This window comes from Xenopus tropicalis, chromosome 1, assembly GCF_000004195.4.
Source record: "Xenopus tropicalis strain Nigerian chromosome 1, UCB_Xtro_10.0, whole genome shotgun sequence".
Classification (NCBI taxonomy): domain Eukaryota; kingdom Metazoa; phylum Chordata; class Amphibia; order Anura; family Pipidae; genus Xenopus; species Xenopus tropicalis.
In genome coordinates, this window is record NC_030677.2 from 107,248,061 (window position 1) to 107,369,213 (window position 121,153).

The 121,153-nt window shown below is 38.7% G+C and overlaps 3 protein-coding genes across 4 annotated transcripts; all 3 read left to right on the forward strand.

Annotated features, from left to right (window-relative positions):
- Positions 1 to 5,556: 5,556 nt before the first annotated feature.
- adh6 (alcohol dehydrogenase 6 (class V)) lies at positions 5,557 to 26,896 on the forward strand. The gene is given in 9 exon segments (NM_001011423.1): positions 5,557 to 5,593; positions 8,120 to 8,221; positions 8,730 to 8,871; positions 11,731 to 11,818; positions 12,843 to 13,062; positions 22,252 to 22,512; positions 23,960 to 24,095; positions 25,310 to 25,448; positions 26,727 to 26,896. Coding segments are annotated over 9 exon segments (1,131 nt in total). The 5' UTR covers positions 5,557 to 5,575; the 3' UTR covers positions 26,752 to 26,896.
- Positions 26,897 to 32,649: 5,753 nt separating this feature from the next.
- On the forward strand, positions 32,650 to 72,510 carry stra6l.1 (stra6-like, gene 1). 2 transcript variants are annotated; one of them, XM_012955944.3, is made up of 18 exons: positions 32,650 to 33,036; positions 38,004 to 38,079; positions 49,087 to 49,187; positions 49,928 to 50,058; positions 51,000 to 51,120; positions 53,816 to 53,861; positions 54,361 to 54,492; positions 55,377 to 55,444; positions 56,667 to 56,775; positions 57,465 to 57,609; positions 58,726 to 58,801; positions 59,466 to 59,547; positions 61,414 to 61,462; positions 63,739 to 63,856; positions 65,210 to 65,329; positions 66,766 to 66,929; positions 70,809 to 70,952; positions 71,924 to 72,510. In XM_012955944.3, the coding sequence occupies exons 1-18, from the start codon at positions 33,002 to 33,004 to the stop codon at positions 72,187 to 72,189; spliced, it is 1,983 nt and encodes a 660-aa protein (XP_012811398.1). In that variant the 5' UTR covers positions 32,650 to 33,001; the 3' UTR covers positions 72,190 to 72,510.
- A 10,142-nt stretch (positions 72,511 to 82,652) lies between these two features.
- On the forward strand, positions 82,653 to 118,180 carry tdrd7 (tudor domain containing 7). The gene is given in 17 exon segments (NM_001011355.2): positions 82,653 to 83,002; positions 87,902 to 88,122; positions 91,360 to 91,501; positions 92,938 to 93,130; positions 97,023 to 97,108; positions 100,901 to 101,115; positions 101,858 to 102,429; positions 104,097 to 104,280; positions 105,899 to 106,010; positions 109,237 to 109,439; positions 112,421 to 112,555; positions 113,104 to 113,190; positions 114,045 to 114,179; positions 114,511 to 114,621; positions 115,570 to 116,066; positions 116,503 to 116,663; positions 117,684 to 118,180. Coding segments are annotated over 16 exon segments (3,267 nt in total). The 5' UTR covers positions 82,653 to 83,002; positions 87,902 to 87,909; the 3' UTR covers positions 117,905 to 118,180.
- The last annotated feature ends 2,973 nt before the right edge of the window (positions 118,181 to 121,153 follow it).

Genomic DNA, 121,153 nt, shown 5'->3' on the forward strand with positions numbered 1-121,153 from the left:
GGATTTATACTGTTTAGAAAATCCACAGATAGAAACACACTGTTATACTCCACTAGTTTCCACCCTCCTAGCTCTAAAAAAGCGGTACCCTTTTCACAATTTTTACGCACAATACGCAACAATTCTGACAAAGAGATTTGTGAAGTTCAACTACAGGAGCCCGCAAGCACAGTAAATACAAATCCAGTGTCAGTTGTAAAGAGGGTACTGATAAACATAACAGGTTTATTATTACATCTAAATACACAACTGGTTCAGCTGCTGTTAAATCTATTGTTGAGAAACATTGGCCCGTAATACAAAGTGACAAGAAGCTGTCTAAAGTTGCAGCTCAAAAGCCCATGTGGGGATACAAACGGGGGCCTAATTTAAAAGATCTTTTAATGAAAACAGACCCCACTAAGTGTTATGAATCTAGTTTTAGTCTGCTAAATAAATTGAAAAAGGGTTGCTATAAGTGTGCAGGGTGCACAACATGTAGATACATGGCACCAGGTAAATCATTTAGACATCCCCACTCTGGCAAAGAAATTAACATAAGGGGTCTTAATGAGTATTGTTCCTTTGCCTCTTATTTAAATACCAGGTAATGTTTGAGCTTCACCCAGTACACTTCAAACTCCGTTTCTACTATTGCAAGTGCCATTTTACTCTAGGTATTTTTAAGTAATATTTCTGCAATGCTTTTATTATTATGTGTTAATAGTGTGTATTTGTATTTGGCATTTAAGTCCTTTTATTTTGTATGCACCTCAGTGGACTGCATTTTAACTGACATTGCACCATTCATTTGGAATTTAAGTTTTATACATTTTTATACACTATGATGTATTGCACTTTATCTTACGTTGCACTTTATAGAATATTATGCATTATGCACTTTATTTTACAGATTATCTGGAATTGTGATTGGTTTGATATCTGCTGGAACTGAGATCTTTTTTAAGGGTTAACACAGCCACTCCAGAGAGGGGTGTGGTTTGGTGGTGGTTAACTGGTGGGTGAGTCTTTATAAACACTGTTTGTTTGCTCATTTTATATCTTGATAAAGGTCCCGGGTGAGGACCGAAACGTCGATCTAAATAAAATAAGTATATTTTTTTATTAAATTCTCCTGGTGTGCATCAGCATTTTTTACATATTTACATTTTTTATCTGATTTGCACCCAGGTTGTAATCCCTATAAGTGTGTGCCTCAGCCTTTTTCTATATATATATATATATCCATATAAACAGAGTATCATACTATGCATGGACAGTCGCAGGCTAACATTTAGCTTGTTTTCATTAATTGAAATATGGACTTTTTATAAAACCTAGCTCTGAGTTGTTTCCTTCGTTTTCATGGACAAAAACCACGAACTACTACTACTCATCTGATTTAGGGGGCACAGACCATAACCCTATATGCTTTGTGTGGTTAATGCACAGTAAGCCCTTAAATAATTTTAGCAACCCACCTGCCATTGGGGAACAAAGAGTTACCATTTTTTTTGTTGGCACCGGTGTACTTTGTTTGTTACGGATCTTATTAGTTGTTTTTTGTGACAGTGTTTATCTTGGCAACTGTACAGGGGAACAGGGAGGCAGTGGCGCTTCCCAAGCCACAGATTGGGCAAATTCATCATTTTGCAGGTAGTAATTATATGAGAAAGGTACATAAAAGTTGCTGGCAGCTTTGCAACTGGGTCATGTGTAGGCCTAAGGTAACTATAATTGAGATTTTATGGTGGTTATCCGGGCCATGAGGTACCTTGAATACTAATTCAACAAAGGTCTCATACCATCATTCAGTTAGGAGCCATAACATTGCAAGTTGCTATGATGCTTGCACATGCATTCTCGCACTGTAACAGCTTTCTCCTCAATTACTTTTTAAATGATTAAATGCCACAATGAATATTTAGATGAAATGATTATGTTGCCTATAATTTCCCTTTTTCATTTCAAGTTCTTACTATTTTCCTGGCCCACAGTTTTAGGAAGAATGTGTTAGTGCATATCTGTGTTGGTAAGAAATGATCTGGTTCATTATGTTAATCTTACTTTATATTTATCGCTGCTGTAAACTCAGCACTGAGCAGTTTTGCAATCCTTTAAATAGTATAAAAAGGGGATAAACCGTACATTTGATATAAATGAACAGTAACAAAGATTAAATGTCGCAAGTTTAGAAATACAGGATGGAACTTAATTTCCCACAAAGCTTTTAATCAAAGTAATAGAGGCTTGGAATCCATTATCTTGAAACCCGTTATACAGAAAGTTCTGAATTATGGAATGGCTGTCTCCCATAGACTCCATTATAAGCAAATAATTCTAATTTTTGAAAATGATTTCCTTTTTCTCTGTAATAATAAAACAGAACATTGTACGTGATCCCAACTAAGATATAATTAATCCTTATTGGAGGCAAATCAATCCTGTTGGGTTAATTCATTGTCCAGCTTTTTTTGTTTAACTCATTTAAAGTGCATGCCCTTCTAATCTTCCATCCTCTCTCTGTACGGGTGGCTGTCATTTACAGGCCCCCGTCAGCCTCCTCCGCTGCTACCTTCTTCTCTGATTTTGAAACCTGGCTCTCTTTTTTCCTCTGTACTGATGGCCCTGCAATCGTCTTTGGGGATTTCAACTCCCACATTGATGATCCCTCGCGTTTTCTCCGCCTAACCTCCTTCTTTGAGCTCCAGCAGTGACAAACGCTCCGACTCATAAGGATGGCCACTTTCTGGATTTAGTCTTTACCAAAAATCTGTCCCTTTCTGATTTTAACAGTGTCCCCTTCCCCTTCTCTGACCATCACCTGGTTACATTTTCTGTCTCTCACTCTCCTTCCCAACCTGCTCCTTTCCCCGCTGTACTAATTAGAAATACTCGTGACATAGACCTCCCGGCCTTAGCTCACTCTTTCGGGTCCAGTTTCTCCTCCTTTAATGAGATATCTGACCCTGATACCCTGGTTAGCAAGTACAACAGCATACTAGCCTCCACCATTGACGCATTTGCACCCCTTCAGCCTAAGCGTACTCGGGTTCAAAACCCACGCCCCTGGCTGAATGTACGCACCAAATTCTTACGCTCCTGTGTGAGGTCTGCGGAACATATGTGGAGGAAATCCCATACACAAGCGGACTTTATCCATTATAAATTCCTATTGGCCTGCCTCAACTCTGCCTTGTCGAAGGCTAAACAGGAATACTACAATACCCTTATAAACAATAATAAATCCAACCCAAAACGCCTGTTTTCTATATTCAGTAGCCTTCTGCGTCCCTCACAGACTCCATTACCTCACTTTATGCACTCTCCCCAGGACTTTGCTGATTTCTTCATGAACAAAGTGGAGTTTATCCGCAATCAAATTCCCCCCTCTATTAATACTAACCAGCTCCTCCTTCCTCAGCCCCTTTCTGCATGTCTTAGCTCTTTTGGTCCTGTAACTGTCTCTGAAGTCTCCCGGTTTCTATTGTCGGCTCCCCTCACCACTTGCTCTCTAGACCCTATGCCTTCTTCTCTGCTCAAACACTGCTGCTGAAATTACTCCGGCTCTTACATCTTCAACTCTTCTCTGACTTCTGGAAGTTTCCCTAATTCGTTCAAACAGGCCTGTGTCAAGCCTATCCTTAAAAAGGCCACGCTGGACCCATCCTGTCTCTCTAACTACCGTCCTGTCTCGCCTTTACCGCTTGCCTCCAAAATCTTAGAGCGTAGTGTCTTCTCCCGTATTACTAACTTTCTTAATGCACATAATTTATTGGACCAGCTGCAATCTGGCTTTTGGCCTGCGCACTCTACTGAGACAGCGTGGTGCAGAGTTACGAATGATCTTCAGGTTGCCAAAGCCAAAGGTCACTTTTTTATACTAATCCTCCTAGATCTATCGGCTGCGTTTGATACGGTTGACCACCCCCTCCTGATGCAAATTCTGCATTCGATTGGTCTCCGTAGTCAGGCTGCATCCTGGATTTCTTCTTACCTCTCTAACCGTTCAATCACTGTCTCCTATGCTAACAACACCTCATCTCCAGTTCCTCTTAATGTGGGGGTACCCCAAGGCTCTGTACTTGGGCCGTTGTTGTTCTCCCTTTACACGCTGTCTTTGGGAGATCTTATCCATTAATTTGGCTTTAAATATCATCTGTATGCTGATGATACCCAAATTTACTTTTCGACCCCTTTGTTAACAGTTGAAACTGAGACTCAAATCTCTAACTGCCTCCTAGCTATCTCCAATTGGATGAACCAATGCCACCTCAAACTGAACCTAACAAAAACTGAACTAATGATTTTTCCGCCTAAGCCTGGTCCTACCCCCCCCCCTTTTCTATCTCTATTAAAGGCACCCTCATCAACCCTGACGATTCGGTGCGTTGTTTGAGGGTGATCTTTGACTCCCGTCTCTCCTTCTCTGACCACATTAACACCACTGTCAAAACCTGTCACTTTTTCTTACGCAATATTGCCAAAATCCGTCCCTTTCTACTGCAACAGCTAGGCTGCTCATGCATGCGCTCATCCTATCCCGACTTGACTACTGTAACCTGCTACTAACCAGCCTCCCTAACTCCCACCTTTCCCCCCTACAGTCTATATTAAATACTGCTGCCAGAATTCTCCTCCTCTCATCCAGGAGAGTTCAGGCCCTTCCCCTGCTAAAGTCCTTATCGTGGCTTATTAAACAAAGAATATCTTACAAACTCCTTCTCTTAACCTTCAAAGCCCTCCATTCCTCTGCTCCTCACTACATCTCTTCTCTTGTGTTCCTGGCTGACTCCTTCGTTCCTCGCAGGGCAACCGTTTGGTTGCGCCCCTCACTACTACTGCCGTTTCCCGCCTTAAACCTTTCTGCCTTGCTGCCCCTTACATTTGGAATGCCCTCCCTGATTTCCTCCAGAGAGAATGCACCCTCAGTCTTTTTAAAACTAAACTTAAAGACTACCTTTTGGAGCACTCGCACAGCACCTGATCTGGGAACTAGCACTTATATTGCAGTGTCACCCACTGTGTCCTACAGCACTTATATTTGCCTATTTGTGTCTGTAAGTTACCCTCCCATATAGATTGTAAGCTCTACGGGGCAGGAACCTCCATCCTCTTGTGTTTTTTACTCTTATTGCAACTGTATCTTTTATTTATTTGTCTTTATTGTAATACTTTGTATTTATCTATTATCTTAATAAACCCCTGTTTGTATTAATGTATTCTACTGTACAACGTACAGTACATAAGTAGCGCTTTATAAATAAAGATATACATACATACATACATACATCAGTATATTGACTTAAATCTATTTCCCTCCCTACTCATTTTGACACCTGTCTGAGCACACAGATTAAAAAAAGTATGCACAAATGCCAAGTTTTGTGCACATGAATAAGAAAAATATTATAGGGAACCTTTCCACCAGAATAGCAGGACATGTATTTTCTTGGTGTTGCTTTAAGATTGAGAAACACCATAATTCCACCCTGCAGGAGGGGTTGTGGTTCTTTATATGACTCCTGTTAACAGCTATCTGCTGGAAGGTTTTACTTCCTACAGACTCTGGAATCTGGGAAACAAAGACATCGAGATGGCCACTGCTGGGAAAGTAAGCTGTTTTTAATCTCTTTGGGTTTATGGGGATGTTGGTAAGAAACAGAATGCATGGGAGCCTTTAGCCAGAGTGCATATTGTTAGTGTAGTGAAGAAGAACACACATTTATTTTCAAGTAAACATATTCTAAGTATATAGTTTGTGAAAACTACACTTAATAAGTTATCTAAGTTCCTTATGATTGTAAGTAGGCACCATAGCTTTAGTTACTGCTATAGCAATTGCAGTCAGACCCCTAAAAGGTATGTTTACCAAAACTGTCAAATAAATCAATGCAATTAATTTACTTTTTTCATTACTAAAATGAGACTACATTTTCTCACACACTATATCATGAAATGAATGAAATTATCTCTGAATAGTTACATTTTGTATATAGTTACTTTTTGGAGTCCAAGGGAAACGTTTTTACCTACTCAGAATTATTTTTTTAAAGCGGTTGTTCACCTTTAAATTACCTTTTAGTATGATGTAGAGAGTGCTATTAAACTATTTGCAATTGGTCTTTGTTATTATTGGCAGTTTTTAAATTATTTTACGTTTTGTCAGCAGCTCTCTGGTTTGGAATTTTAGCAGTTATCTGGGGTCCAATTTACCTTAGTAACCAAGGAGTAATTTGAGAGAGTGACTGATATATGAATAGTAAAAGGGCTGAATAGAGAGATACGTTACAAAAAGCAACTGTAACAATAAAACTGTAGCCTCCGTAGCAATCGTTTTTGGCTGTTGGGGTCAGTGACCCCAGATTTAAAAACCCCTTGGAAGAAGAATGCAAATAATTCAAAAACTAATAGATAAAAAAAAAACAAGATTAATTGAAAAGTTCTCTCTCCAGATCATTTCAATTACTTTTCCAAACAAAATACTAGTGGTTTTTGTTATACTAATGCCATAGTATTTATTAATGCAGCCCCCCAATTTTATTTAAGTGACAAATGTTGTAATTAAAACTGTCTTTATATCAATAGTACAGAAGAAAAAAACTTAAATTATTCAGATTTCCAAGGCCCAGATACCTACGAAGGATGTAGTTCAACTACAACAATATACAAGAGATGAGTAATATTTCCTGTTATCACACTCCCCTTCTAATTAAAGTGACAAGTGCCACAGGTGAAATTGTATATCAAATTGTATCTACGAATAAAAGAAAAGCTTTTAACTTATTCAAAATGATATGTTTGAATATCGCTCGACCCAAATACCTAAGGATGTTAGCCCAGTTGTCTTCTCTTTCCTCTTAATTTGTTATATTTTTGGGAGTCTATCTTACTCATTTAACTCAATGAAGGTATTATTTGATTAACTATATTTAGAGACAGTATAATGCAGGTCTTGACTGGGATTCATAATAATTCACAGAGGCCCAAACAGCCCCCACAGGCCCAATAAATAGTGACTGTCTATGGATTCTTATAGCAGCCTCTCTGGTATTTGCCATGATAACATGGAGAAAGGCTTTGATATTCATTATAACATTGAGCCAAGAAATGAATATTTTCAAAGTTTGTTTGCTAACAGATTCCTGCACGTACATAGATGTTTAATTATTAACTGGTCTTAAGCAATAGTTTTTGACAAGCTTGTCAGTAACACAGTTCACCCAAAGTTTATCCCAGACAACCCATTGTTTATACAGGTATGGGATCCCTTTTCCAGAAAGTTCGGAATTACGGAAAGGCCATCTCCCATAGACTCCATTTTAATCAAACAATTCACATTTTTAAAAAATGATTTTCCTTTTCTTTCTAATAATAAAACAGTACCTTGTACTTGATCCCAGCTAAGATATAATTAATCCTTATTGTAGTCAATACAAGCCTATTGGGTTCTTTTTCAATATTTAAATGATTTTTAGCAGACTTAAGTTATGGAGATCCAAATTACGGAGAGTTCTCTTATACGGAAAACAGGGCCCATACCTGTATTAGCAAATATTCTTTGTGCTTTTTGCAGAGATATATTTATTTATTGCTTTATTTACATATACAGTATATTTTATTTATTCCTCTAAATATTGTTTTTTTCTGCAAGATTACTTTATCAAAAAGGAACAGTTGCAGAGAGAAGTTCAAGAACTATAACAGAAGGGACACTATTGCTTATTAGTAAAGATGACTTTGTATTTCCAGATAGGAAACAATGCACCTTGAAAGTCTGGCAGTAACTCTGGTGTTTCCACTGCAGCAAGTGTCAAATGTGCAGCAGAATTGCACCTAAAGAACTTGCCACCAACATCATTTTGACCCCTGAACATGGAAAATTACCCCATCTGGACTTGGAATAATTGCAGTTGATAAGTGTCAAAGTACAAGTGTGTAAAGTGAAAGACCAAATATGGAGAAATAACAATAGACAATTGTTCAACATAATCTCTGTTCACTGAACTCATGTTAAACAAGGGGTAATACTGTCCCTTTCAGATCCAGGTCATGTGGGAGGGTAATGTGAGAAACAAATATATTTTTTCATAATAAGCTGTATAAATAAGAATTACACAGTTAAATGTTTTCTTTACAGGTGATTAAATGCAAAGCTGCGGTGGCCTGGGCAGCTAAGCAACCCTTCAGCATTGAGGACATTGAAGTTGCTCCTCCAAAGGCTCATGAAGTTCGCGTAAAGGTGAATATTGCCCATAATGTGTTTTCATTGTTTAAGCACTTGTTATGCTGTAACTGCATTTGCATTCTGTGGAAAAGGTGTGTAGTGAAAGTTTTTCCCTTAAATAACATGTCTAGTTAAATAGTCTGCATTAAAAAACACCATACAGCCCGTCTGCTGTTGTAGGGGAAAAGGAAAGGGGTGGATCCTTTCAGTCACTGACGTCAGCCTGCTCCTGCTTTGACTGACAGGCTTAGAAGACACAGTCGGGTCCAGGATCTTAGGAAGTGTTTATTTAGACAACAAGGGCTTTCTGGAAAAAAACAGTCCACATGAGTTATAGGTATGTTTGGAGGTAGAATCATTTATTGAAAAGAATTATTTTGGTGTCAGTATCACTAACAGAATTATCAAGGTTTTGGGAATTTAAAGCTATGAGGGTCTGATATTTTGTTTTTTATTTAAATATTGATTATGCAGTTTTATGTGTTAGCTCATGGATCAAGATTTCAAATATGCTTTTGTGCAGATGGTGGCAACTGGGATTTGCCGATCAGATGACCATGTACTTAATGGATCAATGAGTTTTCCGAACTTTCCTGTGATTCTGGGCCATGAAGGTGCTGGTATAGTGGAAAGCATTGGCCCAGGAGTGAAAAATATAAAACCAGGTGAAGCAAATGGGCACAAGTATGACAACTTATATTTTATTATTCATTAAGTACATCATTATGCTTTTTGCATAGGGTTCAGTTTTGATACCAAATGCATTTTGATTTGTAAAATATTGAATATTCTTCAAATTAAAATAAAAAACAACCTTTTTTTTTTGTAAAGTATTGTGCTAATTATCTCTGTTCTACCCAGGAAACACAAAAAATAATTTGTTCCAAGATGACCTCTAAAAAAAAAAAAAAAGCATATACAAATACAATAGGGTCCTTTGGCGTCAGCAATGAAAGTTCACCTAAAATCACAAAAAGCCAGTTAGTATCCCTGAAATACAAAAACACTGCCCCCCAGCAGAAATAAAATTCCACCTCCCTGCACAGGGTGACCCATAGCAGGAAAAAAGCACAAGTCACCCACGCACCATTGTAATCAAAACTATGGGTCATCCACAACCCCAGTGTTGTTGGGCTCTGCTGCCATGAGGCGAGTTGAGAAACCCTCCTCAGGTGGCAGCATCCCCAAGTTTACCAGGGGTGGCACAAAGCCGATCCTGGTAACTTTAAGAGCCAAATTACCAGTTTTTAAACTATAAATGCGGCCCTCATTGGACCTCTGGCACAAGAAAAGGTAAGCGCTGGGGGGCAGGGGCAGGGGCAGAGGCTTGCAGTTATTTGCACACAGCTGGAAGCTGTATGACTTAGAAACCCTTAGTACCTAAAATGGCAGCAACACCTACTGCTAAAAATGTATATTTTTATGAAAACAGTTTATTTAGATGAGGTAGGGTTTTAAATATGAGCTGTTTTATGCAATATATTTTTTATGGAGACCTGCATTTTTTAGTTCTCCCTTAAGCAACATTAATTGGCCGCTGTACCGTAATTTTTCATTTTATTAGTAAACTTGGAATTTCTTTTTACCCTGCTTATAAGTGCAAGAAGTAGAATAGACAGATGAATGACATTCTTCTAAAATACAGACTTTTTAAAGGAAAAACATGGTAAATAAGGGGTACCAATTTGTTAGTTACCTCCCAAAGCCACATACTTTGTACCACATGCCTGTGTTTATTTTCTTTAGTTTGCTTCTCTTTAACAAAAGTAGTTTATCTGTGTGTGACTCTTGACCACATTTTGTATTAGAAAAAACTGTCACACAGATTTGAGAGACTGCAGTGTAGCATGATCACCTGGCCAGTCCTGTCTGGTCTTCCATTCCCTTGAAATAACTAAACCCTAAAAATAAATATGGATAAAAATGCTATAATTTGTATACTGTGCATATTGCACCAGGCTAAAGTATAAACATCTCTTGCATTCCTCTAGTAATAACTCAGACCTACAATAATAATACTACAGAACTACAACTGACAGCAGTACAGATCATGTGCAGTAAATCAGAAGAAAAGAAGATGGGGAGCTACTGGGGCATCTTTGGAGGCACAGATCTTCCCCGCAAAAGGGCTGGGGTCACCTTGGGCTGGTACAGAAACCCAAACATAATGTGCAACATGTTGTCCTACTTCTTAAATTAGAATTTACTTCTCCTTTAATTACATACAAATTTGAATGTACTGCACTGGGCTATTTTTCCAGTATTTGCATTGCATTCCTCTAGTAAACATCTGAATATAATAGAAGACCACACAATATATTTTAAAGTAAAAGACAAAATAGACAAATTATTACACTACTGAGCTAGTTCTATAGTATAGGTAATATAGTTCTTTTTTTAGAAAGACTATGTACCCATATCAGGTAGAAAACCACATGGCTGTCCACTTTTACAAAATAATTACCTGGTGCAAATCATGGTGCACCTCCATAAAAGTGTATGAATTGTGTGGTCACAACTGCATTGATCCCCTAACACATATTTTAAAATGTTTAGTAGTGAGAACAACTTTCCCTTATTGCTAAGAGCTGTCAGATACAACAGCTGTCCATTTAGTGCCCTCTAACTAAAAGAAACCCGTGAAGGTGATTTGTTAGCGCAGTCAAATGTCATTTGACTGCGGCAACCAAAAAATATGCTCCGTGAGACTAGATGTTATTCGTTATGTCCCTGAAGGCATGTGTTGTAGCACATGAAGTGATGCTCTACGGGGCAGGGACCTCCTTCATCTTGTGTTTCTGACTCTTATTGCAACTGTACCTTGTATTTATTTGTATTTATTGTTGTACTTTGTATTTATCCATTATCTTTAACCCCCCTGTTTGTATTAATGTATTCTACTGTACAGCGCTGCGTACATAAGTAGCGCTTTATAAATAAAGATATACATACAAAAGCACACCCCTCAATGCTCATTTTGAAAACACTTGTGTATGGGGTCTGCCTGCACTCTGCATCTAGTGCTAGCTTGCATGGTACAGGGTGCAAAGTGCAGTACCTGTGTGTGGCGGACATTACTGCAGGTTCTCTGTGGTTTTGTATATCCACCCCCCACACACCATTTGTGAATACAGCTTTGCCTAACACAGGAAGTGTTGTATTCATGGGGGGGTTGTGCAGATCTCTGTGCAAAGAGCTACATTCAATTTTGTGTCCAGAACAGGGCACAAAGTGCAAAAAAAATGGCAGATTGCATTTAACTGTGCATGATCTTGGTTGGAAATCCCAGGCAGGGGCATTAAGTAAAGCAGCCAGATATGGCTGTTGCCAACCCAACTCTGCCTGTTATTCCCAGGAATGGGGGTGGTGTGGTTTGTGGGGGAGGGGCCTTGGCAGTAGCTCTTTGATGTTTTAAACACTTTTCTTCCTCTTAAAAGAACAGGGAGAACATTATTTATGTTTAACATTATGTTTAATATTCTGTTTTCAGACGATAATTTACTGTTGTGCCTTTCCCACTATAGGAGACAAAGTCATCACTCTCTTCAATCCCCAGTGCAGAGAATGCAAAAACTGTTTAGATCCCAAGAGCAACGTGTGCATTAAATCTGAGTGAGTGACATTTTTTTAGAGCACTTTCATATTTAAAATTATTATATATGACTTTGAACTACCTTCATTTTGCACAATTTACCGCAATCTATTGAGATAGGCTGCTACTTAAGTTTAGAGGCCTGTACAAAAGAAAATTACCTTGAATAACAATAAGCTGGGTGCCAGTGATTCTTAAACATGAACATTTTATTGTATATCAAGGCAAATGAGCAAAACAAATAGCAGTCCCAGGAAATAGTATGAGTTTGTTGTTATACAAGTGCAAATGCATACTACTAAATTCCAAGTTTTTGTACTATATTGTATACGAAGGAAATGCTTTGGGTGCTTAAATAACTAACCATAACCATAATAAGTAAATATCCTAATAATTACCTTTTTTTGGACAGGAATTCTGGAATTAGGCACAAAAGCCCACCTTTGTTAAGTAAATATGCATTAAGAAAATGCTATATTAAGTAGATTTCTGGGAGTGCTTCTGTATGTAATGGGTAGGACAATATGCTCCAATATGCTTCACATTGTAAAGGTGTTCGCAGATGTCTGAAATTGGCTGCTGCTCACTTAGCCAGCAAGTCAGTCAGCAGCTTATTGGACTGATGTCCAGATTGGCCAGATTGATTGCTTTGGGCTTTTTCAGACAGAAAATTCAGCACAAAAAATTCCATTAGCTAAGATCATAACAGGTCATGGGTACAATGCATTGTGACAGTTCTGCATAGGTGCTAGCAGTTTCAGTACACAGTTTCAAAGTTACCCTATGCTAATTTATACAGCATAACATTTTTTATTTCCAATTTTAAATCCTTTTAACTGCAACTATTGGGGCATATCCCGTTTTCACCTACTGGCAGCTCTAACCACTAGCCTAATTACTTGGCTGAAAGGGAAGACTAACTCTGTCTGAACCAGGCATATCTTGCAGCCCATCTACATATCTTTGTACAGTTCTAGTCTGCTCTGCCACAATATTTACGGCATCATTTTTTGCTGATCGGTTTCTAACATACTTTTCATACAGCATTGGTAAATTAACTGGATTGATGTTGGACAACACCAGCAGATTTACATGCAAGGGGAAACAGATCCACCACTTTGTGCATACCAGCACCTTTACTGAATACACTGTGTTGGATGAAATGGCAGTTGCTAAGATACACAATGATGCTCCTCTGGATAAAGTCTGTTTAATTGCCTGTGGGTTTTCTACTGGCTATGGCTCTGCTCTGAACACAGCCAAGGTAAGTGGTCTGGAACCAGTTTATAATTGGGTGGTCTGTCTGGAAAAGATTTCAGAAAATCTATTTATGTTATTAGTAACAATAATAAAAATGACAATCGATGGGCCTACAATTGTGAGGCAAACTAAAGTCTCCTTGATTCTACTGGGACAAGCTGAAATGCTCTAAGGCAGTGATCCCTAACCAGTGGCTCCCAAGCAACATGCTGCTCTCCACCTTCTTAAATCTTGCTCCCAGTGGCCTCAAAGTAGGTGTCCATTTTGAACTTCTAACTTGGATGCAAGTTTCGAAGATATAAAGACCATGTGTACTTCCAAACTCAGCCTCCTGTATTCTGCCAGTCCAAGTAACCAATCACAGCCCTTATTTGTCACTCCCTATAAACTTTTTTCATGCTTGTGTTGGCCCCCAATTTCTTTTATATTTAAATGTTGCTCACAGGTTAAAAAAAATTAGGGACTCCTGCTCTAAGGCTATGGCCTTTGCACCCACCTGGAGCTCCATATTTTTACTGTCTGCGTGTCCCACAAATAATCATGGCTGATGGAAATTAACAATAAATGTTACAATCAGCAGAATTATAGGCTACCAGAAATGCGTGCAATTTAAAGCTGCTTTGACAGTTTTGGTATTCTTAAATCAATCTAAAAAAATCTAAAATTAAATCTAAAATCTATCCCAAGATTTAGGGCTTTAGGATTCCATTTTTTATCTCACTGCCCCACATGACCCTGGTCAGGTAGTAATAGGAAGGGACCAAAGCACTCCAAACATCTCCTAAATTATTAACTAGTTTTCTTTTTTCTATTGTTACAAATATCCAATTGTACTATCTTTAAGGGAAGCAAAGACACAGGAGTATAATATAACAGGGGATCTCTGCTAGTTTCTTTTGTTTCCTCTATGGCCCAGTGGTTACATGTTTGATTTGAAATCCCTTCACTTTTGTAGTTGTTATCAAAAGATGAACTTAAAGTCCATTTCAACCATCAAAATAAATGGAAATAAGTGTGCAACATTTTTTTTACAGCTTTATAAATAAACCCCACCATTCTCTAATAGAAACTAAAAAGGGAGACGAGAACTAAATATCCATTTTATAACCACCTTTCTCATGAAAAAGCAAATATAGGGAAATCAAGAAGAACTCTCACCAGGCGCTTGGCTGTTTGGTTTGAACCTCTATAAGTTTCTGACTGCACAGCGAGTGTGGGAGCTGCTAAGCGAGTGTTGCATGTAATCTAAGTGTTGCATGTGAATTAAGTGTTTAGCAAGCGTTAAAAACAAAAAGGCATTTGAAACTAAAAAGGCACTATACGAGGGATTGCACTCGGGAGACTGTAAGTACCCAGTTGCAATATGAGTTCCAGTATGATTGCTGGTGTTACTCAGTGTGCATCTTGTCGCATGTATGTGGTCCTGGAGCAGCAGTTCCATGCAGCATTTACTTGTGAGAGATGCAGGTGGGTTTTCCTCTTGGAATCTGAGGTGCAGAATCTAAGGGGGGAACTGGCAGCACTGAGGGCAGCTGCAAACATAAGGGAGAACAGGAGGCTCACTGAGCAACCACTGGCAGGGGCCGGTGTAGTGGGGGGTGGAGAAGGGACAGTGGAGGTTAATGAGGGAGACAGGTTTGTGACAATTAAGAGGGGCAGTAGGGGATGCAGGGGTAGGGGGGCTGGTTCACAGCTTGTACAAACCAACAGATTTGCCGCTTTAGGTGAAGATGCTGGGGAAGACAGCTCTGAGCTAGCATGTATGGAGCAGGCTGACTCTCAGAGCACCCTGGGAGCCGGCAACTCTAATACAGGTTTGTGGGGAGTAGTGATAGGAAGGGAAGGCAGGCTATAGTTGTAGGGTTTTCAATTATTAGAAAGGTGGATAGGGTAATTTGTCGCAAAGACCCTACATGCCGAACTCTGTGTTGCTTGCCTGGTGCTAGGGTTCGGCATGTGGTGGAACCAGTGGACAAATTGTTGGGAAGACCCGGCGGTCTTGGTACACATAGGTACCAATGACAAAGTTAGAGGAGGGGGGGAAGTCCTCAAGAACGATTTTAAAAAGCTAGGCAAGACGTTGAGGGTGGGGACTTCCAAGGTCTATTGGCCTTAGTGAAGTCATTTGCACATGGATAGAAAACTGGCTACAGGATCGGGTACAGAGGGTGGTTGTTAATGGCACATTCTCTACTTGGAATAAGGTTCTCAGTGGGGTCCCTCAGGGTTCTGTACTGGGTCCACTTTTGTTTAATTTGTTCATAAATGACTTAGGGAAGGGTATTATGAGTAATGTATCAGTGTTTGCAGATGACACAAAACTCTGCAGACCAGTCAATTCTATCCAGGATGTGGCATCCTTGCAGCAGGATCTTGACCAACTGGCAATCTGAGCTGCTAAGTGGCAGATGAGATTTAATGTGGATAAATGAAAGGTCATGCACCTGGGATGCAAGCCACTTATACCCTTAATGGGACTGCACTAGGCAAATCCATAATGGAGAAGGACCTTGGAGTCCTTGTAGATAATAAACTTGGCTGTAGCAAGCAATGCCAGGCAGCAGCTGCAAGGGCAAACAAGGTTTTGAGCTGTATTAAAAGGGGCATAGATTCACGGGAGGAGGGGGTTATTCTTCCCCTTTACAGAGCCCTGGTAAGGCCCCATCTAGAATATGCTGTTCAGTTCTGGTCTCCAGTGCTCAAACGGGACATGATTGAGTTAGAGAGGGTCCAGAGAAGGGCAACTAAGTTGGTAAAGGGTATGGAAAGTCTCAGTTATGAAGAAAGACTGGCCAAGTTGGGTCTGTTTACACTGGAGAAGAGGCGCTTAAGAGGTGACATGATAACTATGTATAAGTATATAAAGGGATCATATAATAATCTTTCTAATGTTTTATTTACCAGTAGGTCCTTCCAACGGACACGAGGGCACCCACTCTGTTTAGAAGAAGGGAGGTTCGGTTTAAATATTCGGAAAGGATTTTTAACTGTGAGAGCTGTGAAATTGTGGAATTCCCTCCCCGAATCAGTCGTGCTGGCTGATACATTAGATAGCTTCAAGAAGGGGCTGGATGGATTCTTAGCAAGTGAGGGAATACAGGGTTATGGGAGATAACTCTTAGTACAAGTTGATCCAGGGACTGGGCCATCTTGGAGTCAGGAAGGAATTTTTTCCCCTCTGCGGCAAATTAGAGAGGCTTCAGATGGGGTTTTTTGCCTTCCTCTGGATCAACTAGTAGTTAGGCAGGTTATATATAGGCATTATGGTTGAACGTGATGGACGTATGTCTTTTTTCAACCCAACTTACTATAACTATAACTAACAGGCAGACACTCCGGATGAATAAATCGTCCTTAGTATTTCAATATGTTGAAATAAAACCAGTATAGTTTATTTAAACTTACACATAATGCTATAAAGCCTTACGCCTTACGATGGGTACTTAGTCATAAAGCAGTTAACCTGCTTGAAGGTGCTCTCCTCTGATTCTGTGATATTCCAAAGGGCAGGCGGTGAGCTATTGGGGATCGATGCATCGTGCTTTGTGAGCAGTAAGGCTGAGTGTTTGAGTGTTCAATTTTGGATTTACCAGAATATTCTCTGTTTAATGGCGGATTCCATTTTCAAAGCAGCTAATATACTTTCACACATGTGCTTCCTTTTTACAATTAACCACAATTGTTATGTAATTAAATTTAATCATATGTACTTTGTGATTGGTCAACCTCCGTGTAATGCGATTGGCTATTTTTGCTTTAAATAATCAGTGTTTGTGGATTGTTATTCAGCCTATGACTAAGTACCCATCTATATGTATGAAACGTGTAAGGCTCGTTTCATACATATAGATGGGTACTTAGTCATACAGTGGCTTGCAAAAGTATTCGGCCCCCTTGAACATTTGCACATTTTGTCACATTACAGCCACAAACATAATTCAATTTTATTGGAATTCCACGTGAAAGACCAATACAAAGTGGTGTACACGTGAGAAGTGGAATGAAAATCATACATGATTCCAAACATTTTTTACAAATAAGTAACTGCAAAGTGGGGTGTGCTTAATTATTCAGCCCCCTTTGGTCTGAGTGCAGTCAGTTGCCCATAGACATTGCCTGATGAGTGCTAATGACTAAATAGAGTGCACCTGTGTGTAATCTAATGTCAGTACAAATACAGCTGCTCTGTGACGGCCTCAGAGGTTGTCTAAGAGAATATTGGGAGCAACAACACCATGAAGTCCAAAGAACACACCAGACAGGTCAGGGATAAAGTTATTGAGAAATTTAAAGAAGGCTTAGGCTACAAAAAGATTTCCAAAGCCTTGAACATTAGAGATGTAGCGAACTGTTCGCCGGAGAACTAATTCGCACGAAAATCGGATGTTCGCAAGTTCGCGAACTTTTAGCGATGTTCGCAATTTTGGGTTCGCCTTAGCTGGAGCCAAATTTTGACCTCTCACCCCAGAGTCAGCAGATACATGGCAGCCAATCAGGCAGCTCTCCCTCCTGGACCACCCCCGGACCACTCCCTTCCATACATAAACTGAAGCCCAGCAGCCATTTTACATTCTGCCTGTGTTTGCTTGATGAGTTAGCATAGGGAGAGAGCTGTGCAGGGATTTGAGGGGCAGTTTAGGTAGCTTTGCTGACTAGTAATCTACTTTCTACTGCTCTGTATGTAGCTGCTGGGGACAGCTGTCCTGTACTGATCATCTGCTGTAACCCAATAGTCCTTGTAAAAGCAGTTTATTACACAAGTTTAGAAATGTAGTGTGATTTCTTGCCCTTTACAGCACAAAACGCAACGCTGGGTCAACAACGTATTTTTCAGAGAAATTTTTGCCCTTGATCCCCCTACTGCATGCCACTGTCCAGGTCGTGGCACCCTTTAAACAACTTTAAAATCAGTTTTCTGGCCAGAAATGGCTTTTCTAGATTTTAAAGTTTGCCTTCCCATTGAAGTCTATGGGGTTCGCAAAGTTTGCAAAAGTTCGCACTTTTTGGCAGAAGTTCGAACTTTTTTTGTGAGGTTCGCTACATCTCTATTGAACATCCCACGGAGCACTGTTCTAGCGATCATTCAGAAATGGAAGGAGTATGGCACTCTGTAAACCTACCAAGACAAGGCCGTCCACCTAAACTCACAGGCCGAACAAGGAGAGCGCTGATCAGAAATGCAGCCAAGAGGCCCATGGTGACTCTGGACGAGCTGCAGAGATCTACAGCTCAGGTGGGGGAATCTGTCCATAGGACAACTATTAGTCGTGCACTGCACAAAGTTGGCCTTTATGGAAGAGTGGCAAGAAGAAAGCCATTGTTAACAGAAAACCATAAGAAGTCCCGTTTGCAGTTTGCCACAAGCCATGTGGGGGACACAGCAAACATGTGGGAGAAGGTGCTCTGGTCAGATGAGACCAAAATGGAACTTTTTGGCCAAAATGCAAAACGCTATGTGTGGCGGAAAACTAACACTGCACATCCCTCTGAACACACCATCCCCACTGTCAAATATGGTGGTGGCAGCATCATGCTCTGGGGGTGCTTCTCTTCAGCAGGGACAGGGAAGCTGGTCAGAGTTGATGGGAAGATGGATGGAGCCAAATACAGGGCAATCTTGGAAGAAAACCTCTTGGAGTCTGCAAAAGACTTGAGACTGGGGCGGAGGTTCACCTTCCAGCAGGACAACGACCCTAAACATAAAGCCAGGGCAACAATGGAATGGTTTAAAAGAAAACATATACATGTGTTAGAGTGGCCCAGTCAAAGTCCAGATCTAAATCCAATTGAGAGCTGTTTTGCAAAGAAGAATGGGCAAGGATTTCAGTCTGTAGATGTGCAAAGCTGGTAGAGACATACCCTAAAAGACTGCCAGCTGTAATTGCAGCAAAAGGTGGTTCTACAAAGTATTGACTCAGGGGGCTGGATAATTACGCACACCCCACTTTGCAGTTATTTATTTGTAAAAAAATGTTTGGAATCATGTATGATTTTCATTCCACTTCTCACGTGTACACCACTTTGTATTGGTCTTTCACGTGGAATTCCAATAAAATTGATTCATGTTTGTGGCTGTAATGTGACAAAATGTGGAAAAGTTCAAGGGGGCCGAATACTTTTGCAAGCCACTGTAAGTTTAAATAAACTATACTGGTTTAATTTCAACTTATTGAGCACTAAGTACGATTTATTTATCCGGAGTGCCTTGATTTCCCTATATTGGCTCCCTGAAGCTGCAGGTCTGGGGCATGAGCACCCGAACCCTTTACTATTACAGGTAAGAATTTTACCTCTGTTACTGAGTACTATGTATTTTTCATTTTTTGCATAAAACACAGGCAGAAGGTCAGGTGGCAATCATGCAGCGTTTAAACAGGCAGGAGTCAAGACTAGGAATCAATAATTGAATAAGTAGCCAGGAAAGTAGGAACCAACTTGGTAACCAAGCAAGATGTAAAATGCTGGGCAACCTTAAATAAACCCATTTCTTGGTGTTCAGAGTCAATTGCATCACAAAGCACGCTTGTCCTGCCACAGGTGAAACATTTGATGCAACACTGGGGTTTTAAGGTAAGTTTCTTACCTTGATCCATTTTGCCTCATGCATTTACCTTGTGATAGTTATTTTAATTCTGTTTTAATGTCAATTTCTGCTGAGATATACAGAGATTATGCATCATTCGCATCAGTCCCTGCCCCAGTGGAGTTTATAATCTACGGTCCCTATCACATTCACACACACCATGGTCAATTTTATAACAAGTCAGTTAACCTGCTTGTATGTTCATGGAGTTCATGCAGATAGTGGAATTAAAGCTGGAATGTAATCCTCCACGGCAAGGTAGTAGTGCTGTTTATTGGTTTAACCCCTTTTTCAATCTGACAATTGATCAGTCAATTACCATGGATTCTCATATTTGCCATCTTGTGGTCAACTACTGAAGTTGCACTTCTCTCTATTACACACAAGAGCTATGAATATCATGTAAATTATATCCATATAAATAGTGCTTATTGATGTCATCAGTTTTTATCGTGCTTAGTGATGTGATTTCTGTCACATGACTCACTGAACCGTGTATCTTATAATAAATGATTTCCCCCTGGTAGTAAAATATGAGGATATTAGTAGTCACCTCCATGACCTGTATAAAAGCATTTGAGACTTTGATCTCTCTCCTATATATAGTCATGGAACACTTCAGTGACTTATTATACCCTTATATTTAACAATTCAGTATATAAATAGTCCTTAGCCATGTTATCAGTTATAAATGGTGCTTAGTGATATAATTTGTGTCACCTCACTCAATAATAACTTGTGTATTACAGAAACATCCCTTATTCAGAAAATCCCAAGGTTCCAAGCTTTCTTTATAATAGATGCTATCTCTCTCTCTCTCTCTCTCTCTCTCATATATATATATATATATATATATATATACATTGGGAGAGAGCCATCAATCGGGTCACAATAGCCTGGGTGCAGGTCCAGGTGAAGAACTAGATACTGCAACAAAGAGATCCACACTCACACAGGGCCGGATTTCCAAATTGGCCGCCCCGAGGCTGCCCCCGGTCGAACGCCCCCCCCCCCCCCCCAGTGCGCATGCACGATACAGGGGGAGAGGGGTTTCCGTGCGCATGCGCGAACAGGGGGGCGGGGCGCATTGCGCACGCATGCGCAGTGGGACAAACTTGGATACGGAGCAGTGGGGAGAAGTCCCCCCATTGCTCCGTATGGGTAAAAAACTTTTTAGATTTTGGTGCTGCGGAGCGGCATGTCGCCAACAGGTTTCTGCCGCCCTAGGCCCGGGCCTTTGTGGCCTCTCCACAAATCCGGGCCTGCACTCACAGCACTTATAGAATGAATATGGTGGTTAATGAGAAGACTAACGTTTCGGCTATATCGCCTTTTTCAAAGTGACTCAGACAGCTAAACCAGTGTCTAATAAACATTCAGTGGCGGGAAAGGTGGGGAATGACGTCATCTACACAGGTCAATCATTAGGGAAAAACACCAATGATGTGAATAAACGAAAGATTTAGCAAAAAAATTTAAAAAAAATATAAAAATAAAAGGAAATATTTACACAGAAAATACAGCATATACAGTAAAAACTATATACAGGAGATTTTAAAGCAATTGTGTCATAGGAAAGTGCAACATTTTATGCTGATACGGCAGTTAAATGTAACAAAACCGATAGCCCAACTTGTGAAAGTAATATTAGCAACATCATCATGGATTTGTTACAAAGTTAGTCAGGTACCTTAGAGTCAGTGAAGGAATAAGGAGCTCACACTAGGCATATACTGCAATAATAAAGAGCAGCTGGAAAATGTAGCTATATTGTATTAAGGACTTCCTATTACCAATGTTATGTTCAGATTCAGTGTTGTATCCAGATCTGTCAGTGAGAGGCGGGAGTTACAGGGCAAGTACTGCTGTTCAAAGGGAAGCACAACTGCTTACTACTCCAAGGGAAAGCGCGTCTGTAAAGTGCACCTTGCCATGGCAAGTTCTATACGTTGCAATGGTCAAGGGACTGGTGTGGCAAGGTTGTAATGCCAGGTTGTAAAAAATAAAAAATAATAAGATGCAAAACTAGGACTTTTCCAATTAATACTCTGTATTTAGTAACTCAATATCCACTAGCGTTACAGGCGCCCCTCTAAACTTAGAGAATCCCACTTAATGAACAATTGTGCTCATTGGCGTATCATTTTGGGGACCAGTGCAGAAAAGGGAGCCTTAATTAAGCATTACCAGGGTACTATATCATATGTAATTTACTGTAATGGCCGAATTAGAGAACCCATGGTAACTAGAATAAAGAGAAAGAGGCAAGAAAGATAAAAAGTAGAACAAGAAATAATACATATATCACCCAGAACAGTAATTAGCAAAACTTTGAAAAGGTTCATGAAACTGTAAAAATGTTGCACGCAAAAAACTACGCACATCATTTTTTTGACGTGGGCAGCAATTATTTGTTGCACGGCAAATTTTTCTGCATCTAATTTGGATGCCTGTTTCGCAAAAAAAAATGCTAATGCGGAAATTAGCCACGAATCCATACCTGCCAATTTTTTTCACCCATCACTATTCCTAATTCATGGATTAATCAATGCAGTTTCACTTAAGTATTTTATCCAAAAATAGATGATCTATGTATTCTTTCCCCAATAGGTTGAACCAGGATCCACATGTGCTGTGTTTGGCCTGGGAGGTGTTGGTCTCTCTGTGATTATTGGATGTAAAGTAGCTGGTGCTGCTAAGATCATTGGAGTGGATACAAACGGTGATAAGTTTGCCAAAGCTAAAGAAGTGGGAGCTACTGAGTGCATCAATCCAAATGATTATAAGGAACCTATCCACAAAGTGTTGGAAAAGATGACTGATGGGGGCCTAGATTATTCTTTTGAGTGTATTGGAAACACCAGAGTCATGGTTAGTAAACATTGTATTCTAGTGTATGTATGTATGTATGTATATCTTTATTTATAAGGCGCTATTTATGTACGCAGCGCTGTACAGTAGAATACATTAATACAAGCAGGGGATTATTAAGATAATAGATAAATACAAAGTACAGGTATAGGACCCGTTAACCAGAATGCTCGGGACCAAGGGTATTCCGGATAAGGGGTCTTTCCATAATTTGGATCTCCATACCTTAAGTCTACTAAAAAATCAATAACAATTAATTAAACCCGATAGGGCTGTTCTGCCCCCAATAAGGATTATTTATATCTTAGTTGGGATCAGTTGCAATGCACTGTTTTACTACTACAGAGAAAAAGGAAATCTGTTGTAAAATTCTGAATTATTTGCTTAAAATGGAGTACATGGGAGACAGGCTTTCCGTAATTAGGAGCTTTCTGGATAACTGGGTTTCCGGATAAGGGATCCCATACCTGTATAACAATAAATACAGATAGATACAAGTTGCAATAAGTTAAGAGTCAAAGACACAAGAGGATGGAGGTCCCTGTCCCGTAGAGCTTACAATCTATATGGGAGGGTAACTTACAGACACAAATAGTGTAGTGCTATTGTATTCTAGTGTAGTGCATATTAAGTATTATAAATGATCTTGAGTGCAGCATCATGTCTGCATTTTGTAATGATATAAACCTTACCCCATTACATACAGCATGCTTCTTTTGTTCAGAATTTGAAAGAACAGATTCCAGGCTCTATGTAGCTATATGGTGAATGAGGTTCAGTATTGGTAGATGCAATTTTTTTGCCTCTGGTCTGCTTTTAGTGTTCTTTATTGTAAATACACTAAAAACATGGAAAACTCTGCAAGGTTATTTTTGAAATGATAGCAAGGTCAATAGGTAAAATATGACATAAATCAAGTTTAAGGGGCACATTTACTAATCCACGAACATCCGAAAAGCGTCCGAATGCGTTTTTTTCGTAATGATTGGTATTTTGCAACTTTTTCGTGAATTGTCATGAATTTTTCGAGCGCTCAATACGAAAAAGTCGCGACTATTCGCGAAAGTCGTAATGGCTATGCAAAAGTCGCGACAATTCACGAAAGTCATAATGGCTATGCAAAAGTCGCGACAATTAACGAAAGTCATAATGGCTATGCAAAAGTTGCGTCAATTCACGAAAGTCATAATGGCTATGAAAAAGTCGCGACAATTTGCACAAGTCGTAACGGCTACGAAAAAGTCGCGACGGTGACGAAAAAATTGCAAAAAATACGAAAAAATCGCAAAATGTTCGTTTCCAATCCGATTTTTTCCCATTCGGGATTCGGATTCGTGGATTAGTAAATCAGCCCCTAAATGTTCCACAACTCTAGGGCATTAAGTCTCATATAGCAAATAGCGTTTGTATTAACATGAAAGGTTTCCATTGTGGTTATATTTCTTAGGCATCTGCTCTACTATCCACCAAATTTGCATGCGGAACATCAGTTATTGTTGGTGTAGCTCCTTCAACAGCAGAACTGAATTTGGATCCTATGGTGATACTCACAGGACGCACTTTAAAAGGATCTCTGTTTGGAGGTAATATATTTTTGCATTATACATTTATATAGTGCTGACATATTATACAACACATGACAGAAATTATTCACATCAGTCACTGCCCCAGTATAGCTTACAGTGCAAGTCCCGATCATATTCACTGTGGTCAGTTTCAGCAAGAGCCAGTTACCCATGTGGGAGTACACCAGAGTTACTTTAAAAAGAGAAAATACAACCTGCTTGCAGAAAGTGCCCTAGCTATAATCACAGATTTTAGCATTGCAGTAATCCTGACCACTGCACTATTGTCCCACTTTTGGTTATTTACACTGTATGGACACAATTAAGGGGAACCTATAAGTGAAAAATGGATTCCCCCACTGCAGAACCCACATTCTGGATGGTGGGAAACCATGCACCACCCAATCAGTATTCATCATGTGGGTGGCCATACTGGGGCATGACACAGATGGGTGTTGCTTAAAGATAGAAAAAAAAGGTTTACTTTTTAAATCCCAAGACAATGTATTAATATTTTTAAAAGCCATTTATTTTGTCTTTTCATGTATTACACTTGCAAGTACACATACAAGGGGATATAACACTATAGAGGAGTCCAACATTTTAATTCTATATAATATATTGTAGATAATGTACCATGACTCTTAAATGTAAGGTATTAAGAGTATTTTAGGGTTCCATGATCATATAAATGCAGTAGGTGTAAATTCTTTTATAATATGTTCTTTGTGCTTCATTATATTTCTTTTAAAACTGTGCTTAAAAAAGACTACTAAGATGACATCATTCTGCAGAATAGATACAATATCCGTAATTGGTCAACCTTTTGGGTGGTTGCTAAACTGGTGCAACCACACAACCAACACAACCAATGAGGAACATTTCATCTAAAATATGTCATTGTATGTCCCTGTATATTACATATGCGTAGGGTTGTCCTGGTATTACAAATTTACCACAATGTATCATAAAGAGTGACATTTGAATGAGCAACTATTGAAATCATGGTTAGTTTCTGGGAATCTTGTTTACAAGGTTCATGTAAGTGAAGGTAGTTTGCACATATGCAGTATATGTATAACTCATACTCATCAACGAAAAATTGTGGATTGGATAATGTTAGAGATGCTTAATCTGACTCCGAGTCAAAATGGTCCCAACTTTGAGCTGATTATATGACAAAGTAGAGAAAGATAACTCAAATTCTTAAAAGCATTACTAATATACTACAGGATGGAAGAGCAAAGATTGTGTTCCAAAACTGGTTGCTGATTTTATGGAAAACAAGTTTGAACTGGATGGGCTGATATCTCACAAGCTACCACTTCAAAAAATCAATGAAGGATTTGATCTCTTGCACAAAGGAACAAGGTAGGTTATTAGCAGTAACTAGAATTAGGGCAAGGCATATGTCTCACTCTTTTATCTGCCAAATTAGTGTACAGGTACAGTATTTAATGAAAAAAAAACCCCAAACCTGGATCTTGTTTGCAAGGATAACAGTTTACCACAGTAGAGTAAAACCACATTTACAAATGCAGTATAGTGTGCACAATGCCCTTCTCAGATGCAAACATTTCGTCCCAGATTATCAGCATCATTATGGCAATGCAGAATGCCAAAGTGTGTGTGCGGTGTTAATAACAGCATTAGCATTGCACCTATTGACACAACCCACTGTGGAAATACAGGAATTACCCCCATGTCCAGGATGGGTTCTCTAACTTTAATAGGTGCACTTTTTTGTTACGTATTAGATCAGGTTGGTGACCACATTGCCACTTAGTGCAAGTATATGGAAAATTGAAATATATCCAGAGCTTCATTAAAGGGGTTAACTTTTAGTATGATTGTAGAGCATTATATTCTAAGACAATTTGCAATGGTCTTCATTTTTATTATTTAAAGTTTTTAAATGATTTTATTTTTTCTTTAGCAGCTCTCCAGTTTGGAGTTTTAGCAGCTATTTGGTTGCTAGGTTCCAAATTATCTTAGCAGCCAGGGAGTAACTTGAATGAGACACTGATATATGGATAGGAGAGGACATGAATAGAAAAAAATAAGTAATAAAAAGTAACAATAACAATAAAATTGTAGCCTCACGGAACAATAGGTTTTTGGCCATCAGGGTCAGTGACCCCCATTTGAAAGCTGGAAAGAGTCAGAAGAAGAAGGCAAATAATTAAAAAATGATAAAAAATAAATAAAGACCAACTGTCAAGTCAGAATGGCCATTTTATAACATACTAAAATTTAACTTGAAGGTCAACCACTCCTTTAAGTCATGTTTGTATCTTGATTATGCTTATGATAACAATATCATATTTAGGCAAAACAACAAGATGTTTATTACCATCTATGCAACACTTGATAATTTGGCTGTGTTATGATAAATCCATAAAACTACAAGATACTAGTCATGAATTTGTCAGGCTTACACTTTTGCCTTAAGCCAACCAACACTTTTAGAACATTGTTTATACCAAATGGTCAAAATTTAAAGGTACAAAGACCCCAGCCAATATAGTAATTGTGTAAAACACAGTTATGAGTATTATAAAGGAGTGATCACTGCTAATCATGTATTAGAAAGAGGGGAGCATATGGAATCTCATGTAAGATAAAATATTATTTCTTTTTTAATCGTAGCCTTCGCACCGTTTTGTATTTCTGATCTTCAGTGGAACGCTTCAAACGCTTATGCAAAGGAATCAACAGCTTACCAGCAGCACGAAGGCTTATTGAGTATAGCATGAAAATAGTACTGAACTGTGATTCTCATTTACCAATGGAAAAAATAAACACACTTTTGCACTGTTTATAATTGTGCTCAGATTAATACTCCTGCTAATAAGTATTTTTATGTGCTTACAAACGTGAAAACCTCTAAAATCACAAATTAAACATAGATTGCCTAGGACAGCTCCCATTGGCTTCTACATGACCTTGCCAGCTTTTACATAGAATGCTTTGTATTAGCGTTTTTAGTGGTTTTTAAAGAAGAAGGAAAGGCTAATAAAGAGTTAATCTCAAGCTGCAGGCATACCTTCAGTTCTCTCAATAGTGCCCTTAAGTCTCCCCATATTTCACCTTTTAAGATGATCAGAAGCCAAACAGGAAGAAAAAATGCTGAGCTGTGTAAAGAAAGTTCCCATAATGCCTCACTCCTGCACCAAAAGCAAGACCAGCCCAGTGTACATGCTCGGTTTGTAAGACTTCCTGCTGATTGGCTCAGATCCACATTCCTAAGGGGGGGGGGTGAGTTCTTAGCATTCTTGAGGGAGGGGGGAGCAGGAGAGGGGAGAGAGGAGAGAGCTGCGTGTCTCTGGCAGAGGAAAACAGACACAACAAATCTTTTGACAGTGAACTCACTGCGAGTGCTTATGGCTGTATTTACATAGAACTTTCTGATAAAGCTTACTTTTTTTTTACCTTTCCTTCTCCTTTATCACTTGATAAATTACAAAATATTTGTGTTCTCAAGTAATTAGTAAAATACATGATTTTTAGTGCTAAAAATTGGTGAAACCTGACAAAATACGAACACAAGTAAATCTGGCCCTCAGGTTTTCAGCTTCTCCATGTAGGATTGTAAATTGGTTTATTTAGACTGGTCTATGGGGAACCCTTAGATTGCCAGGGATCATACACAAGCCCAGCAAGCTTGCAGTGACTCGCATAGGTTACCATTTACTGTCATTCATGATAAAAATATTTCTTGCATAAGAATACTTCCTCTTTGACATACATCTTACATACATTCTCTTTTAACACTCAATGCTAAACCACACTGAATACCTTGAATTTTTTGAGTTTACAAACTCGAAAAATTTGAGTTTGCAAATATGGCTTGTAGATTGTAAGCTCTTGGGCAGGGCTCTCTTCACCTCTTGTATCGGTTATTGGTTGCTTTATGTGTTACTCTGTATGTCCAATGTATGAAACCCACTTATTGTACAACGGAATATGTTGGCGCTTTATAAATAAATAATAATAAAAATGGCTTGACTTTTCCTAGGACAACTTCCATTGACTCCGATAAAAGCTTTTAGATTATGAAGTTTTACATTCCCATTTTCAGGTTCTTTGCATTTTTGAACCATAGCTCAAATCGTGGAAAAAAAAATCAAACTCAATGTTAATAAATCTCCCTCTAAGAGAAAAGAGATAAATTTAAGTATTAGAAGTGATATGAACGGATTAGTTGGCCAAGGAAAAAATTTATGATGGGAATAATAGCCTAGCCTATGGTCTAGGACTAAGCCTTGAGATATTGTCGGAGAGGTAAAGGAGAAACTGATACTCCAATGTAGGAGTTAAAGGACATGTAAAGCATACATTTGCCTACAATGTTTATCAGTTGGGCACGTCTCCCCACCCAAATGGAATTATATATACTGTATACTGTATATCCCCTCCATTTGCTAGCACTATCACATGTTCCTAAAGCAAATAGCAGCTTTCACCCAGTGGCCATTTTTCCTCTGATACATAATCAGTTACATTTAAATCTGCAATCAGCATACACACACACAGACCCTTATTCAGCATACATTTCATCAAGAATACAGGCTCACACAGGCACAACTGTCTTTGATAAAAGTTCTGCTTTGTTTGAGCTGAGCTCAGGAGAGAAATCAAAGGCTCATAATAGGCTAATGCATCCTGATTCCCCACACAGAAACATGTCCATGTTTAGAGGGTTATGGTTTTGCCAACCTTTATTTTATAAAGAGGTAGAGTTATGACCAGTAGGAATAGTAAGCGTTTTTGTAACAGCTCACTCTGGGAGTGAGAGGCAGTATCAGTTAATAGAGCAGCCACTGGCTCCAACAAGGAGGCCAGGAAGGGATAGTATCCTGTGGTGTCAATGCTGCCAGTATAGGGACTCAAGCGGTTAGAGTCAGGGATAGGAGATTCCTGGAATGTGGGACCACTGTGAGCTTTACCTAGCGCTGGGGATCACCATGGCAGTGATTACTACCTCTGGAGTGTTGCGAACACTAAAGCTGAAACATCATAAGGTAGTTGAAGTAACAGTGTGGTGATTGATGTTTATACCATCCGATCAGCGCAAGAGAATGTGAATCAGTTCCATCAATGAAGAGTTTTCATTTGTTTTAAGACCCACTGGAGTTAGATACATAGATAAGTAGTTAATCCTTCCTCCAACAGTACAGCAAGGGCCTACCTGAAAGGAAATAATTCATTTAACCCATTCTTTACTGGGAGTTTTAGAAAAGTGTGACTTGCCCGGCCAAGTTCAAGGTAACCCTTCTGGGGTAATTCAAAGTGTAAGGTACTCCATTTTCAAAATAGCACATTACACATGCGTATAGCCGGGGCTGGAATTCAAAATGGGCCCTAGCATGCCAAGTACACAGAGGTGCACTAAACTGTGCAGCTGCTCCAGTCCGGAGATTGTGGCTAGCCTCTGAAGCTTTTCGTTAAGGTTGTGCATGCGCAGTAGCATGCACAGTTATTATTTAGCATTCCTAGAAATCACTCACATATTCAGGCTGACTCCTCTGGTTCTCGCTTGGCAAAGTTTTCAGTCTTGACTTTTGGCTTCTTCCAAAAAAGGTACAGACCTTGCTTGGCTTTTGGATTGATAAGCAACAAACAGGCTGGTTATTTGAATTACGGTTGCCTCTCAACCCTTAGGCTTAATTCCTGGTGGACTGATTTCCTGGTGATGGATTCCCATTGGACTGCTCCAGTTAAGTTGTTCTGGTTTCTGCTAAGAATTTCTTTGTTAACCCTTGCTGTCTATACCCCTGCAAAGACTTGCTTAGTTGCATTTGTTGGCTGTCTCCCTGCAAAGGTAGTTGTTAACCCTTGCTGGCTATATGCAAAGATCTGGGTACTGATACTTGCTGGCTGTCTCCCCACAAAAACTCTGGTTATTAACACTTGCTGGCTATACCCCTGCATATGCTTTGGTTATCTCCCTGCACGAACTTAGTTATTATCCCTTGCTAAATATACCCTTTGCAAAGACTCCCTCGATATTACTACTTACCTGTTATCCTAACACAATTACCCAACTTTTGTGCCAGGTACCAGTGTACCATCTGCCTCACTTGGGCCACATAGGTTGCCAAAGCATTTCCAGGCACCATCTGCCTCACTCAACAGGCTCATCTGCTTTCAGTGCTTAGATGTGCCTGTGGTACAGCCCCATTAGGAAGAATTGGATGTGTTTCTTGCTGTGCTTGCTTGCCGTGGAATACAGAAAGTCACGCAGAGGAGCATAGGAAAAAACGCTCTGCAGTACAAGCCCTTATGCCAATTTGTTGCAAAAATTATTCTTATTCATTGCATATACATTGTGATCCAATATAGGTTTTGCTTCCAACTTTATCAAGCTTTATTAAGGTACTTCCTTAGCATTTGTACAAGACTTAAAGGGGACCTGTCACCCTAAGAAAAAACTCCAAATTATTTTCTATCATGTTAATTGAGCAAAATAAACTTCATTTACACTATACGGAAAGTATAAATCTTGTTTCCTTCAGTCTTGGAACTATTCAATCACAGCAAGCAGGCAGCTACCATTTTGTGGAAACTGATAGTAAGGCAAGCTTTGCATCACACCAAAATCTTGTTGGGGGACCAGATGCCCATACCCATGCGCTGGCTACATAATTAGATGATGGGGACGGAGGGAAAAAGGGTGAAGTGCAGTGACATCTAGGAAGTGCTGAATGGAAAGCTAAAGGTATTATCTGCCCCGCCTCTATGCCTAAGGCATAGAGCCCGCCTCAGGCAATATATGATTGACATCTGGGATTTTTAAATGCCTTTATAATGGGTTTGGATGTGTTATTTAAAAAAAAAGGAATTTGGGTTTCATGTTTACCTTGAAAAGGACTTTTATTATTCAGCTTTTTATGTCTGGGTGACAGGTCCGCTTTAAGGGTAATGACACACGGAGCATGTTCTCAGCATGCTGAGAAACACTTGCCGAGAATACGCTACATACGCTTAAAAATGCTCCTACCTGTGCCTGCATGCGATAGCATTGAATACGCTCGGATGCAGGCACATATAGGTGATATCCACCAAAAATGCATGTGCCTGCACCCGAGAGTGTTCAATGCTATCGGGTGCAGGCACAGATAGGAGCATTTTTAAGCCTATGTAGTGTATTCTTGGCAAGCGGTTTTTGGCTTGCTGAAAATATGCTCCATACACTACATGTGGCATTAGCCTTAGTTTCAGTAAAGATGGTTTGTGTGCTTTTTTCAGATAGCATGTAATTTTACCATCCTACCAACAGATGTCCTTATATTCCCTAGCTTCTTTTGAGAAATAATTATTAGTGATGAGCGAAAAAATCCGCCAATGGTGAAATTCGCCACAAATCCATGCCAGACAACTTATTTTGCCCATCACTAATGATTATCTTTAAACATTCTTTCTTGGGAAGTTTGAATTATTAATATAGAGAAGCATGTAGTCACAATACATGGGATATATAAAGCTATTTTTAAAACAAGAGTAAAGTATTCAATGGTCTGTTGGCTTAATTTTTTCCTTTTTGCTTCCTTTTTGTCATTCTGTATTTCTTTGTCTGGAGAAGTCATGTATTTGCTGTTAAGCTGTGTAACCTCTTTTTAGCTTTAATACAGACAAGACCAGCTAGAATGGTTATTGAGCATGGGGTACACTTGACTCTAACACACAGGATGTGCCTTCGCTATGTGAAAGGATCAAGGGGTAGTGCAACTACAACTCACATGCTGTGTGATAAAATAAGAAATTAAGAACAGCAGAAAGTTTTTGCAGCAAAATCAAACTGAAATTGTTATTGCCCAAGCCAATTGATCCACATGGAAATACTAGTCCTTAGTCCTAATAGACTACTGCAGCACAAATATGGCAGCCCCCTCATAGAGGAACATGGGGAATCCAACAGGGGACGTAAAAGCATTGGGCAAATATTTTTATGGCAAAATTATAACTCGCATGCAAAGACAATGTTATGATATATTTTTTTATATTTTTTTAATTTGAGGTGTCAGTATCTCTTTAAGTAACAATTGAACTCCTTAAGTTACAGTAACTTCCTTTACTGCATTTTTTGTATTTTGTTTACTGTAATTTGGATCTCCATACCTTAAGTCTACTAAAAAATCAATAAAACATTAATTAAACCCAATAGGATTGTTTTTCCTCCAATAAGGAATATTTATATCTTAGTTGGGATCAAGTACAAGGTACTGTTTTGTTATTACAGAGAAAAAGGAAATCAGTTTTAAAATTCTGAATAATTTGATTAAAATGGAGTCTATGGGCTAAACACTGTGATATCTGGACAGCAGTCTGTATGTATATTATTACTTTTAATTGAAATAAAAATATTGAAATAAAAAAAAAAAAAATGGAGTCTATGGGAGATGAGCTTTCTGTAATTCGGAGCTTTCTGGATAACGGGTTTCCAGATAAGGGATCCCATACCTGTATATTAAGATTCCTTTTCTGTAGCTTACACTCTGCTTCCATAAACTGTCAATTTGGTTTATGAAGTGGAAAAAAAGAAACTTTGGTTTTTATTTTACTTTTTGATTGTGTTCATTCTAAGATACAAATACAAATGTTAAATGTATTTTTATCTGGGGCTGTTGTCTCTTTAAATCACAAAGGTGTATAAAAACTTAAAAGTACGGTAGCAGAGAGGAAGAGCACGTGACCGGCACAGTTTCGCTTTGGCAAATATTTAACTGTCGCTTCTTGCTATTACACATCTCTGCAGAGCAGTGTTGTAACCTTCCCAAACTGAATGCTGGAAAACGAGAAACAAATATGGAGAATAATGAATAACTTGAACCATTTGGAACCTGGTCATTCTGAACACATCATAAAGACTGAACAGAAATTTCCCTTGTTTCTTTCCATAGCTGACTCAATCTAGGATTCAAATGTCCTCCGACGAAAACATCGTGGACTTCCAGGAGTGAGTATCATTATGTATAGAACTGAAATGACATAGAAATGCTATTTCAAGTAAATTATACCTGTGGCTTTCTACTTTGTTTAATTAGTGTCAAGTAAGGGCTCTGTGTAATGTTGTGTTCCATCTGAGTAGCACCGGAACCTCACAGTTTATTAACCTTATTGCTTCATCAAGCATGGTGTGCAGTGACATCGTTTCTGTTTGAAATTGTGCTTTATTCCACATGCACCATGCAAACATCTGTACAGCTAATTGTTCCAGGGTTAGGGTGAAGACACACAGAGCTACTAGTAGCAGCTACTTGTTGTGGCTACTAAAAGAGACCATACAGATCAGTTACTGATAACTGTCTCTACATGTGTTTTAGCAGAGGCAATTCTCATTATTGTCTATGGCAAGGTATTTTATTTACAAATTTTCATGTGAAACGTGGGTGCTGCGCCCTGTTTTGATACGACTGTTCCTATTTTGCAGCTACCATACCCTTTTTGATGCTATGCCCTGCTTATTGGGTGGGATGCACACCCATCCTGTAGAAACCAGATACACAATGTAGTTTTGTCCTGATTTCTGCACAACCACATAGCACAGCTGTACTGATTCCATTGTGGGTTAAGTCAACCAACATGTTTTACAAACACAATCTTCTTTTTATTAACCACTTGTTGAAGTTAGACCTAAATTAGTTAATTTGAGTTGAAAAAAGACAATTGTTCAACCCCTCCAGATGATCCTCCAATAAATATGTACACATACTTATACAGACCTACAGTATCTATATACTCACATATACTGCATAAACTTTAAATACCAATACTGTATACCTATACTAAACTAGCTATAGATCTTAAGATCCTAATAGCCTGGGATATTATACTTGTTCATGAAATTCCAACTCAATTTTTAAAGGTGAAGTTAAATACATAAGTCAAATATTTTACACACATATATATTTATATATAAATATATAATTTGACACATTAACTTATGTACGGGTATGGGATCCCTTATCCGGAAACCCGTTATCCAGAAAGATCCGAATTACGGAAAGCCCGTCGCCCATAGACTCCATTTTAATCAAATAATTCAGAATTTTAAAACTGATTTCCCTTTTCTCTGTAGTAATAAAACAGTATCTTGTAATTGATCCCAACTAAGATACAAATAATCCTTATTGGATGCAAAACAATCCTATTGGATTTAATTGCAGTTTTATTGATTCTTTGGTAGACTTAAGATATGGAGATCCAAATTACGGAAATACCCCTTATCCGGAATACCCTTGGTCCCGAGCATTCTGGATAACGGGTCCTATACCTGTACTATACTTTTTGCAACTATAAAACACTAAAGAAATGAAGGTGATTCTGGGGGAAATTGTTTGTAGGTTAATATGTTTGAATTTAATTGTTAATTGGGCAAATTGTTTAGTGCATTTAGTGCATTGATTTAGTGCATTTCTGTGAAAATCTGTGCTTTTAAGGTGTAAAAGCAAGAATGTATAGTCAGTAATTATCACCTATGGACTGGTAAAGAAAATAGTTTAGTAATAATAACATTTTTTCTTTTTCTCTCATGATTTGCCTATAAGGCATGCGATGCATTAGGCTGTGCCTCCTTCCTACCAGATTCTGTATTCCTGGTGTATTCCCCCGGCTGCCAGAAATGTTAAGGGTCCAACTAACTATACTTTGCATTGCATAGAGAAATGTATTTTTCTCTGTATGTATTAATATTGATGTTGCCAAAATGTAAAACAATATCAGATTCCAATACAACAGTGTGCAAAGATGCCAGAATGCCATGAGCGGTGGGTGGTAGTACATATACTAGCATCTGCAGAGTTCAAAGAAACATGCTGTAGGAACTACCAAACTATCTGCCAATATTTACTCACATGCTCACCTTATGAAAGCAGGAATCATACCAGCCTTCCTAGACTTTAACCTGTGCACAGGTGTCATACAGACTACCTTACCCTGAATATACATTTGGTATGGTAAAAATGGTAAACTGGATTCCCCCACAGGGAATTTCTTCTGCATCAGGGTATCTGCCCCTCCCCCACCCTGATGGTGGCCCTGACAGTCTGTAATTCCTGACTATTAAGTTCCTGTGATACAGTACTTATAAACTACTTTAGCTATTTGTATATGCACTGCTGAAAATCCATATCACTTAAATAATGATTAAACTGAATAATTATTAAAATAACAACCTTTATTGCACTTTTAATCCATCATCCCAGTATTGGGAAATGTTCAAAATCCAGTACCAGTCTACTACGATTACACTGAATCCAACAAACTCCACTCCAGATCTTAGAGTTTGTTGAATTTGTCACTGGTTGTGGGCTCCCCACCTCCTTTCTTCAGAAACCAGATGTTTAGGAAGCGTGAGAGACTTTTAACTCTAAAACTCCCTTAGCTGTTAAGCCTCTGGTCCCAGGCTCCAAATTGGAGATTCCACAGTTGTTTAAAAGTAATACCTAAAATTCTTGTTTTCACATGATATACATACATTAGGGTTGATTCTCTAAAGCGCGAAAAAACGTGCACTATTTATAGCATGCGTTAAAAATGTTATGAATGTAGGAACTCACATTTTGATAAATTGCCCCTAAGTGTGCTGGCTTCCAAATGTATGAACCTTAAACACCTATCCCGTGTTTCCCTGGTTACAATATATGAAATCTCTACATGGTATACATAGTGTATTTTTTCTTAAAAGCTCCTGAACACTTCTGGCATTTGGTAATGTTCTAACGGAAACCAGAAGGAAGGAAGAAGTTCAAGGCAATACCATGATTAAAGGCCATAAATTAACAGACCAAGAGAATTTCATGTAGGCAAGAGTTATATAATGGTACTAAATGTTCATAAGGGTTTATTTTAAGGGCAATGATACACAGTACATTTTTTCACACATAGAAAATGCAATCTGGAAAACACCTCTGCTAAAACACTCAAACCAAAAATGCACCGTATGTCATTGCCCTTACAGTAGTGTAACAAAAATTGCCTCAGTATTTACCAAGATAAGAGATAATTAAGCCCACAGTAAGGACATATAGGCACCTCCCAGAATTTTGACCTTTAGTTTATTATACTAAAATATACAGTTTATGAGAAATTTTCTTAGGACAGTGCTGTCCAACATCCGTGATACCAAGAGGCAGAATTTTTATGGCCTACGTGGTGAGGACGGATAATAGAAGCCAGTTTTGGCCACTTTAAAACCACACTTTTTTAAAACCACACCCACTTCAGACCACACCCATATTATCACAAGAGCTTTTAATTAATGATGATAGCACAACAAAAACCCAAATTGTTGGTGCTCACTGCAAGGATATTACCCAACACTGATATGTGAAAGAAACTGATTAAATCATATTAAGCCAGACTCTTAAATCCATATATCCTCCTCCCATATGGATAGCAAAGCAACCCCCAGCACATAATTATACACTTTAGGGAGCCCCTAACAACTGTGGCACACATAGGGAGGGTAGGACAGGCAGAATATGGCACACACAGGCAGCATAAGGCTGGCAGAGTCTGGCACACACAGGCAGCATGGGGCAGGCAGACTATGGCACACACAGGCAGCATAGGGCAGGCAGAGTCTGGCACACACAGGCAGCATAGGGCAGGCAGAGTCTGGCACACACAGGCAGCATAGGGCAGGCAGAGTATGGCACACACAGGCAGCATAGGGCAGGCAGAGTATGGCACACACAGGCAGCATAGGGCAGGCAGAGTATGGCACACAGGCAGCATGGGGCAGGCAGACTATGGCATACAAAGGCAGCAAGGGCAGGCAGAGTATGGCACACACAGGCGGCATAGGGCAGGCAGAGTCTGGCACACACAGGCAGCATAGGGCAGGCAGAGTATGGCACACACAGGCAGCATAGGGCAGGCAGAGTATGGCACACACAGGCAGCATAGGGCAGGCTGAGAATGGCACACACAGGCAGCATAGGGCAGGCAGAGTATGGCACACACAAGCAGGGTAGGGCAGGGAGCATATGGTACACACAGACAAGGTGGAGCAGGGAGAGTATGGCACACACAAACAGGGAAGAGCAGGGCAGGCAGAATAGAGAAGGAGACAGGGAAACCTATCATACTGCAGTACATACAGTAACACAATGACACAGTTCTGCTCCTACAGTCTGTCGTAAGTTGTAATCAGTAGAACAATGTGGGCGCTTACAGTCTGAGTTGTGAACAATGCAGGGTCTCACAAGTGAGAGCAATGCAGGGCTTACAGCCTGAATCTGAGGTGTGAACAATGTGAGGGGGGCAGTCTGATACCATTTAAAGCTTACACAAGGGTAAGCAGTCAGCAGACAGATGGGGGGCACATAAAAGGGGGCTGTGGGCTGCATCTAGACAGCAGGTGGCCAATTGGATTAGGAAAAACAAAAGAGTATATGCTACTTTAAAATAAAATAAAGGTAATTTAAGGTGCCTTACGGTGCCATACATGCCCACATTTACTTTAGCAGTTTGGTTAATTTTGATTAATCTGTTGGGTTTGTATGGCATTGTACACAGCTGGCTTTTAAAACATCTTGCAGTATAGCCAATTGTCACAATAACTGGGCTGCAAGGTTGGGTAAATTCTAGTTGTAGTAATCCTTACTGTGCATATACCATTACTTCTCCGGGAAACCTTGTGGTTCTTAGTAAAACCTTACTTACCTCCAGTATGCAGTGCAGTTTTGGGATCCAGTTCCTAAGAGAGGCATCTTAATAGGGTGCAGAGACGTGCAACTAAACTGATAAAGCAAATGGATCAGTTTAACTATAAGGAAAGATTGGCAAAGTTGGGTGTTGTTGCCAATGGACAAATCTTTTTCAAAAGTTAAGCAGACTCCCATTCACGAAAGTTCCCCTTTAGCTATGTAACCTTGTGTATCATCATTTTTTAACACCCTGTTTTTCACTTTATTTTAGGGACAAAATGGAAAATTCCACCTGCACAAAATATGTAGATATGGAATTGTTCCTGCATTGCTCACTTGTTCCCTCCGTGAGTATCATAATACAAATGACTACTGAAATATGGTTTGTTTTTAAGAGGCTGACACAGCTTTTAGGAAACCCATTTAAGAGTCTTAGGAAGATGTACCTAAAGACATATGTATATATGTATGTAAACATATTCTTTCAAATAAGTATGGAGCACCAGAATGAAAAAATATGAACAAATACACAGGTTCCTTAATCCAGTAAGGTAAATAATTGTATCAATCCCTAAATGGGATTTTTGTGTGTTAGCACAAAATGATCAGGCCAATTTGCCTTCAACTTGGGTGGACAAACTGCCTTCCTTGTGGTTCTGTGTCTTAACAGGAGACTTTTTTTAGGTTCAAGCCTCATTTTGTTATGCTGCATCTGGTTATCCTCTTCTCCCTCCTTCCAGCCCATAAAATAATTGGAGATTCGTAAATAATTCTCAGAACAATCACTAGGCCCAGGGCCATAGTGTATAAGGGTATACATTCAAGGGTACTAATAGAGCTTATATCTGTAATTGCTAAACCTCTTTACTTAATTTTTCAGGATACTAGAGATGTTGCATAGTGTCAAGAGATTAGCAAATTGCTAATGTGGTGCTATAATTCTATAGACCTGTTAGTTTGATATTAGCAGTACAAAAGCTTTTGAAGGGGGTAATAAGAAAATACAGCAAATCACGATACTCTGAGTTTGTGCCAGCATGCTTTTATACACATTAGTTCTTATGCATTTTAGCTCTTGGCACACTTATCTACTTTCTTTTAATGAGGAGTTGAGAGTAAACCTAGACTCAGTGTCAGTGGATGTGATCTAATCAGACTTAAAGTGCTAAAGCATTTGATACCATATCACACAGAAGGTTATTGATTACAGTAAATAAAGGAAAATTGGCCTGAACATAATATTTGTAGAGAACTGGCTAAAGGATAGATTAGAGTGCACCAATGTTGATAGTGGAAAACACTTGATAAAGGGCACGTCGTGTATGGCATAAAAATAAAAGCATTTTTTTTGTAGAAATTCACGAATTGCATTTTGTCTCGTGCTCCCCCCTGTATATATTTTTTGATTTAATACCGCAGGGGTCTGTCCTTGGTGCTTTTCTTTTTAATTTGTTTATTAATTACCTTAAAGTGAGTATTGTAAGTACTGTCGCTAAGTGTGCCGATGATACTGATGAACTATAAATTCCATGCAGGATGTTGCAGAGAGATCTGACTAAATTGGAGAACTGGAAAGCAACTGGCAAATGAGGTTATGTGTTGATAAATGCAGGCCCGGATTTGTGGAGAGGCCACAAAGGCCCGGGCCTAGGGCGGCAGAAGTTTAGGGGTGGCATGCCGCCCCGCCGCAAGAACATTTTTAAATTTTGCTCCGATACGGAGCAGTCGGGACCTCTCCCCACTGCTCCGTATGGGAGTTAAAAAGAGCGTTCGCGCATGCGCAATGAGGAGCTGGCGCTTTGCGCATGCGCACTGGGGTGCGCGTTTGCGCATGTGCATGGGGGACTCCCACAGGGGCGGCCTCGGGGCGCACCGGATAGAAATCCGGCCCTGGATAAATGCAAGGTTATGCACTTCAGTAGAAATGAATACAATAAGGTTATGAACTAAATGGTAGTGCATTGGGGGAATGCTATATTGAGAATGATTTAGCAAACTGTGTTTCACCTGGCACCTAAAACAAATAAAATGCTGTTTTGCGTAAAAATGGCTATTAATTTAAAGGATGATAGAATTAGTGGCTTTATTGGGCAACTTGAAATATCATTAATGCTGTAGTTTCCTCCCTTAAACTTTCATACATACTGTTTATTTCAAGATATAAAATGATGAAGCTAAAGGCAAGCAGGGGCCCTCCAGGTGGAAGCTCGACTTCACCAGCAGCTATAGGACCATATGTGTGTGTGGGATAGGGCATCAACCAAAGTTGTTATGAAGATTATAACCGCCTTTTCCATTTCTATTTTTCATTTCTTTCTTATTAAACTGTATTCTTTCAGTTTTTCTCACAAGGGCAGGGGTTAAACATATTAGTATCATTTTAAGGAGACATAGAAAAGCTATAACTTTTGTCATATTGTTTGCTTTTTAAATGGTAATGCATATCTTGCAAATAAGGGCTAGTAACTCCCCCTTAAAGCAATGTGCTCAATATAGTCTTATCTTACTGCAGTGCTTGTGTGGCATTAAAGGTCCCCATACATGGGCCGATTCTGGCTGCCAATATCGGTCCCTTAGACCGATTCAGCAGCTAATCGGCCCGTGTATGGGCACTACCGACAGGCCTGCCCAACTGATATCTGGCCTGAAATCGGCCAGATCTCGATCGGGCAGGTTAAAAAATTTAGCCGGTTCAGGGACCACATCAGCTCGTTGATGCGGTCCCCGGACCAACTTTCCCTATACCCAACGTTATAATTCGATCGTTTGGCCCCAGTAGGTGGGGGATATCGGGAGAAGATCCACTCGCTTGGCGATCGGCCCGTGTATGGGGACCTTTAACCTCCGCACCGCCATACAGAGAAAAACAAAGGGTACACAATCAGCACAGTAATCCTGCACACTTATTTGTTAAGGCTATTCTAAATGTAAAAATGCTGTTTTGAGAGAAAAGTGGATATACTAAGCCAATAAGAAAACTATTGCCACTTTTCATGTGTGTAAGGGATTAAGCATATTTCTTATTGCTTTCCTTCCTGCTGCAGGATAGCCTGTATAATGTGTATTGCTCAATATTATTATTGGCTGCTCTGGGTATTGTATTACAGGTCTAACTAGGTTAAGTAACTTGCCTGTCTCATGCAATCTTAGGGTAAAGCAGTTTTTGAGTGTGTGAGCTAGCCCACAAATTATAAGATGGATCACACCAATTTTTTACTTTGGGCCTTACATAATACACAGGAGGGCCTTGAGGTCATTCTCTCTGGTGGGTCCCACTCTGACACTGCACTAACATTCTATACAAATATAGCATTTTAACATATCACTACCTCCACAAATAGCATTTGAGGAGGTAGTGATCACTACCTACCTCTAAATCTGCTTTTGCTTTCATATAAACTGCCCCCAAATTGTAAATAACTTATTGGGCAGAATTTCCTAAAGTCCGGGTTGATGGTAATCAACCAGTCATTGTGGAACCTGTTTCCACATATACAGCAAAGATAGTGTATAGATGCCACATTAGAATAATTTGGTAAACTGGTTGTAGGTTGCCTTTTCCTGACATTTATCAAACATAGTCTAATTATGTGTTTGAAATGACCCACTGCAGGATTCTTCATTAGGTAAACAGGACAGATGCTGTAAGACAGACTAATAGGACACAGCTTGACTGTTTACAATAGGAAACAGTATGTCCACTGGGGATACATTTCAACAGCACCAACCAACTAGATTATTAGTGACCTCCTTGTCACTGTACTTGTGAAGAACTTTAAATGCCAGAGGCACAAAAACAGTATCAAGGGCCCACTGCTGCTTCCCTCTCCACCCCCAGTCACCGCCACTCCTGCGCTGCTTACTTACTGCAAAAAAAATAAAGATGACCGTGTGTTCCACTTTGTGCTGGGGTCATGACCAACAGATACTTGTCTTACTAATACATTTTCTGTTATCTACTTTTTGCTTCACATATCTACATAAGAATGTATCTATCAAGTTAACTGTATCTAAATGTAAATGGTGCATGTCAGCTCTGTGAATTGAAGGAAACAGAGCAAAAAAATCATAGTGTTTTTTTAATAGAATTTTACATGGGAATGTTATGAAGGAATGTGGTATTAAAAGGAAGTTACCAGTGGAAAAGTATGGGAGTATTGCTCCAAAGCACAGAAGAACAAAGAACTGCTTTTACAGCCAAACAGGTGGCTTTTCCCTAATGGGCAGGGTTGTTGTGATCAATGCTTGGGAACAGCATCCATACAAATGTGAAAAAAAATGGTACATAATTCCACTTAAAGAGCTGGGTGTTCTTCAGAAGAAGATAGTTTCATTCTCTTTTTATTATTCTGAGGTTCAGTGCCATACAAGGTTTAAAAGTATAACCTCAGCTGAGATACCTGACATCATAATAGTGGAGTCTGCATTGTGACTTGGCACACAAGACAGTTAGGGCTCTGGCACACGGGGAGATTAGTCACCCGCGACAAATCTCCCTGTTCGCGGGCGACTAATCTCCCCAAAATGCCATCCCACCAGCGAAAATGTAAATCGCCGATGGGATGGCATACGCGGCGCCGCGATTTCAGTGAAATCACAGAAGTTTCCTCTTGAGGCCTCTCTACATTTTCGCTGGTGGGATGGTAGTTCGGGGAGATTAGTCACCCGAGAACAGGGAGATTTGACGCGGGCGACTAATCTCCCCATGTGCCAGAGCCCTTAGGAGGCAATGTAGCTACCTAGCTTTGATAGCAAGGGGAAGAAAAACATCTAGCAGGAATGTGAAAAAGTTGATAAGATTATAGAAGACATTAATGATAGGCAAAATCCCTCAGTAAAGATAATAAACTCTGGCAGAGATGGGGACTTTAGATTGTAAACTTCACTGGGACAGGGACTGATGTGCATGATATATATAGTTACATAGGGTTGAAAAAAAGACCAGAGTCCATCAAGTTCAACCCATCCAAGCAAACCCAGCACACACAACCCACGCCTACCAATCTATACACTCACATACATAAACTATAAATACAACCACTAATACTAACTGTAGATATTAGTATCACAATAGCCTTGGATATTCTGATTGTTCAAGAACTCATCCAGACCCCTCTTAAAGGCATTAACAGAATCTGCCATTACCTCATCTCTAGGAAGGGCATTCCACAACCTATAATCTCTGTAAAGCGCTGTGTAAACGAAGGTTAATAATACACAGATGAGAGTGAACATAAAGCAGCAGGGATATAGAAAAACACAAGGAAGCTCACTGCTAGAGATAAGAATAATACATAAAGAACAAAAGAATAAACATTGATAATTTAAACTAGACTTAAGGTGGCCATACACGCTGCCGATATCGGACGACTCGCCGATCGGACAAGTTTGAAAATTTTGATCGGGCGCCATAGAAGGCGCCTGACCAAAATTCTCCCTTCAGAGCTGAATCGGCAGAAGGAGGTAGAAATCCTATTGTTTCTACCTCCTTACCTGCTGATTCAGCCCTGAATGGTGTGTGGCGGATCTTACGATGTTTCGTGCGACCGATGGTTGTATGAAACATCGTCGGATCGCCACGTGTATGGCCACCTTTATTATCCTGCAGAGTATAGTTGGTTGAAAATCACTGTGTACTTTTAGCCTAAGTTTCAAACGGAACTGTTAAAACTGCTAAATATTGTTGATGACTCTGCTGATACCCAGTGTTGGACTGAGCTGGTGGGACACAGGAAAATACCTGGTGCGCCTCTGGCTTAATGGGCCCCGCCGACCCAGGCCTGCTCATCTGTCCTGATTGTTCTCTCTGCTCCAATTGCAGCTGCAATGTTAAAGAGGAGAGAGCCAAAAGCTGAACGCTTCAGTCAGACCCCCTGTACCAGCAACATATAAAAGTCCCACTTTGTAACTGGGTGCTTCGTAGTGAGGCTAGGGCTTGAAAAACTGTGGTTATAGCTCATTGGTCAATTATTAAGAAAGAGGATAGGGTCGGCTATCGTCCGGATTGCTACAACCAAACAGTTGCGGCCTCCCATGCCAGGGTTCAGCCTTCGGTTGATTGTGTAGACCAGTGCTGTCCAACTTCTGTGGTGCCGAGGGCCGGAATTTCTCTAGCATACATAATGGAGGGCCGCTAATGAAAGCTGGTTTTGACCACTCCCCCTTTTAAACCACACTCACTTCAAACCAAACCCATGTTATCACAAGAGCTTTTAAGACCATGCCCACGTTAATGGTTGTAGCGCAGCAAAAATCCAAATGGTTGGTGCTCACTGCAGGGATATCAGCCTTCATTCAAATGTGAAAGAATTATATTATGTCATATTAATACATACCCTTAAATCTATATGCCTCTTCCTCCCCTGTGGGTAGCACAGCAACCCCCAGCACATAATTACGCACCTTAGGGACCATTTAATGGCTATATCCAACTGCTAACAAACTCCCAGAATAAACCCCTGCCAGGTTCACCTCCCAGAGGCAGCATAGGGCAGGCAGAGTATGGCACACACAAGCAGGGTAGGGCAGGCAGAGTATGGCACACACAGACAGGGTAGGGCAGGCAGAGTATGGCACACACAGACAGCATAGGGCAGGCAGAGTATGGCACACACAGGCAGCATTGGACAGGCATAGTATGGCACACACCGGCAGGGTAGGGAAGGCAGAGTATGGCACACATGGGCATTGGGCAGGCATAGTATGGCACACAGGCAGGGTAGGGCAGGGAGAATACGGCACACACAGGCAGCATAGGGCAGGCAGAGTATGGCTCACACAGGCAGCGTAGGGCAGGAAGAGTATGGCACACACTGGCAGGGTAGGGCAAGCAAAGTATGGCACACACAGGCAGCATAGGGCAGGCAAAGTATGGCACACACAGGCAGCATTAGGCAGGTAGATTATGGCACACACAGGCAGGGTAGGGCAGGCAGAGTATGGCACACACAGGCAGCATAGGGCAGCCAGAGTATGGCACACAAAGGCAGCATAGGGCAGGAAGAGTATGGAACACACAGGCAGTACTCTGCCTGTCCTATGCTGCCTGTGTGTGCCATACTCTGCCTGCCCTATGCTGCCTGTGTGTGCCATACTCTGTCTGCCCTACCCTGCCTTTGTGTGCCATACATACAGGCAGCATAGGGCAGGTAATACATACAGTGACACAATACTGGCACTGCTCCGTCTGAGGTATGAAGAAGTGAATAATGTGGGTGATTACAGCCTGAGCCTGAGGTGTGAACACTGCAGGGGGTGAACAATGCAGAAACTAAAAGGTGTGAACAGTACAGGGATTAAATGTTTAAACAATACAGAGGGATTACAGCCTGAATCTGAGGTGTGAGCAATGCAGGGGGCCAGTTAATCTCAGCACTGATACCATTTAAAGCTTACTCAAAGGTAAGACATCAAAGCAGCCAGACAGGTGGGGGGCCATACAGAGGGGGGTCGCCAGTTGGACAGCACTGGTGTAGACAAATTATTGGATGGAGCTGGGCCTGACGTAACTGTCTTGTTACAAATTGGTACTAGTTGGTACTAATGACACAATTAATGGTAAATGAAGGACCTTAGAGAGTGAGTTCAGGTATCGAGGGAAGATTAAAAAAAGGTCTTTCAATGGAGTACTGGGGTGAATTTTTCATGGGGTACATTCTATATAGCCATGACTGATTTCACCTCAATAAAAAGGGATATGCTGTGCTAGGGGAAAGAATGGCCAAGAGGCTTTAAGAGTATTTAAAGGGGTGGTTCACCATTAAGTTAACTTCTAGTATGTTATAGGATGGCCAATTTATAGCAACTTTTCAATTGGTCTGTTTTTTTTATAGTCTTTGAATTATTTGCCTTTTTCCAATTTTCAAATGGGGGTCACTGACCCCAGAAGCCAAAAAAACTATTGCTCTGTGAGGCTACAGTTTTACTGTTATTCCTACTTTTTATTACTTATTTTTCTATTTATTTCTGTTTTTCAGGTCATCTCCAATAAATATATCGGTCTCTCATTCAAACCACTCCCTGGTTGCTAAGGTAATTTGAACCCTAGCAACCAGATAACTGTTGAACAAAAATTAAAATAATTAATAAAACACAAATAATAAACAATTAAGATCAACTGTAAACTGTCTCAGAACCATACATAATACTAAAAATTATCTCAAAGGTGAACAACCCCTTTAAACTAGGCATTCGGGTGAGGGAGCGAGAGCATTTTGGGGATAGTGTAGATAGGGCTGTGGAATTAGAATTGAGGAGCAAGGGAGACACAAAGAATACATGTTCAGAAGATTTCACTATTGCAAAGAGATCTGTCTAACTGTAACTATAAATCCAAATCTCCAATGAATAATGTAAATATCAAACTAAAAAGTAGTAACGTCCACTTTCTGGTGAGTGCTGACCAATGCAAGGCAAAATGGGAGAGCTGAAATTGATTACATGTACAGAACATTATGATCAAACTGGCATTACTGAGACCTGGTCAGATAAAACATGTTACATGTCTGTGAATGTAAATGGTTACACCATTTTTTTAAGAGGGACATAATGTTAAAAAAGGGAGAGATGTCTGTCTTTATGTAAAGCCAGAATGAAAGCCATGCTACAAACTTTCCAGTGAGCAAAATAAAGCCCAGCTACTATTACAATGGAAGAGATTTTACAACTAGAACAAGATGTTATCATGACTGACTTCAATAATACAGACATTGACAGGTTAAGGGTTTTCAGGCTGGGCCAGGCAAATAAAATACGCAGGAGAGCTACAGAGGCTTCCAGGATATCTTCCTTTCAATAATCCCAACCCAGTCCCTGGCTGATATTTATTGTGTAGGGAAGGGTGTGGCAGGCATAGAAAAAGCAAAGAAGAGAAGGAGAAGAAACGCTACATTTTTAAACAATGGGCATTGTCTCAGCCAAGATTCCTGTTTGTATTTTCATGGCACTGCTGTTTATTTATGTATTCTTTGCTTTTGTGGTTTATTCTTAGGGCCAGTAAATATGCACCTATTGTTAGTGATTGCCATCTCCTAGTTCCCACATATGTAATACATGCTTTAAACTCACTCTGCTGTTATGCAAAAAAATCAGGACTTTCTAGCCTGCCAAGTAACTGATCAGTGTCAGCTCTTAGCACATTCTAGCAGTTGGATCATCCCCAATCCGAAGGGTTATGCTATACAGTAAAATTATTCTAAACAGTCCCCAGAATAACATACCTTTCTCCCTGCATGCAGATTTATTTTATTTTTCTATTACAAGCAGCTGAACTACAGCTCTTTTTCTGACCTCCTTGCCTTGTCTAGTGTGAAGCTCCGTCCCGCTTTCTGAGCACTCCTTCTCTCTCCAAATTTGATGACATCAAATAGGTACTTACTGTGCATGCCTGATTTTAATTGGAGCAGAGGCAATAAACGTGCCAACTAGGCATCTCTTTCAGGTCTTCATAGTCGGAGAGAGAAGGAGTGCTCAGAAAGCATGGACATGCAACGAGTGCTCAGAAAGTGCTCGACAAGGTTCTGTATCTGGAACGTATATGTTTCTGTTTTAACATAACATAATATCCATGGCACTAGCCCTTTCTAGACACCCTTTGCTACATGTTGCCTAAGGAGTTTATTACGTTGTTGCCGCTTCTCTCCTCCAAACAGTCTTTGTTGCAACGTATAAGTTTGTATGTTTCAATGACTACCAGGACAGGTGCATTTTCTTTATGCTTTTATCTTTATTTTTACTTTAACTTTGATATTTTGTTCTGTTTAACTTTTTTTGTTTTTTTGTTATTGTTGGTGATTGATGTCCCTGTACAGTGATGTAGGATGACGCAACCCCACTCCTTCCTGCCACAGAATGTTTTTAAGGCACTGTGTTGATTTATTAGTCACTTTGAAAAAGGCTAGAGTGTTAAGGTGGCCATACACGTGGTGATCTGACGATGTTTCGTGCGAAACATCGTCAGATGTGCCACACACCATTCAGGGCTGAATCGGCAGGTAAGGAGGTAGAAACAATAGGATTTCTACCTCCTTCTGCCGATTCAGCTCTGAAGGGAGATTTTGATCAGGTGCCTTCTATGGCGCCCGATCAAAATTTTCCAACTGGTCCGATCGGCGAGTCGGCCGATATCAGCAGGTTCCTGCGATATCGGTCGACTCGCCAACATACCATACACGCACCGAATATCGTACGAAACGAGGTTTCGTACGATATTATCGGTGCGTGTATGGCCACCTTTAGCCGAAACGTTAGTCTGCTTGCAATAAACACTATTTTTCATATATATATATGCACTGAGGTTTGTTTGGAAGGGTTGAACATGATGAACTTTGGTCTCTTTCCAACCCAAGGTACTGTAAATATGTAACATGACACAGTGACATGTGTATTGTGGACTGCCATAATAGTTCACCAAAAGTAAAAGATCTGGGTTGTTTATCTATATCAGGAACTGATATTACAAGTAAGGGAGAAGACAGATGGGGTGATCAGTTGTCCCGCCTTTTGAAAAAAAATTGCAGCAACTAAACGCCCCATGAGAATTGGATAAATGACATCTATTGGGATTAAAGTTGTTATTAGTACGTATTCCCACACTTTCATTTAATTGCTTTAATTGCTTCTGAAAACAGAAATTTTAAACCCATTTGGGGTCTGTTAGGGCTGTTAAAGTGTTTTCCTATTGGCATGTCCGTTTTTTTTGTGGTTTATAGAAAACTGGTCATAAATAGTCCTTTTTTTTCTAAGGCTATGTCCAGTATCACTTATATAGATACCTCCTGTTGGACATGCATTTTATTCCGTAGACCACCTTGGTGGATAAGTAGGTGGCCGTGGATATTGTATTCCTCTATTATGCCTCTGTTGTTTCTTGCTTCCATATGGGTGTATGCTGTGACAGGGAACACAGTAATTAGCTTGGTTGGAATGTTTATTGGAGTTCATGTAGCAGATAATACTTTTATTGTGTTCACATGATATTAATAATAGCATTGACCTTCAATTCACTTGGCAGATGCAGCTCTTGATGCAAGCTACTAAGACAACATTGTATTACTGCTGGGTTCATGCTGACTATAATTCCAGGGTTCCCACATGCTAATGCAGACTCTTGTGTATGATACATTAAAACAGGATAAAGGGGGAGTTGGCTTGCGCCAGATGTTGCAAAGGAGCATGTATGGATACAGGAACCTTTATGATCAGCTGTGCACCAATTTTAGCAAATCAAATTTGTGCTTGCTTCAAAAAATGTGTAAATGATTTCTGTGACTGAAACAAAGTGAGTAAGATTGCAGTAATACTATTAGCACAACAGTTACTTACAAGGTTGAACACATTTATATTTTTTCTTTCAGATTCTTATCATTTTGGCACTTTCTTTCCTTGAAAAACGTGTTAACAAGTCAAAACTAGACAACAAATTTTACCTTCTCAGTGGAAGATTTGGAATAGTCATGTAAGATTTAGATTTCATGTTACTGCACTTTATTACTATTAAAATTAAGGAATACTTGCAAGACCTGCTTCTGTGATGTGTTTAAAACTTAGGGGCCCATTTGTTAACATTAATATTTTTTTTTAATTTCCCAGAATCTTTTTTTACATTTTTTAAAATGTGTATTGTGTATTTCAGAAATTACTTTTAAGCCATAAAAAATGTTATATATTTAGGGGCAGATTTATCAAAATGTGAGTTTAGAGCTTAATACACAAATTCACGCCACATTCTAGAAGCGTATTTATTAATGGATGAAAGTTAGAGTTCACTATTTGATAAATATGGCCAGACAACAAAAGGCATAGTCAGATTTTATTAGGGATGTGGTCATATAGAGGCCCTGCTAGAGTAAAAGCAACCCTCTAGTATACCTTCCAACATTAGAAATAAGTTATTTTGGGCTGCTAGCTACATGAATTAGGAAATAAAAAAGTTCTGTGACAAACACAGCTGCCAAAGTCGTAGCAATTACAAGTGGCTGCACCACTACAAGTATATATACTATAAAAAGATTTATTTGACATGTAAAAAATGATAAATTGCACTGATAGGCTTCTAGAGCAGTCATCAGTAAAGTACAAAATACATTGTTTTTATCTTGGTATGGGCTGTTGCAATTTCAATTTATTTACATTTTCTATTCACATAGTGCTAACTGAGCATATACATTTACTCTAATTAATATACCATTTTAACAGTCCTTTAGATCTTATTGGAACTTTCAGCAACAGGTGGACCTATGGTTTTGCATTTGGTGCCATAGCCAACCAAGTCCTATCCCTGTTTTCAGAGGAATATCTTCCCATAGGAGTGCCTACCTGGGCAAAAGGTATGTTAATGCATCTAATGTGTTTTCAGAAAATGCTTCATAATACACTATTTTTTTTTCCTCTTCATTGTTTCTCTTAGAATACTCAACAAGACAAGTTCAAAGTTTTGCCAATTTCTTAAAATGTTTCTGTATAATAGTCTTCTTACTTAACATGGCACATGTACCAAGATCACTTTCACATATTTTTTGCTAAGAATATTTGCTCAGTTTACCAGCAAACCAGGTTAATCAGAGGTGGATCAATGATATGTCTGATATTAAAAGGACTTTCCAAAACATGATTCATTGAATCATGGTGAATCAGTACAACCTGTGTTTTGTTGTGCCTTCATGTAATTGCAAAAGCATTTTGACAAATGCAAATTGGTCAACAGATATCATAAAAAGCAGAAACAGGGACAATCATCATAGGCCTCTTTCTCAAGTGCAAGAGGTAACAGCCTCACTGGGCAGTTGATGCAATGAGTGGGAGAGACTTGTTGTGTGATGTTCTTTAAATGTTTGCCAACAATTGTGCATGTAAATACTTGATAAAGGGCCCCTGATGCCTGAATCATGACATGTGCACTCACAATAAAGCACAGGTAAGAGTTATCCTGCATTTGTTCCTGTTTCCTGCTATGTATGATATCTGTTAACATTAGTGCAGAGCTGTCATCAGAGTCATATTCTGATTGTCATCAGGAGATGTGCACGACAATTAACATGGCACTGCAGGGGATAGCCTAATGACATCATTAATGACATCATCACGCTTGCGCAAACAACGTTCCGACACATCTGAATGTTTACTGCGCTTGTGCATTAAGTCCTGTGCATTTTTTTTACTTTTTTTTTTTTTTTTTTAAATTAGATAAGTCTGTGTGAATAGTTATCTCTACTTTAGATCATTTACATTTCCGGAAGTGAAAACAATTTTAACATATTATATTTTTCAGCCCTTAGTCTTTTCATTGGAGCCATTGAGGTTGGACTGTCATTTTATCCTATTTTTGCCTGTCTCAGCACTGCAAATAAATTAATTGGGTCTATTACTGGATTTCTATACACTCTCACTTGGTAAGAATGATAGCTTATATTCAATGTTTGCATGTGTTTCAGTATTTGATGTCTGCAAATAATACTAAATATACTGTATCTGATACTGTGTATTAATGGCGACCAAAACCTCTAGTCTTGTAACAATACAGTAAAGATATTTTATTGATATAGAGGTATAACTTTTGTGAAAAATAAATTTGTGCGGTGACTCACTAGGATCTATAGCATAAATACAAAATTTAAATACTTAAAATACAATATTTACTGTAGTACTTATATCATAAAGATAAACTGTCTGTGTAAACTTGCTTTACCACAAAATAAATATACATACTCCACCCACTTATTCATAATCCACGTAGGCAGCCATTCTCATAAGCTAGGAACTGTGTTTTGTAGATATTTGCTTACCTGCTGATTGGTTGCTATAGGTGAGCTATAGGTGACAAGAAAACTCTATAGTTCTTAATATATAACCTTCTTTAGAAAGATACCATTATTTGCAACAAATGTAGTGATGGAAGTGCATGAAAGAAAAAATAAAAAACATATAGTGCAATACGTTTATGAAGTGACCCGCAGTGCAAAATATAGATAGTGAATCCACTCCCACTTGTACTGTCACTCTATCAGCTTACCAGATGGTAGTGAATAAGGGCCAAACATAGATGGGATAACTTTTGCTTGAAGGGAAACCAGGATCCTCAATACAATAAGATAGAAAAGGAAAGCAGCGAATAGTGTGATAACATTTATTGAAGATGGTTATAAAAACATCCAACTACTCACAATTTTGAAGTAATGAATAGGCAAGATTAAAATCTAGCTCGATGTGTTTCGCATGCTTGCTTCCTCAGGAGAAAAAGATTGTACACAGTCCTCAAAACCATATATATAGAGTAAATGCAATTGACCCAGCCCCCAAACATCAAGCCCACAGGAAGTGATAATAAAAAATATTATATAATATTATTAAAATATTATATATTTCATGCGCTTCCATCACTACATTTGTCTACACTTCTGAGACCCAATCAAAGGGGTTGGCTAAAGAGGGAGCTGCACATCGATTTGGTTTTTCAAAACAGCACAGAAGTGTTTGGCTCTTCCAGGATTTTCCACCGGGAGCGTTCAGTTCTGGTATTTTATATACCATTTGTTATTATTTGCAACAAGACTGGTCTGAACTGATTGCACACTGACTACCAAATTTGCCCGGTGTTGATAAATGACCTCCACTGTGTCAGTTCAAGTGCAGGTACCCGGAGCGGATTTTGGAGTTTAAATTTTGGCTCCAAAATCCGCTCCATGTGCCTACACCCAAGTGGACACAGCGGCTCCAGGTGAAGTCACAGGAGAAGCCTTAAAGGAACAGTAACACCAAAAAATGAAAGTGTTTTAAAGTAATTTCTGTCATTGACCTATAATCTATTTCAGGGTTTGTTATTCCCGAGTAAGGTCATTTTTTTAATAGAACATATTGCCACATGTTGTAATACAAAATAACTCATCTGCACATAGACAAGTTGCTGTGGATTGTATGTCTGTGTCATTCACTGCTCATCTGCCACATTCATGTTTATTACAAATGGATGGCAAGTGTTTATAAAATAGTAATGATTACTGTAATGATTACTGCATAGTCAAACACAGGATTGAAGTTCCAAAGCTCGGTGAACTGTGTGAGTCATCTCTGGCTAGAGGTAGCCTACCTTTAGCAGAACATAACATGTAACATAACCCTGTAAGTAGCAATACGCCTTCATAGGCAGACTACTGCTGGCACATAGCACTTACAGATTGCTAAATATTTTGCTGACATCCAGTTGCTATAAGTCAGATTTGGCTGAAACAGCATACTTGGTTTTAGGACTGTTCAGGCAACTGTAGGTGTCATGCAGACACACATGGAGGGGTCATTACTATAATAAATACACACAAATACAAAATCCAGTTACATTAAATGTCTAATACTAAGGTGGTTATGTAATAAAAGGCACTGAGTGTGCCCAGGAGCAGTAGCCCATAGCAACCAATCAGCAGGTAGAATTTATGGTCACCTGCTTTAAAGCAAGCATCTTATTGGTCGCTAATTTAGTGCCTTTTATTACGTATTAAAGAGACAAGCTGAAAAGGTTTCCTTTGTGGTAATGCTTACAATCTAAGGACAGGAAACATAAAAAATAAAAAAATACTGCAAAAATGTATAATGTTGACCATTTGAAAATGTATTTAGAGGTGGATCTACAACATATTTTAATTAAAGTAAGCCTCCCCTTTTACTGGATATAAACATTGAAGAGTAAAACATTTTACACACAAAATGAACTACTGATATGGGATCCCTTATCCGGAAACCCATTATCGAGAAAGTTCCGAATTACGGAAAGGCCATCTCCCATAGACTCCATTATAAGCAATTAATTCTAATTTTTAAAGATATTTTTTTCTCTGTAATAACAACACAGTACTTTGTACTTGATCCCAACTAAGATATAATTAATCCTTATTAGGGGCAAAACAATCCTATTGGGTTTATTCAATATTCAAATGATTTTCAGAAGACTTAAGTTATGGAGATCCAAATTACAGAAAGATCCCTTATCCGGAAAACCCCAGGTCCCAAGCATTCTGGATAACCGGTCCCATACCTGTAATTTGATTATAATAGATGTTCTTTTATCTTTTGTTTTAATGAGGGTTGTGTTTGCAGGTTTATCATCGCAACCATAGACATTGTCTCGTGCCCAGATGGAAATGTAAGTATTTTCATCTGTAACATATATTTATTCATAATCATATATTGAAGGACTGGGACTCTCAGCCACAGTCAATATTCAGGTTTCTCTTGTGGAATACCATGTCTCAGGTTATAAAGAGAAACGAAACCAGCCCTCCCATATCCAGCTGGCAAACTGGTAAATCATTTCTTGACAAACATTGAATGGTAAGAAGATCATTTACTACTGGGTGTAGTTAAAAATCATAACTGCCTACATTTTTATAATGGAAATGATTCCAACCTACAGAATTACATAGCTTATATATGATAGGGGCACAAAGCTCAAAATAAGGTACTGGCCAGACCCATCAATGTTATGTGCTGGTCTAAGAACACAGCAGGAGCTGGCAGAGGTAAAGAAGGGCATTACCTCAAAATTGTTTATTTAAAAATCAGGGTTTGCACTTTGATTTTGATTTTTAGAGAGGCTTTACATTCTCTTTAACATAGCATTTAAATCTTTTGTATTTTTTTAGGTTATAGGCCGCTATGAAAATATCATCTTTTATTGGCCCTGCCTGCTCTGCTTTATATTTCTGCTTATCAGGTTTGTTTACCTGTTCATAAAGTCCATCAGAGTGATTATAGGTGTGGAGGATGTCATTGATGTAAGTAAATATTTTTACTTTAAACAAACTTTTTGTGTGGTGCCAGTAAGTAAGCAGACATGTATAAACATGAGTTTTTGCTTGGGCCCGATGGATTCTACAGGCTTTGTGTAGGTGCACAAAATATTCAGATCATTAAAAAAATATTTTTAGCCAAGATACTTTTTTTTTTAACTTGTTAGTCTACTGTGTCCATTTTCGCATTTGTTTTCATCATTGATAGTCTGTATTAACTACAATTTAGTTCATATAGTCTAGAAATCTTTATCTGATGTTTAAAATTGCAGGGGTGAAAAAAAGAACATTAGAAAGTCTGTTTTTAATGTAAAGAGGTGTAAAAGTACAGCATTTTAGACAGACACTCAGACAGAAAATCAGAAGACAAACAGGGCTCATTTATGAACATGAGTATACAAAAATGCTGCAACTTGCTCATGATTTACCAAAACAGACTACCGGTATATCCATATTGGTGCGTGCCATACAAGCTGCTGTAGAAGTAACAAAGTGGCAAAAACACTGCATTGTAAGCAAATAAGCACTGTTATCGGGCCGTATTTATAATGGGGCACCCGAGAGCCGGTGCCCAGGGGTTGTGGCCCTCGGGTGCATACATCATCTTTTTTTTAAATTACAAAATAAATTGCCCTAAGCCTCTGCTGTGGATTTCTATAGGAAATCCAGTAACAAAGCTGGGGGGTAAGGGGGTCAGGGCGCTACTTGGGAGTGACTTCACACGCACACTTCCGCTACAGACCAAAATACACCCCTGACTGTTATGTGTCTTTGCACATTACACTGCATTTGTACATGAGCCCTCTGGTTTTTATTGTTCAGATGTGCCCTTAAGCTTGTTTTGTTTTTTATTTATTTATTATGTTTAGGAAGGAAATTGTTTTTTGCCAATACATCAAGCTGAACATGTGAAAAGACTTTTTAGAAAACCTGTGGTGTAAGTATTTTCTCATGTGTGCATTTTGTTTTATAATTATACTTGTTCAGTAACGTACATATGTACTGTACAGGGCTCACTCACCACTTGTAGGGCAGCAGTGCTGGGCTGAACTCCATGCACACCCAAGGCAAGGCGCCTGCAAATGGAGCCACCAACTGCCCCTCTCCCGATTGAGTGAGGAAAAAGGAACACAGCTCTGTTGGAACTGCTACTGACACTTTCTCTCAGCAAAGGCTAGAACTAGGGGTAGGTACACAGAAAAGGTACATGCCTTGCATCCTCCCATCATAGCTCCCTATCCCTAGTTCTGGCCCTGTAGGGCAGGGTGCAAATAACATGTGCATTTACCAACCGTGCATCAGGATGCAAATAACAGGTGCCACCAAGTTTTTTGCACTTTGCACTCTTCCCTGCTGAAAGCACCCACAGGTGTAGGTCCCTGCGCTCCAGCAAGGCACAGCAAAAGCACCCAAAGTCACGATAAATGACTGCTTCCATATCACAAATCCACAATCAGCCCCTTACACACTAACAGAGGAATCAATATGCTTCAGGGTAGTAACACATAGGAACTATACATCAGATTTTTTTTTGTAATCCTAATTCCACATGTGTGATCAGTGCTAGCTAGCTAGATTATTGTAGGCTATAGCCCTGGTACAAATGTTATATGATTTATTGAAAAGAATGTCACAAGTGAATGCAGGATGAACATTTCAGTGAGCCATGTGCTGTTCTGACAGCAATGAAAAGCAAGGATTTCTTTTCTAGGCTTCTATTTCTTAAAGCAGCCATGAGCTGAATTAAATATCAATACCCTTTAATGCATTGATGAGTCTGAAAATCTTCCTGTAATCTGAATATCATCAGTTAACTCTGACAATTATATTTAAAATGGCACCCCTTTTGCACCTATATTGAATTTTGTTGTTGCAATCACATTCTTTAAGCTATTGAAACTCTGATGGTGCAGAAGGCTATTTTTTCCTCTGCAAGTACCAATCATTATACTAAATGAAGCAATGTTTTATTCTTTTTGCTTATTAGTGACTTTTTGTATGACAAGCAGAAACTATATTGGGAAAGGTATATATTGGGGAAGTTTCATACTGCTTTATTGTGGCTGCCAGAACAAAGAAGGTCACCGTGCAAATATTAGAGCAAGCCAAATGCATTGAAGGCATCTGTAATTAAGTTACTTATTATGTTTGTTTTGCAGGGAGAAAAAGTCCTGGTTTGCAAGAAAAATATATGATTCTGATCCTTGTTTTAAATTCCCCAGCAGAATGATTGGCACTACAGTCCTGTCCTTGCTGTGTCTGTACATTGTAAGTTAGAGGGGTCTGTTTGATGGCTGAATAATGTTTATATATTAAATAAATTGCACTTTTTACATTTAACATTTTTTTACATTATTTCTCTCCTGGTGAAGCGTAGGGTTGCCACCATACCCCTTTAATACCAGCAACATATTGATTCCACATCCTGCATGGATAATTAGCAATTAATTTAGATGCTGCATGGCACATAAATTAGTTTAGTCTGCAGCATGCAACTTCATTATTTTCTAATTAGCCATGCATGATGTGGATTCAATATGTGACCAGTATTAAAGAGGTGAGGTTGCAGGCTGGCCCAAAACTCATGGGTTTGCATATGGATTGAGTGGGTTAGGAGCTCCCATTCCTGGCCGCATTGTTGGAGAGACAGTGTTGCTCAGAGCGCACCCACTCTTATATCATCTCTAATGTTATCAGATATGTTTGTTAAGTTCCTTCTCAAACTCTGCAAGACTGGGCCCGCGTTTTTGAGAATATTTTGTTTCTGGCAATTCCCAAAGTGTAAATTAGATAATAACTGACAGATCTGACGAAGATGAGAACAGATAATAGGCAATATATGAACTAACAAATCAGACAGGTGACCTCTGCAAATATTAATAATAGTTTGGGCAGTTCTACATCTGGAATTACGCACTTTTTCCTGTGATATCTTAAAAAGCTTCTTTCTTTTGCAGTTTGTTACTATAGAATTTAAATTCATTATTGCTCTTTTACGATTGCTGACAAATTTTGAAGGATTACTAGAAGATCCTAAATCCGATTTTTACGTATTTAATGAATCGATCACAACTGTAAAGGAATTCCACAGTGCTTTGGAGGGTAAGAACCCAATATGTAATATGTCATATAGTGTCATTATCATTATCACAGTAATAACAGTACAGGTATGGGTCCTATTATCCAGAATGCTCGGGGCCTGGGGTTTTTAGTGGTTTTCGTGGCCTCTCTGTAATTTGGAACTTTATATTTTAAGTCTAGTAAAAAATAATTTAAACATTAAATAAACCTAATAGGATTGTTTTGCTTCCAACAAAGATCAAGTATATCTAAGTTGGGATCAAGTACAAGGTTTTATTATTAGAGAGAAAAAGGAAATCATTTTTAAAAATGTGAATTATTTGAATATAATGGAGACTATGGGAGATGGCCTTCTCGTAATTTGGAACTTTCTGGATAATAGGTTTTCCGGTTTCCCATACCTGTACTGACCATAACCAGTACTGGAATACATATACATTTTTTACACAAGGGAAACAATTTTGCCTAGATTAATATCTAATCTTTGTAAACTTGATTGCTAAAATGTTGCAAAAATACGTTTTGCTTCCATACCAAAACCGATTACAACAACTTTTACAGGTCAAATATACTCAGAATATTGCAGCAACGGATCATCAACAGATAATCAGTCTGTTGTGGGTAGACAACTAAAAACAAATATCTAATTATATTAATGCACTTGTGGCAATTGTGTTTAGTGATGAGCGAATCTGTCCTGTTTTGCTTTGCCAAAAAATGTGCAAATCTTTCAAAAGATTCATAAAATGGTGCAAATTTCCACGGAATGGTGAAAATGGCACGCGTCAAAAAAAAAAACTGTCACGCGTGTCATTTTTTTGACATGCGTGACAATTTTTTGACACGTGTCATTTTTTTTATGTGTGCAACAAATGTTCTTGGCGCGTTTCGTGAAACTATTCGCCAATGGCGACACATGGAAATTTGCTGTGAATCCATGTCTGGCAAATTATTTTGCCTATCACTACTTGTGTCCAGTTTTAGTAAATGAGCCAAACTGTGTCCTAGAAAAGGGTCATGTTTGAAGGCAGGCAGTATATGCTTCTTTAATACATATAACACATACAGAAAATGTGGGGGAGTTTGGAGTTCACAGTAAATAAAATCATTTATTTATCATGATGCGTTCTTTCTTAGGTGTATGGTTTTTCAGTATCTTCTTAGCAAGTGCCATAACAGTTTCCTACATATTTCACATTTTAGTCTGCTACAGGTAAGAAGAAACAGTTTTGTTCTTACATAATGCACTTTCCTGCTAAACGGGTCTATCATAAATGTACTACATAGTCTTAGCTTCCATTATGTTACAATTCAAAGGGTGTTTTTCTGTAAATTAATCCAGCAGTATTGCTTTCCAGCACTGTCAAACAATAGAATTAAAGCATTTTGTTGTGTCTAGCTTCCCTAGTGCATAGACTAACTAGCAGTGCCTCATCAGATTCAACCTGACCAATTCAGTGCCACAACGCCCTTGGGCAGAGAAGCACATAGAAAATTGGGGGTGTCCCTGTGTACTATCACAGGTCCCCCCTCCATCTCTGTAATGTGCCTGCCATCTGGCTCAACACACTGCACTCAGTACCTTATGTTATTTATTCAAAACCTAACTGTGGGATCATTGCTGGGCCTCTAAACTCATTGATGGGGCCTGGGCTGCCTGACTTAATCTACTTCCCTCTATCCTGTCACTGACTACATAGCCCTAATATCTTAGCCTTTGGTTATTCCGCTTTCTAGATGGTTTATTTGCAGGACACTGTATGTTACACACTTGTTTTTTCTGCATTACAAAATAGACTTTTATTTAAAAAAACTACCCTCTCCTCCACTTTTATAGTGTTAGATAGTAAGTAATTCTTTCATTTTATGTTGTTTAGAAAACACATGAAGCGGCTTTGGATAGGAAACAGGTCATTCCTGCCTGTAAAGTTTCAAGTTCCCTCTCCCTATGAGAGTGTGGTAAGATTGGTTTCTGCAAATTATTATGAAAAGTATGCTTTTTAGATCTGTCTTGAGTGTCAAATATTCTTATTATGTTATTTGAATCCTATCCCTGTAAGAGATTTAGTATGATTAGTAAGGTTAATATGAGAAAGCATGTCTTCTGGGTACTTAGGGTGTTTTCCTTGTCATTTCACTGATAAATATTTAAGACTGGAACCCTTTTTAACATTGCAGGGAGCCTGGAGGTCTCTTCTTGATGCTTTCACTTTGTGATTCAGATTTATAAATATGACAGCAAAACTTTCTTAAAATCATCTTCCATTATTTGCAAACCAAGCCATATTACATTAATGAAGCAAGGGACAGAACTTTGATAGAAGGTGGTTTATTGAGTACAACAAATCACTCCAATATTTACTTTAATATTTATTGATGTTCATATTGGTATTCATATGAGTTTATTCATATCAATTATCATTATTCATATTATTATCATCAATGACTGTAATGACAAGTGCTCGTTGTAAGCAGGATGAGAGAATTGCATCAGATTTGCTTCATTTGTAAAGTCCAGGACTTTTCGCATACAGATGGTAGAATTTTTCACCTTTTCCTTTAGCAGCCAGGGGAAAGCAGAATATTCAATGCGATCACATCTCCTGCTTGCCCTGGCTGTCATTTCTGTGGGCAAAGCTTTGTGCAGAGCCATTTCTGTCCTCAATGCCTGATTTGCACTGGCTTTGCAGATTGAAATGACAGGCAGTGCAAGAAGATACGATCCTGATGGCATCTCCTGCGTCCGTTCCCTAATATTTGCATCCAATATTGACCAATTCACAGGCAAATTCACAGATTTTGCTGCAAATTCATTGGTGGCAACGTTTTTTGCTCCTGCCCTCTTGTGAGTACCTAGTAAATGATATACAGGCTAAAGGTATTGAATGAGATGTTCACAGTTTGCCCACATGCCACTTCTTACATAGTATGAGAAACCTCCCTTTGCCAGCATGCAATTCACAGTGAGGCACAAATCTTTGTGCCCCGTATCAAAGTCACAAAAGTAGGGGTCCTAAATTTATTTAATTTAATCAACTGTTTTATTAGCAGTTTGGTCTCTGAGTACCTGACATACTAGGGTCAATTTTGAATCTCAGTCCTAGCCTGCTTGTCCTCTATCTGATAATAATTGTGACTTGCCTAACTGCTGCTATGTAGAATAAGCAGTATGGAGGGCAAAATTAAAAGTTTGAAAGGTTACCTGAAGAGCTACGGTGCTAAGCCTGGCTGATGCCAAATCATAAGGCTAATATTCAGCCAAGAATTCTAATATTAGGTAATGCCTTGTTTATACTTTTTTTTAATAAAGAGCAGTTACATTACTATTTAATTTAAAAATAATATGGTTAGTGATTGAAAGTTACAGCTTTTTTAAAGTGGCGTGGTCAGAAAAATGAAAGCAAATATCTTCTTTGTTACAGTAGTTTTTGGGTTTTGGGTAAGAACCCATGGAGCAGTTGTGTCGCCCGCTATAGATCTCTGCTATCTCGAACAACAAACCACCCTGAAAAGGCTCTCCCCGGGCAACAATAGGAGTCATCTGTGGGAGGCCCTTCGTATAGCTTCGGTAATCCAAAGTCACATGAAATTGCCGGCAGGAGGAAACTTTGCCAGACTTCAGATTACCAAAGTGTTGCAAAGGACTTTCCGCCAACGACTCCTGTTGTTGCTAGTGGAAAGCCTTATTGGTGATGACTGAACCGCTATGTGGGTTCTTACCCCTAGAGTTAAACTTTTCTTAGGTTACTGCATAGCAATATCTGTTTTAAATTCACATGATATTTTGAGTTTTGTTAGATTTTTTTTCTTTTCTTCCATTCACAGGCAGCGATTGCAAGATATTCTGGATGGCAAGTTGCATACCTTTTGTGGGGTATATATTTTTTTTATAATGCCTATGAATGCTAAATGGGTTTCTAGGCTTACTGTTCATTAAAAATAGCAATGCATTAGCCATTATATGGTTGCTTGTCGTGCTGTGCTCCATTGTGATAAAAACCCACAGAGGCAGGGAACTAAGTTGCACCTATAAAATGGTAACATATTGAAAAAACCTTTTTGATAGTTTTGCAATATTTCATGCATTTAAAAAAGGCTTTAATGCACTCATGGATAACTTCCTTTTTCACTAAAATCACTCCCCCACCCCATAAACTGGGTATTTTGTTAAAAAGGAAGATAAGTAACTCCAAATAAATACACCCCTTCCTTCATTAAACTACATCGTTTGAAATAAGGAGCAGCTCATTATCTGGGGATTGGTAATTTTTGAATCGGTTTCTCTTCTAATTGGCAAATCCAGAAAGTGGTGCTTTGCATTGCTTATTATTATTCTTTATATAGAGGTTACACATTCCACACTACATTACAAAGATTATACATCCTTCACATATGCCTCTGCCCAAATGAAGCTTACAGTCTAAGGGGCCAATTAATTGTATGCTTACATTTAAAATGTGCAGTGGGGCCTTAGACAAGTACAAGTGTGCTCTTGCAGCTGGGGCAGGTTTTCCTTAGACTAGAGGATAAGACTTTGGCATTCAGACATTCCCTGTACTTTGCAGACCTATGCCACACCTAATGTTTTGAATAGGTACTTTCTTCTGGTTAAAGCAAAGTGGGGTGCAACAGAGTATACTGATCTGCCCCACAGTCTACAAACCAACACCGATAAGTTTTTTAAGTACAAAGAAGCTAAGGGGAAGCTTAGTAAATCATCACCACATGTGGTAGTAGCAGGGATAGTAGCCTCTAGTACTGGTTCTTACAAAGATCTGTGACTATGACTATAATCCGACATACAGTATATAAACTATACTTATACACATGCACAATAGTCTTGGTTATTATGCTTGTTCAATCAATCATCCAAGCCCCTCTTAAAAGCTTTAATATAATTTGCCATCACAACATCACCCGAGAGGGCATCCAACAACCTTACTGCCCTCACTGTGAAAAACCACCTACGCTGCTTTAAATTAGAGTTCCGTCCCTCAAATCTAAAGGGACGGTCTCCGGTACACTGATTGTTTTTGTGGAAAAAGACCCCCATAATATTCTCCAATGTACTTTTAAACGATAATTATGGAAACAACCCCAACCTTGACAGTCAACCTTCATAATTTAAAGCCTCCATCTCCTTTACCAGTTTAGTTGCACGTCTCTGCACTCTCTCCAGCTCATAAATATCCTTCTTAGGGATAGGAGCCCAAAACTGCACTGCATACTCAAGGTGAGGCCTTACCAGAGACCTATAAAGGGGCAAAATTATGTTTTCATTGCTCAAGTTAATTCTAATTTAGACAGCACATTATTTGCTTTAGTAGCCACAGAATGACATTGCCTGGAATTAAACAATTTATCTACAAAAATACCCAGTTTTTCTCAATTAAGCATCCCCCCAAATCACTACCGTTTAGTGTATAACTTGCATTATTTCTACCAAAGTGCAAAGTGCATTTATCAACACTGAACCTAATTTTTTTGTTTGCTGCCCAGTTTTCTAATCTTGTCATATTGCTCTGCAAAACTAGAAAACTGGATAAAAATACAGAAATTTATTTAGTAGACTTAAGGTATGGAGATCCAAAATATGGAAAGACCCCTTATCCAGAATACCCTTGGTCCCGATCATTCTGAATAACGGGTCCTATACCTGTAAAATAATTAAGTGTCCATTAGGTTTTTGAAGGTAACTATACACCTGACCTGTTTCATACAACCTGTATGATTTTGCACCATGTTATAAGGAACACTTGGGCATTTTTGAGTGTATGAAAATGAAAGGTGTATATTTATGTATTACCTATGGTTCTGATATAGAAATCTATCTCTTTAGGTTACAGGTTTCTCTGCTGTCACACCATATGTAAGGCAGCCCTATTTAAATCATTGATTGGGCCCCTCATAGTCAAAATATACATTTGGGCACATTTTAAAAAGCCTTTGTACAGCTTTGTTAAGTTTCTCTGCAGATACAGATGCCTTTAGTACTGTACTATAAAACTGCACAGATCTTGTAAAATTTGTGTAGGTGAGAAATGTGATATCCTACAGTGTGTAAACAAGTCACAAGGTACACTTATACATTGCACCCTGGGTGATGTTGCATACTCATGTCATGTAGAAAACCATATGCTTTTTTCACAGGTTACATCATAATGCATATTGTTCAGATAATATTAGGATTGGCTTTTGCGTATGCTTTTGTTTATCCAATAAAGCACGGTGAAGCACTTAAGTTGTTTAAAGGCTTGGGTATCTTCATGTAAGTATTTCCTTCTCCCTACATGTGTATGCGTATGAATATCAGCAGGTCTGCCAATTTTTTTGTATAAATGTTCCCAAAGTTAGCAAAATCACCTATTTTTATATTTCTGGTAAAACAAGTTTTTTTGTGCTTCCTAATGCAAGGAGAATCCATGCAGTTCAGGGTCAGTTGATGTGCAAAATGACATAATCAGGTGACTGCTCTGTCCAGGTTTTATATTTTGACCAACTACCTATACTGCCTTCACACAAGAGATTGATTGACCAAATGGCAATTGATATTGGCATATTGTTTTTGTACATGTTTTTTTAAAAGCTGTGGTGCACCACATTACATATTTTTAAAAAAACCCTAGGCCCCCTGCAGAGACCTCATTCCCATTGTCTGAACTTTAATACTTAGGGGCTGATTTACTAACCCACGAACGGGTCGAAATGAGTCCGATTGCGTTTTTTTCGTAAAGATCGGTATTTTGCGATTTTTTCGTATGTTTTGCGATTTTTTCAACGTCTTTACGAATTTTTCGTTACCAATACGATTTTTGCGTAAAAACGCGAGTTTTTTGTAGCCTTTACGAAAGTTGCGTAAAATCTTGCGATTTTTCCGTAGCGTTAAAACTTACGCAAAAAGTTGCGCCTTTTTCGTAGCGTTAAAACTTAAAAGGTGCGAAGTTTCGCGTAAGTTTTAACGCTACGAAAAAAGCGCAACTTTTTGCGCAAGTTTTAACGCTACGAAAAATCGCAAGATTTTACGCAACTTTCGTAAAGGCTACAAAAAACTCGCGTTTTTACGCAAAAATCGTATTGGTAACGAAAAATTCGTAAAGACGCCGAAAAAATCGCAAAACATACGAAAAAGGCGCAAAATGTTCGTTTTCAAGTCGGAACTTTTCCAATTCGGGTCGGATTCGTGGGTTAGTAAATCAGCCCCTAAGGTTAGCAATAGCACCCACCAACCCTCAGGGTTGTATCTTGATCTGGTGATGCTTTAAGCCCCTGTCCTTAGCATGTCCCACTGTTGCATGCACTTAACAGAAGTGACTTAATGCCCATGCTTGGAAGTGACACAATGCAAGATCTTTTTCCTGCAAAAAGTTTTATTTACTACAGAGGTTCCATAAGCTGCCACCCTAGAGACGTCCCATCAAGTGCCTCTATGATAAATACTCCCCTGCCAACCCTGTTGCTTTACACTGCTTTTTAGTAACATTTACTGTATAGGGGCACTATGGGAGGTTTATAGTAGTGCAATTTGGATTGGGGGAGGGCAGCATCTATAGAAGACCTAGGTTTTCTAAGATTTTAGTTCTTCTTTAATATTTTGTCTTTCAATCTTTTGTCTTATTAACAGTCTCACGATTGGCATCGTGATTGCTCTTATGATGCTGCAAGTTGTACTCGCTCGCCTGTTCTTTCTGCAGCAGAAAATCTCTTGTAATGATAAGCAGAAACCTTTGGCACTCAACAACAGGTGTGTATTAAAATAAATATAAATAACATTAAAAATCCATTCAGTCATGCCAATCTCACTAAATAACATTCTTATTCAGCAGCCTATTTTACTGAGCTTTCACTTTGCCCCAGTATTAGTTTGCCAGGTTTGCATATGACCAGTGTTGGTAATTTTAACCAACCAGAACCTTATTATACAACAAGACCCTGAGACAAGGTTCTCAGCATAACTGATGCTTTATTAATTAATCAAAGACAGAGTCTTGCGGAAGCTTTCAGCAACACAGAACAGCAACTGAAATGTGTCACTAACAGCTTCCAATGAGACCCTGAAAGTCTTAGCCTTTTATAGAGGATGACATACCTTATCTAAAAAGTATATGATACCCCTTTTACAACTGTCTGTGTGTTCTGTGGTTCCAGCTGTGCAAATAGCAAAGTGCATGTAGGGTCTTAACTAGTCAGCACTATCATGTCTAATCCTTGTGATTTTATAAGATGGTATATTTGACTTTTATATTCTACTTTATACCTTGCATATATATTATATTTATATACCTTTATCTCCTACCTCACCTGCCTTGGGTTGTCTTTATAGGGGACACTGGGGGATTTTATGTGACCCCCCATGCAAAACTTACCCGTCATATGTGAGTGTCTCAACACCAGACATGCTCTGTGACTAAGGGGTAAATTTCAAAAGTGAAGCACTAACAAATATGGCAGAATGTTATGGCCATGTTTATGAAATGGTAAAAGGGCACTCTGCTAAAGTTTGATGAGACCTCCACAGCCAACTGTGGCAATTTGGCTTATTTAACTCAAATAATCATTACTCATTACTTTACCACCTTTTTGTGTCCATAGGACAGTGATTTTTTGTTCTTGGGCACCATGAATTAGCTTTCAAAGGACATGTAAACCTTAAGTTTTCCCACCATGTACATCACCTCTCCCCCCTCCAATGGCATCTTCTTTAGTGCATGTATCCCCATTGTTCGCCAGCACCATCACAATTTCCTAAAAAAAAATAGCAGCTTTCACCCGGTGACCATTTTCCCTTTTGACACATCGTCAGTGACATTTACTGCAAACAGAGAAGGAATCCTAAGTGATTAAGGGGTGCCACAGCCTTACTATTAAACCTTTGAACAACCAGTGGCAAGTGTGTAAAGATTTAAAAGAGGCTGTTCACAGATTCATTTTTTTGTAAAGGGTTTACATGTACTTTAAGAAACGGGAAAAAAAATTTGCAGGGGAAGAAAAACGAAGTCACGTGTGTCAAAAAAGTCACGTTTTGCGATTTTTTTCGAACATTCTTCACTGAAGTGAAATGGGACAGATTTACTCATTGTTACATATGAACATTTTTACATAAAAAAGCTTGCTTGAAAAGAAACTGTTAATATAACAACAAAGCTATTCTTTAATATAACTGGTACTTGTCTGTCCTAGGAAGGCATTTCACAACTTCAATTATTTCTTTTTCTTCTACAATGTGATTGTTGGACTGAGCGCGTGCCTATTGAGATTGCTCAGAAGTGTGATACTGGGGAGCTGGCTAATAGCTCGGATTGACAGGTCAATACTGCAAAGGGGATTTGAATCAGGTGACACAGGTGAGAAACTTCTAGCCAACATAGCACTATATTGCTGTCTTATTATCACATATTTACAATTTTTATTTAAAAAAAAAAAAAAAGTAAAGCAATTGCAATTTGATAAATTACTTTTTTTGCATTTTCTTCATTTTTAATGGACATTATAATTGTATTTATTAAATCTAGCATTTTTTAATGTAACATTTTTAAATGCTGTACACAAACACAAAAGGTTTGCCAACTACAGTTGTCCATTGGAATAAGGTTTTGAGATTAGTTCAAATAGGCCCTGAACCAATGGTCCCTAAACGGAGTAACTGTCAGTCTAGAGGGTCCTGAATAAGTAAATGCGGTTGACTAGTCTGTAGACCAATTGAGGTGAGATTTGGGGGCAATTCCTACTAGCTGTTCTAGTTATTTTCCTAGTTATTAAAGTGATACACTAAAAAAACTGCTCCTATAGGTCATGTTGATTGTTTTTGGCTGATAGGGCTGCTTTGGTAAGCAATTGTTACTTGAAATTCCTAAACCTGACTGTTCTGTCAACCTGATCGTCCCTTCTAAACCTGTTAGTTATAGCTTCTAATGCTAACAGACTCCTGCAGTACAAATATGGCAGCCCCCTCATAGAGGAACATGGGAGATCAGATAGGTAATGTAAATATTTTTCAGGCAAAATTGTAAATGGCATGCAAATACAACCTTATGATAAATGTAAAAAAAAGGTAGAATTTCTGGTGTCAGTGTTACTTTAATGCACGGGTTATAAAATGTTCAACCAGGGCAGACTTTAACCTGCCCTTACCCAGCCTAAACTGCTGTACTGCTCTGATGTATTTGCCTGAGTTTGACTCCACCTCTGGGAGTTGACAGAGTAGATGAAAAGGTATAAATCTGCGTTTTTCAACCGCTGTTCCGCGGCACACTAGTGTGCCGCGAGATGTTGCCTGGTGTGCCGTAGGCAGGGCCGCAATTTTTACTTTCAAAGGGGGCCCGGCGATGCTACAGTTTTTCTTAGTAGCTCGGGCCTTTAATAAAATCCGGGCCCTGTCATTGGTTGCACCCCGTGTGTACGGGTGACGTCAGTACGCACGGGGCGCAACGTTATAAAAGGGCCTGTGTGCGGTCGCGTGTAGGCAGAAGTGCAGAGGCGGCGCGCGTGAGGGGAAGATGCTGCTGAAGCCGCCGAAGAGCAGAAGTAAAATGCTGCTGGGCACCAATGTATTAGGGGGGGCCACGGGGCACACTGACTTATGGGGGCACTGCTGCTGGGCACCAATGTACTAGGGGGGCTGGCTCTTGGCACCAATGTACTGGGGGGCACTGCTGCTGGGCACCAATGTACTAGGGGGCACTGTTCTTGGCACCAATGTACTAGGGGGGCACTGCTGCTGGGCACCAGTGTACTAGGGGGGCACTGCTCTTGGCACCAATGTACTAGGGGGGCACTGCTGCTGGGCACCAATGTACTAGGGGGGCACTGCTCTTGGCACCAATGTACTAGGGGGGCACTGCTGCCGGGCACCAGTGTACTAGGGGGACACTGCTCTTGGCACCAATGTACTAGGGGGGCACTGCTGCTGGGCACCAATGTACTAGGGGGGCACTGCTCTTGGCACCAATGTACAAGGGGGGCACTGCTGCTGGGCACCAGTGTACTAGGGGGGCACTGCTGCTGGGCACAGAGTTAAATTTTTTAACATTTTCTAATGGTGGTGTGCCTCGTGATTTTTTTCATGAAACAAGTGTGCCTTTGCCCAAAAAAGGTTGAAAAACACTGGTATAAATAACACAGCCCAAGACTTTCGGAGTTTAGCTGAGGCAAGGTACTGGGCTGGGGGAGAATCAAGTCTGCCACCTGCTGGCGACCAGACAAACAGGCCTGACTGCATGCTTCACTCCTGGTGCCCTTATTTGTTGTCCCTAATATACTTGGAACAGTGACTGAATTATGTATCCGTAACCTTGTGATAAACTAAAGGGATTTTTGACAAATTGTTGGATGTCTAAAGATAGCTTTATCAAAAAATATCAGTGCGGACCTTGAGAAAATTGCTGGGATTCAGTTCTGGATGAAATTACATATCTGACAAATCAATATTTAATTCAAAAAAATTATTATTCTTTTAGTTAAATTTATTTTACTTTTTGGTTACATAAAATGTGGGCAGCCCTGTAGCAATATGTGCAGTCTGTGAAATGCATGGTGTCCATACTAGGGCAGTTGTTAACTACTAATTATCCTTGTTCAGACTATTGTGTGGGTTTTTGATTGGGGTTCATTTAGGTGCCTGTTGGATATGGTAGAGGATATAGCTTACAGTTCTGCATATGCCCTCTGTGTGAGGAATATAAAGAATGGCTGAATTATCAACATTCAAATGTGAATTTTTCCAAATATTTGAACTGTTTTGTGCCTAAACTCATGAATTCAAATTATAATTTCAGTGAACGTAAAAGTCAATAGGAGTTGTCCTAAGCAATATTTAGACAATTTTTTAAATTTGGCTTTTTTAAACTTTTTTAGAGAGTTAGTAGAACCATGAAAATGTTGAGCGGATTTAAGTGTATTCAAGATTTTCTTTATGGTTTTATTTGACTGAGTTTTTTTTCCATTCAGATTTTGTAGTTAACAACCAAACATTCAAGTTGGTAAAATGTTGAATTTATTCAAATTGAAAACAAACTCAAAAATCATATATTCATATTTTTATAAATAGGTTAAATGAGTTGATCTTGCTATCTGCAGTTAGTGTAATCAATGACGGTGTTTTAATTTTTGTTTTAGATGAACTGTCATGAAAATGCAAATTTAAAGGAGAAGGAAAGGCTAGTAAAGAGTTAATCTCAAGCTGCAGGCATACCTTCAGTTCTCTCAATAGTGCCCTTAAGTCTCCCCATATTTTACCTTTTCAGAAGATCAATAGCCAAACAGGAAGAAAAAACGCTGAACTGTGTAAAGAAAGTTCCCATAATGCCTCACTCCTGCACAGACACCAAGACCTAGTGAACATGCTCAGTTAGTAAGTCAGCTTCCTGCTGATTGGCTCAGATCCACATTCCTAAGGTGGGCGGTGAGTTCTTAGCATTCTTGAGGGAGGGGGGAGCAGGAAAGAGCAGAGAGCAGAAAGCTGTGTGTCTGTGACACAGGAATTACAGACACAAGAAATCTTTTTTCAGATTGTGCTTACGGCTGTATTAACATAGACCTTTCTGATAAAGCTTACTTAGTTTTTACCTTTCTTTCTCCTTTAATAGTAAGAAAAGTTTAATCTCATGGAAATGATAAGAGACTTTCTAAATATCATCAATTAAAAATTCTTTACCAATTCTGAAATGATCAAGGTGGCCATCCATGGGCAGAGTAAGTAGCCGCTGGGCCTGTGTATGAAGCCTTCAAATGTTGATGTCAAATGGGCAGGTTTAAAAATTCCAAAAAGAAGCACAAAAGTTTGTTGATGCTTTCTGCCTCCCGACACCCGGAATCCTGTCAATGTGATCCTCAAGGTGGTTATATTGTGAAAAGGTTCCATTAATTTGGCAACCTTGACAAACCAGTGGATCTTTCAGTGTATGGCTAGCTTTACTCTTCTATATCCCTCTTCACAATCTCTCTCTTTTCCATGCAGCTTTGTGGCAGGGATGGTTATTTAGAAATACAGTCAGCTCTAATACATTATCCAGGCAAACAGAGCATGCACCAATGTATTTGACCTATCTGTCAAAATCTGACACTGAAACTTAACTGAATTATTTTAGAAACAATATAAATTTTATAACTGATTATATTTAGAAAATTCCTTATTTCCATTAGGTGAATTTAAACATTTTTTTTTTTTTTCAAATATCAATCCCTGACAAGTTATATTGTGTTTTAATTGACTTGAAATTCTTCAGGCTACACGACATGGATTGGGATGATATATGTGGATCATTATCACACAAACCCAGTGCTTGTGAGCTTTTGCAACATTCTTTTAACAAAGAGGGCCGAGAAAACAGTAAGAGAATGCTCTTCATACCATGGATTCTCTGACTCAGGTAAGTTGTTTATGTGAGGTGGGAAGCATGCATAATATAAAAGGCATGTAAGAAACAGTTATAATAAATCTTCTTATCAGTACATGATGCCATACATAATCTTTCATTTTCATCCTCTGGTTCTTGTACTTTTAAAATACAGAAATGTCCTCTGTGGGCTGTTTTCCAGTTAAAAAGGATCTAAACCCAAAAATGAATTGATGGAAACTTTAAGATTCTCCTCTGAGCACTTTTGCAATTAGCATTCATTTTCTACGTTTAGTGGTTTCTGAGACATTTGCATTTTTAGACTGCTAATAGCATGCTTATATTTCAGCCAAAAGTCAGAAACCCAAGGGTTAACTGAATCAAGAAAGTACATAGACAGTGTTGCTTACACTCTGAGCCTTCAAAAGGTTGTTGAACCAAAGCCTGCCTAGCAGTATAAAACTTTGTTAAACCATGCTCTTAAAGCACAATCTCTTAAAATAGAAAATGAATGTAAAGTACTGAGAGGACCACCCTCTTTAAGTTTACACCAATTAATTTTGGGTTTATATCTGGTTTAATTATACTGTTCAAAAGAGAGAGCCTCTGGTGCACCCCAGCGCTACCTCAGATGTTGCATAAATCCTATGGGACTGTGGTTACTTGGTAGGGAGTATACATAGTGCCCAAAACTGTCAATCACAAAATATAGGGGTTTCAGCAGCTGAGAATCAAATGAAAAAAAATCAGCGTACTTTGCTCTGAGCCTTTTCTTGAATTTAATTATGACAGAATTTTTGGGCAGGAGATGGGTTGGTAAAAGTTATTTTTTATTTTTATTGTGCTTATCTAAAAAAATAAAAATATGTGCCCCACTGGAGTCACAAGCTAATAGAGTCTGCACTCTCAAAGGGGACACATTTCTACTTCTTGAAAGACTGCTCCCACCACAGCAGGTGCCTGAAATTTATTAAAAGTCATTTTTTACAAATGTCTTCCTATAGGTTCAAATATTCAAGCCCGGACACGATGGCTTCTATATTACACTCTCTTGAAAAACCCAAGACTTATATTGCAAAGGAAAATGAAAGAACTGGGCGATGCAGAATTGAGCAAAGCCATAACCCACGCTAGAACTGTTCAGGCTACTGTTATGGAGGCTGGAGTAAGAAATATCTTCGAATTACCAATTGATGTAAACTGCGTGGAGATTAGAGAACGGCGATCATTTGACTCTAAGCAGGTTACAGGAAATGATTCAGAATATTAATTTAAGACTGAACAAGGTTTTCTAAAGGTCAAAAAATACCTTTTTTTAGAACTGAAATGTTTAATTTATTATGTGTGGTCTAGTTTCCCCTTCAAATATTTACCCTATACTAAAACAAAGAAGGCAAGACTGTAGAAAATTGCTTCTGTTGCTTACTACTACTGTGTTGTATGCTGTATAACAAATGCAGTAAAATACTTTTAACTAAGAAAGGTTTATTTATCAGTGGTCCTTGTTGGTAAGTTTAATTTACCAGAACCTTATTATAGAACAAGACCCTGAGACAAGGTTCTTAGCATAACTGCTATTCATTGATCAAAGACAGAGGGGCTGATTTACTAACCCACGAATCTGAATCCGAATTGGAAAAATTCCGATTGGAAAACAAACATTTTTCGTATTTTTTGCGATTTTTTTCGTCGCTGTTATGATTTTTCGTAAATTGTCGCGACTTTTTCGTAACCATTACGACTTGCACGAAAAGTCGCGACTTTTTCGTAGCCATTACGATTTGCTCGTATCTTGTCGCGACTTTTTCGTATTGAGCGCTCGTAAGCGGCGGGCGAAACTTTCAGACTTACCATGATTTTTGAAGCCTCCCATAGGACTCAATGGCACTCTGCAGCTCCAACCTGGCCCAAGAAAAGTCACCATACTGAAGCTTGAATGAATCCGAAACTTTCGTACTCGGCGTGAAAGCTGTGAAAAAGTCGCGACTTTTCGCGCAAGTCGCAATGGCTACGAAAAAGTTGCGACAATTTCCGAAAAAAATCGCAAAATACCGATCATTATGAAAAAACGCATTCGGACGCCTTCGGACCGTTTGTGGATTAGTAAATGTGCCCCAGAGTCTTGTGTGTCTCTTTTAAGTAGTGCTGTAAAAGTTATGCCTCTAACCTACCTACTCATGGCATCCCTTTCCTATCTGTGGTGTCACATGCATGAAATGTTGGGCACTGAGCTGTGCAGGAGCTTTGTCCCAAGGACAAGAGAACAGACAGTGCTTGGAAACTGGGGGGATTGGGGAATGGTTGTGAGGGGGCACGCCAAGTTAGCATTGACTCAAAAAATTGAATCAATGAAGCAATAAATCAAAACTAAGGAACTGCCACAGACTCCTTTAATATATCAATAATTTATAGATACCTACTACCTATGCAGCCAGGAACTGCACCTAAAAGTATTACATTTATATACAGGGCCGGAACTAGGGGTAGGCAGAAGAGGCACCTGCCTAGGGCCCAATGGAGGCACTTACCCCTAGTTCCGTGCCCATCCCCACCCCCCACCCACCACCGTGTGCATTCATAAGTTCATTCACTTGCACATACGTGCGCGCCCAGTATGTGCCAATGGAGTGGGGGGGGGGGCAATCCAGCCAGGTTTCATAGGGTGCCCAGCCGGGTTGACCCGGCACTGTTTATATGCACCTAAGTGCATATTTGTCAGTTCCAAACACAACCCTCTATTCTAGTCTTCCAAGCATGTCAAGCACAAAAAAACACAGCGTACAGAATCTGAAAAAAATTAATGAAATGCAAATGCCATAAAATGCAACTCATGAGTAGAACCAGGCACAATATAACGGAATCAATTAGCTGATGCATTTCGGTGTGCTCAAACCTGTTTCTCAAAACACATAAAATACACAAAAAGAGCTTGCGTGTATGAGCCCTTAAACCAAGAGGTATTTGTATACTCCATGGTCACTTTTTAGAATGGAGACCATAGCTATGGCATTAAAAAAACATTTTAATTTATATGTTCATGGACTGCCTATAGGCTAGCATGCACAAACTTCAGATAAAAGCAAATGCAATGTTTTAACATTAAATTTGCCATGCTTTAACATAAAATTAAAACAATAAAAACATATAAATGCAGGATTTTAATTCTATTATATGTACAGTATACTTTTTGATTTTTATTTTTTAAAGGTGAATTTTATTGAGTTTAAACATACATCAAACAAAAATAAAAGACATAAACAAGGCTATGCAACTGGTTGCACTGAATCAGTATCAATGTTGAAATATGGTGACATTACCGGTACAATATTTACGAAAGTGTTCTATTCTTGGTGGCAGGTGCGTATGCCAGGAAGGTACAATAGTGTAGCTATTGCATTAGAAGTTCAAGATACGTGCCCAAAGGGTCAGAATTACACCATTCTGCCTGCAAGGGACAAACAGAAAAGGTACAGGATAATGTGGATCAAAGTGGCTTGATATAAATTAGGGTAAGTTATTGGAGTGTGAAGTGAAAAGAATTCCATGTGATTAACCGGTCCTGTGTCTCTACAGATGTTTGTATCTCTGGCTTGGTGCAGGCAGTTCTTAATCTATATAATTCGGTATGGGAGTACAAATTAATGAAAACCTTTAACTCCCTGGAGAAGGGACTAAACCTGGGCCTTGGATTTATGGTGAAACTGGGTCTGCCAGTTGCTGTGTGCCATGTGTCAAACCGCTCGAGATGGGCCACGGCCTCCGGACGCATTTTGGGGCCCTGGCTGAAGAGGTGATTTAGGCTCCTATACACTGGAATTTTGGGCTGATAATGATCCACTCCAGGCCTTTTGGAGACTTTATTTCATGTTATGATTTATGTGAAGAAGAATTCAGGCCTATAAAACAGGATCATTATCTCCCTCATGACATGGTGCTGGTTGCCAGCTTTGCAGTACGAATTTAGGTTTGTGCAAGCACCAAACACAGAGGGACTGCAATTTTACTCAGTCAGTATCTAGTTCAAAATTTCAGTTGACATCATATGAAGCCACATACAAAATGTTCTACTCATGGGGAAACAAAACTCTATACTCTGTTCCTATTATAAACCCAATATATTGTGACAGTTTTATTTCAGCTTTAATAGCTGTAAAGTAGATACAGTTAAGCTGGCCATACATGTTAAGATTTTTCTCTCCCTAACAACCATGCACACTCCAACCAGCCTCAGTTTTGGACTTGAGTGGTCAACCCCCATGCCAGTCCTGAGCTTTTCTGGACATCAAACCTGATGCCTACACCTCCCCATGTGCACTTTGTACCTTTACCTCCTTGTGCCCTCAAATGAAGGAGCATAGAGTGCTCACATGGGCCTGGGTCATCTGGGTCCACCAGGTTTCTTCTCGGTGTCCTCCAAGCCAGTCCAACCCTGCTGCCTCTTCTAAACAAAGATGCACACCTGTGCCTACTGGCACTATGGAACTCAGAATCTACCACCACTCCGGACCTGTGCCATGCTCTGCCTGACCTATGCTGCCTGTGTGTGGCATACTCCCACCCTGCCTTCACAAAAGTAAACAGTCACAGCAGCCAGACAGGGGGGGACCACACAGAGGGGGGCCGCAGGACACCAGTTGGGCGGGCTTGGCATAGAGAAAAACTCACTTGTTAGTTTCAGGAAGCACAGTTGTTTCTGTGATTCTGAAACTTGTTGACCAAAGGTCAATGGCAAGTGTATATATATGTGTGTATATATATATGTATATGTATTAGTGAGTTTGTTCCAAAGCACTGCTAAATTAAGTGGCCCTGAACATATTTTGTGAATTGGGCTGCTGCAGAAACTTTGGAGGCCCAGATCTTCATGCCTAAAACATAAGTTGCTGCATTTCTGCCATTTAAAAATTAAAAGTGGAGTCTGTGGATATAGCCCAGAAAAGTGACGTGTGGGTCAACAAAAAGTCAGCCTGTGCCCAACCTTAACCCTTACTGTTGTTATTACTTACATCTGGCCCTGCCTGATCCCCTGACTGGAGGGGATGGGGCAGGTGTGAGTATATATATAAGTGAAGGCTGTCGAAGAAAGAGGAAGCTAATGTTGGGGGCAGGGTAATGCCTACAGCACAGTTTGGCTAAATAACTGGTGGAAAGACCATGTACACAACGCTACAGAGTTCACTAGGGGTTTCCAGCTATTTTAACAGTGATGCTTATTATACCCTACAAGGCTCTTGACTTGTCAGATATAATACCTAGAACAGTATGGCTGTCATGAACCAGTTTATTACTGTAAATTAGCACTTAGATATTCAATGAACATGTCATCCCCACACCATAATGCATAATATACACTATAACTAACTGAAAGTAAATTTGCCAAATAAGTGGGCCTCAATGCTTAATTCTGGGAAGCAGGGTTATAAAAATTAGGAATTTTTTTAGCATCACATAGAGATATTGAAATAAACTTCCCTCGCTATATAATAAATATAAATGGTCAGTGATATTATATGCAATCCAAAATGAAAAATATATAGCAATGAGACTGTTATATAAAGCAATGTATATAGTGCATACAATAATGAAGGTTGAATACTAGGCTTTACATAAGGTTGCCAGACTTTTTTGAAACTAAAAACATTTATGGGGTAACTTATGAACCACAGGGAACGTAAACACAAGAGCACTTGCTCCCCCAGGGTTGCTGCTCTCTACAGTGCCAGATCAAAAATCTGGGGCTTGCTGCAGAAAGCAGCATCAGAAAGCACAGCTCATCTTTGTCCTTACTCCCTGCCTTTGAATAACGCACAATTTGGGGGGAAGGAGGGGAGACACCTATGCACCACCCCCTGCCCATCACTAACACAATACTTTGTCCACCCATACACAACTTGAGCTTTTTGAAAAGTAAACATGATTTTAAATAACTTTGCATCTATTAAAAATATACAGCCTGTTTAATATAATAATGTAAACCTAGCCCACTGTTCTCCTGCTGATCTGGCTGACTACTTTAAAATAAAAAAAAAAAAATTAACAGCAGTTGACTGTCCTTAGCCTGCCTTCAGCCCGCTTCCTCCAAATGCCACAATTCCCTGCATACACAATGTCAATAAGGAAAGGAACACTACAGTGCAATGCATGGTGGTTTATGTAGTTCCTGCATGCTGTCTGTAAGCCAATGTTTGAGTCCCTTCTCCCCTGACAGGATTTTAAATTATGCAAAAAGAGAAGAACTGTTTTGCAACTGGATTTCAACATATAAAAATGACTTTTTAAAGAAACTGATTACAGTGATAAGTATATTAGGGGTTTCTGTGTTGTGTGGGCTCTTTAACAAATTTTGGTTTGGAAGCTGGAGTTCCCCTTTGAGCACACTGTGTGGTGCATTCTAAAAACCGGTAAGATATCTAATATACAGGTTAGAAATTTCAGAAGAAGACTGCAATGGCACATTGCTGTGGTCCATTTTTGAATGGCCTCCATAGTAACCTGTTTTCTCTGGATCACTGGCCTGGGAGTCAACCAATCAGATCATCCTAATATGGTCTGGCACACTGGTGGCCAAATTATGTAAAGTTCTGTTCATTTGGCAACCTCACTAAGGCTGATGCCAGACGTGGCGTAGGGCTGATATTTTCGGCATGAAAACGTGAGATAATGCAAAGTCTCGCGGTTTCATGCGTATATCGGCTACATGTGCCTGCACCCGAGCGTATCTCATTCATTCGGGTGCAGGCACAAGTAGCAGGCGTTTTCCGCTTGCCGAAAATATCAGCCCTAAGCCACGTCTGGCATCAGCCTAAATGTGTGGATCTCACAGTGTATGTCCAGATACACTAATGCCCTGAAATAAAATCATGTAAAGCTCTGATCATTTGGCAATCCAACAAAACATGTGGATCTTACAGTGTATGTCCAGATACACTGCAACTGACTGACAAGTGCCCTGAAATAGCATCTTATGCCATTACCCTAAGGGCCGTGACACACGGGGAGATTAGTCGTCGCGAATCTTCATTGTGGTGGTGGGATGACATTGCAGGGAGATTAGTCACCCGTGACAAGGAAGAATTGTCACGCGCCGACTAATCTCCCTGTGTGTTACGGCCCTAAGGGCTCTGGCACACGGGGAGATTAATCGCCCGCGACAAATCTCCCGTGTCTCGGGCGACTAATCTCCCCAGATTGCCATCCCACCGGCGAAAATGTAAATCGCCGGTGGGATGGCAATCCGGGGAGATTAGTCGCCCGCAAACAGGGAGTTTTGTCTCAGGCGACTAATCTCCCCGTGTGCCAGAGCCCTAAGTAGTAAAATATAGAGATCCAGCTGTGCTAGACAGGAGACATAGACATGCTGATTGAATTATGATAATTTCAAGCATATTCTTATGTTTGCCTAATAGATTTCCCTTGTCCAGAGAGTAACAAAGTTTTGTACATATGTATCTTGCACTGGAGGCTTTGATGTGTTCAGTCTGACTTGAATTAGGTGTGAACTTTTCACATTGTGGTGTAAAATCTTTTGAAGTCAAGATTTTTCACAGTGATGAAGAAAATAGAAAATACCATTTGTCTTTTGCTTTTATCACACAATAAAAATAAATCGGTTATAGGAAAAAAAATCAAATTGTGTTATGTGATTAAAACAGTGTGTAATGTTTGGGGGAAAATAGCTTGGGGGAAAATTCTTTAAGTAGAACACACATATGCTGACATGAAGAATACTTGAACGATCGTCCCCCAGGATCTTATATCTTACCACAACACAGCTACATTGTTTGGTTCAGACAACTGTCCTGCAAGAGGATCAACTGGATCATGCAGCAGGAGTGTTGAGAAATGTGGCCTATCCATCACCAGGTTGGTAGATACACTTGTGTTAAAACCACTAAAACCCTGGAATCAGTCTGTAATGATGTAATTACTCCTTGACCTTATTGACTGCTTCATCCATTGAAGCCTAAGCATGCAAAACATAATTGGTAAGTGGAAGAATGGTCATTCTGCAAAACTAAGCTTAAACCTTTACTTTTTTTAAAGGACATGTAAACCCCACACACAAAAATTTAATCAGTGAACAGCCTCTTTGAAATCTTTCAATACCTGCCACTCTGGTTGTCCAGAGGTTAATAGTAAGGCTGCAGCATCCCCTTAATCACTTAGATTTCCTTCTCCTCCTGTAACCCACTCAGCCCCCTCCCTCAGGAATTTACTTTGACTTCTGGCTTGTGGGCATGCTCAGTTGTTCTAAATTCAGATTACTAAACACGCTCTCCAGTCTAGCAGCCAGTAAAGAGATTGCCAGAAAGGCATTGCTGGTTCCCATACAAACTCAGCTCTAGCTGTCTACCTCAATTTTTTTCTCCTAACTTTCTCTCCTGAGCTCAGCTCAAACAAAGCAGAACTTTTATCAGACAGTTCTGCCTGTGTGAGCCTGCATTGTTGATGAAATGTATGCTGGATAAGGGTTTTTGTTTGTGTATGCTGTTTGCAGATTCAAATGTATCTGATTATGTATCAGAGGAAAAATGGCCACCAGGTGAAAGCTGTTATGTGCTTTTGGAAAATGTGATGCTTTTGGAAAATGTGATGGTGCTGTCAGATGATATATGTAGTACAAATTTGGGTGGGGGAGATGTGCCCAACTGATATACATTGTAGGCAAATATAGGCTTTACATGTCCTTTAACACAATAAATAAAGTTTAGAATGTCAAAAGAATCAATTCCAAAGCAGATTGATGATATGATTCCAAATATATAAACAAAAATTTGATTATCACTAGAAGTTCATTATCAGGAAAAATACAAATATTCACAAAAAGGGGAATATTGAAATAGTGGTTGATTTTTCACACCATTTAGTCATTTTCTCTACATACTGTAGAATTAAAACCTTTAAACCTGACCCCCCCAACAAGATATTGAACCCAACCCATGGACTGCACTAATGGGCAGGCGACTAACAGGCATATCAAAACAGCACAATGTATTAGTCACTTAAATACGCTCAGCCATGAGATGGGCATCCATTTGGAATGGACTGGGCCCACACCCACTGAAAAAACAGCTATTGGGACCTTGGGCCAACAGATAGGATGGGAATTCTAAGAGCAAAAAGGTGGCCAGACATGTAGCAATCTCAATCTTTTGTGCGACCATCAGACGCATGAAAGATTGTTCCCACCCTCCACTGACGTTCAGGGCTGAATCTTCAGATATGGAGGTAGAAACAATAGAAATTCTACCTCCTTTGTTGATTCAGCCCTGAACGTAGATTTTGCTTGGTCGCAATTATTATTTTTCTCCTTCAGTTCTTCTTTTTTCCATTTTTTTTAATTATTTTGCAACTATTGTACAGGAGCAAAATTATAATATTGCAGATTGCTGTGTCTTGAGACACATGTCTATGAATTCAAATGTATGGAGTTATTTAACACATTAAGACAGGGCCTTAATTTGGGATCAGGTTTCATGTCACACTATCTGACTTGACTGAATCCAGACCCCTGGGCTATTTACAACCCATCCTAATAAACATTAATTACTTTTATTATCTTGACAAGTTATCTCTATGTATCTGTAACTTCCTAAAGCTGGCCATACACGTGGTGATCTGACGATGTTTCATGCGACCGTCGGTCGCACGAAACATCGTCAGATCCGCCACACACCATTCAGGGCTGAATTGGCAGGTAAGGAGGTAGAAACAATAGGATTTCTACCTCCTTCTGCCGATTCAGCGCTGAAGGGAGATTTTGGTCAGGCGCCTTCTATGGCGCCGATCAAAATTTTCAAACTGGTCCTATTGGCGAGTCGCCCAATATCAGCAGCTTCCTGCGATATCGGTCGACTCGCCGACATACCATACACGCACCGAATATCGTACGAAACGAGGTTTCGTACGATATTATCGGTGCGTGTATGGCCACCTTAATTCATTGCTTGTGAACACTTCTCTCTGATCTAACAGTATAAATGTTGTGCCATTCCAGTTTTCATTTGTATTTTGCCTGATGAAGGGGCCTTAGAGCTCCGAAAGCTTGCAATGTATTTTTATTGTTAGCTAATATACAGTAGGTATCATTTCTACACTACTCTTGTATTTGTGTTTTTTTTTATTATTTTACAGTGGCTAACACGGTACAACAGTTTTTGTTTTGTGAGTATCTGTTAAGAAAAACGGTTAACAAAGATAGTTAAAAAAAACCTGACCCCCCCCACCCATCAAGTAGACTGGAAGATAATATTGATGCATTTTCACTGAAAAAGGTAGACCTGGGCTTATAGAGGACCTCATATGGCATGTATGGGCTCATTAGTATTCCTCTTTATAACGTAATATTTTGCATATTTCTGAAAGTGTTGTGTTTGATGTGCTTTTTATGTACTCCTGTTATAATCCTACACAAACAACAAATTTGAATAATAATTACATTGGCCCTGAGAGTTACCTAAAAAATACAGACCTAATATTAACACAAGGGGTGTTTATTTCTGGAAGAACCTCAGGTCAACATGCTTTATGTTCCCTGTCTAGCATCTATGGCTTAAATAGAAAATGATGAAAACTATATGCTTTTGACAGATACTTTTTTGTCTTTCTTGTGCATCTTGGCCATTTACCATTACAACTTAATCATGCCCATTATGCCCCTAGTTGGGCTCCTGGTCATACGCACGGTTCTGCCAAATGCTAATTGCATCTGCGGTATATTAGGGGGGACAGTGCAGAAACGGAGTAAGGTTTTTATTTTTTTTTTTTGCTACTTTTCCAGGGGGGGGCAAGTGCCCCCTCTTGCCCCCTTCTGTGGACGCCCATGTTAGGATGTGTTTCAGGCCTAGTTAGTGGTGAGGGTTAACATAGTTAACATTAATTTAGGTACAAACCACTGGGAGCAGGACACTTGGATTTAACTGTGGGTGAACTAGGAAAAGTAGCAATGCATAGAGTGGCATCAGAATAATCCATGTGGGTTGGCATGACTGGAAAAGCTCATTTCTGCATTCCTGGAGAGTGTCCTCTTGTCTCAGCATTTAACAGTGCCTATTGCAGACTGTGTCTTCCCCGTTTTTTCTATTGAAAGCTGTGACAGGCAACTACAGCATAACTATATAACAGGAGTTAAAATGCCCTGGTGGAATGTAATGGAGGTTTTCAACTATTGAAATGTGTAATGAATACTGTATATAAATATAAAAAGTCTAATAATGTGAATTTTGCTTGTTTCTGATTTTTTTTCAGGCTTATGATTTGTGTTGCCCACCATGTATTCTATAAGCATAAATATAGGCTCCTCCTGGCCCTGCATGCAATGCCCATGCTATAAAAGGCCTATCAAATATTTTGCACAGCACTAGCAGGACAACAGACCTGTGATTACTCTTTTAATGCTGGGAAAGATTTGGGGTCAACTGTCTCCACATAATTTTGTCTCACATAAGTTATAGCAATTAAGCCCAGACCACGTGTCTTTCAGCCCACAGAGTTTCGCTGTGGTTCTTGGGAGTTGTTATAGTTTGACACGAAACGAAAAGACCGCTAGGCGGCATAATGATGTGGTAATATAATTCGCGTAGATAGCATAATTATTAGCAGAAGTGTACAGTGAGTGAGATAATGAAATAAAGTAGGTGTTCATATATTGCAAGTAGCCCGGCGTATTGACGCCGAAGAGACAGTCTCCCCGCAGGATGCCGGGCTCCTCACACATGTGTATTTGTTGTTGGGGGCGGGGCAGGAGCGGCTGCTGCCACAGACTGATAGCGCAGTCAGAGGAGGGAGTGTGCAGGGAGGGTGATCCGGAGGATCAGGATCAGCACCAGGAAGAAGAAAGTGGGTCGGTGGTGGCAGTGAAATTGAAGAAACGAAACTGATAGAACCAGTTAGATTCTTGCCAGAAAGGTCTGTAGCGGCGAAGAGAGTGCAGCTGGTCTCTCACAGCGAACCTGGGCGGTGCGGCCCGTTATGGTGCTGTGTTACCGCGTTCTTAACTTCCCGGCAGCAGATTATCACCATTTGGGCTTGAGACACTAAATATTGGAACAGATTGGCTTCTCCGTGGCCTTTAAAATAATAAGGTGAGTGTGTCATTTCTCCTTTAGTAAACGTCACCGTCCCGAGTTGATATACCCATAGGTACGTGCATGTTTGTGAGATTTTCCTGTTATACAATAAATGGGTGACTGGATACACACACACACACACATATACACATATATATATAATATCTACTCTGACATAATCCTTGGGCCTGTACAAGATGCATATTTAAACGTCAGTGGAAGGATTCATAAGCTCTATGATCCCAGTTTGGCATGTTATGTGTAATTTATGTGATAGAATTTATTCAGCTTTAGTCATGGTGACATTTATGGCCCCATACATATTGATGCATTTGTCTGTGTCCCATTCATTTGACTAAAATCAAATCTACCATAATTTGTTTAAAGAAAGTTTGTAGTAATTTTATTGTCCGTGGTTGTTCGATCTGATGGGGAAATCGATTTTTCCTTTGATTTTCTGTGACACTCCTGTGGTGTGATTGTGAATACAACTCTTGATTGCTTTAGTTAAACCAAAGTTGGAGCATGCTGCTAGCTCCCCAGCAGGTCAGATTCAGTGCTAATATATGAACCCCAAATATTAATTTTTACCTGCCTAATTAAACTAGTGACTACTAAATAGATCAGTGATGTGCTCTAAGCATTTGCTTTTTAGGGGCTGAAAAATGATCTGGAGAAGATCTGAAACATGTCCTCTCTGAATAAATGGAGGAGTTGTGGGTATGTAAGTAAGCAGTATGTCTGGACCACAGCAGCTATGCCTTTGGCGCGCAGCATGGCCTTTTTTTTAAGCATGGCTTCCTTTTATGATTCAACCATTTTTATGAATTTGGGCCCTGCGCAGAGCATTTTTGAAAGACAGCCCTGTGCTCATAGTACACACAAAATCAAGCCTGCCAGTGCTACCAGCTCCATCCTGACCCATAAGGGCAGAGCGGTGCTGTGTGACCTTCAACGTCTGTGACCATTTTGTTCATTTTGTTTGTTTAACTTTAATCAATGGCCTACTTTGGTAACATGAAAAAGGCCAAGGTCTGCTTTTACATAGTGGATTTCTAGCTGCCAAACGGATGGAGGCCAGGTAATCTGGATGGAGCAAGAGGTGTGGGTAGTATCCAGGTGCAATGACCTGCAGTCTGGGTTAGAGGGCTGTCAGGGTCTTCTGCTCTAATAGCTTCCATTTTATTATTTTTGTTTTCTCCCATGCATCACTTAGAGGCAGCAGGTAGTTAGTCAGATAGCATGGAAGATGAATGGGCATCCTGGTTAACTTGGGTAACTAGCAGCTAGTGGGTGCATGCTATATGTGGTCCATTTAATGAAACGAATGCAGGTTGCTGTATTGACATTTGGTACCAGAAGGACCATTTGCAACTCTATGGCATTATGCCTTCTGCTCTTCTTCAGTGTCTAAAAGCAAGTTGTCAGTTACCCTAAATCTGTCCATTTCACCTTCCGTTGTTTGTATTTGATGGCTTTTGCGTGAAAGCTCCAGCACTAGCAATTTTCATCATGCATGTTTTCCTGTATACATACATTTTTTTTTTCATTCAACTGTCACCCAAAAAATGTTAGGTAGTGCTTTCAGGCAGCTCGCATTGAATACAACACAGTTTTTAAGGCTTTGAAGTTGCCTTTTAAGGCGCTGATATACACCCCAGGAATCGCCTTGTGTAAGATAGGTCTTAATGCTGCTCTGCGTTGCTTGCTTTTTATAATTCAGTAGGTAGACTGAAATTGGATTGTACTATATGTAACTATACAGTAAGAAACAGGTGAAGGTTCTGAGTATGCTTTTGCAGTGTTGAACTGGGGTACCTGGGGCCGAAAGGAGAACCTGAATTCAAGGTCCCACCACTCCCGCCAATCAATGAGCCTCCTCCACCAAGGTGGATGGAGCAGGTTATGAGATGCCAAAGTATGGTGGGTGGAGCAATTGGAAAGGAGCAGCACAGAAATGTAGAAGAGGCCTGGGTAGGTTTAAGGATCAGCTGCAGGCCCGGACTGTCAATGTTGGCAAATGCCAGAGCGGCTGCTGTAAGATGCCATACAAAGTCACTTTTTAGTGAGCTGGTGTGGGGGCTATTTGTGTCTCTATGTACTTGGAATGCTGGGCCTGTTTTGAATCCTAGTCCAGAATTGATCAGATGAGACTGTAGGAGCTGGACTGAGGACAGGTAAAGTGGCAGAACTTAAAGGAGGAATAAAAAGACTGTGAAGGAGGCTGAAGAGGAGATGATGGTAAGAATTTGGGACAGTAATTTGTAAAAAGTAAGTGTCAGCAGGCAGAGACCCTGACTTTGCAAACCCAGCACATCGGCAGTGAATTGAGTAGAAGTCGGTAGGCACGCATGCACGAGGTGAGCGGGTAGGGAAAGGAGTAAATGACTCACAAAGTGGACAGACCTGAGGTGAAGGGCCCACAGTGATTTTTACTGGTATCCCAGTGGACCTGTATAATTGAAGTCAATGGATGCAAGTTCTAATGTACAAATGTGACTGTGTAATCAAGTTGGATTTCCCATTAAATCATTGGTTCAACTGCACTTCTAAATGTTTGTCTGAATAATGCCTGAAGCTAATAGGAATCCATCTGCTTGTAAGTATTTAATAGCTATATATTGAATTAAAAAATAGAAAACTACAGTTGTATCTAAAAAGATCAGCAACATCAAAGATGGTATGGCTGCATGTGCAGTTATGCATACTTCTACTCATTTCCTGAAATGAGATGCAGGTATGGGATCTGTTATCCAGAAACCCAATATTCAGACAGAATTACGGGAAGGCCATCTCCCATAGACTCCATGTAAAGCAAATCATTTTTTAACATTTTCCTTTTTCTTGATCCCAACTAAGATATAACTAATCCTTATTGGAGGCAAAACAATCTTATTGGGTTTATTTAATGTTTAAATTATTTTTTTTATAGAGTTAAGGTATGGAGTTTTAAATTACGGAAAAATTCATTATCTGGAAAACCCTAGGTTACAAGCGTTCTGGATAATAGGTACCATACCTTTGTATGCTCCAAGTCATTCGTATCCAGTGCAGTCTCTAAACCACACTTTTTGAAGGGCCACCTTCTGTTACTGCTTGGTGCATAGTATGCAGCATCTGATATTTATGTAGCTATAAAGAACAGCAGTGAATTGAGAGATATTGTATACGTCACCCCGTTGACCTATTCTTCAGGTAGTTTTTGTGGGGTCATATATTATAACAATGCTTATTTGAATATTGTGGCTCTAATGGCTCTGTGGCCATACACGCACCAATATTATTGCACAAAACAAGGTTTCGTACGATATTAGGTGCGTTTATGGTAGATCGACCAGATGGCCGATATTGGCAACAGCCTAGGATATCAATCATCTTGTCAATCGGGCGGGACAAAAGATTTTGATAGGGCTGAATCAGATGGGGTAGAATTCCTATTGTTTCTACCTACATATCTGACGATTCAGCCGTGAATGTTAGTGGAGGGTATGATCGATCTTTCCTGCGACCAATGGTCATGGGAAAGATCGTAATTATAAAAGGTAATGGCCACCTTAAGTGCAGTTTTTATTATTGCTTTTATTTTATGTAGCAACTACGCATTCTTCAGATCTTAACAGAGAGTTTACACAATTTAGATAGAAACATTTTTTGATGAATGATTGATTAGCAATTACAAAGGTGTTAGTATCATCATAAATAAATAAGTGCAAATTCATATTTTTTTTTGTTTGTACTACTTTGGAAAACCTGCCTAAAATTGCAAGGCCTATGGCATAAGTAGTGGGTTTGGCCACCACATTTTTTCTCCATGCTAAGGGCTATGAAACATGGGGTGGGTTCTTTGTGTGTGTGTTGGGGGAGGAGTGTCAAAAACTCTGTGTTGTGTCTCATTTGCTTAAATGTGAAACGAATGACCGTACTGGTTACTTAAGCATTTTCCAGTACCATTACCTATTCTTTAATGGGTTTCCTATTCCAATGAATGGGATGGGGCAGCAGTCGTTTCTGGTACTTCTCAGCTGAAAGAAATCTGTTGGTGGAAAATGTTTCATTTGTCATTTGTCTAAAAATGTCATACTATATTATCCAGTAACTGCTCTCCATTTCTCCATTGTATGTATTATGCCAGGGGTCCTCAAACTTTTTAAACAGGGGGCCACTTAATGGTCCCTCAGACTGTTGGGGGGCCGGACTAAAGTCCTCAAACTACAGCCGTGACCCCACCACTCCCCGCTGTGTCATCAAACTACGGCCCATTCCAGCTCTCTGCTGCATCCTCAAACTACAGCCCACTCCCGCTGCCTACTCCCTGCTGCTTCCTCAAACTACAGTCCACAACTGCGTCCTTCCTCTCCCTGCTCCCTGCTGCGTCCTTCCTCTCCCTGCTCCCTGCTGCGTCCTTCTGGTCCCCGCTGCGTCCTTCCTCTCCCTGCTCCCCGCTGCGTCCTTTCGCTCTGCGCTGTGTCCTCCACTACCTGCTCCCCACTGCGTCCTCAAGTCACCACGATGAGGCAGACAGGTAGTAGCCAGGGGTGAGGACGCAGTGGGGGCCAGGTAAATTTCCTCTCTTTACCAAGAGCTAAAGGGAACCATAACAGGAGGCCTGGGCAAAGCATTTACACACATGTATAACTGTAATTAGCCCTCCATTTTCTTGCCCCACCATAGATGTGTCACCTCTACATTTGGCAACCTATGGTTTTCTGTCCTAAAGGATAAGAACTTTTTTTTTTAAATTCTTTATTTTGTCATTTTTCGAAAAAGGAGGGTACAGAAGGCAAAAAGGGGAGGGAAGGGGTTGCAGTTATCAATAATGTATCAACAAACAAAATTAGCTAAAGGATTAGAATGTATTTAAGATTTTTCTGTATAATTACACACACTTCTTTTTTTATTGTGTTTCTTTAACAGAATCAAAGATGATGGAATCAGAGAAGGAACTTGTGGCCAAGATGTTGCGGGCAGTTTTGCAGGCAAATAAAAATGGGGTACCTCTAAGCAAATTACAAGCAGAATACAAATCATTCACTGGTGAACCAATTCCCTTTAAGGATATGGGATTTCATGCCCTGGATGCATACTTGAAAAGCATTCCATCAGTGGTTCGAATTGAAGTTAGCCGTGTTGGTGAGGTAATGGCAAAATGGTTAAATGTAAATTAATTCTGTATTCTTTATAAAATAAATTGTTTGCATTTCCATCATTTGGGGGCATTTTAAAAGGAGTATTTTTATATTATTGGCCAGATAGAACGTGTTCCCTCATTGTAATCAACAGTTCCTGAGGAATAGGTGCAAATCTTAACCTTCTCTATCATTTATTGGTCAGTATCTAATTTGTGTGTTTGATATATACACTTTTCTAATGTACAATGCTATGGGAATGCAATATGTTAAAGTTTTATAAATGCATGATAAAAAAAAATACTGCTTTTTGAAGATGCATGCAATTTAAATTGCACACATACGTTTGGCACTTAATAAATTATAAACCCAAGGGCAATGACAGATGAGGAGATTAGTTGCCCCTGCTAAAGGAGATTTGTCGCAGGCGACTAATCTCTTCCAAATGTCTTCCCACCGGTGATATTGCACTTTTTCCCACTCTTCTTTGAAAGCAATTGTAGCCAAAATGTCAGTTATTTGTGGGTTAATATTATTTTTACAATAGTTTAATAAATCCAGTAGTTACAAACTGCCCTTTTGGTCCTGTGCCAGACCATTATCATTTCAGTATTATCTTTTTTTTTTATATGGGTATGGTTTATTTAGCTAGAGCTCTAAAAAAGCAGTCTAAGCACATTAACTGTTGAGAGCGCTGAATCTTTATTATCAGCCAGTATTTAGTCTGTTGAACAATAGTCATTGCTGTGTGTCAGCTGGCATTGAAAACAAAGTGCCATTAATCCGACTAAAGCCATTTGACCTGGTGTGTATAATTTCCAGAAGTATTTTCTGAAAGAAGATATTTTACAGGAATTAGGGATTGTCTGCTTTTCTATCAAAATTTTTTGCAGAACTGTTAGACTTGAATTTGTATTTGTACCAAGGTACCAGATGACTCTGCATCCTGTATAGTTTATGATACAAAGGATCTAAGGCATTACAATTGAAAAGCTGGTTTATTGTTTACTGTATTTGCAGCATAGACTGAGCTGTGTTATGAGATATTGGCCAATGATATATCGCACACTTTTGTTTATTAACAATATTGTTCGTAGTTGGTGGCTATCCTATCTATATATCTAAGTTCATAGTTCATCAATGTTTGGACAGTGGCACATTTTCATAATTTTGACTCTATATGCCACCACAGTGGATTTAAAAGAAATCAGTCAAGCTGTAAGAAAAGTGTACAGTTTGTGTTTTGGTTCAAGGGCTTGAAAAGAATCATAAAGGTGGCCATACACAATACAGTTACGATCTTTCCCATTATGATTGGTCATAGGAAAGATCCTATGTTAAGAGCTAATCAGATATGCAGGTAAATACATAGGGGGGAATTCACAAAAGTGGAGGTAGCCCTTTTTTGGAGTAAAAGTGGTGGAAAAACTAGCAGAAAACACTTTCTCCAGATTCACAAACAGAAATCCGCCTAAATTCCGACTCAACCGCCACTTTTCTGTTTTTGGTGGAAGAAAGACAGTTTACAGAAACTTTTGTGAATTTGTCGTTGAAACGACATTTATACGACGTTTTAACGACATTTTTTCCCGACATTTTCAAAATGGAGTAAAGCGCAGTGTAACTCTGTAACTTTGTTTCCCTCAGTCTCCATTTCACACCTAAGGTAGGGGCCCCATTGGGGGGTCATTAACATATTAATGGGGATTAGCAGCCTATTGTTAGGGGACAAGTTTCTGTCTTAACCCTAGAACAATAGGTGCAAAAAGCCTCATTAACATTTTATAAACAAGTAAAACACTGATTAAAAAAAGTTTAATTTATATCTTATATATAAAAGATTTTTACCTCACATTTGCATTGCTACGCTAGTTTTAGCTTAATCAATGAGGCAATAATAAAAATTTTGTGTGAATATATTGTAAACATTTTTATTAAAAGGAAAAGTAAAGCCTCCCAGGCTATTGGGGTACAGGGTTGGACTGGCCCAACAGGGCACTGGATAAAAACCCAGTGGGCCCTAGTCCTGTTGGACCTCTATTCACTGGGCATGTTGGTGTGGGGTCGGATTGCTGCTGCCCAGTAATGAGTAGGGGCGAGAGAAGACGGTATTTAGACCCTTAAATCTTGTTACAGGAGTGAAATTACACAGAAATATAGAAAACATTAGAAAGCCCAGATTGTCCTGAAAAAATGATGTATAGTTTCCCTGGGCAAACTAAAATTACCCCCCAGGAAATGCCCCAAAGTGAAATGACAAATGGCATATGAAATGCAAAATCCTGCTGGTAAAATCCGTATCCCAAGGCTCCTGTAGCTGTGGGACTGGGTTTGATGGCACCGACATTTACTAACAGCTTAAGGCAAATTCATAAAAAAAATGTCGGGAAAATGACAAAATCTGAAAACTGTCTGTTTAAAAGACAAATTCACAAAAGTGGAGATAGATGTTTGTTAATTAGGTGGAAAATCCGACAAATCTATCTCCACTTTTATTGTCGGAATATCGCCACTTTTGTGAATTCCCCCCAAAGAGTTCTTTACCCCATCTGACAATTCAGCATGAATGTTACGATGTTTAGGCACCTTCAAATGCGGTGACCAAAATTTTCAGTCTTGCCCAATCGATGAGGTGGGTGATATCCATGGCTTTTACCAGTACCAAAGTTACGCACAAACAAATGTATGGCCATGTTCAGAACCATTAAGCAATTATAGCTATTTTTGTACATAGTCCACCATGTGCAGGGGCTTAAGTAATTGGTCAAACAAACATAATCAAAAGTTTTATGATAAATTGTAATATTGTGTTAAAATCCTTTGCAGTCAATGACTGCCTGAAAATCTGGAACCCATGGATATCACCAAATGCTAAGTGATTCTTTGCCAGGTTTTTGTTTAATTATTTGCCGGGTTTTTAGTGCAGCTGTCTTTAGTTACTTCTTGTTAGCTTGTCTTTCTGCCTTCAGTCTTATCTTCAGCAAGTAAAACTGACAGCCTTGTATGCCCATGCCATAACACTGTTTTTACAATATTAAACATATATGATATACTTCGGATCATAAGCTGTTTCTTCCCTTCTCTATACTCCTATCTTCGGTATTTTTCAAATCTTTGACTTGGTGCATGTAAAGCAGTCCCACCCTTTGGACTGCACATCAGCGTAAGCGATTACTGGGCTGTTTAGGTTTTGGGGACTTTAAAGGAAATCAAAAAGCGCTTAGTTATTTCTGTTTTCCAATACAGGTTATTTGCTATGCTGTGGTTTGCAAAGAAACTGCCAGAATTGCAGCACTTGTTGCCCACCAGAGAAGCTCTAAAAAGAAAAGTGGAGGCCAAGTGAATTGTCAAATGAGGCTTAAATATACTGCTCCCGTCTCTCATTTTGGTAAAGTAACTCTTAAATGAAACCTTTCTTGTCGGAATTTTTTGCTGACCTTATAGATTCTTGAGAAAGCACAACAAACAAATGCAATTATTGTTCCCATACAACAAGAACAAGATAACATTTTTTTCCTTACCATACTCTTTTCTTTACACTCTGAAACTCGTCAACATTGGTAGGGAGTGCATTTGTTTTATTAAGCCACTGCATACCTGGACAAGGCAGTACTTTTGTAGATCTTGATAAGCAAATTGGATATCATTTCAGCTTTAGCATAGTACAGCATGGAAAAAGGGAAAGGAGAATTGATGAAAAATAAAAGAGAAAAACAAATAGACTAACATATACTCAGTGACGGCTTCAAAGCAGAGGAAAGTATGTGACATCAGGTTCTCAAGCTGTACACAAAATTAGATTTCAGTCAGGGATACTTGGGGGGTTGGCATCTAACCACATTTCACATTTTTCTCAAATTTCCTTGGTGCCCCCCAAGCATTGTATGTCAATTTGGTTAGAGGCAATGGAACATTTATTAACTCAACCTATTTTTGCAGTGTAGAATAATTGGGGCTCATCCATTTCATAATTACTTTTTTTTTAAATAGAACATAATGGAGTGTGGTAGTGTTCTAGATTTTTTTTTTAAGGTCACTGACTCCTCTATTATGTCTAATAAGCAGGTCACAGGAGACCTGATTCCAGGGAGGAATGAGCATTCATTAATGTAGGAAATTACTTCTGTCCAGTACGTTACTATTCTAGGGCATTGTAATACAACAAATCCAACCTCTTCCATGCCTCTTCCCAAAGCTTTAAGCCTCAGGGGGGTGATATACAAATGTCTAATATCACTTAGGGATATTATTATTATATTATTATTTTTGCTTTGTCAAATGTTTTGCTTTGTCAAATGTTTTGCTTTGTCAAACAGAGCAGGATTGGAAGACTGAATTATGATATATTATTGAGATGGTAAATTGGAAGGGGTCTGAGCCCAGAGTCTGGGCTAGGGATGCAAGACAGCCCTCGCCAGCTTCTGATCTGCTTGGCGCCGCAGTCGCGCCAGTGACGTCACGCGCCCCTTCAGTTACTCGTGGCCTGATCTTAGACCTTGTAAGATCAGGCCACGAGTAACTGAAGGGGCGCGTGACGTCACTGGCGCGACTGCGGCGCCAAGCAGATCAGAAGCGCGCACAGGTGAAGAGCAGAGCGCACAGTTAGGATGACGTTCTGGGAAGCTGGCATAGGGAGAGCACGGGCGCAGGTACGCAGGGACACAAGTCCGTGGGGGGGCACATCCATACCATATACTCGAGTATAAGCCGAGGTTTACTTTTTGAGCACATTTTTAGTGCTCAAAAACTCGGCTTATATTCGAGTATATACGGTAGTATAATATGTTTTTGTTTAGCTTGACCTCATTTTCCATTAATTTTCAGGAAAGCCTAAAGCAACATTAAGGCAACCGGGTTTCACTCCTCCACAAGAGAAAATAATAAGAAAACCTGTGCCTACATCTGCATGGGGCAAAGGGAATACATTTGGTTCCCGAACATTTGAATATTCACCACCGCCTATTCCTCAGTTGTTTGGCATTGCACCAATTCAAATGCATCTACCAAATATTAACAGGTAACTGTATGTATGTATGTATAATACACAAGACTATTCACTGACTATTCTGCAAATTCCATCCTTATAAACAGTGCTTAGTGATGTCATCAGTTATAATTGAGGCATAGTGATGTCATTTCTCTCACATGACTCACTAAAACTTATGTATTCTAATAAATAATGTACCCCCTGTTGTAAAATATGACTTATATGACTTATAATATTCTTATATTTTACAATAGGGATATATTATTCACAATTTAACCTCTGTGCTTGTCAGTATGGATCTGATGTCCTGGGGATGATAGCCTTCTTTACTAAGAGCAAGCATAGTGTAAAAATGGAATCAAATTTGTATCTGAAAATACTATATACAGAGCGATATAGGTTTTTTTAGCTTTCCTCTCTTTACTTCTGCTCGTTTTGACTTAGGACCAGGGAGAGCACTGTACTGAAACTTTAACACATTTAGTACAGTGCTTTCTTTAAACACAAACACACACAGATTTATTTTTTTGCTGCAGCACTTGGTTTCAAGTGCTTTATTGGCTCAACACAAAGCTGAATCCAGTCCTAACCACTCAAGTTTACAATCGTTTTTGTTTGTAGAAAATGGCAGCCAATGAACATCAAGTTTTAGGCCATGGGTACAAGGAGCATTTGATCTACTTCCTGAGTGCAACATAAGTGCAACATAAGTGCATAAAAATGCCTGCTTTCACGTTTTTTTGGGTTATGGAGCTGCGTATGGTATTGGATCTGCTTCTCTCAGGTTGCAGAAAAACTTAAGCTTAGAGAAGCAGAACAAACACTACAGGTCCCCATGGCCTTATGTGAAAAGCATACATGTGAGGATGTAATCTTCTAATCCTGACATGCTAATTGAGGCTGCTGCAAGTATAACTATGCAATAAAATTGTTTGCAGTATAAGTGTTTGCAACCGTATAAGCAAACAAGATGTGTTTTTATTCTAGAGTTTTTTGGGTTTTTTTAATTTTAAGAATTACATTTTAGCATATGTTTATTTTGCTAGCTACAATATACTTTTTATACTATTTTAAGGATTTTTGAGGACCAGACTAGGATTCCGTTTTCATATTATCCCTGTCTGTGGCCTTGTGCAATTATATAGTCATAGTTTATCTTGGTTACGTCTCATATCTCTGTATCGTGCAATAGTGGGTGAATTTTTTTGGTTGTGAGGGGATATGAATGATGGTGGTGGCTTGCCTTGGGCACCAGAAGCTTTGACCCACATCCGCTAGAACTGCAAAGCATAACCTATAATATGTAAATGTAATGTGTTTTTGTAAATGTTTTCATACTTAGGGGGACATTTACTAATCCACGAATGTCCGAAAAGCGCCCAAATGCGTTTTTTTAGTTATTTTTCCGATTTTTTTTGTCAAGACTTTTTTGCGAATTGTCGCGACTTTTTCGTTGGTGTCACGACTTTTTTGCGAATTGTCGCGACTTTTTCGTTGGTGTCACGACTTTTTCGCGAATTGTCGCGACTTTTTCGTCGCCGCCGCGAAATAACCGTTCTGTCACGCCGAGTACGAAAGTTTCGGATTCATTCAAGCTTCAGTATCGTGACTTTCTTTGGGCCAGGTTGGAGCTGCAGAGTGCCATTAAGTCCTATGGGAGGCTTCCAAAATCATGCAAAGTCGGAAAGGTTTGTCCGCCGTTTACGAGCGCTTAATACGAAAAAGTCGTGACAATTCGTGAAAAAGTCGCAAAATGTTCGTTTCCAATCCGTTTTTTTCCCATTCGGGATTTGGATTCGTGGATTAGTAAATCTCCCCCTTAGTCTGTGAAACATAACATTTTCATAACATAATTCAAACTTAATGTGTATTTTTTACATTATAAATTCTTGATTTAAAGAATATAGTAGTAGCCTTGACAAGACCACAAGATTCAGCTTTACAATATTTCCATCAGTAACCCCCTAAAAACACACTGGCAATGTAGCCTGAATATGCTCTTTAAAGGAGAAAGAAAAGTATGATCACTGGGGATGCATAACTTTAGACCCCCTAGTGGTTGTAATCACTTACCTGATAACCTGAGCCGGTGCTCCTGTTAGCAGAAAACTGCACTCGCTTGGGGTATCTGTAAGCGAGTGTTCCTCTCCTTTCTTCGCACCATTTGCACTTACGCAGTTGATTGAAAAGCCAAGCTTTACCTAAAAAGCTTTTTTTCACTGTACTTGCACGTATTGGCTCCAGAATCATGAAGAAAGAATACAGGAGGAAGAGGATTGCTTGAGCACAGGTACCTTTATCTGGTGCAGATCAAAAATGAAATCTACAACTATATTCTATACAAGAAAAATGATTTGGAATGAATTAGATGAAGGAGTACCTACTGAAGCAATGCTCTAATATACAGTATGAATATGAATTCATAATGAAATTTAAGTTTTTTACTTTAAACACAGTATAGTACATGGAACAAGCAAACAGATACTAACATTGGCTAGAATAGGATTTGTTACTACAGCATAAAGAAGTGCAAGTTAAGAAAGCTCTAGCCCAGCACAATTAATAATTTAAATGAATTCTCCTGTTCCATAGAATAGGGTTACCAGATCATTTGAAAATTCAGGGACATGTCTAATAAATGCATGTTGCTGGGCTGTACCGATTTCATTAAAATTGAATTAACATCAGTGCAGCCCATCTAGCTCAATTTTCTATATGTATTCCTGAATTTTTAAGTGACCTGGCAACCCTTCCTCTTAGAGAGCACCTAAGGATGCTAGTTGAGAATGTATGACATCTAAAAATATTTTTTATATCTATTTTATGTTTTGCATAGGCATATCAAAATCTAATCTAGCAAATTAAAAGCAAATTTCAGCTTGATAAAGCATATGAAGTGTTGTTTTTTTATTATAAAGTTTTATATACAGGTATGGGATCTGTTATCCAGAATACAAAATCTAAAGTTAAAAAAAACAATGTGGTTGTTTTGTCATCAACATGAGATTAGTCTTTCTTGCTATAATAATGGTCTCATTACAGAGAACAACAGTTTTCATGTAAAACCAAGCATAAACTGTAGGTACACTAATCATAAATTAGTGTACAGTCAAATATCAGGGAAAGTGGTACTCTCTATTCATGTCAAGCATATTGCAAGACATTGGGAAGGGACAATGACTTTTATGGGTCGACACATGATGTCAAGAGATGGGGCTATGACGTGGTGATTGGTTGTCCGTCGTGTCATTCAGCACAGATTCCTGTCTGGATTTCCAGAGTAAAAAATCTTGACAGGCACTTTTAAAATCGGACTGGGCTGTCCCTATTAAGGCATGTTACAGTGTTGTACAAAAGTCATGTGCGTGGGGGCTAACATTTGAAAAAGAAAGTAAAATGTATTGATTGACCAAAGATGATCATGAATTAATAATTTATTTAAGCGGAAGTCAGGATTAAAAAAAAAACCCAAGATGGATTGTTCAGAATTCTGTCTTTGTTTTAGATGCTCTGAGTTTTATAGCAACCAGACTTCCTACGCAACCACAGAGTAGTAGTTGTGCTTCCCTGTGTTCATTTTAACTTGTAATACTGTATGCTTCCACATATTAGTGAACATCTAACTTTATCTATTAGTCTGCAATACAACAATACTAAAGTCTGATGTGTAATATAGTCTGTTACTGAATTACCTTCTAATGAAGCATCTCTAAAAATGTCATATCTCTTGTTTTAATCAGCTTTTTGATCTCTTCAAAATCTATTTTATGGAAGATGACAAAAATACATTTTAATTATCTGGTTGAGTTTCAAAATTTAGATTTTTCAGTGATTTTGATCTTGATATTTTTGTAAAATATTTAGAATCAAATATTTAATTGACTGTCTTGATAGGTTCATCTGTATCTCTTGTCTTTACTAGGCCTGAGAGAAAAGTAACACTTCCACCACGATTTCAGAGGGAGGTTAACTCATTCTTGAATCCCACTCCTATGACAGATTCAAATGGTATGTATACTGCAAATAATACATTTTTTTTGTTTGTTTGATCTTAAATGATGAACAAAGCTCACACTGTCATTTAGCACATTCACATGAATTTCAAAGCATTCATCTATTTTTTTATGGAATTATTTTTAAAGTATATGTAAACACTAAAAACTAATTCATTTTTTTTTTGTGTCCAAGACATCCGATATTTTAGACAATACAAAAATATACTCAATTTTCTAGCAACGCCACCTGATGTTCACATTGGCCAAATGTGTCTACAGATAGGAAAAATACATTAGCTCTGAAAAAAGATAGGTGTGTGATGTTGCTTTGCTTAAAGGGTTAGTTCACCTTTCAGCGAACTCTTGCTATGTTATAGAATTTAATATTTTTAGAAGCTTATCAAGTAGTCTTTATTTTTGTATAGTTTTTAAATTACTGTATATACTCGAGTATAAGCCGATCCGAATATAAGCCGAGGTACCTAATTTTACCTAAGAAAACTGGAAAAACGTATTGACTCGAGTATAAGCCTAGAGTGGGAAATCACAGAAAAAGAGGAAAGCACCTTCACGCAGATGAACTGCTTCAGCCTTTATTCAAACCACAGCACACACATGCATCGTGCCGTGTGAACAGTAAGGCTGAGCGTTTATATATTCAAATTTCCTAGGGTGGGAAATGCAGCCACATATATTTTGAAACTACAACCAGCACCCAAGAATGCAACCAATTTTATGTGATGCATGGATCCTGTTTACTAGATACAACACAAGCATCCATTGCAAAGAAACAAGGACACGTATATCTGTTTTAGTACAAGGGTAAGGACCTGGTTTGCAGCACAGCCTACCAAAGCTCATATCAAATGTAAAAAAACAGACAGGAAAAGCCAAGAAGGACAAGAGGGTGGCTGAAGGCCAAGAGTGAGGATGGTATCAGATTTCTTCTATAGAAGAACTTGGCTGGGCCTGGAACAGTATGGAGAACAGAAAAGCTGCCACCAAAGAGGACAGCTTATTCTACATAAATGACTGATTGGGTATCCGTCTCTGCACAGGTTACCCACGGACTACCAAAGCACCAAAAGAGCAACCAATAATTTGATTAAGGAAGAATGCCAATACTTCCATTTGCCAGGTCCTGGCATCCACCATGAAGCAATATGGATTCGAAGATGGAACGAGCTTGTTGTGCGCTGCCAGGCTCCCCTCCCTGCGGCTCCCTCCCCCCCAGCGACTTCCTCCAGTTCCCCTGCAGCTCCCTCCAGCTTCCCCCCCCCCTGTGGCTCCCCTCCCCCAGCAACTTCCTCCTGTTCCCCTGCGGCTCCCTCCAGCTCCCCCCTCCCGCGCCTTCCTCTTCTGCCTCTTTCCTGCAAAGAGAACCAAACAACTATTGATCTGTGAGTTTGCAGTTTTAATTTTGTTGTCACTATGTATTACTTATACTCCTATTCAGTCCCTCTTTTTTTCATGAACCATTTTTTCACTTAAACCAGTGCCTAGTTGAACTCTAACAACCATGTAGCCACTGACATTGCACACTGGAGAGCTCCTGAACAAAAAGCTAAATCAATTAAAAACCACAAAAAAATTAAAATGAAGACCAATTGCAAATTGTCTAAAAATGTCACTGCCTGCATCATGCTAAAAATTAATTTGAAGATGAAATACCCCTTTAATACTAGAGAAACATCTGATAACTCTTTATCAGAGCAGAAGCCCCTGATATGATGCATTGGGAGATAACATTTTAGTCTGAACAGACAGCCTGTAACACAGACCCAGAATCTGTAAACTACGGCAAATGCTGTAGACAGTTTTTACCATTGTACCTTGAAATGCCAGGGACTATTTCCCTGTAAGAGCATGTTTTATTTAAATCTCCATCCTTTCCTCCCTAACCAAGGTGGCCTATCCAATTCATTGCATGCATAGCCTCATTTAGTCAAGCATTATCAGTTGCAGATAGACAGTCTGATAATTTTGAAAAACATAAAGAATAAAGACCCATTGAAACATTGCTTAGATGGGTCCATCCTCTTCAAGATTTCTGATTTGGTTTGGCTATTTAAGTTTTTGGTTTGGTTTTAAGTATCTTGGGATTTGGTTCAGTCTGGAAACCCATCCTGCAACTAGTCCATCCCTTGTTTATATGTATACTTATTTGCATAACCTGCAACAAAAATATAAAGATCTCTAGAAAGTAGCTGTACCGATCTTTGTAAAACATTCTTAAAGGTAGAGCTTTTGTGGAAATAATATTTCATGTCAGGACAGTTAGTTTTAACTGGGAATGTTCCCTTTGCCTATAAGTTATATTAAAGTGAACTCCTTTTAGGGCAACGACACACAGAGCTACATAGTAGCAGCTACTTGTCATGGCTACTAAACCCCAGAAAATAACTTTCCATAGACAGTACTAAGAATTGCCTCTGCTAAAACACAGAGACAATTATCGGTAAAAAAAAAAAAATCAGCATTGTCAATTTTTGCAGCTGTGACATGTAGCTGCTACTAGTAGCTCTGTGTGTCTTCAACCTTAAAATAACTGACTCAAAGCTGCATTTAGAGAAAGATCCTTCAAAATAACTCCAAGCCAAATTCTGTAATACATATCCTAGGTAAAATGAGATAGCCCCCACTTATGTATTAGACCTATCTGCCCATTCAAATTTGAGTCCTGCAAGGATTGGTTGGAGACCATTTTTCATTAGTACAGAGCAACTGTGATTCAAGGGGTTGAAAAACAATGATGAAGCAAAAAGGAAACTGTACCTTTTAGAACAAGTACTTAACAGATAATTCATATTTTAATAAGAAAACTATTAAAGATTCTTACCAAACTGGAGTATATATATCGGTAAATTCTGCCATTTTACATCTTTTACTATGACCTATCATTTTGTCATGGTTCGTGTACTCCTTCAGAGATCATTTGACAGGAAATAATGCAGCTCTAACTGTAACAGGAAGAAATGTGCGAATAAAAAACAGCATCTTCATTAGTTAGCTGAGGTAACCCAGAATATATGCGTACCCTTTGTTTATGTGCGAGCACGGTGAATCTTATGAGCTAGGGGCGAGGCACGTAGTACTTAAAATGGCAGTTTTCTGTTTAGGATTAAAGGAAAAGTAACACTAAAATTTTTTAAGTAAAAAAGCTATTCTACCCTGCACCAATAACTGCCCTATTATTATTATTAACATGTATTTATAAAGCGCCAACATATTCCGCAGCGCCTGTCTATCATGCAAACCACTTAGTATTTTAAATGCTTTAATAGAAAATACCTGCTAAAACTTGGCTTCCTGTCAATTGAACTACGGCGATATGGCGAAGGAAGGAGCAGCAACCACTATGCGACGATCGATTGAGTGAGCCTAGCCTTCTTAATTGTATAGGAAGGAGTCAGGCTAGGCGCGATCAATTGATTGTCGCATAGTGGATGCAGCTCCTTCCTTTGCCTTATCGCCAAAGTTTTAGCAGGTATTTTCTATTAAAGCATTTGAAATACTAAGTGGTTTGCAGGATAGGGCAGTTATTGGTGCAGGGTAAAATAGCTTTTTTACTTAAAAAATGTTCTGTTACATTTCCTTTAACCAGCAGCGCATACTAAAATGTATATAATATATATATTTTATAGAGACCTGCAGTGTATCTTTATCAGTGTATCAGGGTATCTTTCCTTTAAGTTCAAAGTCTTCTAGATAATGGAACATATACCTGTGTTAGATGCTGGTCCTTTTTGTTTTTCTTTTTTTTTTTTTTTAATATTGTATTTTAATGTTGTTCCTTTTGTTTTAGCCAATCATACACAAAGTTTGAAAAGTGTTGTTCCTGGCAGTGGTCAACCTCGCTGTGACCTCTCTGTGATCCAAAATAACCTGAAAGAGCTTCTGAACAAGCACAGTAATGGTTTATGGCTGTCGAAGTTGCCTCAGTTGTACAAGGAGACCTACAAACAGGATTTGGGTGGTGAAATGTTGAAACAGGTTCCAAGTTGGACACACATATGCATGGTATAACTTTTGATTTTTTTCTTAGTTAATTCTGTTTTATTAAATTATTAGTAAAATTTTTAATGAGGTGCATTTTAAAGGGGACCTGTCACCTCAAAAAAAATTCCAAATTTATTTCTACCATGTTAATTAAGCAAAACAAACTTCACTTACACTATATAATGTTTATAAATCTTGTTTCCTTTAGTCTTGGAGTTAGACTATTATAACAAGCAGGCAGTTGAGAATTGCAGTGACATCTAGGTAGTGCTGAATGGAAACTTAAAGTTGCGCCTGAGGCATAGTGGCGGGGCAGGCAATATATCATGGACAGCTGGGATTTTTAAATGCCTTTATAATGTGTTTGTATGTGTTAATAAAAAAATTTGGTTTTCATGTTTAATTTGAAACAGACTTTATACAGCTTTTTATGCCTGGGTGACAGGTCCCCTTTAAGAAACTTTATGTAGGCAAAGTCCTGTATTTAGATTTCATAATCACTGTTGGGGCAATGACACATAGGGCACCATGTTGACTAAAAATGCAGAAGCACTAATTTTCAAGTGATAAAATGGGATTGCCATATGTAAAGTGTTTTGCATGTGTGGGTTCCAACACTGAAGGATTTAGGGCACTAGAAGAAGGCTGTTTCCTGTGGGTGATAAACTGTCCTGTGTGTGTAGTTAACATGCATGATTTTATCTAAATCCCTTTTTAAAAATAACCTTGATTAATGTTTTTCAAAAATATTTATTTATTTCAGGTTCAGAAACTCGTAACCATGGGCCATACAGAAATGGTTCTTTATTCAACTGCAATAAAGCAACCCTCCTTTACAAAGAATGTTCAAAATCACAGTAACAACCAAGCTAAGCCAAATGTGCCTGTTGATTCAACCCCGTCATCACCTCCTCTGCAAAGTTCAGGCAATATCCCCAAAGATGAACTTAAACAGAAAATTTCAAAAGTATTGACTAAGTATAGCAATGGACTTTGGTATCACGCTTTACCCAAAGTCTTTGAGGACATGTTTAAGCAGAAATTGCCAACTGAAGTTTTAAATTTGGATTCCCTTACTGATATTTGCACAGTTGACCTTATTTCTGAAGAGCCATTTAAAGCTATCCTTTATGCTAAATCAGCTGAAAGGGCAAACCAAAATAGTAATCCCTCGGTCAACAATAATATCCCACAAAAACTCCAAGATCGAGAGTCACCCTTGTTGCCGGAAGAACCAGAGATGAATATGACTCCACCCCCTTTGGTCATACCTTCTGAGGCTTCTCCCTCTGTGCTCGTTGTGGAACTAAGCAGTACTAATGATGTGGTTATAAGGTGAGTGAAGGCCTATTTTGTGATTTTAAGTGTATATCCCTACAGTCGGAGTCCTTGACCAAATCTGTTTATTTAAAAAAAAAAAAAAAAAAAAAATATATATATATATATATATATATATATATATATATATATATATATATATATATATAATATATATAAAAAAAAGACAGACACAGAACATTTGCCATGCTCTCCTCTGCTCACTCATTCACTGCTGAGCTGCCAACCTCTGTGCCTTCCAGGTCGCCATTTTAATTAATCACATTCAAGATGATAACTTACCCAAGGCCCCAGATAACCATTTCCACGTTGCTCCAAATTGGTTAAAAATGCATTAATTAAATTGAACTCTTCTAGATTTTTTTTTTTTACTAGGTCTTTAATTTTTATGTGTGCTATTCTCATTATCCAACATTATGTGCTAGTTGGAAATGAAGTCAAGCGGGAGGACCATGGGCAGGCAACTTCATCAATGTCACCCCAATTTGACTGAATTTCTGTATACACTGCCACTGACATCTTGTTTAGACTTTTATAATGCTACAGAAAGCAATGGGAACTGATAGGGATGGTTGTAGCTAGAAAATAATGGAAATTGAGGCAAAACTAATCCCAATCTTTTCACAGCATTCGTACCCACCATCTCTCTCTCTGTAGAGAACACTCTCTCAATCTCTTAAGAAAAAAAACAATGATCCTATTTGTTGGGAGCACTAACACATTTTATGGACAGTCAAGGGGACCTGTCACCCAGGAATCAAACGCTGGATAATAAAAGTCCTTTGCAAAGTAAACATTAAACTTTTTTTTTTTTTGTAATTAAAACATTCATACCGGTTATAAAGTTATTTAAAAATCTGAGCTGCCAATCATATATTGCCTGTCTGCCTCTAGGTATAGAAGTGGAACAGTCAATCACTTTCACTTTCCATTCAGTACCTAGATGTTGTTGCCCTCCTCACATTCCCTTTCCCTCCTCACGGTCTACAATAGTGTGGCATGGGCATTAGGTCCCCCATTAATTAAGCTCTTAACCAAGATTTTGAAGTAATACAAAACTTCCACAAAATAGTGCCTGTCTGCTGGCTGTCATTGTGAATTCCAAACTGAAGTAAACAAGATTTATAAAATGTATATAAAGTAAATAAAGTTCATGTTGTTTAACTAGCACGATAGAAAAGAATTTGGAATTATTTCTTTGGGTGACAGGTTCCATTTAAGGGCCAATGCCCAAACCTCTTATTTATGTTTGTTTGTTATCCAACTGCTTAGACTTAGACTGTTAACTCTAGGGGGCAGGGACCTCCATCTGTCTGTGTCTCTTACTACATGGCACTTAATTTTAGAAATAACATAAAATAATTAAAGACATGCTTCCTAATGATTCCATTTATAGCTTATTTTTTATTTTTCCATACAAGTTTAAAAAATTAAGCAATATATATATTTTAATTAATATGGTTGATTCTTAACAAGTCAAGCGATTTCTTTAGGGATGGTTTTAACTTCTTTAGGGATGGGTAATAGAGGCATTTCACAGTTATTCTCTCCTCATCTGTTTAAATCTATAATGAATTAAATTTAAGCTTATCGATAAAAAGATTCTTTCCATTAGAAACTGACATTTTCTTATTAACCTTTGTGTAACAATATTTATGTCTTAGGTATATTGGCCGTGACTATTCTGCTGCTCAGGAACACATGGAAGATGAAATGAAGGACTTCTGCAGCAAAAGTTCTACTGCAAAGATTGGCTTTTTAAGGGTTGGTCAGCTGGTGGCTGCAAAAGCAGAGGAAGATGTTTGGCTGCGAGCACAGATATCTGCAATTGAAGGCAAAAAAGTCAAGGTTTATAGTTTTTCTTTTATAAATATCCAATTCCTCTTTCATCATTTTATTTTATTTTTTTTTAAATGTATAGAATTACAATAGAGAATAGTGCTTGTGTGGAGTTTGCATTAAAGCCAGGACATTTTAAACTACAGTTTCATCCACACAAGTATGAAGATGTTTATGATACACTGGCAAGCAATTTCTTTTGTGAAATCCAGAAAATTCCGAATTATGGAAAGGCCATATTACATAAACTCCATTATAAGCAAATAATTTTGATTTTTAAAAATTTCCTTTTTCTCTGTAATAATACCAACTAAGATATAATTAATCCTTAATGGAGGCAAAACAAGCCTATTGAGTTTATTCAATATTGAAATGATTTTTAGTAGACTTAAAGAATAAGTAAACCTTCTTTTTTTTTTTTTTTTTCTATCGGTAAAATTACTCTAAACAGTCTCCAGAATTACCTACCTTTGTCCCAGCATTCTCTCTGACCTGATTCCTCAGTTAGAAGTTAATTGTTTTTCTTTGCTTCCTTGTGCAGAGTGAAGCCCCGCCCCCACTTCCTGTTCAGGTCTCTCATAAAAAAAAAACCCTGATAATGCACAGACTGGCTGCTGCTGCCTCCAGGCATGCCCAGAAGGCTCTCCAGGTCTACTAAAGGTAGTCGAATTGAAGAGAGAACTGAACAGGAAGTGGGGGCAGGGCTTCACTCTGCACAAGGAAGCAAAGAAAAATGATTAACTTCTAACTGAGGAACCAGGTCAGAGAGAATGCTGGGACAAAGGTAGGTAATTCTGGAGGCCATTTAGAGTAATTTTACTGATAAGAAAAAAAAAGGTTTACTTATTCTTAAAGTTATAGAGATCCAAATTGCAGAAAGATCCCTTATGCAGTAAATGACAGGTCCCGAGCATTCTGTATAACAAGTCCCATACCTGTAAATACGAAGTGATCTATCAAATATTGATTGCTAATCAGAGTCTTTATGTGCCTTAGCCCTTAGCTGATGAAAGTTCACATGTCCACATGTGGACAATACTAAATTTCCTGGTTTTGGTTTGGTTTTGAAAGTTGTAAAGAACTTCAGAGTTCTTTAGAATTGAATATAAAAATAGATTTCCTTGGAGAATATTAATGGAAAGGACAGTGCTTACTAATGGCACAGGCAAATTGTCGAAAGGTATACTTAAGTCTTAGTAGCCTTTTTTTTCCATTGATAGAAGTATTGATTCCCGAATTTAAGGACAATATATTCAGTAAACAATTTTGATATTGCCTGGATTTCTGCAATAAAGGAGATGTAAACACAAAAAAAAGTATACTGTAGCTAGAAAATCAGTGCGCTGCAGAAGATTGTTTATTTTATAAATGCTGTACTGATTTTATAACTGATTGCAAATATGCTTCTTTTTGAGCGCTCCGGCCAGCGATCCCTTGAATGGCACTCATTTGGAGTAAAGGTTTGAATTGAGGTTGCAGCTTCTTACTGAATCTTAAGAAGCAATCACTATTTTCACGATGCATGTGCTTATGAAGTAAATTAAGTAAGAGCAAATGTAAAAAAAGACCTAAGTGCATTTTTTAAAACAAGATAGAGTAATAGATAATTTGTTTTATATAATTCCAGGTCTGCTATGTGGATTATGGATTTAGTGAGATAGTTGACATCACTAAAGTATGTAAATTAGGAAAACAGTTCTATACTCTTCCGTTTCAAGCAACAAAATGCAGACTTGCAGGTAAAGTTGATCATACCTTGTAAAAAAATCTTTATTTTAAATTTTCTGTTACAAAGTTCACAAGACGAAATTAGGCTCATGTACATTAGAAGGTGCAGTGTACTAAAACATGTATGGCCACACACCCCCCTTAGAACTTTCTTTTTTTTTTTAACTCTTTATTTGTGTTTTATTTTTTTGAGAACAGGTTATGCTTATAGTTACATTTCTCATAAATTTCTTTGTTGTAAAACAGGGGAAGGGGGGAGGCTCATCAGGTGTGAGGGGAGGGGGGGGGAGAGAAGAGGGAATAGGGAACAGGGGGGGGGGGCAAAGAGAAGGGAGAGGAGGGAGGGAGTAAGGGAAGGGAGGAACAGTAGGGGATAAAAGTAAAGTTAACATAACATCCACATTATCAATGTATGATATACCGGGTATCAAATATTTAAGTTAGTGAGAGGAATCCGGGGGTCCTTACTTTTTTTTTTTTTTTTCCCCTCTTTTGGGTCGCTCTTCTTCATGTGTGCCCTTAGAACTTTCAAGGTAAGTTACGAAAAGCTCATCAGTCTCAGCTTGGTAACTTACTCCCAGAGTGCAAAGAGATTGACCATGGTTTTAATTTTATACTAAACTTGGCTTTTCACCCTTAGCATTAGACTATATTTGTAAATAAGGCACTGTTAAACAAAAACTATACCTCCAGAATGAATATTTAACCAACAAGTTTATATTATGTTATAAAATTGTCCTTTTTACATCCTTTCCCTTGATCTACCATTTAGTGATGGGTTGTGTGCTCCCTCAGAGGTCACATGACCACAAATAATGCAGGAAGAAGTGTGGAAACAAAAGGCAGGACTCTGTCCATTCATTGGCTGATGTAGCCTAGCATGTATGTGTGCTTTGGCTTGTTTGTGTGCACTGTGAATCCTATGATCCCATTTTTATAGAGACCTACATTGTTTGGGGGTATAGTTTTCCTTTAACTCTGCTGGTAATTTTGCCCCATTGTGCTGAAACCATTGGGGAAAAAATCGAAATTGAAAATGTTCCTGTGTCATAGTGTTTTCATCTGTACTTTGCTAGATTATTGCTCTGGGCTTGTCATGTTAACTAGGAGTAACAGTACTCTAGGACTCTAGTGGAAGGGCAAGACAGAATAAGCATCTCTCCTTCTTTTGGTAAATTTTACAAATTAATACGCATTTCTAGTGCCAGCATTACACAAAATTTATAAAATATATAAATGAAAGAAATGTGTTAAAATGTGTGGTAAAATACTGAAAAATACATTTTTCTTGCAATACAGAAAAAATGCACCAATGAATATTGAATAGTATTTTTGTTCAATTTATTCAACCTTAAATTTTTATTATAAAGACATAAGGGCTCATGTACATGTAAAGTCTCGCAATTTCCCCAGTCAGTTGCACGTAACACCACTTACATTAAAGTTACTTTCTTCAGAATGCAGTCCCTGCACTTCCTGGTCCAGAGGTGTCATGGCGAACATGGGATATTATGACTTGTAACCACAGTGATGCTGGAAAAAAAAACAATGCATTGTGGGAAAAAATATGCCGATTGTGCTTACAATTGAAATTTGCTCGCTATAGTACATGAGTCCTACAGCCTTTTGTGAGAAACCAGAGCATTCCTTCACTAGCTATTTCTATTTGTATATGTATGTGTAACCTGGAACTTCAATATCCCTTTCTGCTTCTGTGGTAAATCTGAAAATATTATTGCACCCTTAGTAACAACTAGAAACAACTACTGCACCCCTAGTGACCATACATTGATGGTGTCATGCAAGTTCTATTAATATCTATAGAAAAGTTCACTCATCATTCAGTACCAAAACTGTGGCTACCAATCATACTAAATAAGAATTTACACAGCAAATTTAATGTAAAATACAAAAGGATATATTTTTCCTTGTAATAATGACTGATTTGCATTTATCCCTTCCCTAATTGGATCTTTATCAGAGCTAGTTACAATTAAAGAGGTTCACCTTTAGGCTTAAGAGCAGGGGTATATGGGGAGATTAGTCGCCCCACAACATATCATCGTTGTCACAGGCGACTAATCTCCCCGCAATGCCATCCCACCAGCTAGAAAGTAAATCGCCGGTGGGATGGCATACGCGTCGCTGTGATGTCCTGCAGTCGCCCAAAGACATCGCAGCAACACATATGCCGGTGGGATGAAATTGTGGGGAGAATAGTCGTTTGCAATAACGAAGATTTGACGCTGGGCGCCTAATCTCCCCGTGTGTACCCCTGCCCTAAGGGCTCTGGTACACGGGGAGATTAGTCACCCGCGGCAAAACTCCCTGCTCGCGGGCGACTAATCTCCCCGAGTTGCCTTCCCCCTGCCATCCCACCTGCGAACATGTAAGTCGCCGGCGGGATGGCAGACGCGGCAGGGCGATTTCGGGAAATCGCCGAAAAAGCCTCTCGAGTCTTTTTCGCCGATTTGCGCGAAATCGCGCCGGCGGGATGGCAGGGGGAACGCAACTCGGGGAGATTAGTCGCCCGCGAGCAGGGAGTTTTGCCACGGGCGACTAATCTCCCCGTGTACCAGAGCCCTAAGACAAACAGAGCTACTAATAGCAGCTGCTTGTCACGGCTACAGAATCAGACAATGATGATCATTCACTGATCACTGTCCCTGTGTGTGTGTTTTAGCAGAGGCAGTTCTCAGTATTATCTATGTCAGGGTATTTTCTGGCATTTAGTAGCCATGACATGTATCTGCTACTAAGTAGCTCTGTGTGTTAAGTTAACTTTTAGCATGTTGTAACATGGCCTGTTCCTAGCAACTTTGCTATTGGTTTTTATAGTTTATTTTTTATAGTTTTAAAATTATTCGCCTTCCTCTTCTGACTCTTTCCAGCTTTCAGAAGGGTGTCACTGACCCCCAGCAGCCAAAAACTTTTTCTGTAAGGCTACAATTTTACTGTTATTGTTACTTTTTAATGCTTATCTTTTGTTATTCAGGCCCTCTCCTATTCATATTCCCATCTTTTGTTCAAACCACTTCTTGGCTTCTAGGGTAAATATGGTGTAAAACTGGAGAGCTGCTGAACATAGTTATATAACTTGAAAAAAAACCTTACAAATGAAGGCCAGTTGCAAGTTATCTTAGAATATTAATGTCTACATCATACTAAAAGCGATTGTGTCGCACAGGCCTTAGAAAATTTGTCATTTGAAAATTAATGCAAACATTTTTTCCTCAGGTTTGGAAGCTTTCTGCGACGATAGTATTATCATAAAGGCTTTGGAGTTGAAAGCTTGTGGAAAGATACTTGCGGTTGAAATACTGGAAAAGAGTGAAAAGCCACTGGTTGTTCTTTATGATACCTCAGGGGATGACGACATTAATATTAATGCTGCGTGTCTAAAAGAACTGTGTGACCGTTCTCTAAGTTTACAGTTAAAGGTAAGTATGTAAATATATATGTCACCAGCTCTCTGTTTCCATAACACCTATTACTTGCTTAGAAATATTATAAAATGTCCAATAACTCACCACTGGGAGAAAGAGAGCTTTGGGAGTGGATATCATCGTTTGTTAGAAGAGAAGGCAACTCACTGAGCAAATTGTCAGGCAGAATTCTTGATTAAAAAGCAACTTTATTGGAGTTCCACCTTCCGCGTTTTGTGTTCAGAGCCACTTAATCATAGGCCTAGAAATGTAGAAAGCCAGGTAACTTAAAAAAAAAAAAAAAGTGTTCATATATCATGTATACATATTGAGGCACACTTACTAAAATCTGATTTTTGGGGGGGGGTGTAAAACACAATATCGTAAAAATTCGGAGAAACCACAATAATTTCTGATGTTCTAAAATGTCACAAAAAGGTCTTTATTGGTCGTATGAAAAATTCAAGTGTACATCCAGAAAATCCTGAATTTTTCGAGTTGAATGCATTGTTAAAATTCAAAAAATTTGCATTTAAACAGACATTCGTTTCCATGAATCCTTCTCATTTTTCCCAAACAGGAATTGCTCCAGCAGGCATTTTAGGTGCATTGGCACTCATTCTTGGAAAACAATAATGTGTTTAAGTTTCCCTTTGAAGCTGAGTGAAACTGAAAACAATAAGGGGATTAACTTGCCCTTTAAGGACAAGCTGTCACTGACTATTCCATTCCTCTGCTATTATAAGCCTCCATAGGACGCAATGGTATTTGACAGATCAAACCTGTCAAATTTTTATTTTACAAAAAAAAATGAACTAAACGTTAATAAATCATGAATTTTTTTCATGGTTATTGTCAAAAAAAATTTCTGGTAATAATAACGAAAAAATAGAGTTCTGGTGAAAACCCACTTGAAATTATCTATTTGTCTCATAATTGCTTAGTAAATGTGCCCCATTATGTATGCATTTTGACAAATGTATCAGTAATTGTATTTTGTAGGACACACATTGCAAGTCATTAATTTGTATTCTGTAAGCTCAGTTTTAAGCAATGAATTTGCCACAGAGGTTGTTTTTCAGGCTACTTTACTAAAATATTTATTTAACCAGTATATAGAATCAGAGCAGTAGGCTCTCAAGATTAAAGAGCAAATACAGCAACTATTTTAAAAACTCCACTATTTGAAATAGAACAAAACATAAGTTAATAGCCTTGAAGGGGCCTCCCTACGAAACCTAACCAACACCTCCCCCCATAATACTGCCCCATTTGCCTTACCATTTCTGAAAAAGTAGTGCAGCAAAGTTGTTTGGAAGAAGTTATTAATTGTCGCCCACCAATCAGCGGCATAGGGCAAACTCAGCTGAAGGCAGGTCCAGATCCATTTCAACTGTGCATACTCCATTCCAGTAATTGCTTGGAAGAGAAGATTAAGCAACATAAGCTGGCACTTGCCAACACCTCTGCCCTACACTGCTCTTTCTGAACAGTTAATGTAAAATATGGCAGCACTGAAGGGTGTGCGGTTCTAGAGAGGGGATAGTAACTTATAGTAACTTTTGTTCTCCTTTAAAGGGGCACTAGGGGCTGATTTAAGAACCACATTAGCTTGAGTTCATATTGACTGCAAAAAGTAAAAGAAAGTTCTATCTCATAGTTTATGGCATTTTAAAAATGTTTTCCCCCTTTTTTTTTTTTTTTTTTTCCCACAATTGGGTTTTTTTAAAAATAAAGTGGTTGGCAGTTTTTAGGTGGTGAGCTTTTTATTTAAAAAACAAAATATTGTGGCAAAAAATCCTGTAATTATTTTGTGGGGGGGAAAAAAGAAAGTGATGCCTGCCTGCTTTTCTTAAAAGGTTTTTCCATCCGTACATGATGACTTCTTAACAGCTTGCGGATACCTCCAGTGCAACTCTTTTAGTCATATTCACTTGTATATGCACCCTGCAATAAACCCCAGCCTGGGGTTACCTGGTGAGGGATCCATTGGACTCCCTTCTAAATAAACCCGCTGAAGGTCTCCCCATAACTTCCCAACTCTTATTATCTTTGTGTAGGCTATAGCTGCTTCCTAGAAATGCCAATTTATAGCTTTTGGCAAAGTAAAGTAAAGGAAAGAATCTAGAGTACAGTACTTGGGAACTTACAAACAATTTAGCCCTTGGCAAATCTACACTCAAATGGAAAGTATTGGAATTGTTTAGCTATCTTTCTTGCTTGGGCCAAATATACCAATTCTGCTCCCAGTGGCTAGCTAACTCTTTTTTACTTTACTTTTTTAATGATGATTTCGGCCCCTTCATTCAGCCAATAAGGGTGATTTCTCACCACAATTGTGCTAACTGTTTATGCTTCTACGTTGCAGATCATAATCAGGTCCCTTATTATCTAATTTACCTATTTTAGCCTCTTGCCTCCTGAAATTCCTGTGACTATTATGATGTTAAACTCTTTTTATAAACAGTCAAATAGCCTCCCTGTCTCCACATTTATATCATTACCCTGTACAATCTTGTGGAGTTGCACCCAAATTTTGTATTATTGACCTTTCATTATATAGCATTTTTTCTCATTCTTAATTTTTGCTTCCATGGTGGCATCAGATATATGTGTGAATGACAATATACATTTTATGAGGGATTAAAATCTATAACAGACTATAAATACTTTTGAATACTTGTGTGTGGTTTTAAACATTCATGTCACGTAATGACATGAGTGGATAAATGTAAAATAAATAAAGATAAATGTAAAACTAGTACAAAACTTGAGCTGATACATTCATTATTTCAAAATACACAGTTGCTTGTATATTTTTTATCATTTTGACTTTATTAACCCATTGCTTTCTGCACCGGTGGTTAGAACAGAATCTTCATTAATTGGCATGTTAGCATTTGCACAATAAGCTTTTGGTTGGTAGGTACTGTGTGTAATATATTAATTTATTTTTTTATATTTTGTGTCTTATATTTCCTTTTTTTTTTATCTAGGCAAATTCTTCATTTTCAAATGTGATTGTGACCAATGTTTGTTCTGATGGAACCCTCTTTTGCCAGTTGCCCTCAAAGGGTTTGGCTAAACTGTATGAGACTTTACAGAAAGTTGACAGTGAATTTCAATCAAAGGTTTGTACTGGTATTTATAACACTAAATCAGTCTACTCAAGGGCATTTTTGTCTATTACACAGGGCAAATTTCTTATTGTGTGCATAGGCACCTCTCCAGTAGGATTCCAAGAAGCTTGTTTTTTTTCACAATGTAACATTTTGCAGTCACAAAATCTTTTGTGATCAAAAATGATTTGACACATTTCTTTTAATGAATTGATACTTTCTCAAAGAAGATCACGATACGAATTTGTCACCAAATTTAATCTACTGCACTGAATACAGTCAAGTTTGGTTCATTCCTGCAAGAGTTAAAGCGCAGTGCAAGACATTAAAGTCTAATACCCCACTCAAAAATAAGCATTGCATAAAATTAGTAGTGTTATTTTATGATTCCTTAAAAACAGTTATCTGTGTGTGGCAACCATTAGTAAATTATTTGTATTACATGATTTTATGATTTTTTTTCTCTTTTGTTTACAAGCTTTATGTTCTTGTACAGGCAATAAAGAAGTTTATTGTATATTCGTATTTAAATCAATAATTTTTTTTTTTCTCCTTTTTAGCAAGTTACGTCACATTTATATGTGTCCCTCCCCTTCTGTGGAAAAATCTGTTTGTATCACTACAAAGGAAAATGGGCTCGTGTGGAGGTAAGTAAAATCAGTGTGCTAATCAATTGTGAAAATTACACTGGCTGAAATAATAATATTAAAAACAAAAAACAAATGCTCCCTCCAGGCAGTGCATAAGGTGAAGACCATACATGGGACAACCAGGCACAGTATCTGACCAACTGGCCCTGAACAGTTACCATACAAGGGGCAATAATTATTCTGTTTGTTATGTACAGCTGTCTTTGAAGATTCTCATTCATCCAGGTCATGATATACAGTATCTAGTAGAATTAAGTCTAAAACAACTGAACTTTCAAGATTTATTTCTTGAAAACCTTTCACCACTCATCTGATACCAATTGAACTGAAGAAGCCACTCTGAGTGGTGAAATGTTTTCAAGAAAAAACTTTGAAAAGTCCAGTTGTTGAACTTAATTCTACTAGATATGTACAGCTGTATTTCAGTCAACAATAAAGTAGTGCATATTGAGTCTATAATGTATCGTGTTATAGACACGAAAAGGACAGAACTGGCACACCTCTTATCATTAAAATGTAACTTTTACTTTTACTAATTAAAATTAACACAGTAAAAGAGCTTAAAGAGCTAGACTCGTAATAGTTTCAAGGTGTGATTCCAACATTTTAAAATCTTTTCTTTACTTTTCTATCTGTTTTACTGTGTTAATTTTAATTAGTAAAAGTAAAAGTTACATTTTAATGATAAGAGGTGTGCCAGTTCTGTCCTTTTCGTGTCTATAACACGATACATTATATCTGTAAACATATAATACTGAGCACCCGAAGACACATTACTGTAGTGCGAGGTTTTTTCTCTATATTGTATACATATTGAGTCTATAACACAGTTGTCTCATTTCTTTATGCAGATAACAAGTGTCCACAGCAGTCGGGCATTAGATGTTCAGTTCCTGGATTCTGGGACAATAGCTTCTGTGAAAGTTTCTGAACTAAAAGAAATTCCTCCTCCTCTGCTTCGAGATCTAATATCAATTCCACCTCAGGTGCGCAACACTTGTTTTTAGTTTTCTTTAGTTTTATGCTACAGGTAGAGCATACATTTTTTACTGATGCACACATTGCTCATATATTTTCTTCCAAAACATGTATGGTGTGCAGGAGCAGCCATATGTATGTTGAATAATACAACTAACTTACAAGTCCAGTATAGTATCTATAAATTCCTTCAGGAGTAGGAAGATGTTGCATTACAGTATTCTTGTTACAGATTACAGATTAAAGACTTATTCGATTTATTGGTAAAATACAAAAACAGTTATTTTATGGCATTTTATGAATATGTAACTTTAAATTGATGTTTTTCTTTTAAACTAGGCTCTTAGATGTTGTTTAGCTGATCTTCCACTCCGCATTGGCATGTGGACACCTGATGCAGTTCTTTGGCTCAGAAATACAGTCTTAAATTGCCTGGAATGCAGTATAAGGGTAAGAGTGAAACATTTTTAGGCAGTGGTCTTGCTTAGTTAAAAGATGCCATGAAAATAGTGGCTATTTATTCACTTTTCCTTCTTTGTGTATACGGTGGAAAATGTACCTTGTTTGCAATTGTACCAGCAACATATCTTTCTAAGAGGTTAAAATATACAGATCTTGAAGGATGCAAAAACTCTGTAAAGCATTAGATAAATGTTTCAGGTCTGCATAAGTAACAAATAATACATAAATATCAAAATCTTACTTGCTGACTTAAAAACTCTTAGCCAACTCATCATCATCATCAAACTGGCTGTTGCATGGTGGCAAAATAATAGCCTAAATGACAATAAACTGAAATTCCACCAGGCAAAAAGCCCATGTGCTGCTGTTCTGCACAGGCCCCCCAGTGATCAGAAGAAAGAATTAGGTCAAAAGTCTTTTATTTTGGAAACTTGGAAAAGGGGAACTACCAGTGTAAGACCAGGTTAAGTCTGGACAAATTGGTGGAGGCAAGGAATTGGTGGTGGTGCAGACACGTGTTTTCTTTTTGAGCTTTAGCTTGATCCTGTTTTCTCTGTTCAATAGTTGGTGTTGCTTAATAGAGTGGTTTCACTTGGCCATACATTTATAGGCACTTTAAAATCAGTTTTTTGTTGTTTTTTTTAATATTGATCCCAGTCTCTGGCATTTGTATTTGTTGACATTATTCAAAATCCTATTTTTTTATTCCTTTTCATTTATACTTGATGGGATACACATGTTTATGCAGCTCTGCAAGATAAAAATCCTTATATATCTACATTTTAAACAATTATTTGAACCTTTTTGAATTGGTTAGATGCAGGAACTAATTTAATGGTAAAATGGATAGTATGCTTATCTTACTAATAATGAACAGTCCACCTGTCATGTTGCAGTATTGAGAAAAGTGATTGCAAATACTTCTTTTCTACACAGGTGGTAAAAGTTGATGAAGCAACGAATATGGTGCACATTTACCTTTTTACATCAAATAACTTTCCAGACCTTGAACGTAGCATTAACCGTCAAATTACAAATGAAGAGTTGTGGAAACACCAAAAAGATGTGTTTCTTAACCTGAGTGCATCCACTTTGGAAAGCAGTAGAGGAGGAGGTGCCCAAGCATCAGAACTGTCTCCACCAGGACTCTGTAAAGATCATACAAGTGCTGTAAAGAAGCCTGACATGCAACAAAGCAGCTCTGTTCCTTCATTTAATATGCCACCACCACTACCTCTTCCCAGGCCTGGTGAACACATGGATGTCTTTGTGTCTGTGGCTTGCCATCCTGGACATTTCGTCTGTCAGCCATGGCAGGAGTTACACAAACTGGAAGTAGTTATGGAAGAAATGCTTCTACACTATAGTACTACAGAAGAGAAGCCGGTAGCTCTGGAAAAAAACAAGCTGTATGCAGCAAAAGTAGAGAATAAGTAAGTAACTTGTTTTTAGTTCCGTTTTATATGTGCTGTGTGGTTAAAATATAATTTGCTACTCCTGTTTATTAGATGCATTTCAGTGATATGTGCAGGCCCGGATTTGTGGCGAGGCCACAAAGGCCCAGGCCTAGGGCGGCAGAAATTTAGGGGCGCATTTCATTGTGTATATTGTCAATATCACAATATCAAGAAGAGTAAAGGTGGCATAAACTGGCTGACTACGGTAAACCTAAACTGTAGGGCTGCCCCCCTTAAAGGCCCCAGAACAATGGTTGGGTGGGTGTCAACAGGGTAAAATCTAGTGTGAAAGTATTTGCTGTCCTATGGTTGACACAACAATGAAAGGTAGCTAACCAGTCCAGAAGAAGAAAATATTAACTAAATGTGGGTTTAATAAAAATATAACTCTGTTTTGCATCTTTTTTTGTAGGTGGTACAGAGTTCTGGTGAAAGGAATACTAACGAATGGTCTGGTATCTGTGTACGAGCTTGATTATGGCAGACATGAACTTGTCAGTTGTAGGAAGGTTCAGCCTTTGATTGAGAAGTTTATGCAATTGCCTTTTCAGGCCATTACAAGCCAACTTGCAGGTATTTCTCGCTTATAATAAATGAGATATATATGGAAAGAACAGAATTAAAACACTAATTGTACTTTATTACTGAGCAAGCATTATCGCTGTATGTTTATGCCCAACAACAATGAGTCTTGTTATTCCATACTGATGAAATAAAAATATAAATATATTTCCTAGAATGTTACAATTTTTTTGTAGCCAGTCTTGGTATATTTAATGAATATGGCTCTTTCATCATTTCTTTCTGTTTTGTAGCATAATGAATTGCTTAATTTAAATTAAGAAATGGTTTATACTCCTATAATACACAAGAGCCACTTATATCTTGTAAATGATCTCCTTATAAATGGTGTCATCTATGGTATAATGATCATGACCATCTAAAAGCACAAGGTCAAAGACCCCCCCAAGAGATGTGTAATATATGGTAACATTTGTTGCCAGCCTGCGCATTATCTGTCTGTGAACTGAAGCTGAAGAGAAAATGGATTATGCAGAAAGACAATGTTCTTAAACACACAAGTCGATCTACCAAAATGTGGTCAAAGCAGCAGAGAGTTAATGTTCTGGAATGGTCTAGTAAAAGTCCTGACCCTAAAGAATTAATGAACCCCTCTAAAATTAAATAAATATTAAAAGGGGTCACTAACTTTCAAGCACTATTCTATAGTGGTTATCTAACCTAACTGTATATGTTTACCTTCTAGGGAGTGGAAAACAAAGCACTGACAAATAACTCCTTAATAATATAATAATATATAATTATGTTTGTAACATGCACATTTTCTACATATTACCCACCTCTTAGTTTAGGGTGTCTTGGGTTAAGTTGATTCTCTCTGGAGGCAGAACAAATAAAATTATTCTTTGGGTATCCTTTGTCATCTGTCCTGCAGAGGCAGCAACTTCTTCTCTCTCCTGCATGTCTGATAATTCATTGAAAACCAAAGCAATAGCAAATAACACCTTAATATATAATAACTTTTTTTTAAAGTATGGCGCATGTTTTTAACATTCACAATTTTTCTTACAGGGGTCAGCTGTGAACATTGGTCTGAGGAAGCCTCAATAGTTTTCAGAAACCATGTGGAGAAAAAACCACTTGTTGCACTTGTACAAACAATTCATGAAAGCACTCACCCATGGGATCGAAGGGCTGTGGCTTATATAGTGGATACATCATTGCCAGACACTGACATATGGATTCACGAACTCATGACAGAATATCATATTCAGTTATCGAAGCCAGAGTAAAGCTGCATTTCAAAACGACTGCAAACGGAAGCAATAACAAAAATAGAACGATTTTCTTTAGTTAATGTGATATTTGGCATTCTCAACTAATGAATATGAAGTTTGAAACTGAGAATTGTTTTTCTGTGAAAGAAATAACAGAAGATATTTGTTTACATTGTTTAAAGCAGTTGATTTTCTTAAAAATTTGCACATTCTTTAATGTAGCTGTATATTGTTAAAATATAATCAGAAAACCCTTTATTTAACAATAAAAATGGTTTTTGCCTGTTGAAATGCCTTGTTCATTGTCTTTAGATAAATACATTATATGTTTTAGAGGTAAATCATTAAATGGGCCAGTTTGCTGTCAGTTAGCTTTTAATATAATATAGACAGCAATATTCTAAGATGATCTACAGTTTTTATTTTTTATTTCTTAGTTTTATGTGTTTTTGTTTTTTAATTTAACTTTTTGTTCTGCAGCTCTACCTATAAACCTATACTGACCTATCTATACAGTCACCTACATAAACTATATATACCAACATCAATACTAACTGTAGATTTTAGTATCACAATGGCCTTGGATATTATGCTTGTTCAAGAACTCTTCCAAGCCCCTCTTAAAGGCATTAACAGAATCTGCCATTACCACATCACTAGGAAGGGCATTCCACAACCTCACTGCCCTCACCGTGAAAAACCACCTACGCTGCTTCAAATGGAAGCTCCATTCCTCTAAAGGGGTGGCCTCTGGTGTTGTTTTTATGAGAAAAGAACATCCCCCATCTGCCTATAATCCCCTCTAATGTACTTGTACAGAGTAATCATGTCCCCTCGCAAGCGCCTCTTTTCCAGAGAAAACAACCCCAACCATGACAGTCTAACCTCATAGTTTAAATCTTCCATCCCCTTTACCAGTTTAGTTGCGCATCTCTGCACTCTCTCCAGCTCATTAATATCCTTCTTAAGGACTGGAGCCCAAAACTGCACCGCATACTCAAGGTGGGGCCTTACCAGAGACCTATAAAGAGGCAAAATTATGTTTTTAATTCTTGATTTAATGCCCTCTTTTATACAAGACAGCACTTTATTTTCTTTAGTAGCCACTAAATGACATTGCCTGGAATCAGACAACAAAAATCCCCAGATCCTTAATAATTAAGGATATCCCAACACACTACCATTTAGCGTATAACTTGCGTTTATGTTATTTGTACCAATGTGCATAACTTTGCACCTCATTTTGCATTTTGTTACACAACATTTTGTGCTAGTGCCCCCCCTACCCTGGTGGGCCCTGGGCAAATGCCCATGAAATGGCCCTACCTTGAAGGTAAATAGCAAAGGGCCTGAATAATAACAAAAACAAAGGAAATAAAACTTAATATTGTTTCAAGCTGGAGAGAATCATAATATGAAGATATGCTATAAGGAACGAAACTATAAGGAAAAAATTAAGTACAACTAAAAAGTTGAATGGGCCAGTCAATAATATACTAAAATATAAAGGATGGGCTGTACAACTTTTGGCTGGTGCTCAACTGTGACAGGGGAGAGATACTGTGGTGTTATAATAACTTTTCTTCTCTTTATGAGAGACACACCCTGCTTACAAGAAGACTCAATGCCTAGTGGGTCAAGCAACAAAGTAAAAAAGAATGCTGAAATGCATGTTCAAAAGGATAGCCACCTTTTTTTCAAAACACCCTGCCTTTTATCAGAATAAAAAAAAAATATTTGTGTTTGAATATATAGCTGTTATGTAAGTGTGTGCATGCATGTGCGAATAAAGCAATGGGTCTGCAGCTTCATAGTTCTTATTGTTTTGCCCTTGGCCATCTGTATGCAAATGATAGATATGTCAGATTTAGCCATATGTATAAAAGTTGGGGGCCTGCAGAACAATAATCCCACTCTGACAAGTTACTGTGATTTATAACTATAATGTTAAAGATATAAAGTTTGCATAGATTGATAAAATTGAACAAACAGCTCCCTGTTTAGAGATTGAAGCCTTAATTAACTATTGCATAGGGAACACCATGTACCTGCTAAACTTTACCAGTTATATCTAGAGCTAGACTCTAGCCCAATTGAGAAGGACCCTTAAGGTAAGATAGAACAAATGACCCACAAAAGTCTTCTGTGTAGTTTTGCTTTAACAGGTCTATTACCTGTTGCCAAGAATTGTGACCAGAAACCTAACTTACATGCTCCACTGAAATGTGTAGAATTTTCACTTGAAGCCCTCCATCTGAAGCAGTGGCGCACAACATGGGGGAACTGCCGGGGCAGGTGTGGCCAAGATCTGGGTTGGCATCTCTGGTGAGCCAGCACCAAATATTAGCTTTCAAAACTGCTATCGTGCTTTCTGGTGTGCAGGGCTCTCTAATCATAGGGGGGAGCAGTGGCATTTTATTTTGCTACCATGGAATTTTGCATGCTCTATAGTCCAAAACTGGGAAGCCTGCCAGCTTTTCCCATGCATCACACTTCAGCCTAAATTTTAGATGTGCCGATTGGCTGGTGGGGAATGAAGTTAGTCATAGGCAGTCAAAATCAGGGTTTCTTAAACTGTAAGGGCAGCCTGGCTTATGATGCTTATCTAAGGGTCTTTTTCCTACTATAATCTACTTGTGTGTGTTGATAGGTTGGAAAATTCTAGTTGTATATTTGTACTATAATACCGATACAGGTATGGGACCCGTTATCCAGAATGCTCGGTACCTGAGGTTTTCCGGATAAGGGGTCTTTCCGTAATATGGATCTCCAACCTTAAGTCTACTAAAAAAAATATTTGAACAATAATTAAACCCAATGGGATTGTTTTGGCACTAATAAGGAATACTTATATCTTAGGTGGGATCAAGTACAAGGTACTGTTTTATTATTACAGAGAAAAAGAAAACCATTTTTAAAAATGAGAATTATTTGATTAAAATGGAGACTATGGGAGATGGCCTTTCCGTAATTCAGAACTAATGGGTTTTTCGGATAAGGGGTCCGATACTTGTATAGGCCAATGTAGTGGTAACAATAGTATGATCTTCCTGATAATGACATACTAACTGAAAATCAAAATCTGACTGCTGTCATGTGTGGCATATCTGGCAACCAATCATTCCTACAAATGATCTATTCAAGATAGTGGTCTTTTTGTTAATGATACATGGTCCCATATGAGTGGGCTCTGTGTTTCTCCCTTTAGCAGCTGCTTCCAGTATCCATTTACTGAAAGATAAAACACTGCATTCCATTTCATTC

What these genes read in the sequence shown, in the direction of transcription:
- stra6l.1 (XM_012955944.3), top strand. Translation starts at nt 33,002, where the DNA reads ATGTCCTCCGACGAAAACATCGTGGACTTCCAGGA. An exon ending in AGTTGCATACCTTTTGTGGG is followed by an intron (nt 61,463 to 63,738) that starts GTATATATTTTT and finishes CTTTTTTCACAG; the next exon opens with GTTACATCATAATGCATATT. An exon ending in AAAGGCTTGGGTATCTTCAT is followed by an intron (nt 63,857 to 65,209) that starts GTAAGTATTTCC and finishes TCTTATTAACAG; the next exon opens with TCTCACGATTGGCATCGTGA.